Below are 144179 nucleotides of genomic sequence, written 5' to 3'. Positions count from 1 at the left end.
TAGTTATTCTGTCAGTTGAAAATTGAGGGCCGGTGGATAATCATGGAAGAATGAAAAATAAAAATAATCATGAATAATGCAAGTTTAAAATAATGAAAACAGTAATACACATTTTTAGTCTTTCGCTTCTTCGTCATGGCCACATTGCATTCTATAGTTCATTGAGAGAGTTTTTTTTTAATGTAAATGTGTGTACTGTAGATACACTATACACACAGTTAACACAATTTACACATGATACCCCCCTCCCCCCGCCCGTCCTTTTTTAGTGCAGCTCTCTGTGAAAAGGAAAGAAAAAATGAGTGCAGTTACAGTAAGTGCATACTGTATAATGGCATTGTGTACAGTATAGCTTCTCCATTTTGGACTATGCAGTTACTACTGCCAAACTACTGTATACTGGAACTACTGTATGACTACTGTAAAATACTTTGTAACAAGATTGAGAGTGCAGCTCTCTCTGAAAATAAAAAAATAGTGCAGTTAACTGCATATAATGGCATTGTGTACAGTATAGCAACTCCATATTGGACTATGCAATTACTTCTGCCAAACTACTGTATACTGGAACTACTGTATGGCTACTGTAAAATACTTTGTAACAAGATTGGGAGTGCAGCTCTCTCTGGAAATAAAAAATTAGTGCAGTGAAGTGCATGGTGTATACTGTAAAACAATCTGTGCCACACTTACCTGTATCAAACTGTACTTGGTGTGCCTGTACTTACCATACTACAGTACAGTACTGTACCATACTACCTTCCTGATGCATGCCCATTATGCTGTATCACAATGGGCAACAAAGCCGCAATATGGTTGATATATTTATTACATCGTTCCACGGTGAGTACATCGTTACAAAAACTCAGTACGCCTTTCGACAACTCATCCTTTTTGGAGGGTTTCACCACTTTATGGATATCATCTTTTAGCTGATGCCAGATCATTTCAATAGGATTGAAATCTGGCGATCTGTCACTGGAGGGGAAAAAAAAGGAAAAAAATTAGTTAAAGAGATACACAGTAAACAGTGGGAAAAAATGAGACACGGTTACCGTACTTGGTCAGCTGCCGTCTTCACCCAGTTGATACCGCAGGCAAGAATATGCACAGTTGACGCGGTGTGCTTCGGATCGTTGTCCTGGTAGAAATGTTGACCATCTGGGATTCACGTGAGATGTATTCCACAATCTCTGGCACTATTTGATCCTGGAAAAAAGCTTTATTCATGATTCCTGTAACAAGAAAAGAAAAGTGCTCAAAATAATGCATACTAGTGCAGTACAGTGCATAAGGCAACAGCGTGAGTTTGGGCCTTATTTCACTGTCAAAGATGACGATGCATCCTGGTCCATGCCTAGAGATGGCACCCCACACATGCATCTTCACTGGGTGTTTTGGGCGTGGCTTCATAGATATGCGTCCTTTTTTGTGGAATGCAAAGCTTGCAATTCTCTCCAGCGATACAGTAGACTCGTCAGTAAAGATGCAATCCTGAAACGTTTCGCCACTGTCAATCCATGCCTGTGCCTGGACCACTCTCTTGATCTTGTTGACGTCCCTTATCATAGGGTACGCTCTGTAATGACAAGGAATAATTTTATAGGTACAGTACAGTTTATTAAACCATACTTTTACTTCCTGTACTGTCCAGTACTAACCTCACACGTCAATATTTCCATCCAATTCTGCGTCTCATCTTCTTGATGCTGGTCTCTGATACGGTTAGATTGTGATTTTTATGCAGAGTGTCTTTGACCCTCTTCTCATCATTTTTTTTACTTATTTGGTCAACCAGAAGAGTTGTCTCCCTACAGGATACAACAATACGTTACAGTAGCCCACAAGTACAGTACATAATTTATGCTCAGGCCTACAGTATGGCTAAATATATATAATACTGTAATATAATAGTTATATAAATATACAGAGATAACAATAATAATAGATAGAGATAGAATAGAGTTATATAAATATACAGCGATAACAATATACTGTTGCGGCCCCTTTAAATCTCCAACATCCCTGAAAAAATTCGGGGATGTTTTCCGTCTGTCACGGGCCTTTTCCACGCGGCCCAAAATTGCCTGATAGCGTTAATAGCACTAGACAATGAAAGCTCTTAGCGCTACACAATGAACATGCCCGCAGGTGCCCAAAACTGCCGAAAACGTCCCGCATCAGCGCCCATCAGCCCGCGGTTTGCCCGCGATTTTTAAAATTGCGGGGAAAAGGCCGCAGGAGGCTAAAGATGGCCTCCACTGTATATATATATACAGTATAACAGATATATATATATATATAAAATATATATAACAGATATAATATTAACGGTACTTAATGTGTGTGTGTATGTGTGTGTGTGTGTGTGTGTGTGTGTGTGTGTGTGTGTGTGTGTGTGTGTGTGTGTGTGTGTGTGTGTGTGTGTGTGTGTGTGTGTGTGTGTGTGTGTGTGTGTGTGTGTGTGTGTGTGTGAACTGTGTACTGTAATGAGGGGGTTGTGAGTGCGTGAGTCATAATGAGTAATAATGAAGTGAGTGATAATTAAGGAAAGAGGTGCAACTCCCTTTCAAATAGAATTGATTATAAGAATGTAGGAAAGCAATTATGATAATTGAGGAAGGAGGTGCAACACAAAAACAAATTGTACAGTACAGTTTATCTAATAAGTACTAGGAAAATTATTCGATTAAAAACAATAATCAGGAAGGAAGGATCCAACGCTCCACGGTTTTTTGAATAAAGTAAATTTATTGTGCCACACAACTTTTTGACCAATAGGTCTTTCTCAAGTGACTAGGCATCTTGAGAAAGACCTATTTGTCGAAACGTTGTGTGGCACAATAAATTTACTTTATTCAAAAAACCGTAGAGCGTTGGATCCTTCCTTCCTGAGTATTGTCTTGGAATATACCTGACAGGAACCTCTTCAACTAGCAGCACCGGTTAACTGTATGCATTTATTTATTCATTGTGAAGTGCAGCATTACCCCTTTTAAATTACGTTAAAAACAATAAGCCATCTAACCAATAAAAGCGCAATTGCAGTACTGCACGGTAATGAAAACATACAGTATTCAAAATACTTTACAGTACTTACGCGGTAGTTACCATTGCTGTCCTCTTGACTTTTTTGGTCTTTCCGTGTGCATGATAGCTCACATGGCTGCTGGTACAACGAGGCCAGAAGTACTTAACCAGCATTGAATATCTGCACTTCGTTGTCCTCTCGTGTACATCTCCTTTATTCTCATGCTGAGATCCTTAGAAATCTTTTTAACAGGCATCGCTGCGTGTAGAAAGAAATACAAGCACAAGAATGTATATTCGATGTTTAGTCGATGAGTATTCAATGTGCAGTGAATCCACAAAATGGATGGTGTATTTATACGTTAATGAGTCACATTAGAGTACGCCCACTTTTAACACCTGCACCTCGTCGCCATGCATAAAAGGTGACACACATTGCATAGCCTCCCATTCGATGATCTGTATCTGAGCTTGCCCTTGTCCAGATACTGCATTGTGCCATCTTCTTCCATGGATAAACTCCGATTCTACGGCGAAAAAGTGAAAGGCGGAAGCCGTTTCCATGCCAAGGCCAAAGCGAAAAGGCTAAGGCTAATAAAGAAAACCTTCTGACGACTCCAAAGGCTAAAGCTTTTAAGAAGCCTTATTATGTCAAGAAGAAATTCGCTTATGTAGACACAAAGCAAAACAAATGGAAGCCAACCAATCGAACCCACAGGTCACCTCCTCCTTCATTCCTCGACGACGCTGCCGCTTCACTCCCGGAAATCCACAGGTCACCGTCTCCATTACTCTTCGACGACACTGCCGCTTCTCTCCTGGAAATCCACAGGTCACCTTCTCGATCACTCTTCGACGACGCTGTCGCTTCTCTCCCGGAAATCCACAGGTCACCTCCTCCGCTTCTCTCCAGGGAACCCTCATCTCATCCTCTTCAGCACCCATCCACCCAGATGTCCACAGCATCACCCCATGCACAAGATCCAGCTCGTTAGACCGCATGCTGCATGGGTTAAATGTCGATATCCCTGGGAACTCTATGCTGGTAAAGATAGATCTTCTTTTAGAGACCTTGCTAAATAGGGATCAACGGATGGAGAAGATGGATCAACGGATGGAGAAGATAGAGACTGTCTTAGCGGGAAAACATAATTTGCTTGGAGTTCATGCCCCTGTATCTCGGACGCCGGAGCAGGAGGGTGGCATGGATGGGATGAATGGGACCTTCACCGTTCCATCACCAAGTGCCCCCCTCTGTCAGTAGAATATGTGTTCATGTATACCGTTGACGAGGATGACACGACAACCCGTCAAGACCACGCCAGGAGACAACACAGACAAGGCGACCAAGACAGGAGGAAAGCATCCTCCCAGACAACCTACCCTCACCCTCCGCCACAAGCACACCTGCTCCCAGAAGCACACCCGCTCCCAGAATCCCACCCACATAAACTTGCATTGAGACGGTGCCCGACATCATCTTGCGCGAGCTGTCCCAGCCAGTCAGGGAGAAGTATAGGTTTGCAAGTGGTGGTGTAGCCCAGAAACATGCCATGTACATTTTCAAGCACCACGTGACCTACGTGTTGTACTGCGGGTGGGCCCACAATGTAAACTACGTAGGGAATCAAAAAATCACGCCAAAAAGGCTCTTCCTGAAAATTTAAGAAAGATTATTGTGGAGGAATTGTGGCGCTATTTTACAATTAGCGATCATTTAATGAAGATCGTGAGAGACTCCATAAATGGCATTTTGCGGCATGCAAGGCATCGTCCCTGGAAGGACGATCTGCTTGGGATCGAATTCGCTGTGTGATTGGTCGTCTGTTCAAATGTTGATTCATTTTTGACTTGTTGATTGTTTTATGTTGTATTCTAAAATGTTTTTACTTACAGTACACTATGAATGTTTTTTTACTTACTCCACCAATAAAAAAAATGCTGCTTGTTGTAATTGTAATTGTTTCATTGTGTCTCCTTGGGGGGGGGGGGGGGGGTGTTTAACTAGTACTGTCGAAGTGTGTGCAGGATTACTGTACAGTAGTCACTGTAGTAAACACAAGAATTTTGCGTTTCAATGAGGCATGAGGCATACTGTACAGTACTGCACTGTATATTGTAGGCATGCGCATTACATCAAAACAGTATTAAAACACATTATTAGTATTAGTATTATTATTAGAACACATATACTGTAATACATGTACAGAATAAATACATACTTTTAATTTTTGGGGTTTATTATACAGTACAGTATGTAAAAAAAGTATTATATACTTTATGGGGATTATCTCAAAGCCCCTGATGAAGACTTTGCAGTGGAAACGCGCGTTAGTTGAAAATAGTGACTACTAAGGAGCCCTTGTTGATGAGACTAGAGTGGAGGACAACTTTAATCAGCCCAGTACCTGCTGTGACGGCCGTGGAGCAGATGCTGTTGCTGTGAATACCTTGTCTGACCCTATGACCCAGGTTGGTCTGACTGCTCATAAACAAAGGCACTTATGTAAGTGGAATACTTTGTGTTTTTAACATTAAAAACAGTACTATGCTATTTTGCTTTCCCCTTTTTTGTATATGGAATTTCCCCCCCTCTATGTGGATCTGGAGTACCTGTCTGGAGACATAAGTTGGTAACTTTGAACAACCACAACGCTTTCATTTCACGATAAACACGTGAGTGGAAATTCTATAGAATTTCCAGCATTGAAGCTATTTTGTTGGAGTAGACAATACTGTATTGCACTATTTTGTGTTTCTACTTTCTTTTCCATGTCCTGATGTGATTTGCGCACCTGTTTCTCCTTCGTTTGCTGATTGAATTTGGTTTGAATTCTACGTCAGGAGCTGCACTCATTAAGGATAGTATATCATCTGTGTTACCTTTGATTTGTTGTGATATTATTTGCGCTTGTTTGTTCTTTTCATATATATCTGAAGAGACACAGATGGGCCGCCGACAGGGGGAGAGCAGGCCCCCAAGAGTGCGTGCCCCTGAGCTTTGCCCGGGCTGTCTGGGCAATAGCTACGCCCTTGGGGATGTTAAAACTCTTCAGGAAATGCTGATGGAGAAGCTATCAGCCTTCTTGAAAAGAACAATGATGTCCTTCTACAAAATCTGGGAACCATGGCTGACCCAAACAGCAAATTAATACTGCTCCACCTCCCAATTAATGACAGACGAGACAAGGGTGCGATCCTGCACGGGAAACTGAGGAGAACGGGACCTCCCCCAACCCCCCCCCCTCTTCTCCCCCTCTTTTTTCTGTGTCCCCCCTCTCGCTAGCCCCTTTGACCCAGGACGAAGGGTCGGGGGCATGACGAGACTATGTTAACAACAAAAAAGAAAACCCTGTATTAGGCCAAGATATATTTGTAACACTGTATGCTGTATTAATGCCTAATAAAAAAATTGTAAACAAAAAAACTCTTCAGGAAGTCCTGGGTCTTTTCTGCTATAATTGGGGTGCCAACGTAATTTTTATTTAAGTTATATAGATCTGACTACTAATTATACAGTACTTATCACACTAGTAGATGCAGATACATCTTTGTCCCCTGCCGATTGTAGACACCGCTGCCGATGCTAATACCCATATATGGGTACATGATTGAAACACTATGATAAATATGCCCTTGTTTATAATTAGAATATATGATATACCTCATCATATATGGGGTTACTCAGCACAGGACAGCACAACTGCGCTCTTGTTTAAACTAGAGGATCCCAGTACTATAGATGGACATATATTGCTCTTATTTACTTTAGTCTTTTATTGCATACCTGATTTTCATACTTAGCTTGATGTGAAACACAGCTCCTGTATATTTGTATGTATGTATATCTTTTTTAAGTAGCGCCACTTTTCTACTGTACATCTCACTTCACAGGCGTAATACATGTGAAATAATAATATAACACATAATGGCAATAAGAGCTTCAGACATGTTAAGTTTGAGTCGGTTGAGGGCTATCCAGGATAATATTGCAGAGAAACATTCAGAGACTTTGGTCTGTACAGCAGGTGTAAGGTCCGGGATGTAAAGGTAAAATTGGTGTGTCATCAGAATATAGGTGATATTTAAACCTAAGAGGTGTGATAAGGTAACCTAGAGAGAGTGTATAAAGAGAAAAGAGAAGAGGTCCCAGGACAGAGCCCTGGGGTACCCCCACAAAGAGATTGATAGCAAATGAGACACTGGAAGTATGATGGGAGAGGTAAAAGGAAATCCAGGATAGAGCTCTATTATGTATAGCAGTAGTATGGAGAATGTGTAGAGAGGGTGGTCCACAGTATCAAAAGCACTACCTACCAATGAGAGCCACCTCACTCCCAAGTCGGGACCAATCTGTGCCGCGGCCGGGCCCGCCATTGCGCAGCCGCGGAGCCGATGCCTACAAGTCCACTCATCATTGGTAGCAGAATGATGAAGAGAGGGTGGTCCACAGTATCAAAAGCTGCAGAGAGGCCGAGTAATATTAGTAATATCAGATTGTAATGACCATTGTCTTTGGGAGCATGGAAGTCATTAGTTATTTTAGTGAGGCCTGTTTCTGTTGAGTGAGCCGTGCAGAACCCAGATTGTAGAGGATCTAGGAAAGAATATGAGGTAAGAAAATGGAGCAACCGAGAGAATACAAGGGGTTCAAGAAGTTTAGAGGCAAAAAGCAGGAGAGAGACAGGACGATAATTAGAGAGACAGGTTGGGTCAATATTGCTGTTTTTGAGTAATGTTATAACTGTTGCATATTTTTAGGAGGAGGGAAAGATACCAGAGTAGAGATAGGAGTAAAAAAATATGTGAGCACACGGTAGAGTAGGAGCAAGTGGTTTGAGAAGATAGGAGGGAATGAGGTCAAGAGGGTAAGTGGTAGAGGGGGAAGTAGCAACACATCCTCTTCTGTGAAATTGGAAAAAGAGTGGAGGAAGGCAGGAGGAAAGTTAGGAAGAGGTGGAGGGTGGGAGAATACAGAGGGGATGTCTTTACGTATGGAATACAGCTTTGCCTTGAAATACTTAGCAAAATCCTGAGGTGAAATGGATGAAGAAAACAAGTAACAGACATGGCCTGAGAAGAGCGTTAAAGACAGAGAAGAGTCTGCACGGTTTAGACATGTGTGTGTGTGTTGATTAGTGAACAAAAGTAGGTTTGTTTAACCTGGGAGAGGGCAGAGTTGAAACAGCATAGATACATTTTTAGTGAAGGAAGTCTGTGAGAATGTGAGATTTCCTCCAGAGGCGTTCAGTGAATGAGTGCAAGAACAGAGCATGCATGTGTGGCAATTTAGCAAGGGTCTGCAGCATGGGCGTCCGCAGGAGCGGGCAAGGGGGGCGCTTGCCCCCCCCTGGATCACTTGCAGTCCCGGACTGTTTTTGGTGTTTATGGCACCGTACAGTATGTTAACGGTGCTATAAATGCCAAAAACAGACTCTGGGAGGACCGGGACGGAGGTGGGTTGGTCCCCCTGCACCGCGGCAGGCAGCTAGTGGTAGGCTAGCCAATGCTGCCATGCAGGAGGAAGCGCAGCGCACTGTCATTGGTAGCACTCGGGAGTGAGGCGGCTCTCATTGGTAGCACTACCTACCAATGAGAGCCACCTCACTCCCAAGTCGGGACCATTCTGTGCCGTGGCCGGGCCCGCCCTTGCGCTGCGGTGGCGCCATTGCCAACAAGTCCACTCATCATTGGTAGCATAGCGCTACCAATGAGAGAGCCGCCGCCATCCCTTGATGACCCAGTCCCTGAGTCGGCCCAATCATGGTCTGACTCTGACCTCCACACACATCACGCGGCCTCCTGCCTATCATGCTCCCGCTTCCTCTGACTCGTCGTCAATTTGTGCAAGCTCACAGTTCAGAGAGTCTGCTGAAGAGTGAAGACGCAGGCAGCAGCACTCTCTCTGTGCAATAGGCCCCGGCACTCTGCAGAGTAGACTGCAATTAGTTCTGAAATCTGAATCCAATAATCCACAGACCACAGTAGTTTTGCTGCAGTCTGTGAACTGTTTGTACAGTTAAGTGTACAGTATCTAAACTGCAGTCTAAACTGATGTACACAAAACCTCTCCTCTCTCAATGAACTACTGTACTGTACACAGAGTGAGGAAGAAGATAAAGACGGAAAAAATTATATTACTATATATATATTATTATATATTATATATTATTAATTAATATTATTATCAATGTGCATTATTCATGATTATCCACCGGCCCTCAATTTCCATCTGACAGAAAAACTTAATAAAGACTGCATTATGTATTATTCATGATTATTTTTATATTTGTTTTTTTTGTTCCTGATAAAATAAAATAAATATTTATTTACATTCATGATAATCATAATCATTGACAACAACCCCCCCCCTCCACACCTACAGTACACCAAAGAAAAAGAAAGAATTACAAAACAACATGAATCAGTTAATGGTTTTTTTAACTCTCAAATCTCACAGTGCTGTGCAAATCAGATTTACATATCAAATTCGAGAAGGGATTTTTCAAAGCATTACCGCCTCAAAGGGTTGGGGGGGGGGTTGTGTGAGTCATGCGCAGTAATCAGCTAGCTCCCATCTCAAAGAGGATTACACGCAGGCGCATAGAGATGTGATGCTCGGCTAGGGACGGATTAAAAACACAATGGCAAGCTTCAGAAATTGAATGACTCTGTAGATAAGAGGTTCAAATCCTTGAGCGAGCCTTGTGTGTGTGCGCGGGGGAGGGGGGTACAGGGTACAGCTGCATGAAGGATTAGCTGTGCAGCAGTTCAAAGAAATGACATAATTTCAAAAGGCAGGTCATCATAATAATTTGATCCCTACACCCCCAAATACAGTACATAAAAAGCATACAAATCAACCATGTGCAGTCAAACGCACAGGTTCGCAGTCAAAAGCTACAGCAGAGATTGAATATCGTAATAGCAAGATGGTTTTTGAAGGCTTGTGGAGAAAATAAAAATGTGGAGAAAAAAAAATATATTATTTTTTTTGGTCACTCACTCAAGCAAGCAGTGGTGAATTTACAGGCACATGCGCAGTAACCATCTGCTATCAAGCAGGAATGTGATTGAAACCAGAAAGACACACATTCAAAGGAATGGTGTGGGAGAGGTGTACTGCACTGTAGATAAGATAAGAAGTTGAAATATTGCAGTGCAGTAAATTATCCTGTGTGTGTGCGGGGGCAAGCGAGGGGAGAGCGCTGTATATGCCGAAATGTGATACTGTTACAGTACTGTACACGCCTATGCGTTTCAACAATTTTCAAATGAGACATACAGCACTGCAAATGCATGTATAAATATGCAAATTTACAATTACTGCGCGCGCACACGCAGACTGTGTACTGACGCAGGTTGAACTGCTAAAGTATTAGACTTCAAAGACAACAGCTCGCGAATGCCCCCCTGAGTTTTTAGACAGTATTGCAGTATTGCAGACAGCGATAATAAAATGCTAATATTACGAGCGCTAAAATAACGCAATTCACTCCGGACCAAAAAAAAAACCCGCATCTGCCCGCGATTATCAGAGCGCCGCATATCAGGCCGCATTAGGATAAAGGCGGCCGCCATTGTATAAAGAAATCATTCTGTTTTCCTTGTTTTTTTAAAAAAGAGTTGGTTTTGCAGTACTGAAGGGTCTTTTTTTGATTAGAAGTTTATATACCCACACACCTACACTGTGTGCCACAAACATACACTTTTCCTTTTTCAAGTTTCTATTACTGCATACAGGCTGTATTCAATAAATAGTGCATTGTAGGTAAGTTATTTGAAGTTCACAAATCTCATCTTACCAATATAACTATGCATTATGCAAGGAAAGATTGGATCCCCTAGCAGGAGAACTTTAAAGGGATTTTCAACTCCCTTCAGCTCATCTACAACCCACAGTTTATTCAATACCGCCAGCCCGGTTATGAGCAGAGTTTTTAATAATCCCCATTTCTTTTTCTTGTGCCCCACCTGGCACACATCATGTCGGAGGATCCTGCGCAGAGAAGCAGCCTTAAAAAGTAGTAGTACGGCTGGAATTTCTGCACTTAAGTGGCAGAGTGACATGGCAAGTTCTCCAGGCACCCACCAGATACTGCAACCCTGAGTAGCTGCTCTTTTTTGATGTCATAACTACACTTTCACAATTGCTTTATTAACCTTCAAGCTTTCTCAAATTTGCTTGAAAATGCACCATTTGCCCACTCTTTTATTCAAAATTTTCTCGGCGTTGAGAACCCCCCTTATGCTGGTCGGGCTCGCTCGCCACAGTGCACTCACCACCACTTTTACGCCGGGCACTGGGCGTTAAAATTATGCCCCCCCCCCGAAAAAATTTCTGTGGACGCCCATGGTCTGTAGTTAGAAGGGCGAGAAAAGCACAGAGAAAGAGTGCATGTAGATCAAGAGAGTTCCAGGTTGTCAGTCTGGAGCAGAGCAGAGAGAGGAAAGGGAGGAACGCAAAATGGAATCAAAAGCTTGTATGTTAATAGCGCACAGGTCTCTGCAGAAATGAGGGGGTGGTGGAGATGAGAGAGACAAGATGAGACGATGGTCAGAGAGAGAAAATGGAGAAATCAGAGATAAGTTTTTTTGTGAAAACTAGGTCTAGGTACTGGCAATCCTTTTGCTTGCTGGTAGCAGTCCATTGGTGAAGGCCAAAAGAAGAGGTTAGAGAGAGAAAGCAGGAATACCAAGGGGTCATAAAAATGGAAGTTGAAGTCCCCAAGGTGTAGAACAGAGCAGTCAGAGGAGAGAAAAAGGAGAGCAATGATTCAAAGAATGAGAGAAAGACAGAAGGGGATTTGAAAAGGTAAGTGGGTGATAGATGACCTTCACATGGAGAGGGAGAGGAGATAAAATATGGACAGTGTGAGCCTCAATTGAGGGAATAGACAGGGTTCGTTAACAGCAGACAGAGATGAGGAGGAGCCCCATGCCTCCACTACTGCCATCAGGGTGCAGATTGTTAGAGAAAGAAAGGCCCATAAGAGAGGGCAGCTTCCAGAGCAGAGCCAGACTGAGTGAGTCAAGTCTCGGTTATAGCAAAAAGATGCAGGGAGTGAGATTAAAATAAATCGTGAACAGAGAGGAACTTGTTAGAGAGGGACCGGGCATTCCAAAGGGCACAGGAGAAAGGGAGAGAGGAGGTGGTTGAAGGGGGATTGGTATGAAGTTATAGGGGTTGACACTAGGCGGAGTAGAATTTGTATGTGGAAGGCAAGGACGAGAGCATGTAAAAATAAGGCAGGGACCAAGATTGGAAGAGTAAGAATGTGCAGATAGGAAATGGGTGGGTGCAGATAGTTAAGAGTACATTTGAACTGAGAAGTGGGATATATTAATGGTACATTAATGGACTTAGAGACATAGGGGGTCATGCACTAAGCTCCGATAAGTCCTTTTTAGAACGCGAAGTGCTCTTAGAACGTGATGTTGCGCAGAACACGATTCACTAAGCCATGCAAAGAGCCACTTTGCGTTCTAAAAGTGACTTTTTTGTGGAAATTTTTCTAAGTCCAACTTTGCTCGTTCATTACCCGGTTTGCGTGAAATTCTGCGCTTGAGCGGGATGCACTAAGCAACGCAACCTTAGCGTACACGAAAGTTGTGTTCAAGAAAACACGTCAACTCAAGGGAGCCACAAAAAAAGCTGGACTTAGAAAAATTTCTTGCTTTATATTTTTGCATGAGCAAAACACATACAACAGGCCGGCGGGTGTCCCCGGCTGACCCCGTGGGGGTCCGGGGGTCCCCGGCTCCCCAAGCGGGAGTCCCCGCGGGAGTGCGGTGGTCCCTGCGGGAGTCCAAAAATTTTTGAGCCTCCAAAAATAATAAACAATATTTATAACTACTGCACCGACACACTTTATTCGAGCAAATGCCCAGTTTGTACATGGCAGATACCTGGAATGCGCCGCTCCTCACCTCTGACAAGCCCTGTTGTGTTTGCCTTCCCAGCCTGGGTTCATGCCTGGCTGACGGGCGGCTGATCTGTTAAATGATAATGATTAGGATTTAATAGGCTGCAATGCTTCGCGTGTCTACCAGATGGCATAAATTCATGAATTATAATGCAGTATATATATATATACTGTGCAGTATTGCAGCCAGTGGGAATAAAATGCTTCAATCCCTGCTTAGAAAATACCTCAATGCACCCGGGCAGAAAACAGTCACAAACCTCAATACACCCGGGTATACCCGAATTCGTGGGACTAGCCGAGCTCGAATAAAGTGTGTCGCCAGTGTAAATACACCCCCCTAACACATAAAATACAGTAATGGGCAAAATTATGGATAATAATGCATTTGCCCATTTTAAATACATATAACTTTTAATAAATACAGTAAATACATATTACACTTACCTTTTCCAGGCACCCACGATGAAGGCCGTCTTCATCCTCATCTTCATCCTGCCCATGTCCCTCCGCGGCTGCAAAACATACTATACACAAGAATAAAAATAGCCCCTAACCCCTTAATCACTTTAGCGGTCATTAACCGCTACAGTCATTAAGGGGTTAACCCACCCTCACCCACTAACCCAGGCGGGAGGCCTACAGTAAATACCCTCCCCCACTACTCATCCCGTGAGGCCTAACCACCCTCACCCACTAACCCACTAACCCAGATGGGAGGCCTACCCACATACCCTTGGAGCCAATACCCCCTTCCCCCACCCCCAGTACCCACAAGAAAAACAATACACAGCCCCACAATAAACATCATTATATTTATTCTATACATAACCCACCCCCTGTGCCCCCCCATAAATACATGATTTATTATTTTACATACAGGGTTAATACCCCAGGCCCATGGGAGTCCCCGGTGGGCCTGACGGGTCACCTCACAGACCTACAGTAGCCCAGCACCATGTTTCAAACAGGGTCTGGAGGCCTGTGAGTGGTCCCCGCCAGGCACCATGGTCCACCAGGTGGTCTCTGCGGGTCACCATGGGCCACAATGGGGTCCCCACGGGTATGCCCATGGCTGGGGGGCCCCGGGTCAGACCCACAGGTGTCTGTGGGCCCACGGGTGGGCCCTACGGGTCCGCGGTGCCCCCAGGTGGGGCCACCGGTTCTTTCCCTGCAGGTATCCCCCGTGGACACCTCCAGCCTGCTACCCGTGGAAAGCCCGAGGAGACCTCAGGTGGTCTCCAGAGGTCTCCCGCAGACCAAAAGGAACCAACCCTGTATGTAAAAAAAATAAACCTGACCTATACATTAAATAAATCACTCCTCCCCCCCCTCCCAACACATACAGTACAATAATGTGCCAACTCTGATTGGCTCAAGTAGACCATGTGACAAAAGCTTTGCTTCAGCCAATCAGAGTTGGGATGGAGTACCATGTGTCGCTGGCCATCTTTGTTATCTTAAAGGCAATTGAAACTCAGCCATTCTGATTGGCTGGCGTCATTGCCTTTAAATGACGTCATAATTTTTTTTTTTTTTTTTTCCAAATCACATGTTTTTCACGGCCCAATCAGTGCCGTGGGAAACATTTGACCAAAATGTGAGGTCATAGGCCTATAAAAGCCTATGTCGCCTCATTTTGAAGCCAGACACCGAGGAGCGAAAACCTCCCCTCCTAAGAAGAAAAGAAGGGAGTGGCGTAAGAAGATGGAAGAAGATGGAGAAGACCCCAATGAAGAAAAGAAGACCCCAAGACTGACGTAAAGGATTACAAATAGAAGAAAGAAGACACCGTTGTGTATTGTAAGGGTTTATTGGTTTATGGTTACCTATGGATTGTTTCCAGTGCTTCCGGGTCGCCTGGATTTCGGTGAGTGGGCATCTACTGTAATGGTAAGTAAACAAAATAAAAGTTTATTATTTTTACTTTTACAGATTTTTGTGATTTTTTATTCATGTCTTTTATTTTTTCATTCCCATTTAATACCCCTGAATGTATCTACAAATATACATACATTCACGGACACTGAATGGGTGTATTATATGTGATTTTTGAATGTACAGTAAATGCATTGTTTTTTATGCTCTATTATTACCCTTGTATGTTATGTATGTCTATCTATACGGATAGACATACAGGGATAATAATTGATTGTTTTGCTAATGTTTATGTTCTTTTCATGTATGTCTAATGTATTTAGCAGCTTTATTTATACATTGGTGTGAATAATGTAATTTGTATTTAGTTACAGGTTATTTTTAATGGCTTATTTCTGGTAGTTAGATTAGAATGATGGTGGTTACTTTCAATTAGAATTCTTTTGGCAATGGTTTGGCTTTAGGAATTAAATAGGGAATTGTATAATTGATTTGTATTGTATTGTAATTGGTTTAGGAAATTGATTCATTGATTGATGGTAAATGTATTTATGTTGCTTAGTTTCTATTTGATTTTCATGATGGCATTGGTGGTTAGGGGACATTGTTCACAGTGTATTTTATTTTTACATATATTTTGCATAGTGTTACATTATGCACAGATTAATTGCATCATGTACACACTCAATGCAATTGTGTGACATTTCATATACATTTGTGTAGCTGCTGGTTTGTTGGTTTATTTTTACAAGTGCTGCTGGAGTAATTGTAACATGCAATGTGGTGATTTTAAGATTAAGGATTCATGTTTGGATTTATACATGTTTTATGTGTTTCATAATGGCCAAATAATCTATTATCCATATCTGGATAATAGTTATTTTGCACATTATTGTACTGTATGTGTTGGGGAGGGTGCGGGGGGATTGATGTATTTAATGTATAGGTCAGGTTTATTTTTTTTACATACAGGGTTTTCCTTTTGGTCTGCGGGAGACCTCTGGAGACCACCTGAGGTCTCCTCGGGCTTTCCACGGGTAATAGGATGGAGGTGTCCACGGGGGATACCTGCAGGAAATAACCGGTGGCCCCACCTGGGGGCACCGTGGGCCCATACGGACCACCCGTGGGCCCACAGACCCCCGTGGGAACCACCTGAGGCCCCTCAGAAACCTGTGCATCTGACCTGGGGCCCCCCCAGACACCCATGGGCCTACCCGTGGGAACCCAATTTGGCCCACTGTGACCCGCGGAGACCACCTGGTGGACCATGGCACCTGGCGGGGACCACCTGCAGGCCTCCAGACCCTGTTTGAAACATGGTGCTGGGCTACTGTAGGTCTGTGAGGTGACCCGTCAGGCCCACCGGGGTCTCCCGTCGGCCTGGGGTATTAACCCTGTATATAAAATAATAAATCATGTATTTATGGGGGGGCACAGGGGGTGGGTTATGTATAGAATAAATATAATGACGTTTATTGTGGGGCTGTGTATTGTTTTTCTTGTGGGTACTGGGGGTGGGGGAAGGGGGTATTGGCCCCAAGGGTATGTGGGTAGGCCTCCCGTCTGGGTTTGTGGGTTAGTGGGTGAGGGTGGTTAGACCTCACGGGATGGGAAGTGGGGGAGGGTATTTACTGTAGGCCTCCCGTCTGGGTTAGTGGGTGAGTGTGGGTTAACCCCTTAATGATGGGGTTTGGTTAACCCATTAGCGGATAGCCGCTAAGGTAATGAAGCTGCTTTAATGTATTTTTATTAAGTGTGCGGAAGCAGGAAGTCCCCTGAGCTGAACCGAATTGATTTCTGCCTCAGGGACCCAGCGCTTCCCGAGTTACAGGCCCCTGTTTGGGTCATCCGTGCCAGTGTCGCCGCCATCTTTATAGATCCCACGTCACATCTTGGATGCTATAAAGATGGCGGCGACATTGGCCTCCGATGCCCCATACTGGCGCCTGTAACTCGGGAAGCAGGGGGTCTCTGTGGCAGAAATCAATGCGGTTCAGCTCAAGGGACCCCCTGCTCCCGCACACTATTATTAAAATGTACATTAATGCAGCTTCATTACCATAGCAGATAGCCGCTAAGGTAAGGAATTATTGTTTATTGATATGTGTGTTTTGTCAGTAGTGTAGATGTGTAGAGGGTCTCCAGAGCTGAACCGCATTGGTTTCAGCCTCAGGGACCCCCTACTTCAGGAGATACAGGCCCTGTTTTGGGGTGCCGGTATCCCCTGCATAATATAAATATCCCTGTCACGTGACGCGGGAGCTTTAAAGTGCAGGGGATACCGGCACCCCATAACGGGCCTGTATCTCCTGAAGTAGGGGGCCCCCGGACCTGAATCCAATGCGGTTCAGCTCAGGAGACCCCCTGCTCATGTACAATTTTATTAAAATGTATTTATTTAGTGTATGATCGCCTGTAACAGCCTTGCATGGAGATACAGAATCTCCATGCAAATGTTACAAGCGGATTTTTTTTCTATCAGCTACCGTACGTGAAGGTTAAGAACGCTAGCAGGGGGAAAAAAGCAACCCGTACGCTGTGGCTGTTTTGAGCACGTACGTTAAAAAATGGGCTCAAGGCCTTAGTGAATCGCGTTCCCGGCCTCATTTTTTAACGAACGTGCTTTTTTCTTTTATCCAGACGCAATAGCATTGAGCTTAGTGTATAGGCCCCATAATGAGGCTGGTAGAAAGAAATGTATAGTTTGAAAAGAAATTAGGTCAGAGAAAATATAAATAGTAGAGGAGGTATGGCAGTGATAGTTTAGTATTGTGAGGTGAGTGAGGACTGGGCAGTGAAAATTAATTTAGGATGATGATCAAGTGTAAGTTGTGAGAAATGCAATATAAGACATGAGGTGCTCTAGAAGGAAGAGATCTGCATCTTATGTATGTGATATAAACTCTCCTCCTTTCCAGCACAGTTCAACTGCAGTATCCAGGGCAAATAAGTGTTCTGTTGTCTACTTGTTCTACTCCAATAATCTTCCCTGCTAAACTCCACACTGTATGCCACTTTAAAATGGGCCACATTAAAGAGGGCCTCTTTACGGGGGCATGTCCGGCACGCCAGAGAAGATGGACGTGTGAGAGCTGAGCTCCACAGGCCCACGCGTATAACCCGTCAAACAAACACCCTTTAATCCCCCCCCCGACCCTAAAAAACTTAACTCCTACCAGGATAAACCCCCCGTGATGGCAACTAAACAAAAAGCGCCACCGGGCCAAGGAGCAATCAATTTTTTTCCGCAATCGCAGCGGAGTTCGGAGCTCTCCCCGAAAAATCAAGATGGCGTCGGGCCAACAACAGCACGAGGCCCCAAGCAGCAGGCTGCGGCAAAGGAGCAACGGGAGCAAGCACGAGCCCCAGAGACCATCCCTACAAGGGAATTTATGCAGGACCTGATGGCAGGCATGCTGGACAAACTTCATGCCTCTATCCAGCAAGATCTAAAAGCCGTAGTGTCTGAACTAAGAACTGAAATATCAGGCCTAGCGGAACGAACGGCGACGCTGGAAGCTAAGATGGAGGAATCCCTCCAAACTCAAACCACAACAGATAACGAAATTTTCCGGCTGGGAAGGGAAATTTGCTTTCTGAGAGACAACTTAGAAGACCAGGAAAACCGCGAGAGAAGGCAAAATCTGAGGATCCGCGGTATCCCAGAAGCAATCCTACCGGAGCAACTCCAGACTTACCTACTAGGGCTCTTCTCATCCCTGTGTCCAGACTTAGACAGCAAGGAACTCGAAATGGACAGAGCCCATCGGGCCCTCGGGCCCAGATCGGATGACCCAAACAAGACCAGGGATACAATAGTCCGTATGCACCACTTCCTCACGAAGGAGAAGCTGATGACTGCGTGCAGAAAGAAAGACACCCTCACATATCAGGATGACCAGTTGGAAATTTACAACGACCTGGCCAAACAAACTATCCTTAAAAGAATGGCACTCAAACCCCTAACCGTTCTCCTCAGAGACAACGGAATTAGGTATAAATGGGGGTTCCCATTTAAGTTGGTCGCTACCAGGAATGGGAGAACCCACGTTACCAGGCACCCCACTGAAATGACAAGAACGGCGAAAGCACTGGGGTCTATCCCCCCTCCATCGTGGAGTGTCGATCCAGAGGACAACCGGGAGCAGGAGAATGAAGGCCCGGCAGTGAGGGCCTCTGAGCGCCTGGCAGGCCACAAACAGAGACAATAAAGATTTCAAAAGGTACCTCTCTGTTCTCCCAGTCCCAGCACCGCACCATCACGAAATGCCTTACGGGACAACATGTCAATCCAAACATTGCCTGAGTGAAGACCGCACCGAAGGATACAGAAGGGGGCGCCATACCAACCCGAGCCAGTGTGGAGAGGAGACCGACCACCGGGACCGGAGTGACCAACATGGAAAGCCGCACATGCATCCAGGAAGAGCCACCCACGAGACCAGCACACGGCTTATCCACCAGACCCGCAACAAGGCTCCCTTTTTGGTTGGGAGGGGGGGGGGGTCTGCGGTGGCGGGTGGGGGGGGATGGGTTTCCCATTCATGGAGTCCTGACCGTCGGAGCCCCCCCATGGACCCGCCTGCCCGGGCCGCCGCGCCCCCCCCCCCCTCATCAACCGTGAGTACGCCCCCCCCACTCATCAACCGTGAGTACAATGCCGCTATAGCAATGGCTACTACGCATACCGGAACAGCCCCCACCTGTGCTGGCGATCTACGCACCTTCCGCGCTAACCGTTATAAGCCTCAAGGCTCAATGTAAGGACAGAAATGAAAGTGACAAGGGCTAATTCCCAATCCCCAAAAGTTAACAGTTATTAGGAGTTAATAGTAATGTTTCCCTCACCCCATCCCAACCCCGTCTCCCCTCGCCCCCACTCCCCCCAGTCAGCCCCTGGTGGTCCCCCCCCCCTCCCAATCCATCTGTTCCCCACCCCCCATCCATTACTAACCCAAATAGACACGTACTTGGACCCGCTGACCCAAGAGCTCAGCCTCACCCATGAGGGCTCCAACCAGCTGACAGAAAGACAGCGCTGCGTCAGAGAAGCACACATCAGACTCACTGGGTGTCGTGAAACTGACTGTAAGCTGTATAACAATATACCACACTGCAATCACACATACACACACTACGGGTTAACTAAACAAGGCACCAGCAACGCTGACATAACTGCCCCCACCGTCAGCCTCTCACCTGAATGGCAGCCCCCTCCCTCACCCCACCCACCCCCACCGGCGATGTCCTCCCCTCCCCCCCACCTACTAACCCCCCCACCCCCCCCAACCCCCGGAGCGCTAGACCCTAATCATAACGGGCGGGGTAACACAAGTGAACCTACACGATCTCACTGGTACACCCCAAAAGTGTCCCGCTGTTCCCACACAGAGGGATTAAATGCAATAAATAAATGTATACCCTAAATTTTAAAACCCACAACCACAATGCAGACGCACTGTAATGTATATTGCTGAACGTATCATGACTGTATTGGAAACTGTTTAATTATGTGCTGAGGGACCAGATATGAGCTGGCATAATTCCCGCCCCCTCAACACATAAGACTTAACCCACAGAATGTATACGCCATGTGTGACAAGGAAACCTGCACTACCAAATGTAAAACTGTAAAGCTGATCCTCATAGCTATGTCAACAAATGTACTGCTGTAACCAAATTGCGAACCGTGTATTATACCTATGCAAACGATGTGGCAACAGAACCCTAGGGACCACTGCTGACCATTTACAGACTCTAGCCTACCTCCCCCTCTCCCGCCCCCCCCCCCCTCCCTCCCCCCCTCCTCCCCCCCCTCCTCCCCCCTCCCCCCCCCTCCTCCCCCCTCTCTCCCCTCCACCCCCCTCTCCCCTCTACCCCCCTCCCCCCCCACTTTCCCCCCCCTCCCCCCCTCCCCCCCTCTCCACCCCCCTCTCCCCCCTCCCTCCCCTCTCCCCCCCTCCCCCCCCTCTCCCCCCCTCCCTCCCCCCCTCATACCATTGAGACACACGTAATGCCTAAATGTTTACCCCATAGGCACATGACTGCAAACACATGGATACTACACAGAAGCAAGCAATGTATAATGTACCATGGTATGGCCTGGTGTGAGCATGAATAAACATGGAACAATGTATGGCGGGCCCGAACTTGCCCAAAGGTATAATATTATATGACAGAACTGAGAGTGCGTAAATATACGAAAGGTACAATTCCCCACCCTAAAGATACTATAACACTTCTGAATAAATCACTTAAACACTACAAATATCTTAAAAACGCACTCAGGTATGTATCAAGAACCAAACCACAACCAACGCACGCCTCAAACACGCCTTACTCTACACGCTGATTACCTTTAAGAAGTGCAAATTAGGTATAAGTTGACTAGCACCACGCCAAACACGGATTGTGACACATTAGAATCAATCCACAGGGTACCTACGCCACAGACGAGGCAAAGCCAGAGGAACTCTGGACTACAAAATGTTGAAGTGAAAAGTTGTTCCCCATATTCATATTAACGTCTGCAATGTTGTTATCAAAATACAGTATGTACCATGTCTTATAACCATGCAAAAGATGACGTAACAGTATCATATTACGCTTTACTGATCAATTACAGACCATGCCTTATATTTTCTTCTTCCCTCTTGCCAGCTCCTCTCCTCCCCCTTCCTCCATACCCCTGCCCACCCCGCTCCCCCCTCTCTATTATCCACTCCCCTCATTTCCCTCCCCTTCCCCCTCTACCCCCGCTCCCCCCTTACCCTCCCACCTCCCCCCCCACTCCCAATACCAGACCCCCCACTCCCTCCCCTCCCCTCCCCCCCCTCCCCCCCGAGCAGCCCACCCCCATCCCTTCCCCCCCTCCCCACATACCTGTAATCAAAGGTCGAGGGGCCGAAGGGCCACACAAGCAACAGAGGGCCAGGACCTCACTGTTGCACCCCTGACCTCGGGCCCCGGACCCACCCCAGAACGGGTAAACCTACCCGGATGCCGGTCTTCAGGAGACAAGGCAAAATCACATTAGGACCCTTCCAAGGCCTACTCTCTCTTCTCCTCTATCTGCTGATCCTGTCCCAGCAGATCTATCCCCCTCCCCTCTACCCTATCCCAACCACCCCCTCACCTGAACAGCTCGAATACAAGCCCCCAAAGAAAGATATTGAATCCATACCCCCTACTCAAAAGAACTATACACCCAAACGCACCATCTCACCAAAAAATGGGAGCAAGGTCTCGACTAGTGGGAAAGCTGAGACCTCAGGCCTACGCACTACAAAATTAAAACATTAAAATGGCAACGACAGCCCCGATTAGAGTTAGATCCTTAAACGTAAAAGGACTACAAAATAATAGAAAGCGACGATTGGCCCTTCAGGACATGAAAAAAACAGGGGGGGACATTATATTCTTGCAGGAGACCCACTTCACATTTCAGGACCCCCCAAATTTATTAAAAAAAATGTTCCCAATAAGCTTTTTTGCTTCATTCAGTAGTAAGAAAAGGGGTGTAGCTATCCTGATCAGAAAAGGCACCCCATTCAATCATATCAAAACAACAGCGGACCTAGAGGGTAGATTCCTAGTGGTGTATGGCTCCTTAGCGGGCTCGACAATTGCCCTGATCTATGTATACGCCCCAAACGAAAACCAAAATGAATTCCTGCAGACAGTTCTCGAGGGCGTTGAAGCGGGATATCTATCCTCGATGATAGTGGGAGGAGACCTAAACATGGTATTGAATCCCGCCGAGGATAGATCAACCACGATGGGTCCCCCCCGTACAACCCAATCCCAGATCAAGGGGAAAAGGTTTAGGGGTATTCTAAACGAATTTTCATTGGTGGACACATGGAGATCCCAACATCAGGGCCAGAGAGACTATACTTTTTACTCAGCTCCTCACCAGACTTACTCTCGAATAGACTATTTCCTGACCACAAAAAACGTACTGGCGGCAACTATTGAATCAGACATTGGCTCAATCACCTGGTCGGATCACGCCCCAATCACCTTGACATTATCACTCCCCTTTGAAAAAACAATAAACTACTCCTGGAGACTTAACGATTCGCTATTAAACCACCCAGAGATAGAAAGGGAAATAAGAACCTCACTTAAGGACTATTTCTTTTTCAACACAGGTACAGTCTCCTCTCCAGCAATCCTATGGGAAGCCCATAAGCCAAACATCAGAGGAAAAATCATCTCCATCGCCTCCCATAGGAAAAAAGCCCGCCTAACACAAATCAAGGAATTAACCGATAGTATCAAAACAATAGAACAAGCCCATAAGGCCGACCCTACTAAGAAATTATATAAAATGCTGACAACAGCTAGATCAAAACTTAGGCAGATTCAGCTGGAGGATGTGGAAAAAGCCCTTAAATGGACAAACCAATTATATTATGACAAGGGGAACAAGGCAGATAGACTCTTAGCAAGTAAACTAAGAGGGGTGCAAAAGCGATCCCAAATAACGGCTATCAAAAGCAAGTCTGGTGAGATACAATATAGTGATAATAAAATTGCAGAGGAATTCACTAAATACTACACGGAGTTATATAACCTTAGATCTAAGAATGACCGCTCCACGCCAATAACTATAGACAATATAACACAATATTTGAATAAATGTCAACTCCCCACCTTAACGGAGGAGGAAAACACAGTCCTCAATGCTGAGATAACAAAAGAGGAACTGGAAATAGCGGTCAAATCACTAAAGATTACCAAGTCTCCTGGCCCTGACGGTTTCACCAATGTCTATTATAAAAGATTCCTACCCATACTATCCAAACATCTTCTAGCAACATTTAACCATTTCATGGAGGGGAACCAGATTCCCGCATCAATGTCTCTAGCTAATCTGGCCATTATTCACAAGGAAGGCAGAGACCCGATGCAGTGTGGAAGCTATCGTCCAATCTCCCTACTCAATAGTGATCTCAAATTATACAGTAAAATCTTGGCAAACAGATTAAATCCCATTTTACCGAGACTAATAAATATAGATCAAGTCGGATTCGTCATGGGCAGACAAGCCTCAGATAACACTCGGAAGATAATCGACATAATTGAGCATGTCCACCTCTCAGGGACCAAAGCACTCTTGTTAAGCCTAGATGCAGAGAAGGCGTTCGATAGAATAAACTGGCAATTCCTGGACCAAACTATGCGTAAATTCGGATTCAAAGACGCATACTTAGAGGGGGTCCGTAGATTATACCATAACCCATCAGCAACGGTAAAATTATCAGGCGGCAATAACCAGAGGTTCGAGATCACAAATGGTACTCGACAGGGGTGCCCCTTGTCTCCTCTCCTCTTTGCATTAACCATAGAACCATTGGCATCAGCAATACGACTCAATAGTGACATCCAAGGCATAGAAATTGGACAAAGGCAGCACAAGATATCCCTATTTGCAGATGATGTCATATTAACCCTCTCCAAACCCCAAATTTCCCTACCCAACCTTCATAAAGAACTCCATGATTTTGGACAAATTTCGGGTTATAAGATAAACCAAGACAAATCGGAGGCCCTGATTCTAAGCCTGCCAGAGCCAGAGGTGAAACTCCTCCAATTAAATTTTAACTACCGTTGGAGCTCCTCTTGTATCAAATACTTGGGAGTTAAGATATCGAGGACCTACCAAACTCTATATCAACATAACTATCCGGCCCTGTTCAAAAAAATCAAACAAGACCTAGACAAGTGGGGAGAATACCAAATATCATGGATCGGGAGGATGGTCTCGGTTAAAATGAACATACTCCCTAGGTTACTATATTATTTCCAGACACTCCCGGTCCCCATCCCTGGCTCAGAATTAAAGAATATTCAAAAATCAATTTTCCATTTTATTTGGCAAGGTAAAAAACCTAGAGTTGCCAAAACGGTTCTTCTGGCCCCAAGGGGGAGAGGAGGATTAGGAGTTCCAGACGTGTCAAGATACTACCTGGCCGCACAACTATGACAGGCAGTGGTCTGGAACACTAACCCAAAACAATACTGTTGGCTAGGTATAGAAACATATTATGCCGGGACGCCCTCACTACCAGCTTGCCTTTGGTCCATGAGTAAAGAGGACATGCCAAGTAGCAAATTCCAATTAGGCCCGATGAGACACTTGGGAAATTTGGACGAAATGCAGATATAAATTTAAGCTCACATCACCTCACTCCCAACTTACACCAATTCACAAAAACCCAAAATTCCCACCTGGCTGTGAGCCCAGACAACTTGACCAATTTGAAACCAAAAACATTAGAGCAATTGTCGACTTCTTGAGCTTTGGGCAGTTCCTGAGTTTTCAAAATCTACGAACCAAATATGAACTAAGAGACCTAAACGTCTTCAAATATCTACAAATTCGGCACTTTATTCAAACATTATCCCCAACGTTGGAATTTCCCAATCTCTCATTGGCTTTGAAAGGCTCTGCAGGGAGCCTGACCATCAGAAAGGTCTCATAACACAAATATGTGCAGAGCTAGAGAGAGCCTCAGAAGCTCCAACACATGACTATATGCTGCATTGGGCAGCAGAATTGGGCATTGTTATAGACCGAGAGGATTGGGAAAGTATTTGGGAAACAGCCTCAGGAACTTCCATATGCACCACAATAAAAGAGAACATTTATAAAATCCTGTTCCGCTGGTATCTTACCCCAGCCAAAATTAGCCAAATCTACCCACTGGCCTCCGACCTATGCTGGAGAGGCTGCGGTCATCGGGGGGACATGGCCCACATCTGGTGGTCATGTCCAGAAATTCAAAAATACTGGGAAATAATACATAATCTTATAAAAGAGGTCACAGACCTCACAATTCCAATTGAACCGCTGACCTACCTATTGGCCAGGCCCTTAGAGACACTGGACCGACCAACAGGCAAATTAATCTCCTTGATCCTCACGGCGGCGAGATGTGCGGTGGCGGCCGCCTGGAAGAAAGTGTCCCCCCCTCCAGACAGACGGTAATAAACAGGATTAATGAAGTCAAAGACATGGAGAGACTGTCTGCATTTGTGAAAAGGTCCACCACCGCCTTCAACAAAACTTGGGATCCGTGGTATACACGTATGACCCAGGCCAATAGAACTACCTTCTGAGGATAGACTCGGAGGTCCTAACAGGAGACGACAACTGCTTGAACAAACCAGGACAAGGGGGTGACACACCCACCTCCCCCCCCCCCACTCTTCTCCTTCCCTTCTACCTTCTTTCTGTTTCAACTCCGCGCCATCCCGATTGACCCCGGAGGAACAGGGGGACGCGGAGTCTCTCTTTCTCCTAAAAATGTTGAAAACTGTATTAGGCCATATATGATCTGTTTTTAGCAAATTTGTTAACAATTACTACTGCCTAATAAAAAAATTTTGAAAAAAAAAAAAGAGGGCCTCTTTACATGTAGCCTGCTGCTCCCCAAGTCTGTCCCTAGCTGTATAGGTCTAAGAAGTCACCAGACTCAATTAAGTTCTGCCCAGACACAATTCAATTAGCATATGTGAGGCATTGAAGATAAATATTATTTGTAGACAGACAGTTCTCATACCCAGGTGTTAGCACTTGAAATTACAAATATGCACAAAAGGTGAGTTGAAGACAGGATCAAAGATGTCCTACCTGAGAAGAGAAGAGAAGGAGAAGATAAAGGGCCTCATGCTATAAGAAGCAATAAGCCCCTTTTCTCCAGCTTATCGCCAAAAAAGCCTATTGCTATTCAGTAAGCCCTGATATGCTAGCGATAAGAACAAAAATCGCTGCTTTTTTGCCCAGAAAACCCCGCCAAACTTATCGCGGCTTATCGTCAGCTTCTCAAACTCACTCGATTCTAGTAGCCCTGATTAGCTTATCGTGGCTGATCATGGCTCTAGAAAATCGTCCCTCACAAAAAGTTAGCAAGAAGGTGGTGAGAAGCTGCCGATGAGCGGCGAGACGGCACTTAGAAAACAAAATGCATTTTTCCTGCATCAGATTGATGCTGGGAGACTTTGTTGCTGATACCCATTAATATCAGCACCGGAGACCCCCGGCATGAATCAGATGCATGAAAAATGCATTTACAGGCAACTTCATTACCTTAGCAGCTAACTGCTAAGGCAGTGAAGGGGTTAACCACCAGTGCCATGCTTAGTGTGGGTAGCAGGGGTGGGTGAAGGTGGTATTTGGCCTTGCGGGGGGCTTTTGGGTGTACTTAACCCCTTCATTACCTTAGCGCCCTTTTAGCAGCCTCCTAGGCCATCAAAAACAATTACAATATTTAATAAACAACAATACACAACCCACATACCACCTGTGCCCCCACATAAAACCATTATTTATTTTTTTACACATAGGATTAATACCACAGGCTGGCGGGGTTCCCCGGGTGGTCCCCATGGGTGTCCGCAGGCCCCAGAGGGCACCTGGGGGGTTGCCACTGGTGTCTGTGGGCTCTTGGGTTGTCCCTGTTAGGCTCTGTGGGCCTACAGGTGGTCCCCATGGGTGTCTGTAGGCCCCAACGGGGTCCATGGGTGGTCCCCGCGGGTGTCTGGGGGTCCCTGGGTCATCGCCACAGGTGTCTGTTGGCCCTCGGGTGGTCCCTACAGGTCCCCGGGTGATCTAAGCAGATTTCTGGGGGGCCCTAGGTGGTTTCCGTGAGCGTGCCGGGGTCCTCGGGTGGTCCCTGTGGGTCCCTGCTGGCCTGCAGTGCCATTCCTATATTTAAAAAAAACAAAAACATGGCCTACATTTCAATAAATACACCCCCCACCAAACACATACAGTACAGTAATGTGCAAAATAACTATTATCCAGATATGGATAATAGATTATTTGCCCATTATTAAACATTAGCCAGCCAGCATAAATAAATTAAATAAAACCATTCTACTTACCCCTGCCAACATGAAGGGCATCCTCATCAGCATACTGCATGGCCATGTCTTCTGATGCCAGCAACAATACATAAAAAAATACAATCTAATGGCCCCTAACCCATTAATCACCTTAGCAGTAATAACCGCTATAGTAATTAAGGGATTAACCCACCATACCTCACTATACACTCGGGAGACCTAACCACGCACTCCGGACCCACTATACCCATCCTGTACCCATTGAGTGGGATAGTAATACATCATACCCATATAATATGGACATGATAAGCTAGAATAGCAGTCAATGGTCACACTAATACAAAAGCATAAATGTCAAAAATACACAATACTAAAACAGATACAACAAGCCCCTAAACACCCAGAAACAAAAATGAAAAGCACTAGCCAACCAAGCAATTAACTAAATAAAACCACTAGCCAATCAATTAAAACAATAAAACCACTAGGCATTCAATAAACTATTTTAAATCACTATGCAATCAATAACATAAATCATACCACTAGCCAAAAAATACATTTAATACCTAAAAGCAGAAACCAACACAACAATTAATTCACACAACCACTAGGCAACACATTAATGAAAACTAGTAGCAATCAAAATACATAATTAAATAAAATCGCTAACCAATCTGTAAAAAGAAAAAAACAAGGCATCACAATTCAAATCAATTTAATCTAAACATTAAACAGACATAGAAAATAAAACAGTCAATAGAAGAAATGGATTTGCCAAAAAACGCATTGGCTCCCACAGTATTCATCTGTACCATAAACAGGCACAGATTATTACATTAGCAGCCAATGGGAAATGAAAAATATAAAAAAAAGAAAAATCCAACCAAAAAACCTGTAAAACTAATAGTACATACATTCAATATTTATCTTACCTTTAGAAGCATTGGCCTTCCGAATCCTGGGAATCAGCAAGCTCTCGTACCGTGACGTCACGAAACACAATTCAACGCCATCCACCGTGAAGATCAAGGACAGGTAACAAAATTCTTCTTCTGTAAACTTCCATCGTCTTCTTCTTTCTTCATCTATGATTATTTCTTGTTTTTTTTATATCTTCTCTCTATCTTCATCTGTTAATCTAATAACCCCATTTTAAATCCACAATGTTGACCCGATGGCTTCTTGAGCTCAAATGAGATGTCACTGCCTTAGATATGACCTATGACATCAGATTTGGGCGGCAAATGGTTCCCACACCATCTGATTGGCTGTGAAAACCATTTGTCCTTTTTTTTAAATGTGACATCATGAAAGGGACTGAAGCCAGCCAATCAGAATGGCTTTAACATGACGTCACAAAATCAAACATGGCTGCCATCACATGGTCTACTACAACCAATCAGATTGGGGATATAGTTCTCACAATCTGATTCGCTAAAAGTACCATGTGACTGTGGCCATATGGGTTTGGTGACGTCATGTTAAAGGGGAATGAAGCACAGCTATTCTGATTAGTAATCAGTAATCATTAGTAATTAGTATAACATTTAAATAAAAATATTTTTATTATTTCGGGCTAGATTTGCGCAGAGAGAGGCGGCTCTTTCTCTGCAGCAGAATCAACTTACCGGGTGAGCCCTTTTCGGAGGGCAGATCATCTCGGCGACGGCTACTCGCCATGTTTGCAAATGTTGCTATCACTGGTATTCGGGGATTTCTGCATACCGTGATAGCAACGCTGTCAAAAATGGCGATTTTTTCTATCAGACTTTAATGCATAAGGCCCAAAGTCTGTTAGGATTTTAAGAGATTAGTCCAATAATCTTCCCTGTTAAACTCCACACTGCATGCCACTAAAAAATGGGCCAATTTAAAGATGAACTCTTGTCATGTAGGCTGTTGCCCCTGTGAAAGAACATTACTTAATTGCATGCAGACACAGGGGGTTATGCACTAAGCAGTGAAAAGTAATTTTAAGATCGACAAATGTGTTTTAAGACCGATATTGCGTGCAGCGCGATTCACTAAGCAGTGATAACACCGCAGTATCGCTCTTAAAAGGCATTTTTCAGGAAAACAGTCAGTGAAAAAAATAATAATATGATCAGGCAAAAAATGTCAAATGCGCCGTTTTTTGACAGTCAGTGGGATTCACTAAGCAGTGATAAGTGTATCGCACTTTTAAAAAATCATCATTTCTTTTCACCAGCTAAACGCTGGCGCAAAAGTGAGAAAATCATTGTTTACATTTTTTTCAGCACAGCATTGATACAACAGGCTGGCGGGTGTCCCCGGGTGATCCCTGCGGGTGTCTGTGGGCCCTCGTGTGATAACCATGGAAGTCTGAGGCCCTTGGGTGATCAGTGCGGGAGTCCGGGGCTCTTGGGTTATCCCCGTGAGAGTACAGGGCCTTCGGGTGATCCCCGTCAGAGTCTGGGTGTCCCCGCTGGCCTGCGGTACCAATCGTGTGCCCCCACAAAAAATATACACTTTTAAATAAATACACCCCGCCCCTAACACATACAGTACATTTATGGGCAAAATAACTATTATCCACGTATCATAGTGCTTTTGTCCATTTAAAATTCAACATGAAGCAGCATAAATAAAGTAAATAAATCTTGCACACACCCCTGCCATGCTGCCACGATGAAGGATGTCATCATCCTCATCACCGTCCATGTCCTCCGTTGCCACAAATAATACAGTACATAAAAAAATTCCCACAGGGTCCCATTCAAACACTGTGTTAATCCGATGGGCCATTAAATCTGCTGCGTATCATCTCGTGGGGTTTTTGTAGAATTGATCAGGGTTTTATTTCGTGATTCGGTCGACAACAGGCAGTTGCACCTATATGTACTCTCTCCACCCCCTTTTTCTCCCTCCTCCTTTCACTCTCTCATTTTTAACTCTACTGTATATCCCCTTCCTCAATTCTCTCTCCCCTTTTTTCTCTTTCCCACCAGTCTCTTTCGCCCCCTCTCCCCCACCAGTCTCTCTCACTCCCACCTTCTCCCCCACCCATCTCTCTCACTCCCACCTCCTCCCCCACCAGTCTTTCTCACTCCCACCTTCTCCCCCACCAGTCTCTCTCACTCCCACCTCTTCCCCCACCAGTCTCTCTCACTCCAATCTCTCCACAAGTCTATTCCTCCCCAAGTCTCTCACTCCCTTCCCTCCCCAAATCTTTCTCCCCTCCCCAAGTCTCTCTCTCCCCAAGTTTCTCTCTACGCTCCTTCCTCAAGTCCCCACCTGTGGAGCAGGATGACATGTCTGGGATAATTTCAAGAGGTTCACTTATTTTCTGCATATTATCAGCATATTATCAGCATATTATCAGCACTGGGCTCAGGAAAAATGCATTATTATTCAAGATTACCAATTTCCTCAATGTCATTTACATGGGCCAGAATTTAAAAAACAATATATGTTTAATAAATAAAGTACTAAACCAAATTAGGTGACCACTATGTTAATTTCTAGGCTTATCAAGTAATGCTATAAAAAAATGTTGAATTAGTTCTCATAGCAATCCTGGGGTCAATAAGTTGATATGGCCATCAGAGATCTACAGTAGTCTCTAAGGGCTCAAATCTCAAATTGCATTCATTGATGTCGGAAATCTTGTAATAGCCTTAAGAACTAGACAGCTGCAGTTCGTTTGATCTCCGGTTGCCTGCAGACTTCAAAGAAAGCACATGCATTGTATTATATATATATATATATATATATATATATATATATATATATATATATATATATATATATATATATATATATATATGCAAATGTAAATAAAACTGTATGCTCATCTGCATGTCTTAGGCAGGTCTGCAACCCCGCCTTTCACCATTATCACCCAGCACACAGCACTTCCACTGCAGCAAGGGATTCTGGGAAATTACATGCAAATGAGCACACAGTGCCACTTTTTGCTTCAAAAACCATTTTTAACAGGCCGCAGGGAACCATGTTAAAAATGGTTTTTGAAGCAAAAAGTGGCACTGTGTGCTCATTTGCATGTCATTTCCCAGAATCCCTTGCTGCAGTGGAAGTGCTGTGTGCTGGGTGATAATGGTGAAAGGCGGGGTTGCAGACCTGCCTAAGACATGCAGATGAGCATACAGTTGTATTTACATTTGCATATTTGCTTTTCTGTGAAGGGTTTTTGTCACTTTTTTAACTCACCATAACTTAACTCAGTATACCTCTCTACCTCTCTACCTCTCTACCTCTCTACCTCTCTACCTCTCTACCTCTCTACCTCTCTACCTCTCTACCTCTCTACCTCTCTACCTCTCTACCTCTCTACCTCTCTACCTCTCTACCTCTCTACCTCTCTACCTCTCTACCTCTCTGCCTCTCTACCCCTCTACCCCTCTACCTCTCTACCTCTCTAATCTCTATACCTCTCTAATCTTTATACCTATATATATATATATATATATATAAGTTAATATTACTGTATGATCATTTGCAAGTCTTAGACAGGTCATGCAAATGAGCACACAGTAATTTTTCCATAATTGATACAGTTTTATTTGTACTGTTTGCTATTATGTGCCCTGTGTCATATTCTTCTTCCTATTTTATAATTCTCTTGCTGTTGTTAATGTGATGTCAACAAGACAACATCCCTTACCCCTGTGTGGTCATTTTGGTACCAAATAAGTATATTTATTGTGTAATTTTCACTTGGGGACCAAAACATCGGGTAACACGTGTTATAGGTAAATTAACATCTTTAAGCATTCTTCCTGGACCCAGTGCTGATACACTGGCGACACACTTTATTCGAGCTCGGCTAGTCCCACGAATTCGGGTATACCCGGGTGTATTGAGGTTTGTGACTGTTTTCTGCCCGAGTGCATTGAGGTATTTTCCAGGCAGGAATTGAAGCATTTTATTCCCGCTGGCTGCAATACTGCACAGTATATATATATATATACTGCATTACAATTCATGAATTTATGCCATCTGGTAGACACGCGAAGCATTGCAGCCTATTAAATCCTAATCATTATCATTTAACAGATCAGCCGCCCGTCAGCCAGGCATGAACCCAGGCTGAGAAGGCAAACGCAACGGGGCTTGTGAGAGGTGAGGAGCGGAGCATTCCAGGTATCTGCCAGGTACATACTGGGTATTTGCTCGAATAAAGTGTGTCGGTGCAGTAACATGATTGTTACAGGCAAGGGTAATAAGGCAATATAATAAAGGTTAAGCCCTCTGGTTACCTTTGGGCCCCTGGCAGCTACCTAGCACTTTAGCAAGGTATCATTACATGAAAAGTTAAAATGACCCATGTTTTTCCACTTTTTATGTTACCTTTACCCCAGACTCATGAAACTTTCTGTGCGTTAGTTTTAGGTGAGATATTTGGGCAAAAATACAATTATTTTGTGTGCAGGAGTTCGGGGGCCGGAGCTACTGGTAGTATCTTAATTCTACCCAGCGAGCAGGCATGATTTGCAGGTACGCAGGTTGAATTACACCAGGACTGCCCAGTGTCCGCCAGACTGCTGGATTTGGAACCCTGATATCTCAGTCCTATTTCCCTTACAGTCATGAGTCTCCCCAAAAGCCCCCATGTATGTTTTATGTGTATTATACATTTCTTTATCACAATTTTTTTATTGAACTTTTCTCGTTTCAGATACAGAATAAAGAGACAGGGGAAAATCATATTAATGTAATATAACATATTTGAATAATATAACATACAAAAACATACACACATTGGGAGGGGATACGATATGCAGTCCGCCTATCCCTTCTCCCACGCACGCCCCTTTTGTGGCTGGGAGAAGCCCCATCATGGGGGAAATGGGAGGAGGTGCACCCATTCTGCCACAAACTAATTTTAATATATGGGTGGAGGACATAAAATGAGGGTGGGGGGTCGTCTCACCACCATCTTTCGACTCAGCCAGCTATAAAGGGGACCGGAATCCTCTCTTCGAGGTGAGAAGTCAGGAAGTCGCCCAGCTCTATGACCTATCCTTGTTACTTTGGGTTGGAATCTATCTTATTTAAATGTAATCCATTGGTCTCTGTGGCAGGACAGCCTGAAGCCGAGGTCCGGCAATACAGTAGTCCACACGTGTAGTTTAAGGTTAAAGTAAATCTTGAGTGGCTTTATTTCTACACAGCATAACTAGACATGTGGGCACACTGTCCCTTTAAGGCATAAACAAAACATAGTAAAATAAAACCTGCTCCACATTGGGAGAACTTACTGACACTGAAAGCCTATCTATCAGGCTGGCTGGCTAATCCATTTACCAAACCATTAGCATTTATCTAACAGTCAGAAAATAACATGAACAGTTCTTACTGTGAATTTAGAGATGTAGTTGTGAATCCATCTGCATTGCAGCTTGTCAAGGATAGCTCTGAGAGACAGCCACCTGATTACCAGCAAAGACTTCCTTATATCTCATCATGCTGGTTGTCAGGTGTCTGCTTACTTCCTGATTGTTCAGCTTTTTCTCCTGGGTTAACCCTCCATGTGCTGGATTAAGCACTCAAACGTATGTCTCCCAGGCATAATTGTTAGTAGCTAACTTCACCCTGTCACAGTCCCATATCTTGTTTTGTGTCTTTATTGTATGTCTCAGCCATGCTGTAAGTTCATTCATTGTCATGACCTTATTTATCCTTTTTTTATCGCATTCATGGAGGGCGGCTGTGAAAATGTGTGAGCTAAGCTTACGAAGGTGGTGTCACGAGAGACCAGGACTAATACCAGGGATCGATATCGCCAGGCAGAACACAAGAGTTTATAAAATTAATTTATTGGAAAACTATATCCACAACTAGAAGAAACCACCCCTGCCGAGGAGGAGGGTGAATCAGCGGGCACGACCACGCAGCAAAAAGTTGCAAAGGCTGGACTGAGCTATAAAAAATCTTTATTAAAGCATGTATTAAAAAAACAAGAGGAGGGGTAACAGCCCCCTGCGCCTCTAACGCGTTTCACTCAGTATGAAAAAAAACCGTTGTGACGTTCGAAACGCGTTGGATGGGTCTTTGTCACATTAAAGTGCCCTTTTAATTAATTTTTTGATTTTGGGTCCTTCCTGCTCCGTTTTTGCTTGTGCGCTTTTTCCTTCCCTTATTTGTCTTATAATAGATGTTAGACAGCCCATCCGGGCCTGGGGGTTTTGAGGTTTTGAGATCTTTAACTACACTACCTTTCTGATCTCTTCTACTGTGCTTTGTGCATTTAACACCCCCCCCCCTCCTATGTTACTTTCTGACAGCCCTGGGAGATTGCAGTTATTCAGGATATATATTATTTTATTTTTATTTGACTTATTTTGCCCCTGTTCCTGATTTAGATTATAAAGATCAATTTATAATTTAGTAAATTCCCCTGCTTTTTCCTCTGGATCATGGGTGACCTTCCCTTTCTTTTATTGCGTAGACACCTGATTTTGTTTTTAGTCCTTTTAATTTATTTGCTAATAGTTTATCAGCTTTGTTACCTTTTTCATAGAAGCGTTGCCTTGTCCATCTTAAAGCCTTCTCTACATCTTCCATTTGTATGTTTCTTAGCTCTTCCAGCAGTGCTATTAATATATATTTTTCCTCAATATATTTTTTCCGGGATTTGCCTTGTGGGCCTTCTCTAGCTTGGAGATCCCTTCTGTTAACACCCTTATGGCTCTTGTGTTTTCTCTTTTCTTATGGGTCGCAATAGCTATATGTGTCCCTCTGATGTGCGCTTTATGTGCCTCCCATAACAAAGTCTCAGACTTCACGCTACCCACATTATTGGTGAAATAATCTTTCAAGGAGTTCGCACTTTTGTTCTCAACCTCTGGGTGATTGAGTATGGAGTCATTAAATTTCCATGTAAAGCCTTTTGAGGACGGCAGGGAGGTTTTAATTTGGATATCTATGGGGGCATGGTCCGACCACGTTATGGGGCCTACTGTATGTCTGTTTTCAGAATTGACTGGTTCAATTTTGGGCTAAGGAAAAAATAGTCTAGTCTGGAATATGAGTTGTGTGTAATCCTTCTGGTTAATGTTTCTAGATCTCCATGTGTCTATTAGTGGGAAGCCTTCTATCATGCATCTAAATTTCGTATCCCTGCTGTGAGTGTTTTGTCCCTGTATATTTTTGGATCTACGGTATCTAGTTTGTTATTCATTGTCATGTTGAAGTCTCCCAAAATAATCATTGAGTCACCTACCCAATTTTTCAGTTCCTTCAGAATTGATTCCAAGAAGTCCACCCGGTGGTCATTCGGTGAATAAATATTAACCAAGGTTATTTCTACCCCCGTGAGGGTGCCTTGTACCCCCTGGAACCTTCCCTCTTTGTCCCTTATCACTTCTTTCTCTATGAAGGGTACACTGTTCTTAATAAGAATCGCAACCCCCCTTTTCTTAGTGTTGCCAGAGGCGTAGTAGGCCCTGGGGTATATTTTTTTTTAAGAAATGGGAGGGTCTATTGTGTTGAAGTGTGTTTCCTGTAACATTATTATATCTGCATTTTTTCTCTTGAACTCCAATAGGACTAGTTTTCTTTTAACGTTTGAGTTCAAGCCTTTTACATTAATTGAGATTATTATAATCTTAGTGTTTACCGCCATAAACAGTATTACCCTTTTGGTGAGGAGACTCTTTTTCTCAGAAGGCTGTCGCTGAGTGTACTTGATGTCGATGACCGGTGCATTTGGGAACATGGAAAGGGAAAAGAAAAACACAAATACATATTTAGATGAAACAGTGAAATATTTCTATTGGTACCTTTAGTGCCTGCTCTTAGTAACCATACCAGATTTTGAATCAGGCGCGTGGAGCATTGAGCTCTATAGGGGGGCATGGGGACCTTATCTCCAGGATAGGCCATCTTCCCGCACCCCTCTACAGACCCGCTATTATCTAATTAGCTTTGTAGATTATAACCTTGTCGGATGCGTTCCAAATTACGGCTATTTTTTTAACAACCATAGAAACCATCTATTGGCACTTGAACTATTTTAGTACTTTACGTAACAATTAACTTTACCCAACTTTAAATCTGATTTTATTTTTTCTAACTTTTAACCCAACTTATCTAGCTTTGGGAATTCTAAACCCAACTTTTTATTGTATCTAGTAGCTGGTGCCCATCTCTCTGCTTGGGATGCTGCATCTCTGTATTCTTATTGCCCCCCCACAGCCCCCTCGACCCCGAACACCACCAACCAGGCAAGCAAGGACCAGTGCGGGGGGACGGGGACGGGAGAGAGGAAAGCCAGGGCTCACCGACCTCCGTCATCTTCGGTGTTTCTGGCCTTTCTGAGAAGATCAACTTACGCATATCATGGGCACCTTAAATAAAACCAGTTTAAACAGTGTGAAAGAATATACGTTTTTCAATTGTTCAATCGTTAGTGTTTGGGGGATCCCCTGTTGTTCTCTGATCTTCCTCTCGCTGTACGATCCTTCCTTCCTGCTGTTGAGGATGGTCTTTTCTTTGACTAATGCCAAGACTTTCCATCAGGCCCTCGACTTCTCCAGTGTCCGGAATGACAGCTGTCTGCCCTCTAGCATTATGATTAGGGGGAAGAGAACCCCCATCCATATCGGGTTCCTTTGCTTCTTAGGGCCACGGTCAATGATCTCATTTCCCTCCTTCTTTCAATTGTGATACGTGCATGGTCACTGAAGATCTGGATGAAGGCCCCTTCAAATGTAATGTCTGTTCCTCCTCTCTGTCTACAGGCATTCAGGATTAGTTCCTTTGTTGCAAAGTAGTGCATTCATATAATTACATCCCTCTACAGGATGTTGCTTCACGGGGCTAATGATCTATGGGCCCTGCCCCTCATTAATGTATTTTCTTTGAGGTCTGGGACTAAGGATTTGAACAACCTTTGGATGTATGATTGTACAGTAAGTCCTCCATTGGAATTGCTTCTGGGATATTCCTGATCCTTAGGTTTTGGCGTCTTTCCCTATTCTCAAGGTCTTTTCGTTGTCTTTGAACAGGGAGAATTCTGTTGAGATCCTAAAAACCTCCTCCAGGTTGAATTGTCTATAGAAGAGAAGTTAGTAAAACGACACTCAATATTCGTGTGTACACATAAGCATCTTGATAGTTACAAAAATAATCCAAAACAGGGAACACTGTATTCAATCCATAGGCTCACATATATATCATGATCATATAAAGGGGGGGGCAAAAATAAAGACCTAGCGGTCAGTCTGCACGACTACCGCAGAGATGGTCAAGAATGCACACCCCACTTAAAGCATAAACAACCCCATTAGGAGTCAAAGGTAATACGATAAAGGCTATTGCCAATTACCTGCCCTGGGGGTATACTTAAGTCCAGAGCGCCAATACAGGATAGTGGTTCCTCTGCATGCAATCCTGGAGTGTAGAAGCAATAGAAGTGGAGTAGAGCAAAGGTGCACTGCAACTGGAAAGATTCTTTGAAAAAATATCACGGGCAAACTCCAAAATAAAATAGAGGGTATTTAATGAATGGACTCACAAGTAGATGAACATGACAAACGCACCAACGCGTTTCATCCCGTAGGACTTTATCCTTGATAAACACGTTGGTGCGTTTGTCATGTTCATCTACTTGTGAGTCCATTCATTAAATACCCTCTATTTTATTTTGGAGTTTGCCCGTGATATTTTTTCAAAGAATCTTTCCAGTTGCAGTGCACCTTTGCTCTACTCCACTTCTATTGACTTGTCTATGGAGAGAGCCCACCATTGTCACTTCCAGTTTTCCCATTCTGGTCCCCAGTGCCAAAATGTCTTGTTTATGATCAGTGACATATTGTTTAATTTCCCGTTGTATGGTTCAATTTTTTGGGGAATAAAGTATCTAGGTCTGCTTTTGTTATCCTTGTCTTGTCATTTCTTATGTCTGGATTCAGTGGAGATCCGGAGCTCCGCTCTTGGAGCCTCAATCTTCTTGATTTTCGCCTGACATATTATTTTTTGTGAAGTATTTGGAGAATTCTTGAGTGGCTAGTTTCCTGACTTTTGTTTGTGGCATCTTTATAGGTGAGTTACCTATATCAACTGCAGGTGTCTTTGAGAATTATGCTTTGCGTATGTCATATGCTTGTTGGTCTGTTTGGGTGTAGGTTGACAGAGTGCATATATCAAGCGGTCATCTCCTCTTTTGTCACGTCCCTCTGAGAATCACTGTGGCCCACACTCCAGAACACCTGGCAGACGTCACCCTCCGCCCGTGTCAGGCGACCCCCCCCCCTCGCATCTAGCTGTTGTTATCCTGGGACGAGGATAAGGCCCTGACAATCACCCCAAATCACTTTAATAGTCTATATGGGAATGGGGGTATGAGGGTGAAAGGACCATCAGCCCTGTGCCCCCCTTCCAGTCTCTGCTGCTGCATTGTGTGCTGCCCGGCTTCAAAGGCCCATGGCAGCCATCTATCTGTTTTAGGCTCTTTTTCACTCTTCACAGCACCTGTGCCTGTCTGGTCATACTGTGTCGTTAACACAGGCCAGTGGCAACCATCTTGGATCTGTCTGGAATGCAGGGAACTAACAGGGACTCTGTTAGTTGTGTATAGTACATAATGTAAGAGACAGGTCCAGCCACCTCATCAGCTCCCCAGCAGCACACCCAGGCCGGAACTGGTTGGGCTATTCATTTTGGGATCTTTTCTTTATTTTTATTTTATTTATGTATGGGGGGGGGTTGTTATGCTCCTCAATGGATGGTACAGTCAGTGGGGGCCAATCGGCCTCTCCCCTCCAGTTGCGGTCACCTCGTACCTTATCAGCTCTACTTCCCACGATCTACATACTTTGTGCGCTCCAGGCGGCCATCTTGAATCTCAGGATGGGGTGAAGTGCTCAGCCCGGTCGACTTACTGCCGATCCCAGGCAAGACGCCTGCCCCCGCACGCAGCTGTTGAGTGCAGGTCCCTTGCTCAGCCATGCACCTCTATCTTCTGCAAGGCAAATGCTGCTGCCAGTCCCAGGTTCCAGGGGCGACAGAGGCTTAGGAGGCCTTCCTCGATCACTCGTGGCTAGGATTGCCAGGTGTCCGGTATTGGACTGGACTGTTCTGTATTTGGATACTCTGTCCAGTAAAAAATGAGAGGTACTGTAATTCTGGACATGTATGTGTCCGGTATTTTCCTCCCTGGACAAAGTGGCCTGACGCACCTTTCGCCATTGAGTCCAGTACTTTTGGAGAAGACACCTGGCAACTCTACTCGTGGCAGAACCCATGTCTCTCCACACTATAGGCAGGCAGGGACCATCTTGCAGCTGGATCAAGGTAAGCCAGACCCCTGATCTAGCACCCCCACCGCCCACGACCGTCAACGTCGGCGGTTCTGGTAGGTGTCACGCCGGAGGGCTCAGGGATGGACTAACTGCTCCGGTGTACTTTTTGGTCGATGGTGGGCATTTTGCTAATGCGCTAGGATACTACAGAGCCCCGTGTCAGTCCTCCATCACGCTTGGTCGTATTTAATGGGGGGAGGAGGGGTGACAAACTTACTGAGCCCCCCGGTGTTCTTAGGATTTTGCCACCCACTTTGCAAATGTGATCCTGGATGAGGTGGCCCTCATTCAATGCAGCCGGTGGCCATCTTAGGTGTACCGCATCCTACGTAGCTTGGCCAGAAACGAGTAAGGCAATTGTCAGGTCTTCTCCTTCAGTCAGTTCCCATAAAATGTATATGGGGTTTCCAGGGCTTGTCCTCAATATGCCTCTGTTATTTTCTAAACTCACTTTATCCAATTTTAACCTATTTTGTAGGTTTATTTATTGTGCCTCTATGGAGCTTATCTGTGTTGTGACCGCTCAGCTCCATGTCCAGGCCACACCCCCCGTTTTATACATTTCCTATAAGACTCTATTCAGTCAGCCTGGGCATCTGCTTTAAGGTGCCAGCAAGTCTGCATAGAGTCTGTGGTTCAAAGAGGAGACAGGATGTTGTGAGGTGTCAGGGTGCTAAGTAGCCAGGGCAGGGTGGAATACTGAGTCCGGAGAACACAGACCCCCTGTGGGGGGAGGAACCTCTGGTTTGCCAGACTCAGTTGAGCCTGATCAGTAGGTGGCAATGGGTTGACTGGGGGAATCGGCAGAATGTGTTTCCCATTGGTCAATTTGTATGTCCCACCCACGGGGCATCCTGAGCCAGCTTGGCATGCCTCCTCCTCTGACGTCAGCCAAGAGACAAGCCCCTGTTTCTATTGGCTAGTGGGCTAGGGTTCCTACACTCTGATTGGTCGCTCCTCCTACCCCCATGCTAAGGAAGGCTTAGCGGAGTGTATGTATGACCATCCAGTGACGTGTCGATGATGCTATGGCGGGCTTTTCAAAGTTGCTCTGTTGCAAATAGCAGAGCAGCCAGCTTTGTTTTGAAGCTAGGAAAGTCTGCCTTGCAGAGACTAAGGGCTCGATGCAGTAAGCACCGAAAAAGCACTCTCGGCATGGGTTCAATATCAGCATGATTTTGGCGTGTTGCCCTCACAGTATTCAGGAAGGGCCGAATCCCTGGCGAATCACTGCGAAAGCAACACGCCGAGTAGCCGGTGGCGAGACAGTCTGTGTGCCGATAACCTGGCGATACGCCGTCCCCTGCCAAGATGTGTCTGCAGCAGAGAGGGATCCGCCGATCTCTCTGCGCAAACCTTGGCAAAATAAAAAAAACTTAAAATCAAATTTTATTCATAGTGTACATGTGCAGGGGGTCTCCGGAGCTGAATCGCATTGGTTTCAGGTTTGGGGACCCCCTGCTTCCCAAGATACAGGCCCCTTTATGAGGTGCCGGTATCCCTCTGCAATTAAATGTCCCGTTCACGTGACCGTGGAATGTAAACAAAGCAGAGGGATACCGGCACCCCATAAAGGGGCCTGTATCTGGGGAAGCAGAGGGTCCCCGGACCTAAAACCAAAGCGGTTCTGTTCCGGAGACCATCTGCACATCTACACTATGAGTAAAACACACATATCAATAAAGAATAATTCCTTACCTTTGCGGCTACCTGCTATGGTAATGAACCAGCATTAATGTATTTTTTTAAATAGTGTACGGGAGCAGGGGGTCCCCTGAGCTGAACCGCATTGAATTGTGGATCAGGGACCCCATGCTTCCCCAGTTACAGGTCCCGGTATGGGTCATCAGGTGCCAGTGTCGCCGCCATCTTTATAGCATCCCATACGCGACTGCCCGCTATAAAGATGGCGTTGACACTGGCACCGATGCCACATACCAGGGCCTGTAACTTGGGAAGCAGGGGGTCTCTGAGCCAGAAATCAATGCGGTTCAGCTCAAGGGACCCCCTGCTCCCGCACAATATTATTAAAATACATTAATGCTGCTTCATTACCATAGCGGATTGCCGCTAAGGCAATGAAGGGTTTAAGGCATAATAGCATGTTTATTGGTGTGACGGTAACTTTGTGACAGGCTATTAATAATACACACCAAAAAATATAACTGTGTTGAACTGAACGAGGCTTAGATATGATAAAATATAATTTATTCCTTGAAAAAGGTGAACACACGAGATTATACAAATAACAGACAAAATATGGCACTTTTTTAAGATGGAATGATGAAGCAGTCATAATTCTGGACTGGCAGTTCATACAGCAATCTTCAAAATCACCAAGGCACAAAAGACAATAGCCATAGGCTGAGCCTGGTTCTTATACAATTATTTCCCATTGAACTCAACCTAAACCCAGCCCCTCTCATAAATCAGTGGTGAGGTTGACAGTTTTCCCCAGAATAAAACTCCTCCCATCCATAGACGTCTAAAAACTGCTTTTCCTATCTGTGATAGGGAGGAAAGGGTTAATACCTGATTTGCCATGCATTACTGTTGTTGCCCTGTCCCCGCCATTTTTATTCCCCATGTGCAGGCCATTCCCTGTCTGTGAGGGTAAAAGACAGGATGCATTGCTTACCATACCCTCTAACCAACACATGATAGCAGATCTTAAATGTAAGGCAGGAAGTATTTTTTTGTAAGTCTAAGCAGGAATTACTTGGACATCCAGCTGTGATATGGGTGAATGAGCTTCGGTATTTTTATGACCAAGCCTGAAAGGGTTGTAATTATTTTTATGATGGAGCCTCAAAAGGCTCCCACAGATTTAGAGTCCCCCTGTCTAAAAGAGTGTCAATTATGACAAGACCCAGAGGCCCATAATGTATACAATACTGGCATACTGATGCACAGCAGATGTGTGGCTAGTGACACCTCTAAGTCAGAGACCAGACACAGTGGCCCCAAGAAATGGGTGTAGCCCAGGTATGCTAAGTGGCATGGGCGTCAACCTGACCCATGCGCCCTGCCCACCAGACAGCCCCTTTGACCGGTCTTATGAACTGTGGGTCACTTGGCTATTCGTGGTTTTTTTTTGTTCCCACGAGGGGATTGGATCCACATGTTAAAGATAGCTTTGGCCAGTCTATAACTGAGGCTTCCCTGGTATTTCCCAGTGTGATTCCTGAATTTTAATCCATGATGTAAAGATGGAAGACTTCATTCCAGTAAAGCAGCAACCAGTCCAGGAGTGAAGGGGTTAACAACCACATAACCACAGGACTTTTAAACCAAGGCTGCATTTCTTGCACTGGCAAGCAAAGGACAATTTCTTTCGTTCCAAGGACAATTTATTTCGTTTCCTGATCCCACTGAGTGTGGTTTTAAGTGTATTCTGCAGATGTTGTGTGTTTGTCTATTAAGGAAATAAATCACAATTTATTTTGCAACTTGTTCTGTTCAAGAACCTAGAAATATAAATGTGTTGATAAAAGTTAATGTCATCGTGACACTATCTAAATAACTTCATAACTTCAGTTCAGTATACTTACTGGCACGCGAGACATATTAATACATTTCGGCACGCATGATGCTCCTAATGAGACTAAATATTACCGTGTAATACTAAAATTAAGAGAGATATTAATATCTGTCTCTTAGGACCTGCTAGACATCATGTGTCTGTAATCGTTATTTGCGGCTCGGTCCCCCAGTTACACATATGTAATTTTTAGCACGTTCAGCCGAGGACATCTCATAATATTCTTATATTTAATAAGGTCACTCATTCTGATATCTCCTTGGGTAACCACACCCCTGGCCCCCATAACCCCTGGTCAATAAATCCTTTGAAGCAGGGACTCAAGTGTAGAGAACATTTGTCACAGGTGCTAGATTTCACACCCAATGCCCCAAACATGGGCCTAGCTGTCTCTACCAGCAATATGTGTTAGCATACACCAAACCCCCTCTGTACTTTTCACACCCAACTTCAATCAAGCCTTTTGAAGCCCAGATATTTCTGAACAGACACCACACATATTTGTATTATCCTAAACTTCAGCTCATTAACCCCTTAAGCCTCCCGCATCAATCCCAGTGTATGTGTTGGTGCAATACTGGAACAGAAACAATATATTTTTACAGGGGAATATACATTAGGATGCTGAAGCAAGGTAAAAACACATTACTGGACCACAGTCCAGTTAACCCCTTGCTTCCCAGGTGAGAGTAGAGGGTGGCCAAATGGGGGTGTAACCCCATTAATCCCGGGCCAAATCCTCTCTATCATGACAATTGGGGACAGTTGCCCCCAATAAACATTGCAATAAACAACATACACCCCCTGTGCCCCCAACAACCCCTATACCCTCATTACATATATAATATTATGAGGATGCACAGCAATGATACTCAGCAATGATACTAAAGGCCTGTGGGGGCCCTTGGGTGTTCCCCGCAGGCCTGCAGTACCAATTCTGTCACCCCCCATAATTAAACAACACATAAATACTTTACAATAAATACACCCCCCCAACACATACAGTATAGTAATGTGCAAAATTACTATTATCCACATATGGCTAATAGTGAAATTGCCCATTTAAAATACATAAAGAACAATAAATACATTAAATACATATTGCACTCACCCATGTCCGGCTGCCACGATGAAGGCCATCCTCATCTTCATCACCGTCCATGCCCCCTCCGATGCTGCAAAACATAAAAAAGAATAAAAAAAGCCAATGTAATGTCCCCTAACCCCTTAATCACCATAGCGGTTAGTAACTGCTACAGTCATTAAGGGGTTAAGCCACCCTCACCCACCACTCGGGAGGCCTAAGGGGGGATTTAACCCCCGGGCGAGTAAATATTGGCCCAAGCAGCACACGTGTTTGTTTTTTTAAATTTCCCTGCTCGCGCTGAAATTTTACCTACTCGCGCTGGCTGTAAAAAAAATTCCCCCTACCTGACAGCTGATTGGTGCGCGCTCCCAGGCTTTGTGGGCGCGCGGCCAGGCTCTATATGAGCCCACCCCCAACGAGCGGCCATTCTTTCTGGCCGGAAATATGTTAGAGAGTAAGTACTCTCTAATCCTCCATCCTGCGGCCCCTTTGCTCCTTCCCTGCCTCCTAGGTGTTCCCCCTTAATCCCTGCTTCTCTCCCCAGTCCCCGCGCCACTTCCCGCTTCCCACTGATACCCGTGCTGCGGGGCAGATGATGGTAGTGGGGGTGTTCCCCCCCTTCTCTCCCTGGTCCCCGCGCCACTTCCTGTTTCCCCGATCCCCGAGCAGGGTGGAGGTGTTCCCCCTTAATCCCCGCTTCCCACTTATACCCGTGCCACTTCCTGCTTCCCCTCGATCCTCGCGCAGGGATGGAGATGGTAGCGGGGGTGTTCCCCCTTTACCTCCTTGGTCTCCGCTTCCCCACAGTCCCGTGGCTGCCCTTGCAGGGCGGGAGATGGTTGCGGGGGGGCGAGTGGGGCAGTGGTGGTGCTCGGTCGCGCGGTCTTTCCTCTTCTTCCCCCTGTCGTATGTGTGTGCATGGGAGAGTATGTGTGTGTGTGTGTGTGTGTATGTGTGTATGTGTGCATGGGAGTGTGTATGTGTGCATGGGAGTGTGTGTGTGTGTGTGTGTTTGTGTGTGTGTTTGTGTGTGTGCATGGGAGTGTGTGTGTGTGTGTGTGTGTGTGCATGGGAGTGTGTGTGTACTCGTGTGTGTGCATGGGAGTGTGTGTGTGTGTGTGTGTGTGTGTATGTGTGTATGTGTGCATGGGAGTGTGTATGTGTGCATGGGAGTGTGTGTGTGTGTGTGTGTTTGTGTGTGTGTTTGTGTGTGTGCATGGGAGTGTGTGTGTGTGTGTGTGTGTGTGTGTGTGCATGGGAGTGTGTGTGTACTCGTGTGTGTGCATGGGAGTGTGTGTGTGTGTGTGTGTTTGTGTGTGTGTGTGTGTGTGTGTGTGTGTGTGTGCATGGGAGTGTGTGTGTGTATGTGTGCATGGGAGTGTGTATGTGTGCATGGGAGTGTGTGTGTGTGTGTGTTTGTGTGTGTGTGTGTGTTTGTGTGTGTGTTTGTGTGTGTGCATGGGAATGTGTGTGTGTGTGTGTGTGTGTGTGTGTGTGTGTGTGTGTGCATGGGAGTGTGTGTGCATGGGAGTGTGTGTGTGTGTGTGTGTGTGTGTACTCGTGTGTGTGTGTGTGTGTGTGTGTGTTTGTGTGTGTGTGTGTGTGTGTGTGTGTGTGTGTGTGTGTGTGTGTGTTTGTGTGTGTGTGTGTGTGTGTGTGTGTGTGTGTGTGTGTGTTTGTGTGTGTGTGTGTGTGTGTGTGTGTGTGTGTGTGCATGGGAGTGTGTGTGTGTATGTGTGCATGGGAGTGTGTATGTGTGCATGGGAGTGTGTGTGTGTGTGTGTGTTTGTGTGTGTGTGTGTGTTTGTGTGTGTGTTTGTGTGTGTGCATGGGAATGTGTGTGTGTGTGTGTGTGTGTGTGTGTGTGTGCATGGGAGTGTGTGTGCATGGGAGTGTGTGTGTGTACTCGTGTGTGTGTGTGTGTGTGTGTTTGTGTGTGTGTGTGTGTGTGTGTGTGTGTTTGTGTGTGTGTGTGTGTGTGTGTGTGTGTGTGTGTGTGTGTGTGTGTGTGTGTGTGTGTGTGTGTGTGTGTGTGTGTGTGTGCATGGGAGTGTGTGTGTATGTGTGCATGGGAGTGTGTATGTGTGCATGGGAGTGTGTGTGTGTGTGTTTGTGTGTGTGTTTGTGTGTGCATGGGATTGTGTGTGTGTGTGTGTGTGTGTGTGTGTGTGTGTGTGTGTGCATGGGAGTGTGTGTGTGCATGGGAGTGTGTGTGTGTGTGTGTGTGTGTGTGTGTACTCGTGTGTGTGTGTGTGTGTGTGTGTGTGTGTGTGTGTGTGTGTGTGTGTGTGTGTGTGTGTGTGTGTGTGTGTGTGTGTGTGTGTGTGTGTGTGTGTGTGTGTGTGTGTGTGTGTGTGATACCAGAAGTGTCACATCACCCCCCAGCCAATCACCCCGTCACCCAATCACCCCATTCCAAATCACCCCGTCACCCAATCACCCCGTCACCTAATCACCCCGTCACCCAATCACCCCCTCTGTCTCTCGCCCTGTCTCTCGCCTTCTGTCTCTCACCCTCTCACCCTCTCTCTCCATCTCTCACCCTCTCTCATCCTCTCTCACCCTCTCACCCTCTCTCTCACCCTATCTCTATCTCTCTCTCTCTCTCTCACCCTCTCACCCCCTCTCACCCTCTCACCCTCTCTCACCCTCTCACCCTCTCTCACCCTCTCTCACCCTCTCTGACCCTCTCACCCTCTCTCACCCTCCCTCTCTCCCTCACCCTCTGTCTCACCCTCTCTCTCTCACTCTCTCTCTCTCACTCTCTAGCTCACCCTCTCTCTCTCTCACCCTCTATCTCACCCTCTCTCTCTCACCCTCCCTCTCTCTCTCTCTCACCCTCTCTCTCTATCACCCCCCCCCCCCCCCCTCTCTCTCTCTCTCACTCACCCCTCCTCTCTCTCACCCCCCCTCTCTCTCTCATGATGTATATGTATATATGTATAACATATATGTATATGTATAACATTGCGTGAATGAGGGTACCTGGACATTGAGGGACTGCGGATCAGGTAAGATTCCAGGCGGGATTGCTGCTTTAGATATTGTGAAGTGGGGACGTGCAGACACTGGTTAAGGGGTTCAGGAAACTAGTCATTCACACCTGGGTTTTATTTCTAGATCCGACATTTACACACACACACACACACACACACACACACACACACACACACACACACACACACACACACACACACACACACACGTAACAAGGACTAATTGTAGTACAGTATAATGTAATACAATAAATACATTTATGTCAAAAACTAATGTTGTTCTGACTAGGCGGGGTTGGGGGCAGCACTAGGGGCGGGTTGGGGGCGGGACTAGGTGGCGAGTAGATTTTTTTGTTGGGCGAGTAGATTTTTTGGGTGATTTGTCAAACACTGTATATATATACATACATATATATATACACATGATGAACCAATATACAAAGAAATGTTTAAGGGTTAACAAAAACATGCACAAATAAAAAATACCATTTCTCCATATCAGCCACAGTAAAACAAAATCCTATTTCCTAATAAAATAATTTTCATCTGCCAATCAAAGGCATCAAATGCCAATCAAAACATTGAATTTACATTGTATACATGATGCATAAAATCTGTGCACCATGTACACTCTACTAGGTGGCGAGAAGATTTTTTTGTTGGGCGAGTAGATTTTTGGGTGATTTATCAACCACTGTATGTATATATATATATATATATATATATATATATATATATATATATATATATATATATCTAACACACAAAAAAGACAAAGACAATCCCCTTAATAGCACTCTAAATTACACCAACAAAAAATAAAAAGGAAAAATATAGCTCAAAAGAATCAAATGCTTTGCCGAGATTGAAAATGAACAGATTTTTAATTTGTAAATACAGCAAGACACACTAACTTAAAAACATAGACATACTGAAGACAGCCAAAATAATATCTGTGAAAAGTGACTATATATCAAGGAATACTGTGTACCAAACAAAAAACTAAAGTGTATCTGAATAATAATAAATATGTATCTGTATATATACTAATTAATGATACTAAAGAAGTTTAATAAGACAAAGATTAAAGAAAATACATATATATATATATATATATATATATATATATATTACCCACTGGTATAGATGCCTGATTCTATGATGTAAAATACAAATCACAGCATTGGAATAAATATATAATCAAAAACCAACCAAGTTAAAAGAAAAAAAAAGGGGGAGGGAGGCATACTGGGGAGATCAAAAAATAAGTCTCACACCCTGAACAGTATTACCCAAAAAAAGGGGATTGAAACACTGACTACTGATGCAGCAAAGAATTAACACATAATAGCTATGATAAACATATGAGCAAACAGAAGCAGAACATATAAAGCACACAATAGTGTGAATCACTGCAAGGACAAGTGATGCCAAAACAGCTGAGAGAGATAATACTCAGCTGTAGCTCAATAGCAGGAGGCATCAGTCCATGATAAGAAAGTCAGCAGTGTTGCATCGGTTGCTCAGAATAGAGTAGGGAAATCCATTTTGCTGCATTAGTTCAGTGGTAAAGTCACAACAGGAAAAAATCACATGAAGGCTGTCTTCAGTTAACACTCAACTAGTTTCACCCGTCGGTGGGCTTCTTCCCAGAGTGATCACTACTATTCTGAGCAACCGAATCAATGTTAACCAATCAATGTTAACAATAAAATATTCCAATCAAAATGCAATGAAATCCAAACAAGTATACTATTTAAACTAAGCAAGGCAACAGAAATAAATTACCATTAATTAATCAAATCCCAAAACAATTCAAATACCATCAAAATCAATCACACACATAACTATTGTAAGCGTTAAACAAAACCATGCTCCAAAAAATTTACCATCTGACAAAATATAAGTACCAAAAATAATCCACTTTAAAAAAACAAGCATCACCCTGACCTAAAGTACAGCATACAACACCAAAAAGTATACCTATTTAATAAAAAAATACATTACACACATTTAAGCATACTTAAAGTGATTTGTTACCGGCGCTAACCACACCCAATCTGTGATTAAATAGTGCACAAAAATAAAATAAAATTCAAAATAATTGTGTCAAGGTGATCACTGATCAAATTCTCAACCTTCCAGGAATATGTACAGATTCCTTTCAATAGTAGCTTGTCCGGGATGGGAAGGGAGCGAAGATAGCAGGGATACACCATGAAAAATAGAAAATGAAAGCATACAATAGTGCAATAAGTTTTTTTCAATCTGGATAAAGCATATATGTCTTGGCTCTGTAGCAATGCCTACTTACAGCAGGTCAATTAGTAAACCGTATTGATCTACACAATAGGTAGAAAGGTGTCAGGATCTTCAGGAAAAACAGCCTTGGTTTACAGCATATGATGTCAGCACCTCAGCTCACCTGGTGGACCACGGCACCTGGCGGGGTCCACCTGTAGGCCTCCAGACCCTGTTGGAAACTTGGTGCTGACCTACTGTGAAGTCTGTGAGGTGACCCGTCAGGCCCACCGGGGACTCCAGTGGGCCTGGGGTATTAACACTGTATGTAAAATAATAAGTCATGTATTTATGGGGTGGCACAGGGGGTGGGTTATGTATTTAATAAATATAATGATGTTTATTGTGGGGCTGTGTATTGTTTTTATTGTGGGTACTGGGTGTGGGGGAAGGGAGTATTGGCCCCAAGGGTATGTGGGTAGGCCTCCCGGCTGGGTATTAAGTGAGGTGGTTAGTCCTCACGGGGTGGGGGATTAGTGGGGGAGGGTATGTAGGCCTCCAGAGTGGTGGGGGAGGGTGGGTTAACCCTTTAATGACTGTAGCGGTTACTAACAGCTATGGTGATTAAGGGGTTAGGGGACATTACATTGGCTGTTTTTATTCTTGTTTATGTTTTGCAGCATCAGAGGGGGCATGGACGGTGATGAAGATGAGGATGGCCTTCATCGTGGCAGCCGGACAAGGATGAGTGCAATATGTATTTCAAGTATTTATTGTTCTTTATGTATTTTAAATGGGCAAATTCACTATTATCCATTTGTGTATAATGTAATTGTGTCCATTACTATACTATATGTGTTAGGAGGGGGGGGTATTTCTTTATAAGTACGTATGTGTTTTTAAATTAATTTGGGGGGTGACAGAATTGGTAATGCAGGCCCGCGGGTAACACCCGAGGGCCCCCGCCGGCCTATAGTATCATTGCTGTGCATATATGTACTGTATGTTAGGGGGGTATAGGGGTTGTTGGTGTAATATATATACTTATATGTGCCTGCTTTTTTTCAAATACACTTTTGCAATATACCTTGAGTGCTGTTTTTTGTCTCCTTGGTGGGACACCTGGTTTCCTATATATATATAGAAATATATATATATATATATATATATATATATATATATATACATTGAAAGCTTCAGACACAGCGCCAAAACCACCATCCTGGACAAAGTAAGGAAACAAACATATAATCTGACACTGATGGAGAGGAGAGCCATAGAATCGATAAAGGCCAACCACAACATAACAATCAAACCTGCGGACAAGGGAGGAGCAGTGGTCATAATGAACACCACAGACTACCTGCGGGAAGCACACAGGCAACTCTCTGATTCAAAGTACTACACCCAACTGCAGGAGGATCCAACTAAAAAATACATGCGAGAACTCAACAGGATTATTAAAACACTCCCGATCCACACAAGAGAACAAATTCTGGACCTGATACCAGCTAACCCAAAACCTGGCACATTCTACATGCTCCCTAAAATTCACAAAGAGGGTAACCCTGGGTGCCCTATTATCTCTGGATCTGGCACACTTACCGAGAATATTTCTGGCTGGGTGGAGGGCATTCTAAAACCACTTGTCAGGAACACACCCAGCTATATCCAGGATACCACCGACCTGCTAAACAAACTGAATGCCATTGGCCCCCTCCCTACAGGAACACTACTAGCAACTATGGATGTAGAGTCACTTTATACAAACATCCCCCACGAGGATGGGATTTCAGCCTGCAGATACTTTCTGGGATCGCAGGAGCCACTCACAGAGACAGTGACTAAATGCATTGAATTTATTCTGACCCATAACTACTTCACATTTGGAAATGACACATACCTCCAGACAACCGGTACCGCTATGGGTACTCGGATGGCGCCACAGTATGCCAATCTGTTCTGCGCAAAACTGGAAAGTGACTTTCTGTCCACCTGTCACTTGAAACCCCTTACATACCTTCGCTACATCGATGACATCCTCCTGATTTGGACCTCTGGCGAACAGGACCTCCTACAGTTCTATGACAACTTCAATACTTTCCACCAGACCATCAACCTCAAACTCACCCATTCCCCGGATGAAGTACATTTTCTAGACACCACCATTACTATATAGAACAACCAACTACAGACTTCTGTATACCGCAAACCTACAGACAGAGCCAGCTATTTGAGGGACAACAGCTTCCACCCAACACACACCAAACATGCAACCATCTACAGTCAAGCCATACGATACAACCGGATATGCTCTGACACAGCAGACAGAGACCAGCGGATTAAAGCCTTGAGATCAGACTTTATAAACCGTGGATATAACCACAGAATTGTAGACCAGCAAATTCACAAAGCCACCAGAATACCAAGAAGTGATCTACTTGAATACAAACAGAAGGAGACAAGCGACAGGGTTCCTTTGGTGGTCACATATAACCCACACCTAGGAGCCCTACGCAAGATCACCAGGAAACTACAACCCATCCTCCAGGAAGATACAAGACTGCAACAGGTCTTCCCTGAAGCACCCTTATTATCATACAGACAACCCCATAATCTCAAGAATATTATGGTGAGGAGTAAAGTATTCAGCAGTACAACTGAATGCGGGACAAAACCATGCCAGGACCCAAGATGCAAAACCTGCGCAATGCTCTACACAGCGGACACAATACAAATACCACACAAGAATCGGGAATACAAAATCAGAGGAGGGTTAACCTGTTCCTCCAGCAATGTCGTGTACCTCATCATGTGCATGAAATGCCCAGGGGGCTGCTACTACATAGGTGACACAGGACAGGGGCTAAACAAGAGAATGAACCTGCATCGCCACAGCATCACACGCGGAACAAGAGACAGTCCTGTTGGCGAACATTTCTCTGACTCTGGCCATAAGATGAACGATCTGAGGGTTGCCATACTCAAAGGTAATCTTAAAACCCCGAAAGAGAGACGGTTGCATGAATACAAATTTATGCAACTGTTCGGGACACTTAGCAGTGGCCTAAACAGAGATCGAAATTTTATGAGTCATTACTGACACTAGCGAACTCTCTTCCCATGAGCGCTAAAGGCCATGTCTGTACATACTGTGCTATATGTATGCACACACAGCTGTCTCTCACACATACTAATACTCCTTATTTTTCCATCCATATACACCAATAGGGACCACATAGTATCCACACACACTTTTAGTTGTGCTACAAACTCTCACATTTCCACACCCACCCACACCATTTATATCCCTCTCACTCCACACACACCTTGTGTAGAGCACTGTTTATACTGTGGGCTCTCCATTCATTTTTATTCACACTGATACACATACACACTCTTTCTTTACTTGCTTTCAGTTACCCTTTGACACCTCTAGCCATAAAACACATCCACACAGGGGGAAGGACAAGCACAGATAACATTCCAAGAGACACTGTTTTTAAGTTATCCTTGCTTCATTCATTGTAACATCGCCGGAAGAAGAGATCAGTGTATCTCGAAAGCTCGCACAAATAAAAGCATTTCGTTAGCCACAGAACGGTATCATCTATTTATTTTTTGATTATTGAAGCTCGGCTAACACGGTACTGATACCTCTACATATATATATATGTAAATACAACTGTATGCTCATCTGCATGTCTTAGGCAGGTCTGCAACCCCGCCTTTCACCATTATCACCCAGCACACAGCACTTCCACTGCAGCAAGAGTTTCTGGGAAATTACATGCAAATGAGCACACAGTGCCACTTTTTGCTTCAAAAACCATTTTTAACATGGTTCCCTATAGGCTTAAGCTTGCTGCATGGTCACAGCTTTGAACACAGCCAGGGTTAAGGTGCATAGCCAGAAAACCCACCCACAGACAGCTGTTTCGACCTTAATGGGTCTCATCAGTGTGGGGTTGGTAAACTGTGTATGCAAAGAAGCTAAAGTATGGGGTTTACCATACTGAGTTAAGTTATGGTGAGTAAAATAAGTGACAAAAACCCTCCACAGCAAAGCAATTATGCAAATGTAAATACAACTGTATGCTCATCTGCATGTCTTAGGCAGGTCTGCAACCCCACCTTTCACCATTATCACCCAGCACACAGCACTTGCACTGCAGCAAGGGATTCTGGGAAATGACATGCAAATGAGCACACAGTGCCACTTTTTGCTTCAAAAACCATTTTTAACATGGTTCCATATAGGCTTAAGCTTGCTGCATGGTCACAGCTTTGAGCACAGCCATGGTTAAGGTGCATACCCAGAAAACCCACCCACAGACAGCTGTTTCGACCTTAATGGGTATATATATATATATATATATTTATTTATTTATTGTGGGGCTGTTGTGTGTGTAGTGGGGGTGGGCGAAGTGGGTATTTGCCCCAACGGTGGTTGTTTAGGGCTTGTGGGTGGGTAGCGGGAGGGCTTAACCCCTTCATGACCGTAGCAGTATTAACCGCTTAGGTCTTGAAGGGGTTAAGTGCACCCGCAACCCCCCCCGCAAGCCCTAAACAGCCACCAAGGGCCAAATACCCCCTTCACCCACCCCCGCTACCCACAATAAACCTGGCACGCTAGTTAACCCCTTCATTGCCTTAGGGGTTAGCCGCTAAGGTAATGAAGTGGGCTTTAAATGCATTTTTCCTACCTCGGATGCATGCCGGGGGGCTCCGGTGCTGGTATTAATTTGTATCAACTCCGGAGACCCCCGGCATGAATCCCAGGCAGGAAAAAGGCCTGACTTTTTCTAAGTGTCGACCTTGCCGATGCTTCTCCCACAGCAACTTGCCAACTTTAGTTGGCGGGCTGGATTGCCGTACAAATCTCAATTCTAGAGTGCCGATCAGCAGCGAAAAGCTGATCGGGGTTACTAGAATTGGGCGCGGTTCAGAAAGTGCCGATAAGTGGCGAAAAGTGGCTTATCGGCACCTGGCTGCCGAAAAGTTTTTTTTCGGCTACAAAATGCCGATTTTTGGAGCTTATCGGCGCTTACTGAATCGGAGAGGTAATATTGGCGAGAAAATGGCAAAAAACGGCTTTTCGTGCTTACTGCATGAGGCCCTAAGTCCTTTCTTTTGCAGCCAAGTTCTACAAATCGTATGTAGTGGTCGCAGCTAGGAACTGAAGTGGAAAAGAGGACCAGGAGAACCGGGGGTATATCCTGGTCATAGTAAGCTTATCCAAGCGGGTGCCCTGCACCTAGGAAAGCCTAGATTTGCCCCCCCAGACACCACGTAAGTGTGTAGTTCTTCTTGTTGTACGTGGGTTTACCGAAATAAACTACATTTGTTTCTACTACCTTGTTTTGCCTAATATATGTTCCCGGTACAAATATAAAAGGTGTAAAAAGTCCCGGTCTCCTGTGACAGGCTTTTTTTCTGGTGGTAGAAGTGGGATCATTAGGCTTTGGACTATAACTTCCTGCGGGGTTTATAGTATTAAGAGGAGCTCATAGATGTGAGCTCTCAAAATAATTAGTACACATATGCATGATTTCACAAAGCAGGAAAAGCACATTGTTCTTTTGTCACTGAAGTTTAGTGCCCAAAGGCGAATGTCAGCGTTCAGGATGGTATCGGTCCTGGGATTGTCAGAGGTGGTGACCCAGTGTGAGGGTTATTGGCTACTGACAGACAGTCAGACTACAGCTCAACTGGAGTAGGATCTGGAGCACAACGAAGCTGGCATGGCTTCTCCCCTGGAACTGGGGACAACTGTGGCTGCTCCAGCACAGAACATAACCCTGGACATCGAGGAGTATGCAGAGGAAACAGAGGATGAGAGAGAGGGTGAGGGCGATGTGGCGGTGAAGGGGTTAACCAGGCCAATAATAAAGGTATTATACCCGGCTGATTACTCTAAACCTTGTTGGGACTGAAGGGATTAATTGTGTGGCCACCAAAATGCCATGTTTTCCCTATACCATATCTTTATTGTCCCTGTTTTGCAGCTCAGAAGCTAGCTGCAGTGTTATGAATTAATGGGAAAATGTGCAAACTGTATTCGCAACACAAGGGGAATCTTCTAGCACTGATCCAAGCGTCAATTGAATAAGTGTGCCTGTGGTCCGCGGCTCCCTTGAAGTTCTGAAGTTCTTCCTAAACCGCAGACTCTTCAGAGAAAGTCTTAACCACAAAGTTAAGCAACTTCTGCCCTTTTTGTGAGCTACTGGCAAGTCTGGGATAGGTGGGAAACGTTGTTCCCCCGGGAGGATTGGCTGGGTATGTTAAAGATAGGACACATAACCCTATAAAAATGCCTGCAGCCCAGTCCTAGTCAGCTTCACCTGATTCAACCAAGATACGTCCAAGTTACAGCGTCAGCGGTTCCAGAGTGTGAGGGGTTAACTACATTGTACCGAAGATTCGCACCCCTCTTCCAGAATTCGTTTGAGCTAAGGATTCCCGAACGAATATTGTAAGGACTAAAGGACATATTTCCTCCGGCGGAGATACAGAGGTGGCAACTTGTGCACCTAGCCGAGGACAGCTTGCGTGTACTGACTAATCTGTGTGGTTGATTTGAAGTGCTGGTTGTTTAAAGTGTGTGCAGTTAGAATCAGAAGCAGTTTGAACAAGGAAGTGGTTAAACAAGGTATATTTATTTATTGAAGTACAGTTTACTGTTAGTACTTCTAAACTTCATAGTTGCTAGAATGAGCAGGATTGAAAATGCCACTAAATGCACATCTTGCCACATGTATGTGCACTTGGAGCAGCTGTTCCAAGGAGCATACAGAGGTGTGTGGAGGTGGTCTCTTTAGAATCAGAGATTGCTGATCTGAAGAGGCAACTTGCAATATTGAGGGACATTGGCAATCTTGAAAGGGAATTCGAGCTCACTGAGCAGGCCCTTGCTTCGACTAGTGGTGCAGATGGTGGCGCTGTTAGTGAGGAGCAGGCAGGTAGCTTGGTTGCTGTTAGTGAGGAGCAGGTAGGTAGCTGGGTGACAGTTAGAAGGGGAAGCAGGGGCAATAGGGAGAGGCAGGTCGTTTCTGAGCGGACACATCCCAATAGATTTGCCATGTTGAGTGAAGACATTGAGAATGTTGGGGCAGAAATGGCAATGCTGGGGGAGACTAATTCCTCTAGCAAAATTTAAAAAATGTGTGATGCTCTGAAAAAAAGCCTCAAAATGTTGTACAAAAATTGCAAAGTTCAATAAATGCATATGATGATTCCTGAAATGAAACCCCCCGGATAATGAATAAGGGATAGCCAACCCATAGGACACAGAACAATCATGTACTGTATTAATCACTACTCCATAGTAATCTGACTAGTGGGCTAGGGTCCCCACGAGCAATGTAGTAAGCACAAAATAAAGCAAATTGGACTCAGTAATAATATATGCACCTGGATTGAAAACTGGTTAAAGGACAGACAACAGAGGGTTGTCATGAATGGAACTTTTTCAGGTTGGGCTAAAGCCGTGAGTACCTCAGGGATCGGTACTGGGACCCCTGCTTTTTAACTTGTTTATTAATGACCTTGAGGTTGGCATCGAGAGCAAAGTCTCCATCTTTGCTGATGATACTAAATTGTGTAAGGTAATAGAATCAGAGCAGGATGTAATTTCTCTTCAGAAGGACTTGGAGAGACTGGAAACGTGTGCAGGTAAATGGCAGATGAGGTTTAATACAGATAAATGTAAGGTTATGAATTTGGGATGCAAGAATAAAAAGGCGACTTACAAATTAGATGGAGATATATTGGGGGAATCCTTGATGGAGAAGGATTTAGGAGTGCTTGTAGACAGCAGGCCTAGCAATAGTGCCCAATGTCATGCAGAAGCTTCAAAGGCAAACAAGATCTTATCTTGCATCAAACGGGCAATGGATGGAAGGGAAGTAAACATAATTATGCCCCTTTACAAAGCATTAGTAAGACCACACCTTGAATATGGAGTACAATTTTGGGCACCAATCCTAAGAAAAGACATTATGGAACTTGAGAGAGTGCAGAGAAGAGCCACCAAATTAATAAAGGGAATGGACATTCTAACTTATGAGGAGAGGCTAGCTAAATTAGATTAATTTACATTAGAAAAGAGGCATCTAAGAGGGGATATGATAACTATATACAAATACTGTATATTCGGGGACAATACAAGGAGTTTTCAAAAGAACTATTCATCCCACGTGCAGTACAAAGGACTCGGGCCACCCCTTAAGGTTGGAGGAAAGGAAATTTCACCAGCAACAAAGGAAAGGGTTCTTTACAGTAAGGGCAGTTAAAATGTGGAATTCATTACCCATGGAGACTGTGATGGCAGATACAATAGATTTGTTCAAAAAAAGGTTGGACATCTTTTTAGATGGGAAAGGTATACAGGGATATACCAAATAAGTATACATGGGAAGGATGTTGATCCAGGGATTAATCCGATTGCCAATTCTTGGAGTCAGGAGGGAATTAAATGTTCCCCTTAATAGTTTTTTTTGTTTGCCTTCCTCTGTATCAATAAGTAAGTATGGATATAGGATAAAGTATCTGTTGTCTAAATTTAGCATAGGTTGAACTTGATGGAGCTACGTCTTTTTTCAACCTCATGTACTATGTAACTATTTAATTATGTAACTGTCGAACGGCTCAAATTGCACACCCACTTGTATGAGTGCAGGGGTGCACAGAGACTTTGTTTTCAAGTAATTCGTTCCGTGGACATTTGATTTAGTTTCCCCATCCCAGTAAGTGTTTATCCAGTGTAATTGTGAAGATTTGTGTGTGTGTCTTAAAAGGAAATAAATTGCAATTTATTTTGCCCTCCTTGTGTTCAATCCAGAATCCCGGTATTAATGTATTGATGAGACCTGGTCTACTGTGACACGCGACAATGAGCCTGTGGCCCCATTTGTAGTAGCCCCATTCGCTACTGACATCCCTAATGTGGATATTGTGGCTATTGTTACAGCCATGGCAGTTGGGATTCACCTTTGAACAAAAGTTGCAGCTGAACGTGGCGGCCCAGGGTGTTCAGCTATTCCAACCCCGGGGGGACTCCGACCAGCCACGAGCCCCGAGGGTGTCTTACCACAGCTTTGCCAAGTTGTTTTTTTAAAGGTCTTGGAGGACCAGTGTGGACTGTTCCATGTCCCAACCCATCCCTGTTAACCGGCCGAGCCCGGAAAGCTTTCCAGGGAATCCTGACAGTAGACAGCCAAGATTATAAGCATGTCAAGATGATATTGCTTGATCAGTATGCCCTCAATCCATAGACGTACCGGGGACTGATCCGATCCAGGGAGAAAACTGGCCGGGGCACTCACTTGTGTGTTTGCAGCCAAGTTAACCCAGCATGGTACACGGTGGATCGAAGGGTACAGTTCCACCAAATAGCGGGGACTGCTGGACCTCATGTTCCAGGAGCAGTTTTTGCATAAATGTCTGCCTGAAGTCAGAGAGTGGTTGATTGACAAAATACCAAAGACACACATTGATGCTGTTAAAACAATAAAAGGGGCATCCCTTTTTTTGTTTATATGTTTCTTAAGTAACCCCACTGATCTCGGGAGATTGGAAGCTGCAGCGAGATAACTACATATTCTAGAGGATATCAAGAATTTCTGGAACATTGCGCCTTGCATTTTTTCATACATATACATTGAGGCTGCCAGGCTGGCGGACGAGTTTGTGGCAACTCACTCGCAGTTTGCCAAGTGAGCACCCGCTCCTACAGGTGTCGCTCCGACCTGGGTGCCCAAGGCGGCTTAGGCTGCTCACCCCACACCAACCTTGAGACCCAAACCTCCTGCTAGCGGAAATGCAGCCAAGTCCAAAGAATTTGTACATGAGCAGCGGTGCTACCACTGCCACCGAACAGGGCATCTGAAGCCAGATTGTTCCGATCTTCACCGTTCATGCAACCCCACTCCGGGGCAACGTACCCCAGCTGCAAAAGCAGTCACCTACGTGGGACTGGCACCCACAGAGGAGCAGAAAGCAGCTGTCCACAAGGTACAGCTGAGGACCCAGGCGGTCCCTAAATCATCTACCACCAGCACAGCGGAGGAGAGAGATGGGCATCAAGTTTCAGCAGTCGGGCTGCAGGTGAATGATGTCCGGCGAAAGCATCTGTGGCCAGTGACCATCGGAGATCACCAGGCAGCCGGCCTGATTGACTCATTACCACCATTACTCTGGTGCGAGCTGATATGGTCAGCGCACCCAAAGGATCTGCTCCCATGATCCAGGACACAAGTCACTATGCCAGACGGAGGACCTAGGTCAATCCAAGTCACCTTGGAGTTTCTCGACTGGGGTGCTGGTCAAGGAATAAGACATGTGGGTGTCTTGCCAGTGTTGGATACTGAGGTGCTACTCGGTAACGACCTAGGACATCTCATCTGTTCTTTTGCAGAAGAAGATGCTCCTGTGGCTGCGGTCACAAGGAGCAAAAGTCAGGAACTTTCCCAGGCAGGGGAGCCTTTGGTACCCCTGCTCACTGAGGAAATCACTGTCCCCCTGCATTTGGTACAACAAATCCTGAGGTTTCTTTGGAGACCAGGCAGGTAAGCCAGAGTGAGTCTATACTGAGTTCTGACCTCCCCTCCAACATATCTGTTCCCCCATCCCCTTACTTAGTGACTATGGATGAGTGGCCGGAGCTAGGTGCATGGTTCAGAGAAGCAGTGCGGTCTGATCCAAGCTTAGAGGGCATGAGACTTTGGGAACCCGATTCTGCCTCCGAGTGGGTCGGATCGGTATTTCTTGCCCCGTGGGCTCCTGTACAGAGAGCATGCCCCTGATGCTCCATACAGGGTATGGACTGGTAAGAGATAGCTTGTGGTACCCAGGGAGTATATTCAGCAGTTACTGCAGGTAGCCCCTCCATCCCACTATTGGGACATCAGGGGGTCAACCGCACTAGAAAACGGCTTTTGCAGCATTTCTACTTGCCGGATTTTTGCCGCTCCTGTGATGCCTGTCAGCGAGTAGGCAAGTCGGGCTACCATGTGAAGGTCCCCCTAAAGCCACTACTGGTGATCAGTGAATATTTCCAGAGAGTAGCGGTATACATAGTGGGACCCCTTCTGGTCCCAAGCTGAACGGGGAAGCGCTACATCCTCACAGTGGTTGATTTTGCAACCAGGTGGCCTGAGGCTGTGGCACTTTTATCCATTGAGGCTAGAAAAGTGGCAAAAGCTCTGATATGGATTTTTACTACAGTAGGGATTCCGTAGTGAGATTCTGACCGATCAAGGGGCGCAATTCATTTCTGAATTGCTCCAGTGTCTCTGGGCTGCGTGCGGGGTGACAGCCCTCCGTACTGCCCCTTACCACCCCCAGACAAACTGACTGTGTGAGTGTTCAATGGTACCCTGAAGCAGATAAAGCAAGCCTTTGTTGAAGCTGAACAGAAAGACTGGGAGGCTCATTTACAGCACTTGCTGTTTACGTACAGAGAGGTAACGTAAGAGTCCACCGAGTTGTCACCTTTTTACTTTCTTCGCAGGGTCCGGGACCACTTGACCTATTCCGTGAGGGATGGAAAAATGAGCATGATAAGCCACTATAGCAGTCAATGGTCACACTAATAAAAAATAATGGAGACTCAAAATAAACATAATAAAAGATATACACAAGCACTTAAACACACCAATTAAATAAATGAAAGCACTAGTCAACCAATTAAATAAATGAAAGCACTAGCCAACCAATTAAATAAATAAATAAAAGCACTAGCCAACCAATCAATTCAAAAACTAAAAGCACTAACCAACAAAACAATTAATTAATTTAAACCAGTAGCCAACAAAACAAATTATTAATTTAAAACGCTAACCAATCCTAAAAGGTTCTAAAAACAAGCCATACAAATTCTAAACAATTTAATCCGAACAATAAACAGAAATCGAAAAAATAACAATCAATAGAAAGCAAGAATTTGCCAACAAATGCATTGGCTGTCACTGTGTTTATCTGTACCGTGCACAGATTAATACATTTTCAGTCAATGAGTAAGCAAATACATAAAAATAAATACAATAAAAAAAAACGAAAAAAAAAAACAATTTCATACTTTCAATATTTTACTTACCTTTAGAAGTCTTCACCCTCCAAATCCCAGCATATCTGCAATTTCTCTGTCAAGACTTCTGGTGCAGGTAGGACCTCAGTGTCCAGAATAGCAGGGGGGCAGGCGAGGAGGCATAAGGTTTATAGGCAAGGGTCCAGGGCAGGGGCAATAAACATGGTCGGGATCACAAGCAGAGGTCCAAGGCAGGCGGCAATAAGCATGGTCGGGATCACAAGCAGAGGTTGGAAGCAGGGAATCCACAGGAACAGGGACCGAAGCTATGGCAGGGACAGGGCAAGGAACAGACAGGAAACAAGCCTAATTGCAGGCAAGGACTTTTATTCACAAGGACAAGTACAGGAACAGGGAACAGACTGTGGCAGAAAAGAACAGGAAACTGTAAGGAAAGAGGACAGGAGCACAAAGAGGAGACAGACAGAGGAACCCCAGAGCAGACAGAAAACAGCAGCAAACCCGGTGGACAGACAAGGGAACAGTGGCTGGGAGCAGGATATCTAGGAAGACACTGACATTACTCCCCCCTCTCAAAAGCGTTCTCCAAACGATCCTCCAGACTCTTCCTGGAGACCTTGAAAGGCAGACTCGAGGTGAACAACCTCTGGTGATTTGTTGACGGGCAAAATACTTGTTCCCACAGCAATGGCACAGGAACCAGTAACCGGTACATTGGGCGTTGCAGGAAACTTTAAGCGGGGTGCGTTTAACTTAATCGCACGAGCATGGACATCTGGAATATGGGCATCAAGAATGGGTACATCAATGAGTCAGTAGGGGCATTGAGTTCACTTTCTGTGGTCTCCTTTGGTGACCAACGTATCTGTTTTAGCTTTGGAATCTCTTTCACCAACTACATCTTTTCAGACTCCAATTTAGCACTAAATATCTGTTCCTTGTAACCCTTGCTCAGGTCTTGCAAAGCCTCTGCCAGCTTGCTTTTGAATTCTATCTGATATCCAGAATCTGTTTCTACTGTCCCAGTTTCCTGCCGTTGTGTGGTATCACTTAAAGAGCATTTAAGACCAGCCTTTCAGTTTTCAGCTCTTGAAGCTATTCTTCTGCATTACATTTCCCACTCAATGCAGTTGCCAGTTCGGCTTCTTTGGAGTTGAGTTGCGATTCCACATCTCCCAGCAGACTCAGAGCAAGGCTTAAATCTGTTTCCTTTTCTTTATTTCTGACCTGCAGCTGCTGGTGCTCCTCCAGACCTTGTAAACCTCAGCTGCAGCTGGGCCCTCTCACTGGCTGTGTGGTCCAGTAAATTGCAGGCATCGTAGATACCTCCTCCCTCTTCCTTTTTGGCGAGCAGTGTCTTAAGCTCAGCTATCTGCACCTGCAAAGCTATGAGTTGCTGGGATGTGTGTTCAGTTGCCAGCTTTAGCTCTTCCACTTCTAGGCTTTGCTGCAAGTTCCACTCCTCAGCGAAAGATCCCTGTTTCTTGAGTGCATCTTGAAATTCTTCTCTCAGGGCCTTCATCTCTTCACTGTGCTCACTCTGAGCTTGCTTCCAAACATCCTTCATTACGTTTTGGAGCTCTGCCAATTCCTTAATAAGGTCCCAGTCCTTTTCCAGGCTTCTTTCTCCTGGGTGTACTGACTGTTGGGGATGGATCAGTGTCTCTGCTCCTCTAGCTTTTGCTTCAGTTTCTGGACCCCCTTGTGCTCCTTCTCATAGCGAGTAACTTCCAGGGAGGCTATGGTTATGCTCAGTGTGGCCTTCAGCTCCTCATGCTGCTCTCTGGGGATACACTGGGTACTCAAATGTTCTTGCAGCATTTTTACTTTGTTAGCAGTCTGGATACTTTCTTCCTGCAGAATTCGCTGCTTCTCCTCAGCATTCACCTGTTTTTCCTTGGCGTCCTGCAGACTTGCTCACAATTCTTGCAGCTGGCTCTGCATCATGTGTTCTGCTTGTTAGCGCTGCTCCAGGGAGACACATTCTTCTTGCAGCACTCTCTCTGCATTCTGCAGTGGTGACTGTACGTCTAAATTTTTCTGGGCCAATTGTTTCTTCACTTTTCAAGCTTGGTGAATGAAGCTTCTCAGTCTCTCCACTGACCTAACTAGTCAGATTCCAAAACTCTTCCTTCAGGTTTATGTTCTCTTTCTTTACTGACTCTACTGTATGTCCCTTAGGATCGTCTCATAGGCATCCCTCAATGTACACAGCTCTGTTTTTAGACCGTGGCCTTCCTGGCAAGAGTGTTCCAGCTCTGTACTGCAAGCGTAAACCTCTTTCTGAGAGACTTCAAACTCTCTATGGCAATTTTGAACCTCTTATAAAGCTGTCTCATATTTCTGTTTCAGGTTAGCAATCAGTTTGTCAGCCTTGCTTGCTTTTCTTCCATGGCGGTCATAGCAGTGTTTGCCCTTTCCAGACTATTCGTCAACTCCTCCTATGCACTCCGCAAGAGACTCTCATTTTTCTGCAAAGCAGCATACTTACGTAGATCTTGGCATATACTTCTCTGTAACTCAGCGTTACCTTCTCGCTCCTCCTTTTCTTTTGTAGCCGTTCCTATGCTGACCCCGCCCTTCACTCCCATCTGCAGCACATCTCGGCACCTTTCTGATGCACATTGTCCTTACATCGCAGGGTAACCAAGTGTTTTGGTCACTTCCTCTGGGTTGAGAAACTCCTTTTCTTTCTCTTTGCTTTAGTAGCTCCTGAGAGACCATTGGTATTTTGCTCACCCTTATTGTTCAAAATGTCTATATTTTCTGTGTACCCATCGTGCGTAGAAACAGAAATGAGTATATTGGGCTCTGTACAGGAGTCTGTGAGAGACAATCTTGTCTTTATGGTGGAAGCCACATAATCAGATATAGGGAACCCAAAACCCCCAGAAAAACCAGTGAAGAATGAATGTGTGTTTTAAACAGAAAAATTGGCATTGGCAATAGAAATATCACACATTGCAGGGAAATCAGAGACAGAGGAACTTTCTTTAACATTTGAGCCTTTAGAATCAGTAGTAGGAATATCACATAGTACAGGAAAAACAATGGGAAGTACACTTTCTTTTAAAATGGGAACCTGGAAGTCAGCAGGGGTGATACCAATTAGTGCACTGGAATCAGGCAATAGCAAATTTGTCTCTGAAAAGGGAGTCTTACAACCAGCCGAGATTAAATCAGACCTGTAGAGGAGACAGGAAACAATATGCTTGTCTCTGAAATAGGAGCCTGAATATCCGCAATGGTTATTCCAGGTACACTGGCGACACACTTTATTCGAGCTCGGCTAGTCCCACGAATTCGGGTATACACGGGTGTATTGAGGTTTGTGACTGTTTTCTGCCCGAGTGCATTGAGGTATTTTCCAAGCAGGGATTGAAGCATTTTATTCCCGCTGGCTGCAATACTGCACAGTATATATATATATACTGCATTACAATTCATGAATTTATGCCATCTGGTAGACACGCGAAGCATTGCAGCCTATTAAATCCTAATCATTATCATTTAACAGATTAGCCGCCCGTCAGCCAGGCATGAACCCAGGCTGGGAAGGCAAACGTAACGGGGCTTGTCAGAGGTGAGGAGCGGCGCATTCCAGGTATCTGCCAGGTACATACTGGGTATTTGCTCGAATAAAGTGTGTCGGTGCAGTAGTGCAAAAAAACAAGCTTGCCTCTGAAAATGGAGTCTTGCAACCAGCAGGGGTTAAAATATGCTTGAAGACAAAAGGATAGGGGCGCAAAAAAGAGGAAAAGAATCACTAAAAGTTCAAAAATATTACAATTTCTAATAACATTAAAGGAAAAGTACAAAACTTACAATAAAATGAGGATCATATAGATCCAAGTACACCAAGCAGTAAAACACTCCAAAGGAAGGTCCGTTGTTCAGACATAATCCCCCTCTCCGGATCGCAGTTGGTGTGTGCTGATGGGAAGTTTCAGACTGGCATCCACCTGTAGTGATTCCTGCGCTCGTGTAGGCAATGTCAGACGTGTTGCGTCATCACGTTCATGCCCAACATGCAGTGGCTCTCCTACGCGTTTCGGATAACGTGGGACACTTCGTCAGGGAATAGCCACAATGCTCATTGGAGCTAACTAAATGCAGCCAGCTAACCAATGGAAAACGTTTTAACTCGTCTGGGAGGTGATATCATGAGCCTTCCAATTGGTTCACAGATCACAGCAGTATACACAAACACAGCAGAAAACAATTAACCATAAGAAACAAATATTACATAAGACATAGAACACACAATACCCTAAGGCAGAATAAATCAGTGATATTTAATTAATAAAAGTGAATAATCTATCAGAGGATATTATAAACAGAAACATTGTGGTGCAATTATTAATATAAACCTCTGATCACCCAAAAATTTACCAAATAATTGGTGAATATTGTGACAATTACCATATAAAAATCTTAATAATATAAGTCATTATAACACTAATAATAAAGAAATTAAATTGTGATAAAGAATTTAAAGTATAATATAAAATAATGAACTACACTACTCATAGGTAGGCTGGGGTGCCTGTATTTTTCTACAATACAGAATCATTTGGAATATCATTCCTGGTGTGCTGTCTCCTCATTGCTGGACTCCAATCTGGTAATATCTCCATTATTTTTACCGATGGGATTAGCATCTGATTGTTCATTACTACAGGGTGCTGGTTGTTGCTTTGCATTATATATATATATATATATATATATATATATATATATATATATATATATATATATATATATATATGCAAATACAGCTGTATGCTCATCTGCATGTCTTAGGCAGGTCTGCAACCCCACCTTTCCTCATTATCACCCAGCATTCAGCACTTCCACTGCAGCAAGGGATTCTGGGAAATGACATGCAAATGAGCACACAGTGTCACTTTTTGCCTCAATAACCATTTTTAACATGGTTCCCTATAGGCTTAAGCTTGCTGCATGGTCACAGCTTTGAGCACAGCCAGGGTTAAGGTGCATACCCAGAAAACCACCCACAGACAGCTGTTTCGACCTTGATGGGTCTCATCAGTGTGGGGTTGATTTAAACTGGATATGCAAGAGAGGCTATGGGATAGGCTATACCATAATACTGAGTTTAGGTTTAGGTTGCAGACCTGCCTAAGACATGCAGATGAGCATACAGCTGTATTTGCATATTTGCTTTCCTGTGGAGGGTTTTTGTCACTTTTTTTACTCACCATAACTTAACTCAGTATTATGGTATAGCCTATCCCATAGCCTCTCTTGCATATCCAGTTTAAATCAACCCCACACTGATGAGACCCATCAAGGTCGAAACAGCTGTCTGTGGGTGGTTTTCTGGGTATGCACCTTAACCCTGCCTGTGCTCAAAGCTGTGACCATGCAGCAAGCTTAAGTCTATAGGGAACCATGTTAAAAATGGTTATTGAGGCAAAAAGTGACACTGTGTGCTCATTTGCATGTCATTTCCCAGAATCCCTTGCTGCAGTAGAAGTGCTGTATGCTGGGTGATAATGGGGAAAGGTGGGGTTGCAGACCTGCCTAAGACATGCAGATGAGCATACAGCTGTATTTGCATATTTGCTTTCCTGTGGAGGGTTTTTGTCACTTTTTTTACTCACCATAACTTAACTCAGTATTATGGTATATATATATATATATATATATACACATGAAGGTCAGTCAGCACACTGCAGTAGAAAAGGTTGTAATAGCAGATGCTAGTCCCATAGAAAATAAGTATGATACGAACCAATCCAAAGACCAGTAAAGAGACAGCACACCGCACGGGGTTAATCCAAAAATCTATATTCACAACATGAAATACACGTAAGCCAACGTTTCGGTCCCACAGAGAGACCTTCCTCAGGGCCGTGCAACCCACAAGTGCAAGTGACCACACATATATACCCTCACCCATAGTGCAATGCAAACAAAGGGAACCAATCACCAACATGCAATCAGACAGAATATGCAACATAGCTGTGCTCCGTGCCCCCTCCCCTATTACCTGATTATCCAAATGACTCATCATGACATGAGAGTAGGCACTTAAACTATTAGGAGAAAGACACCCTTTAGACACTGGTCCCAGGGTCTACTGCCCTTGCGGGGGAAGGTCGCGCGCCGCGCATCTGCAGTGGGCCAAAACATATTGACTGCCGGAGCGCCAGCAAGGAGAGTACGCCGCGCATCACAGCTGTGAGCAGACGCCTCATTGACTCTCCCTGGCCACCAGGGACGCCGGCAGCGCAAAACGCACATGCGCAGTCTGAAAAACCGCCTCGGTGCACAGTTACCCACACACTGACAGTAATAATGGGCTAAACAGAATAGTAATACACAGAGCATTAAGGTGAACCACAGGGGGACAGGTAGAGGTATAGAGCACAAGGAGCGCATAGCATCACCATAGTATATAAGGACAAAGGAAGTGCAAAAGTGCAGAGGGAGTGATGCAACAGAGTATGAGTGACAAACATAAAAAAGGCATAATGCAAAGTCAAGTGAAAGCAGGGAGACTGCTACAAAAAGCAGCTAAGTGAAAGTTCCTCATTTAGGCCACCAGGTGTCATAGTTCTTAGTTCATAGATAAGCCTTGCTTCCTGTTTAAGCAAAGTCCTGCCCCTGTCACCCCCACGGGGGGGGACTGGAACCTGCAGAATAGGCATACAACGAAGTGTGGCCAGTGTATGCCTTTTTTCCTTGAAATGTCTAGCCACAGGTAGGCACTTCAGGTCTACATCAGAGGCATGACTCAGTAGAGCTTTTCTGATGTTTGAACGGTGCATGGCCATGCGTTCTTTCAGCATCCTTACAGTCTTCCCAATGTACAGCAATCCACAAGGACACTTAATAAGGTACACCACGAATTTAGACTCACAGTTCAGTTGTTGTTTGATTTTAATCGGTGCGCCACTATGCGGGTGATTGTAGCTAGGGCCCAGCTGCATATAGTTGCAGTTGGTACAGCCATGACAGCGGTACGAACCAGGTTTTTTGGCTAACCAAGTGGTGGGTGTGGCATATTTGTCTATTGGGTCAGATCCAGTGACCATGTCACCAATGTTTGGTCCCCGACGAAAGCAGAATAGAGGTGGCTCTCTAGCATATGCACCAATCCTCTCGTCATTCTCCAGGATGCGCCAATTGCCCCGAATGCAGCGCTTAATGCTGTTGGTAGCAGTACTGAATGTACTGACTATATTGAGCCTATTGCTCACAGGTCTGCCTGTCGAAGGTGTCAATAGTTCACCCCTATCAACCTGTCCAACCTTTTGCAAGGCAAAATTGATGTCCTTGGCCGAATAGCCCCTCTCCCGGAAGCGTGCGGCCATTTGGGCCAAGGCCCTTTGGGATTCTTCTGGATCAGTGGTGATTCTTTTCACTCGGAGAAGCTGGGAGTATGGGAGACCCCTCTTGAGTGGTACAGGATGGTGGCTGGCTGCACAAAGAAGGGAGTTCTTGTCTGTACTCTTCCGGTATATTCTAGTAGCCAGCGTGCCTCCAATTTTGTACACTATGGTGTCTAAAAAAGCGATTTCCTGGTTGCTGTGGTTGAGGGTAAAACGGATTGTGGAGGGGATTTTGTTTAAATCAGAAACAAATGTCAGCAGCTCCTCTTCACTGCCCGTCCACAGAATGAAGATGTCGTCAATATAGCGAAGGTATTTGACGATATGCCGTCCATGCGTGGTGTCAGTTAATATGTGCAACCGTTCATACAAATCCATAAACAGATTAGCGTACGACGGTGCCATATTTGAGCCCATGGCAGTGCCCGTAAGTTGCAAGTAGTAGTGTTTCTCAAATTTAAAGAAGTTCTTATGGAGGATGACCTCAATGAGCAACATGAGAAAGTCAACTGGTGGACCCTGTTCGACTCCCTGTTCTTCCAATTTTGTGCGTACTGCTTCTAGGCCCCCTGCATGGGGAATGTTGGTGTACAGGCTGGACACATCTAGCGTAGCAAGAATACATTCTGCTGTGTTAACGGAAAGATGGCTGAGCTGCTCAATAAAGTCCGTGGTGTCCTTGATGTATGAACCCATTCCAGCCACCAGTGGCTGTAGATAGAACAGGAACTATGCTTAAACAGGAAGCAAGGCTTATCTATGAACTAAGAACTATGACACCTGGTGGCCTAAATGAAGAACTTTCACTTAGCTGCTTTTTGTAGCAGTCTCCCTGCTTTCACTTGACTTTGCATTATGCCTTTTTTATGTTTGTCACTCATACTCTGTTGCATCACTCCCTCTGCACTTTTGCACTTCCTTTGTCCTTATATACTATGGTGATGCTATGCGCTCCTTGTGCTCTATACCTCTACCTGTCCCCCTGTGGTTCACCTTAATGCTCTGTGTATTACTATTCTGTTTAGCCCATTATTACTGTCAGTGTGTGGGTAACTGTGCACCGAGGCGGTTTTTCAGACTGCGCATGTGCGTTTTGCGCTGCCGGCGTCCCTGGTGGCCAGGGAGAGTCAATGAGGCGTCTGCTCACAGCTGTGATGCGTGGCGTACTCTCCTTGCTGGCGCTCCAGCAGTCAATATGTTTTGGCCCACTGCAGATGCGCGGCGCGCGACCTTCCCCCGCAAGGGCAGTAGACCCTGGGACCAGTGTCTAAAGGGTGTCTTTCTCCTAATAGTTTAAGTGCCTACTCTCATGTCATGATGAGTCATTTGGATAATCAGGTAATAGGGGAGGGGGCACGGAGCACAGCTATGTTGCATATTCTGTCTGATTGCATGTTGGTGATTGGTTCCCTTTGTTTGCATTGCACTATGGGTGAGGGTATATATGTGTGGTCACTTGCACTTGTGGGTTGCACGGCCCTGAGGAAGGTCTCTCTGTGGGACCGAAACGTTGGCTTACGTGTATTTCATGTTGTGAATATAGATTTTTGGATTAACCCCGTGCGGTGTGCTGTCTCTTTACTGGTCTTTGGATTGGTTCGTATCATATATATATATATATATATATATATATATATATATATATATATATATATATGTAGCCTGGTCCCCCCTGCCTGTCGCCCCCCCCTCACCTTGCGGGTGATCGCGGGTGCCACAGAGCACAGTGGCGGACCCGTCGGCAGGCCGCAGGAGTAGGGGCTGATAGGAGCATCGGTTGCTGTGTGCGGCGGTTGCTGTGTGCGACGGTTGCTGTGTGCAACGGTTGCTGTGTGCGGTGGTTGCTATGTGCGGCGATTGAGAGAGGAGATTCCAGGCGACTCCCATTGCAGGGCGCCGCCATCTTAGATTGCCTGGCGCATGCGCAGTTAGGGCAGAAGTGCGGAGGCCCTCAGACAGGTTGCGCATGCGCAGTGGAATGCGCGCAGAACACCACCAATGAGAGGAGGGCTCTGAGCAGGGACTACAGGTCCCATGAGCCTTAGGGGACCCCACGTGACGCCAGGGAGCCAATAGGGCTGTAGGAACTCCATGCAGAGGAGATTTAGATACATTTTGCGGGGTTTTGAGCAGCACGTTAGTCAGGACCAGGACAAGCTAGGGGAAGGAGTTGAGTGCAGGGGTCAATGACCCACTGCATTACGCCAGCAGCCCCCTAGGTCCCAGTCAGGTCCTGAGCCACTGTGTAGCTTGTTGTGCTATAGGGACAGGCCCTAGATAGGGACACTGCCACCAAAGACACTGAGACTAATGTGATATTATCCACACCGGAATTCACCCAACGCCATGCTGAGGACGACGTCGGATCGGGCGGAATCCCTGTCGTAGTCTGCGGAACCTGGGGTTGGAGCCCCGGGCAGATATCATTCTTCAAGTGCACCAACACTGTACAGCAATGCAAGAAACACGCCTAAAGGGTGGGGGTATCACTTGGGGACACTTACGTGGAGAGTGGTCAAGGGCCTTGTATAGTGCGATTGAACACGGTGTGGGGATACACGGTGGTGGGAGCAGGGTGTATGTTGTGCCTTACCCAAATGTTATGTATAGTAGAGTATAAGTTATGTGCCTATGCGTAGTAAAGTTAGTCCTGTTTTACAACCGTGTGAGAATCGTGATTGTTTCCTGTGAGGGCCTCCTCCCACTCCATTGGGATCCCTCCCAGGTGGAGCATCTGTACCCCGAGATAATTATATGTATGTACCCCAGGCTTCCTGAGTGGAGGCTTAGGCTCCTGAGAGCCATACAGGTATACACAGCAGTAGTAGTGTCTGTATTCACAGGGAATACCCGTTAAATTTGGAGGCGCTGCTGAGATAGCCCTGGGGTGCCCTACTCAGTTGTTCACATAGTATGATATCAGTCCGCATGCCCGCGTTCATGCCCCAACAAGTGGGCGCCTGGGCCAAAAAACTAGGAGAGGCCCTGCGACACGAAGTTGAAGGGGTACCTGCCGATGTACCCATGTTTACTGTCTGCAGTGCAGTAAGGACATTACCTGGTCTGGAGGGAGACCACCTCATCAGTAAGCACTACAACATTGACCGGCAAGAGAACACCCTACTGCTGGCCACAGAACAAGCTCTACCCCCTAATGGACGCCCACAAGTAGGGTATCTAACAGAGACTTTACCGCAAGGGTGCCCTCTCATTTACCCTGGAACTGTTTCCAGTTACGTAACTTCCCCTACCAGACATGCGGATTGGGAAGGCAAAGACATGGCCGCCAGTACTCCCATCAGATCAGACGTATCCCTACCCCGAGTGACTTTCTCTTCTGATGCTAGGCAAGGGGCCACCAGCTGGGCCGGTAGCCCACCAACAGCACCGGTCCCTAACAGCTTAATGAGCAGCTTCACACCAACCCCTAACAGTCAGGGAGCGGAGATCGCAAGTTCCTCAGACAGGTGCGGCTCCATGCTAGTGTGACATTCCCGCAGCTTGTGGAAGCTATAACTACGTCAGCCCAAGCTCAGAATTATAGGAAGTTGAAGGTGTTTTCAGGAATGGTTCCCGTCCCTGCAGGTGAGGAAGGCATCGAGTCTTTGAAGGAAAACACCTTCAAGGTGATCGATGAATGGCCCTGCTCAGAAGCGGTAAGACGGCAGAGAATCCTGGAAAGCCTCAGACCCCCGGCATCCACCATGGTCAGTGCACAGCGCGACCAAGACCCTGATCTCTCTGCTCATCAGATGGTAGACTTGTTAATCCAGATCTATGGCAAAGATGAAGAGGAAAGTGAGCTGTGGTTCAAATATTACGGTCTCAGACAGAAAGAGAAAGAAGACCTGTCATATTTCCTGCAACGAATTCTGTTGGTACTGTGGAAATTGCGAACTTGCAGGCTCATTCCAGCCTCAGATATGGATGAATACTGGCACAAGCAGTTCCTTCAAGGGGCGATTCCCACGCATCACATTGTGATCATGATCAGATGTTCCTTAATGGAGGGGCCTCCCCCTACATTCATGGACATTTTAGGGCTAGTCAAGGGGCATGAAGCCTATACCAAGTTACATATGTCTTCCAAGGTCAAAGAACAGCTTACGAGTGACATTCCGGGAGCCTCCGGGAGCCGGGTCAAGAAACCTGTCAAAGAGGAGGAGGGGCCACCCAAGTCGCCTTCAATGAAAGGCCGAACTTCGGGGAGATCCTCCCCCACTTACCCAAGATGACTTGATCCCAAAAATATCGTCTGCTATGGTTGTGGACAGAAAGGCCATTTCTCCAGAGAGTACCCTGAAGGAGGCAACCAAGAAAAGAAAACTCCCAGTAAAGGAAGCTCGGCTCGGTCCATGATCTGCCGGATACAGACCACAGAAGCCAAGACATCCGAGGCCACCTCGGCGCCTCCCGAAGCTCCTACTGACCTAAGCCCCGACGATGGAACTCCGCCCAAGGATGCATACAGTCAGGTAGGCCCTTCTGCCATCGTGCGTGTGGTAGTAGAAGGAGTCTATGCCTCTGCTCTACTGGACACCGGATCCCAAGTGACCATAATATACAGACAATTCTATGACCAACACCTCAAACACTGTCCCCTGAGGTCGGTGGAGCATATAAAGGTGAGGGGGTTAAGTAACAAAGATTACCCCATCGATGAGATTGTGAGAGTTCAACTGGAGATACTTCAACTGAACACCGGCAAGAAACATCCCATGCATGTGGAGGCAATGGTATGCCCGAAGCCTCAAGGACAGTGTCAGTACCCGGTCATCTTGGGAACGAATACGGATATAGTGCGAGCCGTAATCAGAGCCTAACTGAAAGAGACCAACGAATTACCAATGGCTAACCCACTCCTTGACCCTGTACTGCAGGAGGAGTGCAACCGAGTATATGCCTTGGAGCGTCACAGGGACCTCTACAATCGTCAACGCGGACTGACAACCATTTTACCACGGGGAGTGCAACGCATGGCCGTCTGGTGCTGTTATCCCGATCGAGATGAGACCGATCATCTTTTCTCTCTGGAAAGTAAAGAGGTGAAGGTCATCAGGAAGCGCAATGTCATGTAAAAAACAGAAGAAAATTCCCTGATGGTGCAGTATTGTGATTGATATGTGATAAATATCAAGGTGCAGTGTGCTGGATACTCACAAGTGTAGAGTGAGCAATGTTCCCATAAAGGTTTCTTTATGTGTGTCAGCCCGTTGGACCGTCAGACAGGTAAGTGGAATGATAAGTGCTGGAGACCTTAAGTGAATAATAAAACGGACATAGTGCAGACTGTACAAAATATCTTTAAAAGTAAGTATATGTGCAATACACTCACATGGTTTTAAAAGGTAACAAGCGTTTAGATCACACAGGTTGGATCTCAGCAATGAATGAGCTGTTCTCTGTCCCCCCTCTGCCTCGGCAGGCGTGCGTGTCAACAGTGCGTCTCACCCTAACCGGAAACCGGAAGTGACGTCATCTGCTCTGGGAGACGCCGATCCTGTGGGAGTTTTTCTCATCAGCCTCACTCTACGCGTTTCTCCGTATTGCGGTTTCTTCAGAAGTGTATGGCTGACATGCTCTAGGAGGATTTTATACGCTATGCTCAGATCCCATTGGTTGGGCAATTAAGTATGGTGATCATAATCAGTAATTAGGGCAGGGATTACAGGTGTAAACAGGCAATATTTGTACAACTCATTATGAGTGTAAACAGACATAAAAATTATAAGACTCATATCATACATGTATGAGTCTTCCAAAAGAATTTTAATAAAATGAATTTAAAATTAACGATATACACACATTAGTTAAAATAGTTAAAATAATTAACCGCTACAACAAAATTAACCCCTAAATAAACTGAGCTAGTCATGTATTGACAGACATAGTGATGTGGTTTATCTAGTGGAGAAAAAGAGAGGCATGTTAGAATCATTCACAGAAAAGGTTTTATATCGAACTCAAGATTTAAACCTTGGGGGGAAATGGTTTTTAGCTCGAATATCCAGAATGATTCCCTCTTGATTAAATTTAAGTCTCTATTGCCCCCCCTCCAATGGGGCAAAACTTGCTCTATGGCTTTGAATGAGAAGCTGGCAGGATTAGAGCTATGTGTCAATAAAAAATGGTTCGAAACACTATGGGTTGTGAGTTTACGTTTTATATTACCCAAGTGTTCTAGCATGCGCGTTCTAAGCGGGCGTGTGGTCTTCCCAATGTATTGTAAGCCACACTCACATTCCGCAAGGTAAATGACATGACTGGATCTACAGTTCAAATGCTGTTTAATCTTATAGGATTTCTGTGTTACATTAGATTTGAAGCTGTATACTTCTTTGGAGCTATGCTGGCAGGCAGTGCACATTTTATATTTATGTAACACAGGTAGAAAGATATTTTGTACAGTCTGCACTATGTCCGTTTTATTATTCACTTAAGGTCTCCAGCACTTATCATTCCACTTACCTGTCTGACGGTCCAACAGGCTGACACACATAAAGAAACCTTTATGGGAACATTGCTCACTCTACACTTGTGAGTATCCAGCACACTGCACCTTGATATTTATCACATATCAATCACAATACTCATCAATACAAGCACCATCAGGGAATTTTCTTCTGTTTTTTACATGACATTGCGCTTCCTGATGACCTTCACCTCTTCACTGTCCACGGGATCGAGAGAACGACCCCACACTGGGTTAAGCAGCATTTATTCATGTTTGTATAAGTATCACATTTTTTCACATCTGTGTTTATAATTTTGGAGCGCCACTTTTTGATATATTTGCCTGTCACTCTCTGGAAAGTACCCCGGAGGAAGAGGTTCAGAGAGGGTATAGGGTAATACCCGAAGTGAGAGAGTGGACAACCAAAATTCCTCTACGAACCTACGAAAATGTTCAGAACCTCTCTCTGTTCCCGATGGACATTGATACAGGATGAAGTTTGGGCAGCATATATCCGGTCAGCCCTGTGGAAACAGTGCCACAGGTGAACGTCACTGCAGTGGGTGAGCAGTTAGTCGATCTGCATTTCAACTTCGGAGACTCGACGTTGCCAACTGAGTGGAAGGGCAGACTGACGGCAAAGCTGAATGAACGAAGGATGGTGTTTTCCACAAGTGAGATGGATGTGCGCAGCAGTCGCAGCGCCCAACACACCATTCGGTTGAGTGACGCCACTCCATTCCGTGAACGCTCTCGTCGCATCACCCCCAGGGATGTGGATGATGTAAGGAACGAAAGAAATGGAGACCGCTGGGATTTTGATGGAGTCTCGGAGTCCTTACGCATCACCCATAGTGGTGGTAAGGAAGAAGAACGGATCTGTAAGACTGTGTGTCGATTATCGCACCTTGAATAATCGTACGATACCCAACCAATACAACCTTTCTTGCATTGAAGAGATCCTAAATGGTTCAGTGTTCTCAGCTTACGATCTGGGTACTACCAGGTACCTATGAGTGCAAAGGACCAGGAGAAGACAGCCTTCGTCTGCCCCCTGTGTTTCTACCAATTTATGCGTATGCCCCAAGGTATATGTGGAGCCCCTGCTACCTTCCAGCGAATGATGGAGAAAACCATCGGAGACATGAACCCTTGGGAGTGTATAGTCTACCTGGACGACATCATTGTCTTTGGAAAGACCCTGGAGGAGCACGAAGAGAGGCTGCTTAAGGTGATAGACCGTCTTGGAAGAGAAGGTTTGAAGTTGTCCCTCGACAAGTGTCGGTTCTGTCACACCTCGGTGACTTACGTGGGACACATAGTGTCTGCTCAAGGAATTGCTACCGATCCGGCCAAAGTAGAAGCGGTAGTTAACTGGCCTCGTCCCGAAAATGTCACGGAACTGCGATCATTCCTGGGTTTCTGCGGGTATTACCGCCACATCGTGGAAGGGTACTCTAGTCAAGCTAAACCCCTGAACAATCTTTTGAAGATATACCCCGAAGATACCGGAAGGAAGGCCACGTCGGCCCGTCAACCGTTTGGCGATAATTGGACGTCCGAGTGTGAACAGGCCTTCCTGAACTTGAAGAAAAGCCTGACCGAAGAACCAGTGCTGGCGTACAGTCTCGTCCAGCTTTAAACTAATATGGCTGCCGCCGCAGTTTAATAACAGCTGCGGGCAGCGCGCGGTTATCTTCGGCCATTTTCTGCTGGTTTTCCTGCGCCTCGGGCGCTTTCAATAGTAAGCGCCATTAGCGCTTATCTATTGAAGCGGCCGCCACGCGGGAAACTCCGTTTTAAACAGAGAGAAAAAGCGCGGTTAGCCCGCGATACACCCGGCAAGCTTTAGAATAAAGATGGCAGGGACAGTATGCTGATCCAGAACAACCATACGTTCTGCATGTGGATGCCAGTCTCAATGGACTGGGTGCTGTCTTACATCAGAAGCACCCTGAGGGTCTTCGGCCTGTAGCCTACATCAACCGTAGTCTGACACCCAGTGAACAGAAATACCCTGTACACAAGTTAGAATTCCTGGACCTCAAATGGGCGATCACAGAAAAACTCCATGATTACCTTTATGGTGTTACGTTTGAGGTAAGGACGGATAACAATCCCCTCACGTACATCAATACCTCGGCCAAATTGGATGCAGCAGGGCAGCGATGGTTGGCAACTCTATGTAACTACAGATTCTCTCTGAAGTATAAGCCGGGGCCTTTGAACATTGGAGTTGACGCTCTATCCCGACGACCATGCCTAAGTGCTACTCCGATGACGATGAATGGGAAGAGATCCCGGGGCCAGAGCAATGTGTAGTATAGCGGCGGTCATCAATGATCAGGTGGCATTCTCAGAACTACGAGTTACAGACTCTTTAGGATGCCAGTCGCAAGCTATTCCAGCCGCCTACTGCGATCCAAAGGGGATGAACATAACTCACGACAAGGTCATAAGATGGAAAGACCTAGTGGACTACCAAATGAGAGATCCGGTAATCAGCATCATTCGGCAAGCTGTTCAAAGAAAGAATCAAGCTCTACTGAAAAGTGCTCCCAGAGACCTGATCGCGTTGCTAATGCGTGAGGTGGACAAGTTTGAGATTGACAATTGCTTGCTCTACAGCAGGCCTGCACAACTCGTAAAGTGTGGAGGGCCGAACTGCTCCAAGGAAAAAAAAATTGGGCCGCACGGGTAAAATCATCATCATCATCATCATCGTCTCTCCTCCAGCACCTCATCATCATCCTGCACCTCCCATCACTCTCCCCCCCCTGCATCTCCCATCACTTTCCCCCTGCACCTCCCATCACTCTCCCCCCTGCACCTCCCACCACTCTCCCACCCTGCATCTCCCATCTCTCCCCCCCCTGCATCTCCCATCTCTCCCCTATCTCTCCCCCCCCTGCATCTCCCATCTCACTCCCCCCCCTGCATCTCCCATCTCCCCCCCCCTGCATCTCCCATCTCTCCCCCCCCGCATCTCCCATCTCTCCCCCCCCCTGCATCTCCCATCTCTCCCCCCCTGCATCTGCCATCTCTCCCCCCCCTGCATCTCCCATCTCTCCCCCCCTGCATCTCCCATCTCTCCCCATCTCTCCCCCCCCTGCATCTCCCATCTCACCCCCCCCTGCATCTCCCATCTCTCCCCCCCTGCATCTCCAATCTCTCCCCCCCCTGCATCTCCCATCTCTCCCCCCCTGCATCTCCCATCTCTCCCCCCCCTGCATCTCCCATATCTCCCCCCCTGCATCTCCCATCTCTCCCCATCTCTCCCCCCCCTGCATCTCCCATCTCACCCCCCCTGCATCTCCCATCTCTCCCCCCCCCTGCATCTCCCATCTCTCCCCATCTCTCCCCCCCTGCATCTCCCATCTCACTTCCCCCCCTGCATCTCCCATCTCTACCCCCCCTCTTCATCTCCCATCTCTACCCCCCCCTCTTCATCTCCCATCTCTCCCCCCCTGCATCTCCCATCTCTCCCCCCTGCATCTCCCATCTCTCCCCCCCCTGCATCTCCCATATCTCCCCCCCTGCATCTCCCATCTCTCCCCCCCTGCATCTCCCATCTCTCCCCATCTCTCCCCCCTGCATCTCCCATCTCACTCCCCCCCCTGAATCTCCCATCTCACTCCCCCCTGCATCTCCCATCTCTCCCCCCCCTCTGCATCTCCCATCTCTCCCCCCCTCTGAATCTCCCATCTCTCCCCCCCCCTCTGCATCTCCCATCTCTCCCCATCTCTCCCCCCCCAGCATCTCCCATCTCCCCCCCCCCAGCATCTCCCATCTCACTCCCCCCCCCTGCATCTCCCATCTCTCCCTCCCTCTGCATCTCCCATCTCTCCCCCCCCCCTGCATCTCCCATCTCTCCCCCCCCCTGCATCTCCCATCTCTCCCCCCCTGCATCTCCCATCTCACTCCCCCCCCCTGCATCTCCCATCTCTCCCCCCCTCTTCATCTCCCATCTCTCCCCCCCTGCATCTCCCATCTCTCCCCCCCCCTCTGAATCTCCCATCTCTGCCCCCCCCTCTGCATCTCCCATCTCTCCCCCCCTGCATCTCCCATCTCACTCCCCCCCTGCATCTCCCATCTCTCCCCCCCCTCTGCATCTCCCATCTCTCCCCCCCTCTGAATCTCCCATCTCTCCCCCCCCTCTGCATCTCCCATCTCCCCCCCCTGCATCTCCCATCTCTCCCCCCCAGCATCTCCCATCTCACCCCCCCCCCCTGCATCTCCCATCTCTCCCCCCCCTCTGCATCTCCCATCTCTCCCCCCCCCTCTGCATCTCCCATCTCACTCCCCCCCCCTGAATCTCCCATCTCACTCCCCCCCCTGCATCTCCCATCTCTCCCTCGCCCCCCCAAGCTTCTTTGCCCCCCCAATCTCCCTCTCTCCCCCGCATCTCCATCTCTCCCTGGTCCCACGGGTCCCACTCCCTGCCTATGCGACCACACTGCGGGGGTGCAGAAGGGAGGGCCAGAGGGAGAGTCTGGGTGCCGGATGGGGAGTTACAGCGGGAGAGCGGGAGGGCACGTGGCGGCCCCCACCCCTGCCCCCCCCCCCCCCCCAACCCCCAATCTCCCTCGCCCCCCCCCCAAGCTTCTTTGCCCCCTCTCTCACCCGCATCTCCCTGGTCCCACGGGTCCCTACCTTATGCGGCCACGGGTGAGGTAATGAAATAGACAGAAGCTCCAGGTGCTGCACTGGCTGGTGTGCAAAAGCGCGGGAGAGCGTGGCTGCTGCTAGCCCCGCCTCCCATCCAATCCCGGGCCGCGGCTCAGCTGCCTCTGCATATTTCCAGGGGGGGGCCATGCTTCCGCCCCACGTTGGGAGCAGGGAAGGGGGGGGGTGGAGCGGGCCGCGCCGGGACCGCAGGGAATCGGCGCCATTTTTTTTTCAAAGTTTTTTTTTTTTCAAAGTTTTTTTTTCAAAAAAAAAATTTTTTTCAAAGTTTTTTTTTTTTTTTAAATTTTATTGAGGGCCGCACAGAGAGGCCAAGCGGGCCGCATGCGGCCCGCGGGCCGCGTGTTGTGCAGCCCTGCTCTACAGGGTAGTTCAATATCACAACCACCCTGATAGGCGACAACTGGTTCTACCCCAAAATTTGAGATATATGGTGTTGAAGTCTCTACATGATGAACATGGGCATCTCGGTGTAGAGAAGACTTTTGGGTTAGTCTGAGACCGCGTCTTCTGGCCCAAGATGCAGGAAGCGATTGAACAACACTGCCGCCGTTGGTCCTGGTGTATACAACGCAAGACTTTGCCTACCAGAGCAGCACCCATGGCCCATCTCAAGTGTTTTGGCCCAATGGACCTAGTGTGTATGGACTTTTTGTGTATTGAGCCCGATACCCGAGGAATCTGTAACGTGCTGGTCATCACGGACCATTACACCCGGTATGCTCAGGCCTTCCCCACGAAAGACAAGAAGGCCATCACAGTAGCAAAAATACTATGGGAGAAGTACTTCGTTCACTACGGTCTTCCAAACTGACTTCACTCAGACCAAGGTCGAGATTTTGAGAGCACTATGATCCGAGAATTACTCAAAATGCTGGAGATTACCAAATCGCGGACGACTCCGTATCACCCCGAAGGAGACGCTTTGCCAGAATGATTCCACAGGACCTTGTTGGACATGCTCGGAACCCTGAAGGGTGCGCAGAAAATGGAATGGAGTCGACACGTGGAGGCTTTGGTACACGCGTACAACTGTTCCCGCCATGAGTCCACTGGATTCTCCCCATACTTCCTCATGTTTGGGTGAGAAGCAAGACTGCCAGTAGATGTACGTCTTCGAGTATCAAGTGATGGGATACACAATGCTACCCATTTCAAGTATGTGCAAAGGCTAAAGGACAGTTTGCAGCAAGCTTACCAAGAGGCTGAGAAGTCTACAGCTAAACTGAATGCTGGCAACAAGAGACGATATGACCATAAAGTCAAGTATCGGGAGCTACGTCCTGGGGATGCGGTGTTGCTTCGTAATCTGGGAGTCCCCAGAAAACATAAATTGGTGGACTGATGGAGAGATGACGTATATGAGGTAGAGATGCCAGGCCTCCCGGTCTATCGCATCAAAGACACTGAAGCCCGGGTAAAGGTTTGGCATCGTAATCACCTTCTCCCCATCCCACAAGTGGGAGATGAAGAAGCAGAAATACTGGCCACATCGCTCAACGGTGAGGCCGATTTCTCAGAGATTGGTCAAGAGACTGTAACTAATTACCCCAACTCTGAAACTCATGAAGACCTAATGGAAGGACCCTCTCAAAGGGACTATTCCACAGAAGGGGCATCTCCTGGAGGAGCTACGGGTAAAGGGCCCTGTAGGCCAATGCCTACTAAGGTGGCACCAACAGGCCAGCCTTTGGATCCACAGAGCCCGTTCTTTGTGCCAAACAGAGACTATTCAGAGACATTTCTCCCCTCAAGGGAAAAGGCTGAGCCTCAGGACTGTACTTATTACTCCCCAGAGGGAGTTGCTGAAGAACAGCTCTGTAGGAGCCAAAGAGTAAGGTACCCTCCAAATCGGGTAACCTATGACCAAATTGGGTCACCCCATTATGAGGCTCAGCAGTGGTCTCGTAGCAAAATACAATCGGTAATTGTAATGCTCACAGAGTTGTGTAACATCGTGTAAAGTCCTTCGATGTATTAAGTTGTGTTATGGATTTTGATTATATAACTTTTGTGTATAGTTGCTTAAAATGTGTCCCAAGCGAGATCGTTGTTTTTTTTTTACCAGGGGGAGGATGTAGCCAGGTCCCCCCTGCTTGTCGCCCCCCACCCTCACCTTGCGGGTGATTGCGGGTGCCGCCGAGCACAGTGGCGGACCCATCGGCAGGCCGCAGGAGTAGGGGCTGATAGGTGCATCAGTTGCTGTGTGCGGCGGTTGCTGTGTGCGACGGTTGCTGTGTGCGGCGGTTGCTGTGTACGGCGATTGAGAGAGGAGATTCCCGGCGGCTCCATCTTAGATTGCCTGGTGCATGCGTAGTTAGGGCAGAAGTGCGGAGGCCCTCAGACAGGTCACGCATGCGCAGTGGGATGCGCGCAGAACACCATCAATGAGAGGAGGGCTCTGAGCAGGGACTACAGGTCCCATGAGCCTTAGGGGACCCCACATGATGCCGGGAGCCAATAGGGCTGTAGGATCTCCCTGCAGGGAGATTTAGATACATTTCACTGGGTTTTGAGCAGCACGTAGTCAGCTAGGGGAAGGAGGTGAGTGAAGGGGTCAGTGACCCACTGCATTAGGCTAGCAGCCCCCTAGGTCCCAGTCAGGTCCTGAGCCACTGTGTAGCTTGTTGTGCTATAGGGACAGGCCCTAGATAGGGACACTTCCCCATTAGCTGTTTGCATAGTCAGGGAAATAGTGCTGAAGCCGTGCGGCCCTGCAAGGTGGGTTCTGGGCTCAGAACGCCACCAAAGACACTGAGACTAAGGTGATATTATCCACGCCGGAATTCACCCAACGCGGTGCTGAGGACGATGCCGGATCGGGCGGAATCCCTGTCGTAGTCTGTGGAACCGGGGTTGGAGCCCCGGGCAGGTATCATTCTTCAAGTGCACCAACACTGTACAGCAACGCAAGAAGCACACCTAAAGGGTGGGGGTATCACTTGGGGACACTTACGTGGAGAGTGGCCAAGGGCCTTGTATAGTGCGATTGAACACGGTGTGGGGATACACGTGGTGGGAGCAGGGTGTATGTTGTGCCTTACCCAAATGCATTGTTGAATGTTATGTATTGTAGAGTATAAGTTATGTGCCTATGCGTAGTAAAGCCAGTCCTGTTTTACAACTGAAGGAAAAACCTTTTCCTTGCCTAGGCTTCAGAACTGAGAGGAACCTTTCCTCTACCAAGAAAGCTGAAGGCCTTGTGACTGGATATACACACATCTGCACCGTATTGCAGCAGACTCCCCCGGGAAGCTTTCACGCACTGCCACTCGTTATCTCCGATTTTTGTTGAACTTACAGGCCCGGTAAAAGAAAGAAATGAAACATAACGCAAGCCAGGTTTCAAATCCTTTGTCTCAATTTATTACTCATAGGGTAATGACTTTTATACCAGAAAAAGAAGATATTGATTAGAGGCGTAACATAGGCGTAACCTGGGTGTGTTTTGGGCATAGCTTTGATTAGAGGCGTGATTTTGGGGCAGGACATATTAGTGGCATGATCTTGGGACGTGTTTCTCCCAATACAGGCAATGTCACAATACATTACTTATTCATTGTCTGTTATCAAAAGAGACCTTGAATCTCTAGCAACCTTGTTATACGATTTTACCTCCTTCAGAGAACCAGTCTATTGTATATTACTAAAAGAGCAGGAAACTGACTATGCAAAAAGTATCTTAGCAATATCCTGAGCAGGGAGAAAGGAAATGTAATTTGGCAGAAACTGAGTGCATTAGGAATTATATTTCAGCAAAAGGCTGACTACAGAATCTTAACTAGTTATGAACAGACAAAATGGAAGCTGAACACAAGTGAAGATTCTGGCCTGACCTACTGGTCCTAACAATTCCCTCCTTTTTGTTCTCTAAAAGAACAAATACCCTTACGTCATACTCTTCTCTATGACTATGGCCTTGTAGTGACCAATAGAGACATATATATATAACATTAAATATTTCTTTTTTGTTTCAATTTTTTTATTTTTTTTGAGAGAATTACATCATATAACAGGTTTTAACATACATCTGTTACAACTGCACAATGTATAAAAAGAAAAAATATTAAACATTATATTACAACATAAATAATACTCTTGTTGTCTTCTTTTCTTATAAATTAACTTACATCAGTTCAATTCTACAAAACATTTTTTTTTTTTAATTTTAACAACCTATTGAGGAAGCAGCCGCTTCCGGGCATCTCTCTCGGAGAAAATCAAGGATAGTGGAGAAAAAAGCAAGACAGAAGAGGGGGGGGGGGGGGGAGGGGAGAAATGAGAGGAGGGAGGGAGGAGGGGTGGCCTATTAATTCCAGTCTTATATGGCCCCTATTTTTTATTGTTAATTGTCTGGCCATACTGACCAAACCTTATGGAATTTATCAATCTTTTGACTCAGCTGTGCCGAGAGGAGTTCCATTAGACTTATTTCCCTGACACGTCTCAGTACTGTTGTTGTACAAGACGCGTAATATGCTTGGGGGTAGTCTTTTTGGAAGGTGTTTGGGGGAGATGTAGTGTTAAAATGGGTTTCCTAAGGGAATAGTATATCTGATACCCCTGAGGAAGTGTGCGCAAGCGCACGAAACGCGTAGGGTTTTTTTCTATACTGTTGGACGTTTGTACGTGAAGGAAGCAGAGAGAACTGAGTGCTGATTTCCTGGAGCAAAAGCAAGAAGAGCCTCCGCTCGAAAATCCCGCCGAGAGTCCCGCCTACCTGTGACGCAGTATCCGGTATCTGGCATCCGGTGACGTCACTTCCGGTCTTGAGGAGCACGGTGTCTGGAGGAACGCTGCGGTGGATTAAATAGCTTAGCCCATGAAGGAAAGATTCTATTCGCCTAATCGGCGCTCATTGCCTGTGTCCTAGAGCGTCTTGTGAGTAGCTTTTCAGTTTTACTCTACCGGATTGGCTCAATCAGTGTTGCATCGTCCCACATTTTATTATTTTATAGTTGTATTAAACAATTTTTATTTTTCAGCTTTGCGTTTATGTGTCTTGTCTGTGTAGGTCTGTGAGTATATGTCTGTGATTTTCTGTTAGCTGAAATTGCACTGTTAGCTGAAAAGCACTAAATTCTGCTTTTGGTCATTCCATGTTCCATATCTAACGGAGGACATCACATCCGGTCATCCCTTGATTATAAGATTACATCATTGGGACTTGAACTTTATTCATCTGGATATCCAGGACTATTACCTAATTGGACATATTAGGCGCCGGTATCGCTTTCCATTTTGACTTAGATGGAGTAGGTGATGCCTATATGATGTCCTGAAAAGAAAGGATGTATCCTGAATTAACACAGTATTAGTCCACCGCATAAGGAGAGCCCGGTATAGGGACACCTTACCACCAAACTACTAGTAGTTATATTTGTTTGGTAGGAGTATGCACACAGAGTGCTGTCAGAGAAAAAGATTAACTGTGGCAGGCACGGGGGGTGCTAATAAGACCATATACCCTCACACAGCTGGATAGAGTAAATAGCACTAGATGATGGCTAATAACTGATCCTAGCTGGCACATTTTAATAATAGCCATTCAGGTAGGAGCCCTCTAGGAGACCTCTTATCTACATGCTGCTAATGTAATAGCTGCCTAAAGGCCAAGGGAGCTGCCCTATGTATATATTCCTTGGGCAGCCCCACTATTGCTGGGTATAGTTGAGAGGTAAGAGAGGTAAGATAGAAAAATTCTAGGTGGCTAAAGGACAGGCATAACCTTAAGTCTCAGTGCTGTTGCTGCCCACAAACACAGTCTGCGAAGCACTCAGACAAGAAATAGGCCCACAGATCTCCGATGAGCTGACGTCACATGGCGGTGACGTCAGACGTACCCTACGTACGTTTCACCGTAACTGGCTTCATCGGGGGCGGGTTCCAAGAGCTACTGGTAGGGTTATAAGAGCTTGCATTGCTATGGTAGCTAAGTGTTGGCAAACTCTGATTGGTGGTGTTGCGCTTCTGGATTGGCCAGGCAACACCACCAATCAGAGTTTGTCTATCTTAGCTAGTATATTTATATATATACATACAAACACACACATACACAAAAACGTAAATTTGTTCAAAATAACCGATTGAGGGCCAGTGTGGCTACCTAGGCTCTCTCAAGGAGAGGGCCTATGTAGCGGCTCTCTGTTATGATACGGGCATCCTGGCATTATATTAAAAGTGAAACCCGCTGGTTGACCCTATCCATCTAGGTGAAGTTCTTGGGAACCCTAGAAATGTGGGAGAAGGCATGGATTCATGTAGTGGGAGCATGTACTCCAAGAGTGGAGTCATTGTTCAACCCTGACAGTGAGGCATCTATCTCTGTGGGAGGTATCATGCTGAAGCTGGGAATCAAGGTCTGGGTTCTAGCCCTGTTGGCTTGATCAGTTTCATTTTCTCACTCTCCTTAATCCATCCCCATGGACTGTCCTGAGGCACAGTCACCTCCCACAGCCCTTTATTGGCCAGTCTTGGACAAGTCCACAGTCTCTGATTTGCCAGTGAAGACAATCTCTTCACTGATTGGTTGGCATCTGGTTTTCCACGGTTTCAGACGAAGGCCATGAAAGTATGTAAGTCAATGTCAATCAGAGCTCCTCAGCTATTCAAGATATTCTGAGGTTCATATCTAGTCTTGATGTCACTAACTAGTTGGAAATTTGAACCGAGAAGCAAGGGGCTACTAACCCAAGGTACTGGGATTCACTCATGTAGAAAGATTATGGAAGATATCGTGGGTAAGCTAGCAATGGCAACACCCAGCACATAGTGAGCTAGGATTCCACCCATAACCATCTGTTTTGGTGCTTAAGTTTATATCTGTGCATTGTGTTGCTTCTGTGTGCTCCGGCCAAAATAAACACTGTTTTTTTTTAACTTCTTAATTCTGTCTGGTGCTTTTGATCCTGGTGTAGAATCGTTTAAGGTATCATAATAAACATTTTCTGGTGGCAGCGTGAGATCGCTCGGCACTGAAATTCTTGGCGGCATGTAAGCACTATGGCAATATTGATTTAGAGATCGCAAAATGAGGAGTGTAAGGGACACTGTGCCTGGCACAAGGCTTAACTCCCCGCTCAGTAGGTAGCCTTAGTTGACCGGAGGATCAACGAAGAGATTGTGTCCAAGTACAGGACATGAATAAATGAAAATGTGTCAACTGGTTACGAGGAGGTCGAATAGCCCTCCAAGTGATGCTGGACAAGGTATCCTGGTCTCCTGCAAGTAGCGAAGTCTTCAATGAAGGTGAGCGCTGGTCAACATTAAAAAGAGAGGCAAAAAAACACATATAGTGTAGTATGCAGAAACTGAGATGATGATCAAAACTGAAGAAAAGGGGAAATGGGTACTCATATTTCCTAAATTTAATTAGACATATCAGAGACACTCACTCTCTCTGATAAGAGCAAGGCAAATCTTTTGGGAACTTTGTGAAGTAAGGTTATCAATGGGTGGATCGGTTGTCACCCAAACCAAACATGTTGGTTCTCAAAGATAGAGAGCAATCTATGGTGTAGTATGTATAGTTCAAATTTATAACAATAAAAACATTAAAATGTGCACTCACATTGGGCACATCAACATGCGCATTGTACGACAAGCAAGGGGGACAGGAGACATTCCACGTCTGCGCTGTAATCAAGGTATTCTCTCCGGTTGAGAAGCTGGAATGCTGGCCCAGTATTTAGCACAGCAGTGTTGTGGATAGAGGTTTCCCCTCCAATTACCGGACTTCCTGTGACATCACAAGGTTCTCGCAGTCCTCACAAAAAGTTGTTCCTCCTGGTACAATGGCGCAGTAGAAAGGGTCCTGTAAGCATTTTGCCTGGGTTGGCTTCTTCTGGAGTATCATACTCAAGGGTCTTACATGATATATATATATATATAGGTAATTCCCCAATTGCATCAATACAAATATGTGGCAATACACTAAAGGATTAGCTGTATAATTACTGTACATCATTATGCATCAACAATAATGTTCGTTAACTCTAATGAGGATAGATGAAGACAGTATGTACAAATGTGGTGCTTGCAAGATATGTAGGTTCGCTTGTCCCTCAAAAACACTTGTAGTAAAAAAACTGAGAAAACCTCATGTGATCAAAACATTTATTAATTGTAATACGCAATTTGTAATTTATTACATTTGGTGTAAATGCAATAAGGGATATGTAGGTCGCACTATTAGGCCCTTAAAACAGCGGATGATGGAACATGGGAGATTTATTACAAATAAAGATCTGAAGCATCCAGTTTCTAAACATTTTGTGGAATGTCCCCATGGTGGTATTGGAAATGTTAAATTTATGGCAATTGAACATGTTGAGGCCCACAAACGTGGGGGAGACAGATTGAATACCCTGAACAAGAGAGAGATGCTTTGGGTGTTCTCTCTGGATACTCTTGTCCCAGCCGGCATTAATGTCGACTGGGAACTTCAACATTTCTTACATTAACTATCCTCCCTCCCCTTTTCTCCCTCTTTCTTCTCCTCACCCCTCCTCTCCCCCTTCCTTCCCTCCCTCTCTTCCCCTGCCCCTTCCTCCCTCCCTCCCTTTCCTTTCCCTCCCCCCCTCCCTTCCCTCCTCCCCCCTCCCTCTCCCCTTCCTTTTTTCCTTTTTCTTTCCATGGTTTCAGGTAGATATATATATTGTCAAGTATTTCTAGACATTTACAATCATTGGATATTCAACATTATATGAATATTATTATCCAGTGAATATGCATTATTTAGTGACCAAGATTCCTTGATGGTCATCAAAATAGATATTTCTTCCTGGTATATCTCTCCACCATATATACATACACATATACAGTATGGATTATTATTGTTATGAAGTTTTACTGCTAAAAATTAAATATGATTGATATGCTATATGAGAAGGTAAAGCAATGCCTTTATTAGATATATTAATTCTATGCCAGTTATATTCTAAGTTTTAATATATTGTGAGGATTCATAATTCAGCATCTGTTTGTTTTTAATACTCATGTCACTTCACACTGAAGTGAGTTTTATTATCTCACGGTTTCTAGTTAACAGTGTTTCTTTGAATTTAGAGCTCCTTGTTTCTACTTTGGGCTCTGACCGTTAAAATTGAATAAATATAAAAGGCATAATTCTTTTACACTGTTTCTATATTCTGTGCGTGTTTGTAAAATACCCAAGGTTCCTGACTTTTCATGTAGTATCGTTTTTATCAGCAAGCAATTGGTTAAGATATGTTTTCAACCATCAGCGTGATTATAATTGAGACCCTTCATTGGTTTCTTAGCCGATACGTCACAGAGGAGGCAGGATTATTTACTTCCCTGTGTTGCCTGCTTGTCTGTAAGAATCAGCTGTTACAGAGCTAATGTAATCTAGAGTCCGTGAGAAGGGGTGTGTTGGCTCTCATTGGCTGAGAGCGATGATACGTCATTGTTGAGGGAAGGAACTGTGGATATTTAAACTAGATGTTTTGTTTAGTGTACTATACTCTTTGACAAAGGTCCTTGCGGCTGAAATGCGTCAGAGTGTTTGCTGTGCTGTTTTTTTTGTGCCAATAAACTTTTGTACCCAGTACCCTGCAATCTCTGGTCCCATGCTTTTTTCCAAAGCAGTTGCACCGCCATCCACAAATTCCTGGTGGTGGAGATGGCAGGCCAAGTGTTCCTGAAGTGCCTGGGCTCGCAGTGCTGAGCACCCGGAGGTGAACCGAGTACTATGGCTCGCTACCAGCAGTGCAGGACTTACTACCGATGGCCAGTAGTGCCGTTGCTAGCCCTCAGAGTCCAGACTGCAGGCCCTACAGCTACGCTTATCGAGGTGGAAGGCTTCAATCTACAACTTCCAAGGGTCCATGTGCCCTGACAGACATTCCCAAGGGTCCGTGCACCCCTGTTCCTGAGGCTGCAACCCAAAGATCCCAAAGGTGCAGTGACAGGCCTAGGAGAGACCAGAGTATGTCCCCTGGCGGCATTGGAGCCAAACGGCTTTAGACCAATTGCCACCAGTACGGGTGAAGCTCTGCGGAACCTCTCCACGAAAGAGCCGTCCCTACCACCATCGTCGGACGAAAGAGCCGTCCCTACCACCATCATCGGATGATGACAGTGCCCCATCCGTGGTGATGTGCCAACTGGCGGACCACCAAAGTGACGCTGAGGATAAAGAGCCACCTACCTGTGGAGTAGAGAGGCCAAATCCAGAGAGCACGAGACGACAAGCGCTGGTGCGGCCAGAACCGCGGAGAAGCCCCACGGCTGTGGAGGCTCCCAGTGCAGCCATGAAGGAATTTGCTGATGTTCTGGACGTCCCGACGACCATCGTGAGCCACCGGCGTGGTGAGGAATCACCCCCTTACACGCTGCAGGCTGCAACGGAGGAATCCCGATAAGAGGCACTGCCCAGTGCTTACTTCCGTGTGGAGGAACGCGCCAATCTTCCGGAACCACACCTCGCGGATGACGTATGTCCGATGCATGACTAAGACCTGTACCAGGATTCCACGAGGTTTTCAGATGACGTCACTTCCGAGGCGACCGCCGGATCGGACCGGGATTGTGCTGTGACTACTCTGGTGAGTACTGCTCCCTCCAGAGAGGAAATGGATGACTATATCTGCCAGGTTATATTCTGAGGTAAACAGAAGCCTGTAGATCCGGCTTCCAAGTAGGTATCAACTACGACAGGTCGTGGCCTAGCAAGGCTCAAGGATTCTGCCCCAGACATTGTTGATGTGAAGGCCTCAGGCCCTGTCCCTATTGCCCGTGTTCAGGCACCATCAAGTTCGGGTTCCCGACATAGTCACCATGGTTGAGTGGGTAAAAAGAAGATTCCCAAATCATCTACTGACTACGGTGATTAGTTGGAATCAAATGAGGGATCCGAGGGGGAGATTCCGGTGTCTAGTATGATACCTGTTAAGAACCCCACTTCATATCTAGAAATGTTTAAGGGTAAATCTAGCCATTCTCCCTCCTGTTTATCTGGGACTTCTGGTGTGTCCTCTAGGGTGGATATAGAGGATGAGTCCGCTTCCTCAATTGTGTCCCAATGCACAACACGTAAGTGGTGGGATCTCCTATTCCAAGGGTACTCTGTGCCCATGAAATATACTAGATTTGTGTTGATTGATGGGGAAATGGTCGACCACTGTAGGAGGAGGGAACCGTCACCCCAGAAGAGGTAGCAGAGGCATTAAGAAAGCAGGTAAGAGAGATACAGCTAAGCATTGTAACACCTGCCGGACCCTCCATACTATATCAGGAGGTGCCCAGAAGAGCCTATCTACTGGGTCTTACCTGGACAGGCTCAAGGCACTTTTGACCCCCCTACCCCCACCCCAGCAGCAGCCCATTTGCCCCCCCACCCCAGCAGCAGCCCGTTTGGCCCCCACCCCAGCAGCAGCCTGTTTGCCCCCCCACCCCAGCAGCAGCCTGTTTGCCCCCCTCACCCCAGCAGCAGCCCATGTGCCCCCCAACCCCAGCAGCAGCTCGTTTGCCCCCCACCACCCTAGCAGCAGCCATTTGCCCCCCCCAGCAGCAGCCTGTTTGCCCCCCACCCCAGCAGCAGCAGCAGTAGTACTCACTGCTCCCTCTCGGCTAAAAATGTCATGTCGTGTTTTGTGTGACAGTAAAACACACCCTCTCTTCCCTGCTCTCAGCACGAAAGTATCTCTCCCTTGTCTCCCCATGCACAACACTTGGGAGAGCGTGTATGCACGCGGATGAGCACGCGAGCACAGCGGGAGAGGGGATTACACGATCAACATTGCAGAAGGTAAGCGTGCCAAGCACCAAGCGCATAGCGAGCTCAGCACCAGCGGGGACTCAGCCTTAGAACACAGGTAATCAATGACAGCTTCTCTGAGCCAAGACTCCCAATTAGCTTCAATCTCCCTCATGATGGGTTCGGGAACATAGGGGTACTGATACCCAGGAGACTGCCAGTATCTGGGCACTATGGCCCTATCTGGTCTACTGAACTTGCTGCTGGGGTGGGGGTGGGCAAACGGACTGCTGCTGGGTTGGGGGGAGGCAAACGGACTGCTGCTGGGGTGGGGCAAATGGACTGCTGCTGGGATGGGGGGGACAAACGGAGTGGTGTGGTGGGGGGGCAAATGGAGTGGTGTGGTGGGGGGGCAAATGGAGTGGTGTGGTGGGGGGGGGCAAATGGAGTGGTGTAGTGGGGGGGTAAATGGACTGGTGTGGTGGGGGGGGCAAACAGAGTGGTGTGGTGGGCGGGGAAACGGAGTGGTGTGGTGGGGGGGCAAACGGAGTGGTGTGGTGGGGGGAGAAGGGAGAGAGAGGGGGAGAAGGGAGAGAGAGGGGGGGAAGGGAGAGAGGGGGGGAGAAGGGAGAGAGAGGGGGGCGAAGGGAGAGAAAGGGGGGAGAAGGGAGAGAGAGGGGGGAGAAGGGAGAGAGAAGGGGGAGAAGGGAGAGAGAGGGGGATGAAGGGAGAGAAAGGAGTGGAGAAGGGAGAGAGAGGGGGCAGAAGGGAGAGGGGTGGAGAAGGGAGAGGGGGGAGAAGGGAGAGGAGGGGAGAAGGTGGAGGGGGGAGAAGGGAGAGGGGGGGAGAAGGGAGAGAGGGGGGAAAGGAAGAGAGGGGGAGAAGGAAGAGGGGGGAGAAGGGAGGGTGGGAAGGGAGAGAGGGGGGAGAAGGGAGAGATGGGGGAGAAGGGAGAGAGGGGGAAGACGGGGGAGAGAGAGATGGGGAGAGAAAGCAAGGGGGGAAAAGGGAGAGGAAGGGTGAGAGAGAGGGAGAGAGAGAGAGCGCAATGGGGGGAGCAAGAGCGCAATGGGGATGGAGAGAGAGAGACAGACACACACAGAAACACAGACAGCCCCTATACAGCCAATGACACACTCCCTCCCGTAATAGCCACACCCTCCCCCCCCCGCTCCTGCTCTAAAAAAGTTGCAGGACAGCGACCGCTCATGCTTGGAGAGCCGGTGACATCACCGCTCTCCAAGCATGAGCGAGCTCAGCAGCAGCGTGGACTCCGCCTAAGAGTAGCTTCTCTGCATACCACATAGAGGAAAGGCTATGTGACCTCATGAGGATTTGGAGTGTAGGCTGTGGGATCTTTATGGATCAGGTAGAGTACCGACCCGAGAACGGTCAAGCCAGGGTCACCTTTGTTCAAGCAGCAAACCATGGGGGCAGAATTATAAAGACCCCAGGCATAACACTTAAAATGGATTCTCCATGTTGGGAGTAATCCTTGTTATTTCTGTTATCATAATTCAAAGGTGGGTGGGTAAAAACCTGCATGTGCATATGACGGTATTATTAACTGTATACCATTGTTATTGGTTGTCATGATGTATTGTTTCAGGTTACTTATCTGCAGGGTGGATGCGTACATTTGGCTCCAAGTGGGGACCATTGGATTCCACCAGAGGGAGAATGTAGCCGAGACTGGTTTCCTTGGCTACCAGTCTGCCCCCTCCTGGCAGTAAGCCCTGGTAAGAACAGACAGCCAGGAGTAATCATGGGTTTTCCCCACCCACAGCAGCTTCAGTGAGTCACAGGGGAGGCAGTAGGACTATGTCTGTTGTAGCCAATCAGGGCTTCAGACATAGTGCCTGTTTCCCTTGTACTTACGGAGCTGCAATACCAAATTGAGTCAGTGCCTCTACCTGCTTGAGAGAGGCTGGTCTACCCACAACAATTGTGCAGGGCACTGCTAATCTGTATTCCCTTCATTAGGGGAGTGGATGGGAGACTATACCCCTTACTCCACCAGGGAGTAAGGGAAGAGCAAGGACTGCTTCAGGGCCCCTTTGCCTGGAGTGGAGGTCCTGGGTACATCCTGAAGGGGGAGCCCCAAGAACTGCCTGTACCCACTGTGTGAGCTGTGTATGCTGACCATCTGCAGTGTATGAATAAAGTGATCTTGTTCAAATATATTTTCCTGCCAGAGACTACAATCTAGGGGGGAGGGGACGTAAGTTCTCCTGTAGGGACTGTCCCCACATCCCAGCCTGCAAGAGATGGAGGCGCTGTCACCATGAGAAAGAATCAGTTACTGCCCCAGAAGCCTGTCCTGTTCTCCTCCACAACACACCAGGAGGCTCAGATCAACTGTGAGCCAGCAGGTATGCACCACACCGTGTAGCAGTGAAATCTCTCAGAGCGTGGGGGAACATGTGTTACATGTAGACTCAAAGCAGGATGTAATTTCTCTCCAGAAGGACTTGGATAGACTGGAGATTTGGATAGACTGGAAACTTGGACAGGAAAATGGCAGATGAGGTTTAATACATATACAGTAAATGTAAGGTTATGCATTTAGGAAACAAGAATAAACAGGTGACTTACAAATGAAATAGGGATAAATTAGGAGAATCCTTGATGGAGAAGGATTTAGGAGTCCTTGTAGACAGCAGACTTAGCAATAGTGCCCAAAGTCATACAGTAGCTGTAAAGGCAAACATGATCTTATCTTGCATTAAACAGGCAATAGATGGAAGGAAGTAAACATAAGTATGCCCCTTTATAAAGCATTAGTAAGACAACACCTTGAATATGGAGTACAATGTTGGGCTCCACTCCTCAAAAAATACATTATGGAACTAGAGAGAGTGCAGAGAAGAGCCACCAAATTAATAAAGGGTGTGGACAATCTAACTTATGAGGAGAGGCTAGCTAAATTAGATGTATTTACAATTGAAAAGAGGCGTCTAAAAGGGATATGATAACTATATACCAATATATTTGGGGATAGTACAAGGAGCTTTCAAAATAATTATTCATCCCAATGGCAGTACAAAGACACAGTGTCATCCATTAAGGTTGGAGGAAAGGAGATTTCACTAGCAACAAAGAAAAGGGTTCTTTACAGTAAGGGCAATTAAAATGTGGAATTCATTACCCATGGAGACTGTGAAGGAAGATACAGTACAATAGATTTGTTCAAAAAATGTTGGACATCGTTTTAGAAAGGAAAGGTATACAGGGATATACCAAATAAGTAAACATGGGAAGAAAGTTGATCCAGGGAGTAATCTGCTTGCCAATTTTTGGAGTCAGGCAGGAATTTATTTCCCCCTTTATTGGATGATATTTCACTGATGTTTTTTGTTTGCCTTCCTCTGGATCAATATACTGTAAGTACGTATGTAGGATAAAGTATCTGTCGTCTAAATTTAGCATAGGTTGAACTTGATGGACGCATGTCTTTTTTCAACCTCATCTTCTATGTAACTATGTAATTATGATCAACAACCATGATTTGTAATTTACCCTTTCTTTGAATCAAAATAGTTGTTTGTCAATATAGGACACCTCACTTTAAATTGGAAAAAAATAAAAGTTATGTTTTAATCACACTAATGATGATCTCTCTATCATAGGTATTGCGTGCCACAAGAATAAGTGGTCTTTTCTTTTTCTCTAGTTTGTGTTTTTATTATTGGTATCCTAGCGTTTGCACCTACCTTAAACAATTGTTAGGTTGAGCAAGGGTTATGCTTTCCAGTTGGCATCATTATTATTATTAATAATCAAGAAAGTAACTGTCACATACGCATTTTCCTAAGCAGATGTGTGTAAGGGGTTAAACAACTCAATTTAGGGGAAAAAAGGGTGGTACAACGTGTCCCAAAATTGGGATAGTCCCTTTTAAGCTAAAATGGGTTTAATTAGAGCCCAAGACAGTACTTACTACAGTTTAGATTTATTGTAACGAAAAAAGTTCCAGTGCTTATATAAAAAGATTAAATCATCACTTACGTACAGTAAAAATAAGAACAGACAGTTATCAAATAAAAGGGACTATAACAGAAGCCTATGGTGTACTTTACCAAATGAATCACTTGTGAACAAGCAACTTCAGATATCCACTAATAGCTTCCCCCACGAGTTCATGGGAGAAAATATGAGATTCACACACAAACAACGGTAACCACAAGATTAACCTAACATGAGTGTTGGTGAGCCCAATCCTCACACACCAGTTTCTCTTGTGATTTGTGCCAGAATACCAGACCCTCTGACAGACTGCAGTGGTGTGTGCTGACAGTCTCCTCTCACTGCCATTCGCTATTACACAGTTACTGTATAGACCTGTCCTAAGGTTTTGTCTCAGTGAAGATTTATAATCGCCTTTGAATTCCCCCACATGACACCTTCAGGGCCAGCACAGGAAAGACGATGAGCTTGGACAACTCTCCTGGGTCCTGTGGCTGTGGTGGGATCGCCAGATGTTGCTGGAAATTGGTCCAGACCCCTGCTCTCCCCTGATGCTGGCAGGCCTTTATGCCAGACCAACTTCCGCATCCGCCTGTGGGAACCTGGGGCCTCTCACCCGAGGTAGAATTGTGAGTTAATGTTTGTGGGGGGTGTTTATTTAAAGGGGTAGTCTCACCTGAAAGCACAGGACATTAACAGGTTAAATGCTGATAGAAAGTACATTTTGGAAAGGTACTAATAACATCAATTTATTTTTAAATAAATTGAGGGTGTTTTCATGCTTCATGTGTGTGTATTGAGTGGAAATTGAAGGTGTGTGGGGTGGGATTTGAGGAGGGGGATTAAGGGGCATTGGAATTTGAAAGAGGGAGTGGGATTTGAGGAGGGGGAATTGAGTGAGAGGATCCGGATTTTGAGTGAAAGGATGTTGGGGGAAGAGGCAGTTAGCTTTTTGCCTCTTTGTTGTCATACTGCACAGAAAATGTAAAATGTTCATGGCTGTATAGTGACAATGGTAGGCTTGCTTTTCCGTTTACATTGTTTTTCCTGTTTTTTTTTTTATATATAACAGCGATTGCCACCAAGTATAGAAACACGACACAGACTGCAGATTTAACCTATTTTAGAATTGATTAAAAAAAATTCATTTTATTTTGGAAGAAAGAACTATCTATGCAATAATTGACCTATGGGACACTATTATATTTCATGTGAACAATAACTCACAGGTGTGAAGATGGCAATGAGGCATTAAGCTCGATCCCTGACAAAAGAGACCTTAACAACTTTATAATACGCAATGTGTTTTAGACTTGACTAGATTTTATGAAGCTTAGATTGTATGAAATAAATATGATAATAACTTGCCTTGGTGAAACAACCTATATTTCACCCTATAAATAGACAGTTGCTTCCAGCAATGAATGTAAAATTGTAGTTTACCACTGCATAACAAGTGTAAAGTATTCTGCATTTACAGGATTGTATTTTCAGTGCGTAAAATATCCTGACAGCACCATTTATAACTGCTCTCTGGTTAAGCACTGTTGCACACACTGCATATTTTAACTACTGTACCTTCCTAAAATCCAATCTGGAATAATATCAGTTAAACTGTACAAGCAACACCCATGTGTGAAGCATTATCTGAACAGTAATCTGAACAATATAAAAAATAACTCGCTTTAGAATGTTTAAACAATAAAACTGCAAACGTGAAAAATGTAATCGGATGCATGGAAAACCTCAATAAGCCATTACATTTCTGATTTCCGACAACCCCAATAGATGGATCATTTTCTCCACTACATATTCTAAATCTAAAAAATAATAAACATAAATTCAGCAAAGGACCTGGCAGGTCACGTGTCTGCTGCAGTTATTATTGATGTCAAAATTATCTTACTATTAATAAAAAACAACTGTTGCACAATTGTAAAAAATAGTCAATTTGCATTAGTTTTTTACAACATAGGCTTGCATTAATTTAGAAACCCATATTTATTAAAGTTGCCTATAAATATTTGATTCATAACACATTTCACAATATTGTTAAGGAATAGTTTAGAACCTCTTTAATTGGGTACTTCCTTCAACTTGTGTTTACAGTATATCAGATTCACGTATCCACATCTGTTATATATCCCTCTATTCTCTCAGTATAATATGTTTGTAATGCACTGCATGCTCAGTCTGCACTGAATAAATACAAATGTACACATACTGTACATTGTCAAACTAAAACTGAAAGCTATCACTCCATCCAACCGACAGCATTTTCGGGCCCAGGACAGAGCAATGACCTGGGCCCCGGGTTTTTGAGCAAGGGGGGGGGGGTAAATGGTAATTCAACAGGGGGATGCCCCAGAGAACCTGGAATTCCAGCAGAGGGGACAGCTCAGGCCCTTTAGAGTGGTTGAAGGTGGACAGGAGGAGGGAGCAGTCCCACCAAGGCTCCGGAAGGCATCTCATCCCATGCAGGCGCCAGAGGGAACGTTTGCGGAAGTTAGGCCTGACTTCTGCTCTGGCCCATCTCCTGTCAAGGCCAGAGTCCCACAGAGATGCCTCGTCTGGGACAGTTGTCCAGGCTTTCCCCCCGTCAGTGGCCCTGAATCTTACTGCAGTTGCTGTGTAGTCACAATCACGGGGCAGCAAAGTGCAAATACATTCCAGGGATTTTTACTTTATTTTGGGCGGTCATGAACTCAGTAAGTCCGACTTCATCTGGATATAGTGTAACTTCCTTGTTTGTGGTAAATGCTAACATTTGAAAATGCGCTAAAAAGAAGCACTCTTGCAATACATCATAAATAACAAAACTCTAGTTGTTGCATATTAATTCAAGTCTTCTTGATGGGAAGCTAGGTGGATTCTGGTGTAAAAACTAACACTAGGTTTCTTAAAAAAAACAAAAAAAAAACAATTAAAAGTGATGTCAATGACTTCTTGTTATTGAGGCAGCTGAATGAGCTGCTTTTACCTCTTGAGGGGATTCAACCACCACTGACTTGTAATGGTCAAAACACTGGATAAGAAATAAACAGACAGAAGAGAATTCCACAGTTCAGATCACAGACATTCAGTTACAGCTCAGCCTGCATCTACATCTACAGCCACATTCAGTTACAGCTCAGCCTGCATATACATCTACAGCCACATTCAGTTACAGCTCAGCCTGCATCTACATCTACAGCCACATTCAGTTACAGCTCAGCCTGCATCTACATCTACAGCTACATTCAGTTACAGCTCAGCCTGCATCTACATCTACAGCCACATTCAGTTACAGCTCAGCCTGCATCTACATCTACAGCCACATTCAGTTACAGCTCAGCCTGCATCTACATCTACAGCCACATTCAGTTACAGCTCAGCTGTAGGGTTAACAGGTGTCCGGTTTTTAATCTGACAGCCCGGTATTTTGCCCCTGCATCCGGTATAAAATTAAAGGTAATACCGGACATGTATGTGTACGATATTACCTCTCTCCGAATGCAGGGTGGCTGCGGGAAGGACCGGCGGCCGGTCAGCACAGTTGCCGCATGCCCGGCTCTCTCCCCACTGGAAGCTTCTCTGTCCCTGTCTGTCCCACGCCGAGCGTGACGTCAGTGCTGTAAATCAGCTTGGATTATGGTGCGTGCCAACGTGAGAGGGAGGCATGGTGCCAGTCAGCCTCAGACACCTCGGCGTGTGACAGACGGGGAGAGAGAAGCTTCCAGTGGGGGAGAGCCGGGCATGGCGGCAACTGTGCTGACCGGCCACAGGCGCCTCGCCATCCACTGTCCCCTCTGTCTGCAGCCACCGACCCACCCTCTGCCCCACCGCAGCAACCGCCACCCCCCCTCCTCCACCCTTCCGCAGCCACCAGCCCGACCTGACACCATCCGTAAGGTATGTCTAAAAAATTTGGGGAGGTGGGGGTATATTGTATATGTGTTGGGGAGGTGGGGATATATTTTGTATGTATTGGGGAGGTGGGGGTATATTTTATATGTATTGGGGAGGTGGAGGTATATGCTATATGTAATTGAGGAGGTGGGGGTATATTTTGTATGTATTGGGGAGGTGGGGGTATATTTTATATGTATTGGGGGAGGTGTATTTTATATGTAATTGAGGAGGTGAGGGTATTTTTATATGTATTTGGGGGGCATGGGGGAATTTTTTATATGTGTAACCCTGCTTCCCCCCTTTCCCCAGACTCTACGGTGGTGTCTAGGGTGCATGAGGGCAGATTACATGCGGTGTGGTGCGTACCTGTGAGGAACAGGAGGGCCTGAGCTTCCCGCGATGTTGTGGGGGAGCCAGGACCGGGCTTCTGGGGTGGTAGCCTCCATGATCTCTTAGTGGTGCAGCGCCTCCATCTTCTATACTCCCAGGAATATGGGACAGGACCGGTATAGAAGAACCCCTTGGGTCCCAGGGTAATACTTTCCAAGTCACACACAGTCTTTGATGATAATGAATAGTCTCTTTTATTGACAGAGCAGCAATATCCCAACGATAGTGGCTTTCAACAGCCGCAACAACAAAAGCCAGGACGGGTTATTACAGCGCTCGCATTGCACCGAGATAATTCCTCCTCTCCTTCCCTCCAAGTCGCTCCTCCGGCAGGATGGTCTGGGCTAGGGCTTCAATACCCCATGGCCCACCCCCGAGGTTAGCCTCGAGGTGGGTCTTGGATTCTCCCCATCACCCCTGGCAGTGGGGTGAGGGCATTGGTCCACCAAGTCTATAATTCTATCAGCTCTACTAAAGGACGCTGAATCTTTCCGCTCTTCTCTCTCTTGCATTCTGCGCAGGGGAGATCGTAGGCTCCTCCAAATCCTCAGACCGATCCGTAGGATTCCTCGACTCATGGCATATTAACTGCACTCTATACTCTCGGCATAACTAACCGGCAACTCCAGACTCTCGATATCACTATTTACTCTCTATCTCTACTCACCGGAGTTGGCTGCTAAATATAAAGCTAGCCCCGCCCCTCGTGATGTCAGCAGAACCTCCCCTCTTGCTCACGCCTGCAGCAGAGTCCTGGCCTGCGTCTATCACTCAGGATAGGGCTATGAAGGGGGAAAACCCATGATGATTACTGGTGCCTGATCTTAACAGGACTTACCACAGCAGAAGGAGATAGGTATAGCCTGTGCTGTTTACAGGGGGCTACATATGTATTCGGTGGGCATGGGGCTATATTTTTATATGTATTCAGGGACGCGGGGGTATATTTTTATATGTATTTGCGGGCATGGGATATATTTTATATGTATTCGGGGGCCGTGTGGGGTATATTTGTATATGTATTCGGGAGCGTGTGGAGTATTTTTTATATGTATTGGGGGGAATTGGGGGGGGGGGTCGCATCTGTTACCATTGTGTCTAGTATTTTTGGACAAGCCACCTGGCAACCCTACTCAGCCTGCATCTATAGTCACATTCAGTTACAGCTCAGCCTGTATCTACATCTTTAGCCACATTCAGTTACAGTTATTAAGTTTTATAGCTAAAGGGGTTACATTTACAATGACCTAAAGCAAAGTTTGAATCTTCATATTTACAAAGTTTAATAGTTTTGTCAGCAAATAAGAGTTGTTTGCATCAAAATTGAGCAATTATAGATGGAAAGATAACTTTAAGAAAGGATAGTGACCTCAGAAGTCAAGTTTAGAAGTGTGTTAATAAATAGGAATTTATTTATAGCTTATTAATCTAAATACAAGAAGCTGCAAATATATCTTCCTCTGATGTCGCTGGATCAATAAAGGATATTTTTATCAACACCAGGTTCATTGCCCCCTTTCACTTGTTCTCATCAACAAGCTCCGCTTCTCCTCGTCTGGATTGTGCTGTCTAAATACAAGAAGGTACTGTTCTGGACAATTTTTGGTTAATATCTGCTTATTTTATTTAATAAAATATGGAAGTTCTCAGCACTCAGAAGACAATAACCAGGACTAGACAATTTTATAGAAAAATAAAGATATTTTTACTGAACAATAAAGAGCTCAGCACATTTACAGAGATAACACAATAACTCAAATCATAAATGTATAAATGTAGTCAGTGGTCAAAGCATTAATGAACCAACTAATTAAAACACAGTACAGAGTAAGTGAGCATTGTCAATTGGCCAAGAGCAATAAAAGTACATAAAAAAGGGGGGTATCGAGGGAAAATATACAAAACCGAAGCAAACTAAATAAGGGGGCGAAGTTTTGGGGGATAACTTCATGCCTGTTCCCACAGAAAAAAAACAATGGTACTTCCTGTTCTCCAGTCTTTATCATTCTAGGGTGGGTAACCGGTTAGTATTTTTTTAAATGTAATGAAATAAATTATTGTAATATTATTGTATTTTATTTTATTGCAATTTACAGTACTATGAGTGGGCAAAAGCGCTATTAGCCATATTTGTCAAATAGGGATATTGTCCATTTTCGTGTTTGTGATGTTGGTGGTAGAGGGGGTGGGTGAAGGGGGTAGTTGACACAGGGTGGGTAGCTGGAGTGGTTAACTCCTTCATTACTGTAGAGGAATTAATCACTATATTAATGAAGGGTATAACCCCTCCTACAACCCTTCCGCAAGGCCTGAACACCGACCCCAGGGCAACTACAACCTTCTTCCACCCCCCTTTACCACCAACAAACCAGTTACTGCTATTTAACCTCTTCATTACCATAGCAGTTAACCACTAAGGTAATGAAGGTCGCCTGTAATTTTATTTTTATGAATTGCATAGAATTGAAGCAGGGGGTCTCTGGAGCAGAAATTAATGCGGGTCCTATTGTTTAATCCTATGTAGTAAAAATATATTATACTCCGTCAGATGCAAAGCACAAACCCGATCTCGCCACACTTTAGGTGGTGGGAAAAACAAATGTGTGTTTATCCCACGATTTGCATCTCGGAGCTACCTGAATAGGAGTCACTGGAAAAAAATGCCCGTTTGGGCCTTTTTGAGCTACCGCATGGCTTGCAGAGGAAGAATGATAACGCTCATTAAAAAGCTGTTTACAAGCGTTTTTGACATGTTATCATCGCTTCCTTAATAGCGACACATGCAAAATACTGTAGCTTGTGAAGTACACTTAACATGCGTTACGTCCCTTATCGAAGCTACCTGAATAGGCCCCTACATTTTTTTATATAATCCTATCCTAATTATAAATGCAGAAGCTAAATGGGCAAATACTTTAAAGGCATGGAAAAAAGATTTCAGATCTCTACTATGTTCCTGGTTAAAATATTCATGAATCAAATCTTAAAACTTTTTATGGGTCACTGAAGTGCATGAAGTGCAACTTAAACTAATAAACAGAGCCTACACGTCTCCATGGCAGAGAGCTCACATAACTAAGAAGGAAGAATGGTCTTGTGTAAAATCCCAGCACGGGAAAGCGTATTTAAAACAATGCTTTTGGGATTGTGTCAAAAGCTCAACATTCAGGAATAAGGTAGTTCAGTTTATGAATAATACTCTCAAGTGTAGATTTGAAAAATCTTATCTAGTGTTATTATTTGACAATTTTGAAAAACAATAAGATAAATTAAATAAGAAATCATTCCCAAAATAAGCAATAGTAATAATGACCTTGGCAAAAAAAAGCTTATGTACAGTAGAGCAGTTTCCCCCACCCTACGGGAGATATGGCAGCTACTGAGTGTGTGGTGCTTTATCTGCGGATCATAGGAAGCCTGACCTCCACTGCTGGAAGCCTGGGGTGTACCTGATCCATCTGGTGACAGTGCCTCCACCTGCGAGAGACCATGACAGCCCGGATAACCCCTTCACAGGACCCAATGCAATAAGATCACACTGTGTATATTATAATAAGTTTACTAACATGCAATGGGCAACACAATACACATAGAAATCGGGCCACGCACGGCTTTACCCACACACCATATACAGTACCACTGTCCATCCACCTACTCCACACCCCAGTGAGAATGTCCCCCAATGTACAGAGGTGCCCCTGGCACCTACCCAACCTGCTGCCCACAATAAGTGTTACAGTTGGTGCACTTGTAGATTGATGTGATAACTGCCGGGTGCTCCAAAACCCGGTTGTGCTGACAGAAGGGTAACAGGGATCTGCTGATCCAGCGACATTGGGAGTTGGAGTCTAACTGGGGCCTAATATAGAGGGTCTCTGACCTAGTGCAGGGACCACAGACACCCTACACATACATGTGCTCCTCAGCGCGCCAAATGTATCAAGTGCAGTCCTCTTTGAATCCTGCAGCCCTTTTGGCTATATCTCCCCATCTGAGTAGCAGCCCCTGGGGATGCTGGGGATTGTAGTTCTCCTGCGGATCTCCAACTAACATGGCCTCCACTGTCCGACTACACTGAACATGCGCGCATCTGTAATGGCCACCGCACTCCATTCTGTGCATGCGCGGTCATGCACGAGATGGTGGCGTCCTACTATGGGAGCCGCCATGGACCTCCAACGACCCGCTCAGCATCCTGAATGCCCGTCTTGCTCCCGCTCGCCCCTGGCACTTGCCGAGCATCCCTGCAGCCCTTCACAGCTACTGGAGGAACCCCAGAGGGAGACCTGGCCACATTCTCCCCCTGGTTAAAAGACCAACGCCTCCACTTGGGAAAAAGGTAACACATAAGCACACATGAATTATATAATAAAAATGCATTGCAATATGTAGAACAGCACATTGTCAGGACTCTGCATCAGGTTATACATCTCGGTGAACATGACAATTAAAGACTTTATTTTGCTTCAAGACCACTGCCGAGCCTCATAGTGGGGTGCCCCAAAGGAATCATAGGCTACCCGGTTGGGAGGGTACCATATATGTTGGCTTCGGCGAAGCTCTTCTTCAACTCTTTCTGGGGAGTAGTAATCGTATGCTTGAGACTCAGGGGGCTATGCACTAAGCTCAATGGCTTTGCGTTCTGATGTTCAAAAAAAGCATGTCCGTTAAAAAGTGAGGCCACGGCCGCGATTCACTAAGGCCTTGAGTTCTTTTTTTAACGTACCTGCTCAAAACACCCACAGCGTACCTGTTGCTTTTTTTCCCCCTGCTAGCATTCTTAAACTTCACGTTCGCTAGCTGATAGAAAAAAAAGCCGCATGTAACATCTGCATGGAGATTTGCCATCTCCATGCAAGGCTGTTACAGGCGATTGTACACTAAGGAGAAACAGGCCCCGTTATAGAGTGCCGGTATCCCCTATAGAATTTCAATGTCCCGGTCACGTGACGCGGAAGCTTGAAAGTGCAGGAGATACCGGCACCCCATAACGGGGCCTGTATCTCCTGAAGTAGGGGGTCCTCGGACCTGAAACCAATGCTGTTCAGCTCCGGAGACCCCCTGCTCATGTACACTATTAATCAAATGTATATTAAAAAAAGATTTAACAAACATCAATACACAACCCCCCCCCGGCCCCCCTCCGCACTGACACATACAGTACAATAATGTGCAAAATTACTATTATCCAGATATGGATAATAGATTATTTGCCCATTATTAAACACTGCATTAGCATACCTAAATAAAGTCAATAAAAACAGTAGCCAGCTAATCCAATCCAATCTAATTACTGCTTGCAGTAACAATATCCAGAATGAATTAATTAAACCATTAACCAATGAAACCTATTAATTCCTAAACCAACTCAAAATGAATAGTAACACTAACCAATCAAACCAATGAATTACTACAACATTAATGAATGTAACCATTAAAAGACAAAGAAATACATTCAAACAATATCTGAAATAACCATAAAATACATTAGCTATCATACTACAACATTAACTACAAGCAAACACCAATCGCAAACATTTTATTACATTAAGCAGGAAAAAAACAAACAATGACATCCACATAAAAAACTGACATTAAAAACACCAACAGCAATACCAAGCCACAAATGCCCCCCAAATATTGTCATAATAATGTATTAATCTGTACCTTAAACTGGTACAGATTAATATATTATCAGTCAATGTGCCTCCCCCAAAAAATCAAAAAACACATCCAATGAAGACACCTGTAAAAAGAGACAATTACAAACATTCTAAATATTACTTACCATTAGAAGCGGTGGCCCTCCGACTCCCGGGGTAACAGGAAGCTCACGTACCTTGAAGGCCTCCAACAGCATCCGATGCCATCCGCCATGAAGATCCGGATCAGGTACCCAAATCTTCTTTTTTCTTTCTTTAATCACCTTCTTCTACAGTGGTGGCCTATCTGAGTCTAAGACGACTAGAGCCGCGGTTCTGAGATTATCCCGGTTAGGTGCGTTTTTTTGTCGTTTTCGCCCGGAGTGAACTGCGTTATTTTTGCGCTCGTGATATTAGCATTTTATTCTCACTGTCTGCAATACTGCAATGCCGTGTAAAAACTCAGGGGGCATTTGCGAGCTGTTGTCTTGGAAGTCTAATACCTTCGCCGATCAATTTACGTCAGTACACAGTCTATGTGTGCGCGCGCAGTAATTGTAAATTTGCATATTTAAAGTATACATGCATTTGCAGTGCTGTGCTGCTGTACGGTACAGTATGTCACATTTGAAAATTGTTGAAACGCATAGGCGTGTACAGTACTGTAACAGTGTCACATTTCGGCATATACAGCGCTCTCCCCTCGCTCAGGATAATTAACTGCACTGCAGGGTATTTCAACTTCTTATCTTCTGTGCAATGCAGTATATCTCTCCCACACCATTCCTTTGAACGTATGTCTGGTTTCAATCACCATCTTACTGTATTACGATATTCAATCTGTGCTGTAGCTTGTGACAGCGACCCTGTGCGTTTGACTGCACATGGTTGATTTGTGTGCTTTTTACGTACTGTATTTGGGGGTGTATTATTATGATGAACTGCCTTTTGAAATCAAAGTATGTCTTTAGCTTTGAAGTTCATGCAGCTGTACCCTGCAGCCCCCTCCCCCACAAATGCTAGCTCAAGGATTTGAAATTCCACAGAGTCGTTAATTTTCTGAATCTTGCCATTGTGTTCTTAATCCGTCCATAGCCGACCTACAAAGCCTCACTGCGCCTGCGTGTAATCCTTTTAGAGATGGGAGCTAGCTGCTTACTGCGCATGAGTCACCCAACGCCCCCCCCCTCTCCACAGAGTCGTTAATTTACTGAATCTTGCCATTGTGTTCTGAATCCGTCCATAGCCGACCTACAAAGCCTCACTGCGCCTGCGTGTAATTCTCTTTGAGATGGGAATTTTGAGGCTCAGTTTACGGCAACGCTTTGGATAATCCCTTCTCGAATTTGATTTGCACAGAGCATCACCTCTCTGTGCGCCGGTGTGTAATCCTCTTTCGGATGGGAGCTAGTTTACTCCTGCTCATGCGCATGTAACTTCACCCACCACTGCTTGCTTATGTGCCCCCCCAAAATTTTTAATTTTGATTTTTTAACTGTTATTTTATCCACAAGCCTGCAAAAACAATCTTGATATTACGATATTCAATCTGTGCGTTTGCCTGCACATGGTTGATTTGTGTGCTTTTTATGTACTGTATTTGGGGAGGTGTAGGGATCAAATTACAGTATTATGATGAACTGCCTTGTGAAATTACTGTACTCTACAGTACAGTATGTTATTTCTTTGAACTGCTGCACAACTAATCCTTCATCGTTCCCCCACGCACACACAAACTTATCGACAGACACCTCCACAGAGTCATTCATTTTCTGAAGTTAGTTAGTCATTGTGTTTTTAATCCGTTCTGAGCCGAGCGTCAATCGCCTCACTGCGCCTGCGTATACTCTAATCCTTTTAGAGATGGGAGCTTGCTGCTTACTACGCATGAGTCACTCAACCCCTCTCTCCACAGAGTCATTAATTTTCTGAATATTGCCATTGTGTTCTTAATCCGTCCATAGCCGAGCTACAAAGCCTCAGTGTGCCTGTGTGTAATCACCCCACCCCCCCAATCCTTTGAGGCTTTGTTTACGGTAACGCTTTGTAAAATCCCTTCTCGATTTTGAAATGTAAATCCGATTTGCACAGCATTGTGAGAACTGAGATTTAAAAAAAACATTAACTGATTCATGTTGTTTTGTCATTCATTGGTGTACTGTAGGGGTGGGGGGTTTGTGGTTATTGTAAATGATTATGACTAGCAGGAATGTGACTAAATATTTATTTTATCAGGAACCAAAAAATACAAATATAAAAATAACCATGAATAATACATAATGCAGTCTTTAGTTCTTTTGGCAGATTGAAATTGGATAAACATTTAGAAAACATTTGTAAAACATGGGGAAACATGAATAATGTACATTTATAAGAATATTATTTAATAATATATACTGTAATGTATAATATATATATATATATATATATAATTTTTTCCGTCTTTATCTTGTTCCTCATTCTGTGTACAGTACAGTAGTTCATTGAGAGAGGAGAGGTTTTGTGTACATCATTACTGCTGTTTATATACTGTACATTTTACTGTACAAACAGATTAGACTGGACACAAAACCCCACCTCCCCCCATGCCACCCTTTTTTCCTGAAACGACAAGAAAACAAAAAATTAGTGCAGTTATGTGCGTACTGTATTATGGCATTGTGTGATGTGTAGTACAACTGTAGATGGCTGGTGCTGCATTCTCTCGAAACAAAAATGAGCAGTTAGTAGGTAGTTACTGTAGTACTGTCAAACTAGTCTATACTGGAACTACTGTATACTCTGACTACTGTTAAATACTATGTACTGTAACCTGATGGCTAATGCTGCTCTCTCTGTAAAGAAAAAACTGTAACTACTGTATACTCTGACTATTGGGAAAGAAAAAAGCTGTGCCATTCTTACCTGTATCATACTGTACTTACAATACTACAACACAGTACTACTTTCCTGATGCTTGCCCATTACGCGCGATCACAATGGGCAACACAGTGGCAATATGGTCTATATATTTATTGCAGCGTTCCACGGTGAGTACATCGTTCCAAAAACTCATTATGCCTTTCAACAACTCGTCCTTTTTGGAGGGTTTCGCCACTTCCCGGATATGGTCCTTCAGCTGATGCCAGACCATTTCGATCGGATTGAAGTCTGGCGATCTGTCATTTGAAAAAAAGGACAATTAGTTTAAGAGATACAGTACACAGTAAAAACTGTGGGAAACAAATGAGACACGGTTACCGCACTTACTCCGCTGGTGTCTTCACCCAGTTGATACCGCGCTCAAGGATATGCGCTGTTGACGTGGTGTGCTTCGGATCGTTGTCCTGGTAAAAACGGTGACCATTCGGGAACTCACGTGTGATGTATTGCACTATCTCAGGGACAATGTTGTATTGGAAGAAAGCTTTATTCATGATTCCTATAGCAAGAAAAGTGCTCAAAAAACTGCACAATAGTACAGTACAGTGCATACAGTAAGGCTACACTAGTAAAGTACAGTGCATAAGGCTACATTATATTTGATATATTTTACCTTCAAAAATGACAATGCTTCCTGGTCCACGCCTAGAGATGGCACCCCACACATGCAGCTTCACAGGGTGTTTTGGCCGCGGCTTCAAAGATATGCAGCCTTTTTTGTGGAATGCAAAGCTTGCAAATCTCTCCAGCGACACAGTAGACTCGTTAGTGAAGATGCAATCCTGGAAAGTTTCCCCACTGTCGATCCATACCTGGGCCTGGACCACTCTTTTGATTTTGTTTGCATCCCTTATCATGGGGTACGCTCTGTAATGACAAGGAATAAATAATTTTAGCGGTACAGTACAGTTTCTTAAACAACACTTTTACCTCCTGTACTGTCCAGTACTAACCTCACACGTTCATATTTCCATCCAATGCTGCGTCTCATCTTCTTTATGCTGGTCTCGGATATAGCGAGATTGTGATTTTCCTGCAGAGTGTATTTGACCCTTAATGCACTCCTCTCATCATTCTCCTCACTTATTTTGTCCACCAGAAGAGTTGTCTCCCTACAATGTAAAGAAAAACATTCCGGTAAGTAAAAATATTAGAGACAGTAGATCAAGAGGATACAATATATTGTTCTATTAATACAGTATGCAGCAATATAAAACTGTTGAAATATAAATATAAATATACAAAATATATATACTGTTGTAATATAAATATAAATATACAAAATATATACACTGTTGTAATATAAATATACAAAATATATATACTGTTGTAATATAAATATACAAAATATATATACTGTTGTAATATAAATATACAAAATATATACTGTACACTGTTGTAATATAAATATACAAAATTTATATACTGTTGTAATATAAATCTACAGAAATAACAAAAATATTAGATACAGTACTGTAGATGTACAGTACATTTTTGGATCAAAATTAGTTTAAAAAGTTTTATAAATATACTTACGCTTTAGTTACCCTTGGTGCCCTTTTTGTTCTCTGTTTTTTCCGTGTGCATGATAGCTCATGGTGGTTGCTGGCACAACGAGGCCAGAAGTAGCTAACCAGCGTGGGAAAGCAGCAATTCGGTGTCCGCTCGTGTACATCTCCTTAATTCGCATGCTGAGATCCTTGGAAATCTTTTTAACAACCATTGCTGTGAGTATAAAGAAATACAAACACAAGAATGTATATTCGATGTTTAGTCGATGTGTATTCAATGTGCAGTGAATCCACAAAATGGATGGTGCATTTATATGTTAATGACTCACATTAGAGTACGCCCACTTTCAGCACCTGTACTCTCCGCCATGCATAAAAGGTTACACACTTTGCATAGCCCACCAATCGATGATCTTTATCTAAACTTGCCCTTGTCCAGATACTGCATTGTGCCACCTGCTTCCATGGAGCAACCCCGATTCTACGGACGGAGGAACCCACTCGCCTCTGCCGTGCCTGTCATGCAGAAAAAGCGAAAGGCGGTTTCTGTTTCCACGCCAAGGCAAAAGCGACAGGCTAAGGCCAATAAAGAATACCTTCTGCTGACCTCAAAGGCTAAGGGTTTTCATAGACGTCAACCTTATTATGTCAAGAAGATATACGGTGATGTACTCTCGACGCAAAACGAATGGGAGCCAACACATCGAACCCGCAGACCACTTCCTCACATACGCTTCAACGACTCTTCCGCCGTTGTCCCGGAAAACTTCAGCCCGTCTTCTCCACCCCTCGTCCTCGACGCTGTCACCGCCCTCCCGGAAACCCACAGGCCATCTTCTCCGGTTCTATCCGATGACGCTTTCTCCATACCTCTTCAACGATGCTGCCGCTTCTCCTCTACCGGATATCCACAGGTCACCTCCTCCACTCTTCTTTGATGTCGCTGCCGCTTCTCTCCATGGAACCCCCATCTCATCCTCCGTTGCACCCTTCCACCCAGATGTCCACACGCCATGCACAAGAAGCAGCTCGTTAGACCGGATGCTGAATGGGATAAGTGTGGATCTCCCCGGGAACTCTATTGTGCTAGCAAAGATAGATCTGCTTCTGGAGACCATGTTAAATGTGGAGCAACGGATGCTACATATGGATCAACGGATGATACATATGGATCAACGGATGCTATATATGGATCAACGGATGGATCGACGGATGGAGAAGATAGAGGCTGACATAGCGGTTATACATCGTTTGCTCGGTGTTAATGCCACTGTTTCCCCGACGCCGGAGCAGGGGGGTGACATGGATGTGATGAATGGGAGCATCGACCCCCTTCCATCACCAAGCGCACCCCCTCCACCAGAAGATGTAGTGTACATGTATGCCGTAAGGAGGACATGACAACCCCGTCAAGACCACGCCAGGAGACAACACGGCGACCAAGACCGGAGGAAAGCTTCCTCCCAGACAACCTACCATCGCCCGTCGCCTCAATCACACCCGCTCGCAGAAGACCTACATTCGCTCACATCAATACGGTGCCCGACATCACCCTGCGCGATCTGCCACCGGCACTCAGGGAGAAGTATAGGGTGATGAGTGCCGGTGCACCCCACAAGTATGCCTTGCTACTTTTTAAGCACCATGTTCCCTACTCGTTGTACTGCTACTGGGCCTTCAAAGTGAACTATGACGGAAATCGCATAAAAAAGGCGCTTCCTGCCAATTTGAGAAAGAACTTTTTGGATTAAATGCGGCGCTTTTATCCAATTACAGATCCTGTAATGAAAGGCGTTCGAGACTGCATTAATGGCGTTTTGCGCCATGCAAGGAATCGGCCATGGACGGACAATGTGGTGGACTTTCTGGATTAATCACGGGAACTGTAAGACCATACTGTTGTGCTGAACTGTGCTGTACATGTTTTGACCTGCTGAACTTACTGTAAATAAAGGAGATGTTTTGACCTGCTATACTGTATTTAACTTACTGTTTAAACTTGCTGTACACACACACAGGAGGACCTGCACAATTCCAGTCCATGAGGGCCGCCATCAGGCACGGTTTTCAAGGTTGTCCTGAAAACCGGGCCTGTCTGCTGCCCTCGAGGACTGTACAGGTGCAGGCCTGACTGACTGTTTTGCACACCATCCCACTGTACTGTATACTGTATGTTTCTTTAATAAAGAAGATGTTGCGTTTTGTATACTGTATTTTATGAATAAAGAATTTTTTTAATCACAGGTAAGACCATACTGTTGTGCTGAACTGTATTGTACATGTTTTGACCTGCTGTACTTAAATAAAGGAGATGTTGTTGTGTGTTTTTTAACTTCTATTTACTGTATACAGAAATGTTTTAACTTGCTGTACACACACACAGGACCTGCACAATTCCAGTCCCTGAGGGCCGCGAACAGGCACGGTTTTCAAGGTTGTCCTGAAACCCGGGCCTGTCTGCTGCCCTCGAGGACTGTAATGGTGCAGCATGTTTTGCACACCATCCCACTGTATATGTTTTGACTTGCCGTTCTTTGATAAAGGAGATGTTGCGTTTTGTATATTTTATGAATAAAGAATTTGTTTTTAAAACATGTGACTGTAAACCATACTGACTGTAAATGTTTGTACTTTCTATACATACAGTAAATGTTTTCACAACTGTAGCACTAAACCATACACCTGTTTATGTTTTGAATTGCTGTGCACTTAAAATGTTTCTACATTGTACAGTATTTGTAAATAAATGTTTTTGTACTTACTCCACCAATAAAAGAACATGTTGATTTGTTTTACATTGTTCCATTGGCTCCTTTGCTACTGTAACAAAATACAGTGTTTCTAGAATGTACACTACTGTCCAGGCACACTGTACTGTATACTGTAGGCATGCTCAGTACAAGAGTATTAAAAAAAATAGAAGGCACATACAGTACTGTACTGTATGTATTGGCACTGTATAGAAGATACATACTGTATGTACAGTACTGTAATACATGTAGAATAAATGCATAGTTTCTTTTTTTTCGTGGTTGTTACACAGTATACTGTTTATAAAAAAAGTATTGTATACTGCAGGCCTGCCCAACTCGTAAAGTGAGAAGGGCCGAACTGCTCCAAGGAAAAAAATTTTGGGCCGCACGGGTTAAATCATCATCATCATCATCATCATCATCATCATCATCATCATCATCATCATCATCATCATCATCATCATCATCATCATCATCATCATCATCATCATCTCTCCTCCAGCACCTCTCCATCATCATCATCCTCATCTCCCCCAGAACCCCTCACTATCAACCTTTATGATACTCCCCATCTATCTTTCATACCCCAATCTCTCCCCCTCACCCACACAATACCACCCTCCACATCAAAAACACAATACCCCCTCCACATCCCCCCAGCCCATTCCATGTCAGCAGCCCCTCCCCCAAGTCAGCATCCCATGTCAGCATCCCCCCCATGTCTCTCTTCCCTCAATATAACACGCTCTCCCCCTCCCCTAAATCCCACCCTCTCCCCCTCCTCTCAATGCCACTCTCCCTCTCCCCTCAATATGACACACTCTCCCCCTCCCCTCAATATGACACTCTCTCCCCCTCTACTCAATATGACACTCTCTCCCCCTCCCCTCAATATGACACACTCTCCCACTCCCCTCAATATGACACTCTCTCTCTCCCTCCCCTCAATATGACACTCTCTCCCTCCCCTCAATATGACACTCTCTCTCTCTCCCCTCAATATGACACTCTCTCTCTCCCCTCAATATGACACTCTCTCTCTCCCTCCCCTCAATATGACACTCTCTCTCTCCCTTCCCTCAATATTACTCTCTCCCCCTCCCCTCAATATGACACTCTCCCCCTTCCCTCAATATGACACTCTCCCCCTCCCCTCAATATGACACTCTCTCCCCCTCCCCTCAATATGACACACTCTCCCCCTCCCCTAAATCACACCCTCTCCCCCTCCTCTCAATATGACTCTCTCCCCCTCCCCTCAATATGACACTCTCCCCCTCCCCTCAATATGACACACTCTCCCCCTCCCCTCAATATGACACTCTTCCCCTCCCCTCAATATGGCACTCTCTCCCCCTCCCCTCAATATGACACTCTCTCTCCCTCCCCTCAATATGACACTCTCTCTCCCTCCCCTCAATATGACACTCTCCCTCCCCTCAATATGACACACTCTCTCTCTCCCTCCCCTCAATATGACACTCTCCCTCCCCTCAATATGACACACTCCCCCTCCCCTAAATGACACACTCTCCCCCTCCCCTCAATATGACACTCTCCCCCTCCCCTCAATATGACACACTCTCCCCCTCCCCTCAATATGACACTCTCTCTTTCTCCCTCCCCTCAATATGACACTCTCTCTCCCTCCCCTCAATATGACACTCTCTCTCTCTCCCTCCCCTCAATATGACACGCTCTCCCTCCCCTCAATATGACACTCTCTCTCTCCCCTCAGTATGACACTCTCTCTCTCCCTCCCCTCAATATGACACTCTCTCCCCCTCCTCTCAATATGACACTCTCCCCCTCCCCTCAATATGACACACTCTCCCCCTCCACTCAATATGACACACTCTCCCCCTCCCCTCAATATGACACTCTCCCCCTCCCCTCAATATGACACTCTCTCTCTCCTTCCCCTCAATATGACACTCTCCTTCCCCTCAATATGACACACTCCTCCTCCCCTAAATGACACGCTCTCCCCCTCCCCTCAATATGACACTCTCCCTCTCCCTCCCCTCAATATGACACTCTCTCCCCCACCTCTCAATATGACAATCTCCCCCTCTCCTCAATATGACACACTCTCCCCCTCCCCTCAATATGACACACTCCCACTCCCCTCAATATGACACACTCTCCCCCTCCCCTCAATATGACACACTCTCCCCCTCCCCTCAATATGACACACTCTCCCCCGCCCCTCAATATGACACTCTCTCCCCCTCTACTCAATATGACACTCTCTCCCCCTCCCCTCAATATGACACACTCTCCCACTCCCCTCAATATGACACTCTCTCTCTCCCTCCCCTCAATATGACACTCTCTCCCTCCCCTCAATATGACACTCTCTCTTTCTCCCCTCAATATGACACTCTCTCTCTCCCCTCAATATGACACTCTCTCTCTCCCTCCCCTCAATATGACACTCTCTCTCCCTCCCTTCCCTCAGTATTACTCTCTCCCCCTCCCCTCAATATGACACTCTCCCCCTCCCCTCAATATGACACTCTGCCCCTCCCCTCAATATGACACTCTCTCCCCCTCCCCTCAATATGACACACTCTCCCCCTCCCCTAAATCACACCCTCTCCCCCTCCTCTCAATATGACACTCTCCCCCTCCCCTCAATATGACACACTCTCCCCCTCCCCTCAATATGACACTCTTCCCCTCCCCTCAATATGGCACTCTCTCCCCCTCCCCTCAATATGACACTCTCTCTCCCTCCCCTCAATATGACACTCTCTCTCCCTCCCCTCAATATGACACTCTCCCTCCCCTCAATATGACACACTCTCTCTCTCCCTCCCCTCAATATGACACTCTCCCTCCCCTCAATATGACACACTCCCCCTCCCCTAAATGACACACTCTCCCCCTCCCCTCAATATGACACTCTCCCCCTCCCCTCAATATGACACACTCTCCCCCTCCCCTTAATATGACACTCTCTCTTTCTCCCTCCCCTCAATATGACACTCTCTCTCCCTCCCCTCAATATGACACTCTCTCTCTCCCTCCCCTCAATATGACACTCTCTCCCCCTCCTCTCAATATGACACTCTCCCCCTCCCCTCAATATGACACACTCTCCCCCTCCCCTCAATATGACACACTCTCCCCCTCCCCTCAATATGACACTCTCCCCCTCCCCTCAATATGACACTCTCTCTCTCCTTCCCCTCAATATGACACTCTCCCTCCCCTGAATATGACACACTCTCCCCCTCCCCTCAATATAACACACTCTCCCCCTCCCCTCAATATGACACTCTCCCTCTCCCTCCCCTCAATATGACACTCTCTCCCCCACCTCTCAATATGACAATCTCCCCCTCTCCTCAATATGACACACTCTCCCCCTCCCCTCAATATGACACACTCCCCCTCCCCTCAATATGACACACTCTCCCCCTCCCCTCAATATAACACTCTCTCCCCCTCCCCTCAATATGACACTCTCTCTCTCCTTCCCCTCAATATGACACTTTCCCTCCCCTCAATATGACACACTCCTCCTCCCCTAAATGACACGCTCTCCCCCTCCCCTCAATATGACACTCTCCCTCTCCCTCCCCTCAATATGACACACTCTCCCCCTCCCCTCAATATGACACTCTCCCCCTCCCCTCAACATGACACTCTCTCCCCCTCCCCTCAATATAACACTCTCTCCCCCTCCCCTCAATATGACACTCTCTCTCCTCAATATGACACTCTCTCTCTCCCTCTCTTCAATATGACACTCTCCCCCTCCCCTAAATGACACTCTCCCCCTCCTCTCAATATGACACTCTTTCCCCCTCTCCTCAATATGACACTCTCTCCCCCCCTGCAACTCACATCATACCCCCCCTGCACCTCACATGCCAGCAGCCCACCCACCCCACATGCCAGCAGCCCACCCACCCCTCACATGCCAGCAGCCCCCCCTCACATGTCAGCAGCCCACTCCCCCCTCACATGTCTGCAGCCCACCCCCCTTCACATGTCAGCAGCCCACCCCCCCTCACATGTCAGCAGCCCACCCCCCATTCACATGTCAGCAGCCCACTCCCCTCTCACATGTCAGCAGCCCACCCCCCCTCACATGTCAGCAGCCCACCCCCACTCACATGTCAGCAGCCCACCCCCCCTCACATGTCAGCAGCCCACCCCCTCTCACATGTCAGTAGCCCACCCCCCCTCACATATCAGCAGCCCACCCCCCCTCACATGTCAGCAGCCCACTCCCCCTCACATGTCAGCACCCCCCCTCACATGTCAGCACCCCCCCTCACATGTCAGCAGCCCACCCCCCCTCACATGTCAGCAGCCCACCCCCTCTCACATGTCAGCAGCCCACTCCCCCCACACATGTCAGCAGCCCACCCTCCCCCTACACATGTCAGCAGCCCACCCCCCCCTCACATGTCAACAGCCCACCCCCCCTCACATGCCAGCAGCCCACCCCCCTCACATGTCAGCAGCCCACCCCCTCTCACATGTCAGCAGCCCACCCCCCTCACATGTCAGCAGCCCACCCCCCCTCACATGTCAGCAGCCCACTCCCCCTCACATGTCAGCAGCCCACTCCCCCTCACATGTCAGCACCCCCCCTCACATGTCAGCACCCCCCCTCACATGTCAGCAGCCCACCCCCCCTCACATGTCAGCAGCCCACCCCCCTCACATGTCAGCAGCCCACCCCCCTCACATGTCAGCAGCCCACCCCCCCTCACATGTCAGCAGCCCACCCCCCTCACATGTCAGCAGCCCACCCCCCTCACATGTCAGAAGCCCACTCCCCCTCACATGTCAGCACCCCCCCTCACATGTCAGCAGCCCACCCCTCACCTCAGGCACCAGCCCGTTTTTCACACACCCCCACCTCTGCACCAGCCCGCTTTTCACACACACACACACACACACACACACACACACACACACACACACACACACACACACACACACACACACACACACACACACACACACACACACACACACACACACACCTCTTTTAGATCAGCACATCCTCTCTCCCCGGTACTAAGCCCCGCCCCTGGCATGCTGCTTCTGCCCCCGCGCACTGCAAAACCCGGGGGCGGGGGGGGGGGGGGGGGCGGTGTAGGAGGGGAGGGGGATGAATCGCCGCCATTTTTTTAAACTTGAATTTTTTTTATTTTTTTTAAAATTTATTTAATTAATTAACTGGCGCCCGGCCGGAGTCACTGCGGGCCACACAGAGAGGCCAGGTGGGCCACATGCGGCCCGCGGGGCGTATGTTGTGCAGCCCTGGTATACTGTATGGCCGCAAAACATCAGCATAGTGTACATCAGCCACTAAACTGTAGACTCCGGTACGTGGGTTTTTAAATCCGATTCAGCAATGTGCAGGCATTGTTACACAAAGCGATATTATCCATCGAAATCCCTCCATTAGCCGTTATCTTTTCTGAGGAAAAACAAAAAGAAAAGTTTTACTGTAATGGTCTAAAGAAGTTCCCAACCAGTCCCACCAATAATTTTCTCGGTGGGCGTCTCCTGTTCACTTGCGCATGCACCTACCCTCGTTGTAATGACACGCATACTGTATGCGTTTCAAGAAGGTTCCAATGCGCATGCGCTTAGCGTTCCACCAATTGTTCAGTATCTGCAGTATAGTACTGTAGAAACCGCTCAGCCAATAATATTGCTTACAGGAGAATCGCTTGACTTTTGAGTCGCACCGATATTGATACTGTATTGACAAAATAAAAAAAACACAGAAAATAATACGGCAACAATGCTCACCATAGAATTTCCCATTCAGCTGGCGCCGGCGCCGGTCCACTGCCAGTCCAGCGTTCTTGATCATCCACGTCGATAGTTTGCAGAGGGACTAGTCCACCTGTAGTCAGCTGATGAGGCTGGAAATTGCTTAGGTACATGCAAGCTTGATCGAAACTGCACGCAAAATCCGGCTCAGGCTCAGGGTTGTCACTGACGGCGGGACCGTCATTGGAAGCCGGTGCTGGTGCATTGCTTGGCAGCGACTGTCGTTTCTTAGTTGGTTTTAACACGACCCTTCACCTTTTGCAGTCTGCATGATCATAGATACAGGAAAAAGACGGTGATACACACAAATACCCTCCAACAAATTGTGGCTCAATACGATAAAACAGGTATCGCTATATAACCTTTTCCTTATTGCACGCTTCCACATATGAGGAGCTGGCGAAAATTTGTAAAAGTCATAGTTTTCGATAAAATACTGATAAATTTGAACAACTGTTGCCATCTTATCTTCTGTTGCAATAATCGGGGCCCATATCAAATACGCGTAACTTCTGTCGGGTTTTTGGAAAACGGGCTGCACTTGAACACTCATGGCGTGCGGCTCTGGAGAATACTGTAACCGAAACTGGTCTTTGTCTTTCTTTAATATGAAAAGCATAAATTGATACATTTTTGCAACCTCTTCCTTCAGTCTCAAGGCTAAGTTACAATAGCACACTGCGGTATCATTTTTAAATGAAACACCTGCAAGTCGACACATTACTGAAGCGCATGCGCATTACAATTCATGAATATCTGCCATCTGGCGGACACGCGAAGTATTGCAACCTATTAAATCCGAACCATTCTCAATAAACGCATCAACCGCGCGTCAACCGCACATGACCCGCGCATGACCCGCGGCTGGGAATGCAAAATGAATGCGGCATGCTCCAGGTGAAGTGCGTCGCATTCCAGGAAAAAGCCAGGGAAAAAACGGCGATGTGTTAGACTCAGATGTGCCGCAGCAGTATCTTCATCCGTCACCATTTCTTGATCTTCTTTATCTTCTTTCTTCATCTGTCAATCCAAAAAACCCCATGGTAAATCCCAACCGATGTTGTCTCGTCGTCTTCTTTGGCTCAAATGAGGCGTCACGGCCTTAAATAGGGCTTGTGACGTCACATTTAGCCTCAAAATGGTTAACAGCCACCTGATTGGCTGTTCAAACCATGTTCCGACTTTAATTATTTTTTTTTAAATGACGTCACTTAAAGGGAATGATGCCAGCCAATCAGAATGGCTGTGCTTCATTTGCCTTTAAGATGACATCACTAAATCCAAGATGGCCGGCGTCACATGGTATTTCAGCCAATCAGAGTGTGGAATTGGTTCCCACGATCTGATTGGCTGATATACCATGTGACGCCGGCTTCGTGACGTCATCTTAAAGGCAAATGAAGCACAGCCATTCTGATTAGCTGGCATCATTCCCTTTAAGTGACGTCATGTAAAAAAATTTTTAAAGTCGGAACATGGTTTTAACAGCCAATCAGGTGGCTGTTAACCATTTTTAGGCTAAATGTGACGTCACAAGCCCTATTTAAGGCCGTGACACCTCATTTGAGCCCAAGAAGACGACGAGACAACATCGGTTGGGATTTACCATGGGGTTTTTTGGATTGACAGATGAAGAAAGAAGATAAAGAAGATTAAGAAATGGTGACAGATGAAGATAGAAGAAGGTGATTAAAGAAAGAAAAAAGAAGATTTGGGTACCTGATCCGGATCTTCATGGCGGATGGCATCGGATGCTGTTGGAGGCCTTCAATATACGTGAGCTTCCTGTTACCCCAGGAGTCAGAGGGCCACCGCTTCTAATGGTAAGTAATATTTAGAATGTTTGTAAATATCTCTTTTTACAGGTGTCTTCATTGATGTGTTTTTTGATTTTTTGGGGGGAGGCACATTGACTGATAATATATTAATCTGTACCACTTTAAGGTACAGATTAATACATTATTATGACAATATTTGAGGGGCATTTGTGGCTTGGTATTGCTGTTGGTGTTTTTAATGTCAGTTTTTTATATGGATGTCATTGTTTGTTTTTTTCCTGCTTAATGTAATAAAATGTTTGCGATTGGTGTTCGCTTGTAGTTAATGTTGTATTATGTTAGCTAATGCATTTTATGGTTACTCCAGAGATTGTTTGAATGTATTTCTTTGTCTTTTAATGGTTACATTCATTAATGTTGTAGTAATTAATTGGTTTGATTGGTTAGTGTTACTATTCATTTTGTGTTGGTTTAGGAATGAATTGGTTTAATTGGTTAATGGTTTAATTAATTCATTCTGGATGTTATTGCTTGTATTCATTGGATTAGCTGGCTACTGTTTTTATTTAGTGAAGTATGTTTTTTTGGAGTTAGGTTTTATTATTGTGTATCTGGTGCATTAATGTATTGTAATTAGGGTGCCCATTGAGTGCTATAGAGGCTTATCATGCCCATATTATTATTAAATGTGTATGATGTACCACAATACTACTCAATGGGTACAGGGTGGGTATAGTCAGTTCAGGGTGGGTGCTTATTGTAGTGTATGTGTTAGGGGGGTGTATTTAGTTAGAAATAATGTTTATTATTTTTGTAGGCACAACATTGGTACCGCAGGCCCGTGGGTACCCCGGGACTCCCACAGGGACCCCGGGACGGCCGCGGGGTCATCCGGGGACACCCACGAGACCCCCGGCCTCCCTCAGGGACCTCCGCGGGGTCAGCCGGGGACACCCGCCGGCCTGTTGTATAGGTTTTGCGCATGCAAAAATGTAAAGTAGGAAATTTTTCAAAGTCCAGCTTTTTTTACGTCTACTTTGAGCTGACGTGTTCTGTTCAACGCAACTTTCACGTGCGCTAAGGTTGCGTTGCTTAGAGCATCCTGCTTAAGGGCAGAATTTAACGCAAACAGGGTAACGAACGAGTAAAGTTGGACTTAGAAAAATTTCCTGAAAAAAGACAGTTTTAGAGCGCAAAGTGCCTGTTTGCATGGCTTAGTGCATCGTGTTCAGCGCAACATCACGTTCTAACAGCACTTTGCGCTCTAAAAGTGACTTAATGGAGCATAGTACATGACCCCCTCAGTCTCTCTCAGTATGGGTACTACAGTCTCTGAACTATCTCTGTGAGGTATAAAGAGCTACTATAGCGAAAATGCTGCACACCACATAAAAATAATATAAGGATACAACTACCGGTGCTCCTGATTCAGGATTCTCTGTGATGATCCAGCTTACAATGGAAGGTATAAAGAACAGGGCTCCACGGAATTTTCAAAACTGATTTATTGCCAACAGAGTCATTTTGTTGGCAATAAATTAGTTTTGAAAATTCCATGGACCCCTGTTGTTTATACCTTCCTCTGTGAGGTATAAAACAGGGACTTCTGGGGTCCAGAGAAGGGCTCATTGGAAATACCGGAGTAGGTGTATGCGACCTGGGCCCATTACACATTGCTCCTTCGGGAGGAGCCCCTTGATTTTGGGCTGCACTACTAGAGGGTCATTCAATTGGATCCTCGGTTGTTTCGGTCACTGTCTCTGAATTCTCTTCAGATCTTTCGGGCTCCCCAGACAATGGTGTAGACTCAATCTCTGTATCATCATTTCCCACTTGCAGGATAGGCAGTTGATTATTGCGGTGCCAGACCTTTATCCAGCTATCCGTGTCTCTTATGTGTTAGACCGGGAGGCCCGGCACCTGAGATTCTACCTCACAGACTCCGTTGAGCTAGTGGTCAACAAGTTTGTGTTTGCCGAGAATCCCGAGGTTGCAGAGGAGAACGGCCTCTCCAGGACAAATTTCCCAATGGCGGACCTTATGGTCGTAGCGCCTTTTATTACCGGCTTTTAGATGAGCTGATGCTTTCTCTGCTATCTGGTAGGCTCGTTGCAGGCTTTCTTGGAGCCAATGTACATTATTTGAAATGCATCCTGTTTGGTACCCGTCAGTCGATACCCTCAGACGTATGTCTACAGGAAGCCGTGCTTCTCGCCCGAACATTAAGAAGTAGGGAGTGAATCCCGTAGATTTGTGGCAGGTGCATGTTTACTCTGAGAGCCCTTTAGGGTGCCGATCATGTCGAGGAGAGTGCGGTTGAACCTCTCCGGCAGAGTATCTCCCTCTGGATGGTAAGGGGTCGTTCGGGACTTGGTGATGTTTAGCAATTTCAGCAACTCCCGGATGAGGTTACTTTCAAAGTTCCGGTCTTGATCCGAATGTAGGCGATTGGGTAGGCCGTAATGTATAAACTAGCGCTCCCACAGAATCTTCGCCACCGTGATGGCTTGGTGGGGAAGGCTTGGGCATAGCGGGTGTAATGGTCTGTGATCACTAGTACGTTGCCGATGCCTCAGGCATCTGGTTGAATACATAGAAAGTCCATGCATACAAGGTCCAGGGGACCCGAGCTCTTCAGATGAGCCATTGGAGAGGCTCTGATAGGAAGTGTCTTTCGCTGGATGCACTGTGAGCATCAGCGGCAATAGTGTTCTACCGACTCTCATCCGCGACGAGAATATCTGGTGTCGTATTAAGCAAAAAGTCTTGTCCATTCCAAGATGCCCATGGTCATCATGTAGCGATCGAAGGACCATATGCTGGAGGTTCCTTGGTAGAACCAGCTCCCTTCTATCCAGGTGGTTATGCTATTGAACCACACGATAGAGTAGACCCTTGTTAATTTCAAATTTGTCTATTTCCCACATTAGTATTGCGACCGTGTCGCTGGGAGCACGTTTCATCAATGACGGGTTGTTCTGCTGGACGACCTGGCGAATAGCTCCAGGCTCTGGGTCCTTTATCTGGTACAGTACAATTTCTTTTCAGGGGATAATTTTATCTGTGTGATATTCATTCCATCTGGATAGCAGGAATATGTCAAACAAATATAAGGAGCGTGCTGCTGGTGAAAGGATTGGCCATACAAATGTGCAAAAACAGAAAGTTAATCCAGGCGCTTCTCACATTGGGATAGCAATAAATGGGAAAATAAATATACATAGTGAAAACTAAATCTATAAGACAAAGGAGACTTTTGGTTACATCCTTTGATCAAATAATGCCAAGCCTGTTAACCAACGTCAAGGTAAATCTCAATAGCAGGTCCCTATGCTAAATGCATATAAATGTTCTGTGAAATATACCCTGAAGGGGTTAATATAATAAGCATAAACTTATGTAACTATGTGCAGTTTAAAACTGGTATATACCAGTGAAGATACTTACATGTATGTAAGTAAAGTGAAAAGTGAATTTACAGGGATCTTACTGGGAGATTATATACCTTGAAAAGCTGCTCAATAAACAGTTGCAGGTGAATTGGCTAAATACATTATTCACACCCTAATAGTGGCGGAAGAAATATAGTGGCGGCCGGGCTAAATCTAATGCGGCTGCCCCCGCATATTAAAAATAGCTGCGGGCGGCGCGCAGCTGTCTTCGGCCGTTTTCGGCCGGTTTTCCCGCGCCTCGGGTGCTTTCAATAGTAAGCGCCATTAGCGCTTATCTATTGAAGCGGCCACCGCACGGGAAACTCCGTTTTGAGCTTTAGAATTAAGCTTGCCGCGACAGTAGCCTTGGTTTGGCATCCAGGAAGTCTGCGACCCTTAGTTCTGAGAAAGCCACTCTGTCTTCCACGATGGCTGCAGTAGAGCACATAGCCCGCAGCCCTTGTCCAGGGATTTCTTCCCAGAGGCCGTCGTCCGGTGTGGTACACAGTCCCGGTCTTCTGGACAGAGCATCAGATCCTACACTCAAGGGCCCCGGTTTGTACTTCACCATAAACTGGTGGTTCGAGAGAGCCGCCAGCCATCTGTGACCGTTGGCATCCAGTTTGGCAGACGTCAGTATGTACGTCAACGGATTGTTGTCCATTCGCACTTCAAAGTTGACCATACAAATAGTCGTGGAGTTTGTCCACTATTTCCCATTTGAGGGTGAGGAATTCCAGCTTGTGGACAGGATAATTCTGCTCGCTGGAGGTCAAGCTACGACTGACGTATGCTACTGGCTGGAGACCAGTCGGATACTTCTGGTGCAAGCCTGCACATAGGCCGTTGAAGCTCACGTCCACATGAAGAATGTATGGCTGTTCGGGATCAGCGTAAGCTAGAATGGGTTCCTCCATTAGGCTTGTCTTTAGACCAATGAACGCCTGCTCACAGGTGGCTATCCACTTGTCAAAAGGTAGTCTCGCAGAGGTGGCTTTCCGTCCTTTATCCTCGGGGTATATCTTGAGAAGGATGTTGAGGACCTTCGCTTTGCTTGAATATCCCTCCATGAAGGGACGATAGTATTCACAGAATCCGAGGAAGGAGCATAGCTCCATGACATTCTCTGGCCTTGGCTAGTCCACAATGGCATCAACTTTGGCAGGGTCGGTGGCAACTTGTAACGGGTGCTCACCCCAAACAGGACGGGACCGCAGGGCTGAGGTGGGGATGTTAGAGAACACTGACCAACAACCGCGTCCGGATTGCAGAGTCGTAGTCGTTTAGCTGGGTCAGGATAGGAGAGGTCAGAATAGTCATGAAAAACAGTGTGGTCTAGGATAGGAGAAGTTGGATGGTCGTTGTGCGTATCCAAGGTCCAGGGGTCAGAGAAGGTAGAGGTCCTGGTACAAGCTGAGGTTAGATGTAAACAAAGACACTGCAGAATACAAAGCAAGAGCAGGATGCTTGAGGCAAGCACGCGAAACAAACACTGGGTGTATGCTGAGCATATTTGCCTCACAGTTGGCTGAGCATATAAGGAGCAGGGAGCCAATGGGAAGGCTTTTCCAGGCTGAGTCATGCATAATATTAGGTAAGCTGTGTACTTATAGACAGGGACGGAGTGTATCACAGCTGTGGAGTAATTAGCAGCATTAACCCCTCGTGTGCCCCATGTATTGCGGCACCGATGTGAAGTGGGAACAGTGACGTCCTCCCTTGCATCACGTGGCACGGGGGCGGAGTTTAGGTCTGGTCCAGGTAGGAGTATTGCGGCGCTTGCGCGCAGTGCACACACGGGGTGTGTCACCCAATGCGTCACTGGACACGTCACAGTGGCCGGACCGAGGTCCAATCCTCACACTATTCCGTCCAAGGACACAATGTGTCCCACGTAGGTCACTGATGTGCGGCAGAACTGGCACTTGTCCTAAGACAGTTTCAAGCCTTCCTTGCCCAGCCGATCCAGCACTTTCAGGAGACGTTCCTCGTGCTCCTTCAGAGTCTTACCAAAGACGATGAAATCATCCAGGTAGACTAAGCATTCCAGTAGTTTCATGTCGCAAATGGTCTTCGCCATCAAATGCTGGAATGTTGCTGGGGCACCACAAATACCTTGGGGCATGCAGGTAAACTGGTAGAAGCCAAGAGACATACGAATGCCGTCTTCTGCACTCATTGGTACCTGGTAGTACCCAGATTTCATGTCCAATTTACCGAACCACTGGCTTCTACAGCGCGTTGCGAATTCCTTCAATCCTTGGAAGAGTGTACTGGTCAGGTATGCGGCGGTTGTTCAGGGTCCGATAGTTTACACATAAATCGGACCGACCCATTCTTCTTCCGCACCACCACGATTGGTGACGTGTAGGGGCTACGGGACTCCGTCACAATGCCCGCCGTCTCCATTTCTTGCAAGACGTCTCACACGCCTCCACATCTCTGGGAGTGATTTGCCGGGAACGCTCCCGGAAAGGCGTGGTATCACTTAGCTGGATGATGTGTTGAGCATTTTTGCTACATCCCACATCCATTTCGCTGGTGGAGAACACCTCCCCGAAGTCGAATGCCAGCCCAGGTGATTGATCTTGCATGGCCGCAGTGTTCTCTTGAGCAGCCATCGTCTTGATCGTGAAGACTTCCAGTCTCATACCTCTGGCACAAGCTTGTAGCCTCGGTAGAGAGAAGAGATGATCGGCCTCGTCTCGGCCCGGACAGCAGCACACTGCATACATAACCCTCACTCCCCCTGGTTGAATCTCAGTCAATCCCTTGGTGTGATTGAACAGGTCTCAATCTGGTGTCCACAAGAGCCAAACCATCCGGAAGTGTGTGACAGCGCTGCCCACAATAAATGTTACAGTTGGTGCACTTGTAGATGAATGTGATACCTGCTGGGTGCTCCAACACCCGGTAGCACTGATAGAAGGGAAACAGGGTTCCGCTGATCCAGCGATGTTGACCGTGATGGCGTCTGCCTCTATGTGGGGTGTTATCCAGCTGGAGGGTCCCACCTCTTTAATAGTCTCTTTATGCAGTGGTGGTCTGGTCCCAGACCACAGGCCACATCTGCTGCACGGCGTCCTCTACTGTGTCCCTGACACTCAATCAGATAAGGGGCAGTGTCCCTATCGAAGGGGCCTGTCCCTGTAGCAGCCACAACCTACATGGGAGTCGGGGTCTAACTGGGGCCTATTAGGGGCCACAGACACCCTGCACATACACCCTCTTTCTACTGTGTCCCAGCTCTGTCTGGCATGCTCCTCAGCACGCCAAATGTATCAACTGCAGTCCTCCGTGAATCCTGAAGCCCTATTGGCTATATCTCCCCATCTGACTAGCAGCCCCTGGGGCTGCTTGGGATTGTAGTTCCCCTGCGGATCTACAACTAACGCTGTCTGACTACACTGCGCATGCGCACATCTGTAATGGCAGCCACACTCCATTCTGCACATGCGCCAGCCTCGCGCATGCACGGCCACGCACAAGATGGTGGCGCCCTACTAAGGGAGCTGCCTCAGACCTCCGGGGACTCGCTCGCCATCCTGAAAGCCCGCTATGCTCCCGCTCGCCCCCGGCACAAGCCGAGTGTCCCTGCAGCCCCACAGGTAAGGGGGAACCCCAGAGGGAGACCTGCCACACATTAAGGAATTGATTAAAACCATATGCTCCTAAAAACATAAATCAAATCGGATGTAATATTGATACTGGTATATGATAGGGATGCAATAAAAGATCTAGAGAAAGGAGTTAAAAAGTTCTATAATAAGTGGGAGAATTATTTGGAACTTCGTTCGCCAACACAAGAAGAACAGTTAATAAAGGTGTTTGAGGGATCAAGGTGGTTTCTATTAGACCAGATGATAAAGTAGAAGGGGTGTACTGTATATATATGCAATAACATAAATAAGGATGCTCAACTAGTCATGAAGGCGTTAATATATGAATAAAGAGGAGAATTATTCGCAATATGTTATATAATGGAGATTGTTACATTTACTGACAGCAATATGAGCACTGCCTTTTCTTTTTCTGTTTCTGTACATGTATGATTTAATTTGGTATAATTTAATATATAGTTTAATGTTTGGTTAAACAGTTGTGTTAGATATGGAGATATACTGTACATTTACTTGATGTTGCATCTGCTTATATGAAACTGTATATGATGTAAAATTTTTGTTATGAAGAATAAAGAAAACTAATAGGCCTATCCAAAAAAAGAAAAATAAGTAATGTCAATATTTCCTATTGCTTTTACAAAAATTACTCCCTACATATGGACTATATAATCTATGTCATCCAGAAATTATTACTATGAAGTCTATACTCAAACAAAGCCGCAGAAAGCAAACTACTAAAATGCAACTGTATTAAATATTGCAAAAATGAATGCAGACATTAGCGACAATGCACACAGAGGCTCAAACATACGGTATCTCGTGGCATATCTAGTTCTGAGACTGCTTTGCTGGTCTTTTCATTCTACGTACTGTACGTGTAGCATATGTGTCTGTGGCTGTTGCTAGAAATATGACTTTGATCATTCATCTGAAATACTGGGATCAGCTTTCCTAACAGCCAAATCTGAACATCTATTATAGTTTCTTTAACCTCTGTCATCTGTTAACAAAGCTTATTCTACAGAGATATTTATGGCAACTGTTTGGATCAATACATTTCTTTTATATTACTTTATCTGGTGTTTTTTTAAGTAAAGCTGAATCCCCAGAGGTGTTTCATATGGGAAGTAAGCATTTTGCTCAGACAAAGAAATAGAGTTGATGCATTCAGTGTACAAGAATAACAAAAACATTATTATCCGAAGGCACATATTCACAAAAGAGTGCTAAGCTTAAGTTTGAATTTGAGTTAAGGTGTTACCATCCTTTAGTTAATATAGACTGTAGAAAAAACTAAATATGGTTAGGAAATATGATAAGGCCATAATTATATTTGCTGTGGTTTACACAATTTAATAAATATACTATAAAGGCATGGTAATCTGTTTTTAAAAGCCAGTATTTAAAATGCAATTGTGGCAAATGTATATACCTTTATGTTCATATAAAATAACTGAAACTCACCCTTTTATTTTTACATATGTTTTAAAGAATAAATAGAAAAATAGATTTGAGTTCAGCATATGCATACTTAAAACGTTCTGGTGTCTGGTGTATGTCAACAGTGAAGTTTCAAAATGTTCCCAGAGTATTTTGAGTAAAATAATTCATATTTTCTGTAAGAATGGGCACTTTCAGTGTGTTTTGGTTATGATAGTGGTATAGGACCTCAATAAATTGTGCCTGATTTTGGATGTGGTTTGGCTCTAAGAAATTTCTGTTTTCGATTTGGAGTTGTTTTTTCTCAAAAAGATTTGTTCAAGAAATACTCTACATTTTCAATTCCCTACTTCTCCTTTTAGTATGTACATTGTACTCTACAAATTGAAATTGAAAAATGGCACAACCCTCCTCTCCTGCCCCAGTAGCCCAGATGTACAGTAGGGGTATTTTCAAGCATGAAATGGATGACCACACCAGAAATTCAAGCCAACTTGAACATTGCAACTTGGTCAACCCAAGGTCACGGATGAAGTGTTTAATTATTGTAGATCTTACTTGGAGTCCTGGTACATAACATCTACACCTACAGAATGTTATATCCGATGAAGACATCCAATGTATTGTGAATTTCTGAGTGACATGAAATTAATGACCCCCTAACTTATCTTGATCAACCTAATCACTGACAGTGTGTGTTAGTGCAATCATTAATTCACCCAGCAATATGGGTTTCCCTTTCTTCTTTTGAGGTGTATCCCGCACGGTAACAGGCTTTTGCCAATACCCTCCTCAACCAGGAGAAAACAGTGGCCCGAAAAATCAGGTGCACTGCCATGCATTTTTTAATTAGAAATTGACTGCAGATAAGAACCATTTGGTCCATATAGCCAGACTATCTGGTGTAAAAATATCTCCCCCCCTGCCTCCCACCCACACAATTACCACTTCACAAGTCATAAGTCCCTATACCATAATAAAGTTCTAGGCCATGCTATTCCCCCTTCTATACCCCACAAGCTCTAGGGACCCAGGACATGGCAGGACCTTGGACCCCACTATCCTCTCCCCCGGTCCATTTAATCATTCCATTAATAAATTAAAGTAAAACAACACCCCAAAAACAAACGAGAGGTGCGCATTTGTAGCAAATAAATATGATATTTATATAGCATAGCCTCCCAGCCGCTATGTCTTTTCCTGGGCCCTACTAATGTAAGCCCTGTTAAGTGCAGGCAGTGGATGGGATAATTCCTTCATAAGGCCTGTGTGTTTTTGCAGACTTGGATATGTATCCAAGGGCGGGCTTTAGCAACAGCCAGAGAGTGCCAACCTGAAGGGGTGGGTACTGGTTGGACCACAAACTGGATGTGAGGGCCTATTGGTATCCAGATCTGGCTTGTTATGAGTCAGAATTACAGCCACTCCCCAAAGGATATAAATATTGGCACTTTTCCAAATTGAGGGGGTCCTTGTCATTCTCTCTCCTCCCTCTGTGGCGTGAGGAACATCAGCCCTCCATCTCACAAGGAGATGTGAGGAGAGGTCCAACATGCCTGACCTGGGCCTAAAGCCTGAGTCAGGGCAAAGCAAGCAGGGAAGGATGTAATGTCTCTGTAATAAGATCTGCATGCAATAAAGACAAGAAAATAGAAATGATGTGTGATTCACTGTCTACAAAAGAAGAAGAGGTGTCAGTATGGGCCATCCCCTGCCTTCACATAGGATCCATGCTGACCGGAGGTGCTGCACCAATGAAGATCTAAGGTAACCTGTGATCCTGCCTGTTTCTCTCCACAACATCACGGAGCACTCAGCCCTCCTGTTTGCCAACAGGTACACAGCACAACACCTAGTGAAGTAGCTAGAAGAGTATTCCCACCCCAATCTCACTTAGGGGGGTGGGTACAAGGGCAACATTTATGTAGTGAATTAATTAATCACAGTGAACAGAAGCATGAAAACAAAAACTTTGTCTGTGTGTAGAAGATCTGTGCAGCCCGATTAAGGGGATGGTGATTTTCCCACATGTAAGTCCATCTGGCATCCTCCTCTGTGTGCTTGGAGACTCTGTAGCTGATGCTGTACCGCTGCACTGTGTTCCTGTGGAGCGCTGGTCCTCTGGGCGGTCTGCTAAGGGGGTGTAGCGTTCATGCCTGGAGCTGTGTATGCTGCGGCTGGCGTCCTAGTCCTATGCGGCTCATCCTCCGATGTACCGGAGTGATGTCACTGCTGCGTGTATACGATTTCGTTGGTTGGGGAATCCCCATGGCTCTGAGTTGGTAAATGTGACAGTGAATAAAAACAGACTCCGTCGAAATATGGGCGTCTGTTTAAAGGCTGGAACTGGCTAATATAACGTTTGAACTTGGGACTAAATGAAAAGCTGATTCCTAAAGCTCCTATTCGTTTTGGCATGGTTGTGCCTTCCTCAGGGTTACTACAGTACAGTGTTTGATCCTGAATTTATACAGAGAGGATAGGCTGTGGCCTCATACTTAATTGATTTATTGATCAATGAGTGTCAGTGTGTTAACCCCTACTTGGTAAACTACATGGGGATAACTAACCACCTCAGAGTGTATTAGCTGGACAAACACTATTGGGTAGCTATAGAATGGTTCATGTCAAATAATTAATTATCTATATCGTATGCTGGAAAATATGGATAACGTTAAAATACAATAGTGATTACAACTTTATTAGTTTAAAAAATAAATAAAATAAGAATTAATAAATAAATGTATATGGTCTAAAACAAGGGATGTGATAGTTATACATTGGGTTTTTAAAGGGTTTGCTCTCACATTAACAAATATGAAATCCTTTTGGGGCAATACGGAAATTGATCCTACACTATGATTCCATAATATTAAGTATATGTGCCTAATGGGCACCATATTGTGATATAGTTTTGGGGAGTGGTAAAAAAAAATGTGTTCGTAGCACTGGTCCCCTTTCCAGGGTGAAAAGCTGTACAGAATATAGTAAAACATACAGGACACCTGCAAGCTCATATTAAACCCCCAAATTAACCACAAAATATATATAAGCATATAAGTGTCACAGAGGAGTGCTACTGAGCATGGCAATATATATATTTAAAACCAGAGACAGAACATAAAATATACACTAATATAAATTCTTAATAACCTGTGCAGGAAGAATGATTTATAATAAATCTGTCAAAATTAGTTGCATAGTTCTAAGTCAGATTGTAGCTTTTATTAACCTGTACATTACCAGGAAAAGCACTCTTTATTAGATTTGTCACAATCATACTGCAAGCAAGCAAGTTCCGCAGAGAGTGGGAGATGCTATGGAGTGAGCTTTTAACCATTTAAATGTGGGAAGGGGTGAGCTTCAACAAGACAGGAAGCGCCACCTTCCAATCAGCTAAGACCAGCTGAACAAGAATTGTTAAACATACAGGACACCTGCAAGCTCATATTAAACCCCCAAATTAACCACAACATATATAAGCATATAAGTGTCACACAGGAGTGCTACTGAGCATGGCAATATATATTTAAAACCAGAGACAGAACATAAAACACAGGCAGAGCTCAGTGCACATCCAGTGAAACTTATACACGGTACAGTTCCTAAATATATATGTATAGATATCTATTAAATAAATTGGTCTTTTAGTTTAACATGTTGGCCAAAGTGTTGTAAGCCCCTGAGCCACTACACGGCAGACCACATCTCAAGGGTCCCTAACACTAATATAAATTCTTAATAATGTGTGTATTACCAGGAAGAATGATTTATAATAAATCTGTCAAAATTAGTGCATAGTTCTAAGTCTGATTGAAGCTTTTATTATTATTATTATTATTATTATTATTATTATTATTATTATTATTAGATAGATAGATAGATAGATAGATAGATAGATAGATAGATAGATAGATAGATAGATAGATAGATAGATAGATAGATAAATAGATAAATAGATAGATAGATAGATAGATAGATAGATAGATAGATAGATAGATAGATAGATAGATAGATAGATAGATAGATAGATAGACATATATACAAACGTGTAGCTAACTTGGGGCAAACATTAAGAAACATTTATCATATAATGATGTTTATTTTATTTTAACTTGTATTCATCATATAGAAACTGGAAAGTAAATCACAGTGACCCTAAGTCACCTCAAAATTTAGGACATGCATTGCACTGAACCCCATTTGAAATATATTGCAAAAAGCTTTTTGCCTAATAATAAGTATTATACCTCTAGGGAAAGTAAACCAGTGATCCTAAGTCACCACACAAATTGGGACCACTCCAGATAGATTAGTGGGTCTATTTGATCATAATAGCACTGTACTAGCTTCAAAGGTGGCACAGCGTGTGCTTATTGTCTTATTCTGAATAAGTCAATAAAAAAATGCAAAGCTACATTTATGTGACTGAAGTAAAAAAAAGATAACGCAGAAATTATTTTAGTCCACGTCACTGCTGTCAGTCAGCAACTGGGTTGAGGGAGAGTGTGACAGGGTGAATGAACATCACCAGCCATATACCTGGTAAACATATGTCTAAGTTTGCAGTGCAGCAGTGACGAGGTTAACTTTCAGTGAAGAAGGGCTGCTTAATTAGTCTGACCCCAGCTGCATAATGAAGGTTTTTGAAACCCCCCAGGCTACACACACATGTAAGCTAGCAGGTCAGGAGACAGGACTGAAAATACTGAAGAGATTACTGCTATAAGGTCTGTGTTGCAAAGTACATATGTGATGAACTGTCTGTGTCCTGCATGCAAAAGAGAAGCTGCCTTGTTTTCTAAGCTGAAGAGAAGCTATTTTGTTTTGTCTGCTAAAGAGAAGCTATTTTGTTTTAGCTGCTAAAAAGAAGCTATTTTGTTTTGTCTGCTGAAGAAGAAGCTATTTTCTTTTTGTCTGCTTATGAGAAGCTATTTTGTTTTTGTGTGCTGTATGTTTTAAGGCTCAATAAATAAGCCTTATCAAGGGAACCCGCGTGTGTGGTTGCATGTACCCTGCAACAGAGAGCCTACTACTTTTAATATGATCATCTTCCTGATATCACAATCATCCTCACTTAGGGGACTGCGCACTAAGCAGTGAGCTTTTGTGGGCGATTGGGAAATTTTTACTCGCCCGTTACAAAGTGAAGCCAAATGCGGGATTCACTAACAAGTGAACCGCATTTTGGTCCGGGCGATCAAAAATATGCCAGATCGGCCAAGCTTTCCCCCCCCTGCTATCGCGTTTAAAATTGTAAAGTGCGATAGGCGATAGAAAAAAAAACAGCTTGAAAGAACTGCATGGAGGCGCTGCGTCTCCATTCACGGCTCTTACAGACGATCGTGCAGTATAAATATACAGTACATTGTAATAATAGTGTACATGTGTAGGGGGTCCCCTGAGCTTAACCGCATTGGTTTCAGCCTCGGGGATCCCATACTTCATGAGATACAGGCCCCGTTTTTGAGTGCCGGTATCCCCTGTGCTTTTAAAGCTGCCGCGTCACGTGATCAGGGGATTTAAATCCTACAGGGGATACCCGAACCCCATAACAGGGTATGTATGTCATGAAATCGGGGGTCCACGAGGCTGAAACCAATGCGGTTTCAGGGAAACCCCCTGCTCATCTACACTAGTATCAAAACACACATATCAATAACAAATAATTCATTACCGTAGCGGATATCCGCTATGGTAATGAAGATGCTTTAATATCATTTTTATTAATATTGTGCGAGAGCAGGGGGTCTCCTTAGCTGAACCGCATTGATTTTAGCCTCGGTGCCCCCCTGCTTCCTGAGTTACAGGCCCAGATATGGGGTGCTCGTATCCCATTATTTACATGTTACACGTCACATGACGTGGACGCTTTAAAGATGGCGGAGACACTGGCATCTGATGCCCCATACCGGGGCTTGTAACTCTGGAAGCAGGTGATCCCTGAGCCAGAAATCAAAGCGGTTCAGTTTAGGAGGCCCCCTGTTCCCGCACAATATTAAAAAAGAAAAAGCTGTGTGTGCTGTGCACGCGCATAGTAAGTGAAACTTCTTTGACTTTTGTCACAGAAATTGTATTTGTGTTTGTGATGTTTTAATTAAAAATCAAAATACAATTTCATTGACAAAACGCAAATAAATTTGACTTATAACGCGCGTGCTCGGTACACATCCCCTCTATTAGCTATTTGCACTAAGTGTGAATTCCTTGTGTGTGCGTGCGACTGAGAGTGTGCGTGTGACTAAGAGTGTGCGTGTGACTGAGAGTGCGTGTGACTGAGAGTGTGCGTGTGACTGAGAGTGTGACTGAGACTGTGCGTGCGACTGACTGTGCGTGCGACTGACTGTGCGTGCGACTGACTGAGTGTGCATGTGAGTGTGACTGTGAGTGTGCGTGTGAGTGTGCGTGTGACTGAGAGTGTGCGTGTGGCTGAGAGTGTGCGTGTGACTGTGCGTGCGACTGACTGAGTGTGCATGTGAGTGTGCATGTGACTGTGAGTGTGCATGTGACTGTGTGTGTGACTGAGAGTGTGCATGTGACTGTGTGTGCGACTGACTGTGCGTGCGACTGACTGAGTGTGCATGTGACTGTGCGTGTGACTGTGAGTGTGCGTGTGACTGTGCGTGTGCGTGTGAGTGTGCATGTGACTGTGAGTGTGCATGTGACTGTGAGTGTGCATGTGACTGACTGTGCGTGACTGTGACTGTGCGTGTGACTGTGTGCGCGTGACTGAGTGTGCGCGTGACTGAGTGTGCGTGTGTGTTACAGTATGACACAGGGGGTGTGGGTGGGTGGTCTGCGCTCCGTGTCCTTTTATTAAAAATTTAATGGGCGCGTGGGGGTAACGGCGCCGCTGCCAGACGCTTCTGCGCATGCGTGGTGTCCGACAGGGTCGCCATGACTACTGTGCATGCGCGGCGCGGGCTGAGCAGAGGTTGTCGGCAGCTGAACAGCTCCCCTTCCTGCTTGTACGCGAGTGAGCCCAGCAGGGGGAGCTCTGTCTGAGTCTCCCGCCCGGCGGCAGAGGAGTGTCCAGCCCCGCGCCAGAGGAGTCTCCCGCCCCGCGCCAGAGGAGTCTCCCGCCCCGCGCCAGAGGAGTCTCCCGCCCGGCGCCAGAGGAGTCTCCCGCCCCGCGCCAGAGGAGTCTCCCGCCCCGCGCCAGAGGAGTCTCCCGCCCGGCGCCAGAGGAGTGTCCAGCCCCGCGCCAGAGGAGTCTCCCGCCCAGCGCCAGAGGAGTCTCCCGCCCGGCGCCAGAGGAGTCTCCCGCCCAGCGCCAGAGGAGTCTCCTGCCCGGCGTCAGAGGAGTCTCCCGCCCCGCGCCAGAGGAGTCTCCCGCCCGGCGGCAAAGGAGTCTCCAGCCCGGCGCAGAGGAGTCTCCAGCCCGGCGGCACAGGAGTCACCCGCCCGGCGCCAGAGGAGTCTCCCGCCCGGCGCCAGAGGAGTCTCCCGCCCGGCGCCAGAGGAGTCTCCCGCCCGGCGCCAGAGGAGTCTCCTGCCCGGCGTCAGAGGAGTCTCCCGCCCTGCGCCAGAGGAGTCTCCCGCCCGGCGGCAGAGGAGTCTCCAGCCCGGCAGCACAGGAGTCACCCGCCCGGCGGCACAGGAGTCACCAGTCCCGCGGCAGAGGAGTCTCCAGCCCGGCGCAGAGGAGTCACCAGCCCGTGTATCCTGTGGCAGCAAGCCCACCTGCGGAGGTATGTGTATGTATTTATGTGTGTGTGTGTGTTTGTGTCAGTGTGTGTGTTTGTGTCAGTGTGTGTGTGACATGTCATTGGCCTGTGACCCTAGAAAACATACATTGCACATGTACTGTATATACACCTCTGCTTTAATGGATTATCTTCCCCTCGGGCAAGGAGAGCACAAATGGGGAAGGGTGCCCATCTATCCGGGGGCAGGGGGACTTGCAGGGTGCCGTTCAGTTCAAGCAGTAGATGCTGCCCCCATCACCGTGCAGCAGAAGCACTCGCCCCCGATGGAGTACAGAGCTACTGCTGTAATTTGCGTGCGGCTGGGACAGAGAGCGGGCCTGGTCCCAGGAGCCAGTCAGCGCGTTGTAGCAGGAGAGCCGGGCCCGGTCCCCACTGCCCCGGATGCCGCCCGTGCCCATCTCCAACTGGGGGAAATTGCGGCCGGCCGTTAGGAGCGGCGCCAGCGGCTATCTATCTATCTAGCTATCGCCGCCGCATATATTTTTTGAGCGGGTGTGATGTCAGTGTTGGGGTCGGGCTGAGCCAGAACACAGCCCGGCCTCAGCTGCCAGCACTGACGTCACATCCGTTTCATTTCTGTCTCCACAATCCATTTTTGCCCCAGTTCGAATGAGGTGCCACTAAGGAAGTTTCACTTCAAAAATACATTAAAGCAGCTTCATTACCTTAGCGGCTAGCGGCCATAATTACTATTAAAATAAAGAAAAGAAAAAAGCGCAAAACCCATAGTGTAGAAGGTTTAATAATAGAATAGAAAGAACAGTTAATAATCACTTACAAACGTAAGTAGGTATCAGGCACATAAATATGTGAGATGGTCAGTTGAGAAGTGTCCGCCGGAACAGCCGCAGTATCTTTGCTCTCCTGCCGGGAGATCTCCTCCAGTCTTCGTTGTCTTCCCCTGTTAACCGGTGCAGTCCCGCTTCCGCATCACGTGTCCTCGTGACGTCAATGCGCTGCGTAATCACGCCGTCATTCCGTGGTTGGACCCAGGCTGGTGTTCACTCCCACACTGGATACTACAAGCATATTATTAATTGTTGGAAATTTTCTATGCAGAGGTAGATGTATAACATGCAAATATATCACCAATGGTGTTACAACATTCACCTCCAGGCATTAGACATTCACATATCTCATCACAAGTATAATTAATTGAAGAACCACATTTGTAGTTTATCTATTAGAATGCAAATGTGGTCTGCAATATGTAGGCAAGACCACAAGAAGTCTTAAACAAAGATTTATAGAACATCGGGGTAACATAATAAAAGGAGTTATTTATGACTCAATGTGTTTCCAAAAATTTTAGACTAAAGCCCAACATGGATCCTCATGGACTAAAAGTCACAGGGATTGAACATGTCACCATGGATGATAAGGGAGGTGATAGAATTATGGCTTTACGACGTAGGGAAACTTATTGGATTCACCAATTAGGGACAATGTCACCCAGAGGACTTAATGAGGATATAGATCTTGCAGCATTTTTATGAAATGTATGTATCTATTAAACAGATTGGTTCTAGTGTCTGTATTTATTGTTTTTTAATATTTTTTATTAGTAACTTTTAGAACCACTGAGAGTATCGATGTTAATATTGTAGAACTATTTATATTCATTCAATTGTATTATGTTGTCATGTATTCTCATACCGAGCAAAATATGTTGCCTTTATTGTTGATTTTAATACTGACAGCCCCTTTAAGCACTATTTAGTATTCTATCATGTTCCATATCCTATTAGCAGTTTCATTAATATTGCTTTGCCTAAATTATGTTATGGTTTTTCCTACATTAGCTCCCTTTTATAATAGTTTTATGAAAGTTTTTTTAATACAAGTATTAAAGTCTCCAATATTTATCTCTTACAATTAATACTATGCACTGATTTTTTAAGACCCTGTGTTGTGACTACTCTCACTCAAGTCCCACATATTACCATGGTTAATAGGTCACATGACGCTTATGTTTGCACCTTTACCTACACTATTAATGATTAGCTAATTTTCCAATCGTTCTCATTGGTGGACAGGAGTTAGAGTACCACTACATATAGGAACCATGGCACCCTTAGAGACACAGTGCCCCTGACGAAGCGGAATCTATCCTCCAAATGCGTAGGGCGGTGTCTACTAAGGTTGCCAAGCTAGAAGTCTCGTTGGAGTACTCTGAGCCTGCTTGTAGTATCTAGTGTGGGAGTGAACACCAGCCTGGGTCCAACCCCTGAATGACGGCGTGAGTATGCAGAGCGTTGACGTCACGAGGACACATGATGCGGAAGCGGGACTGCACCGGTTACCAGGGGAAGACAACGCAGACTGGAGGAGGTCTCTCGGCAGGAGAGTAAGGATACTGCGGCTGTTCCAGCGGACACATCTCAACTGACCATCTCACATATTTATGTGCCTGATACCTACTTACGTTTGTAAGTGATTTTTAACCGTTCTTTCTATTCTATTATTAAACCTTCTACACAATGAGTTTTGCGCTTTTTCTTTTCTTTATTTTCTGTAGTTTCTATCTGGACCCGAGGGTTGGATCTGGCAATGCAAGCTGCATAACCCATAATATTACTGGACATTATTCCTTATATGCACATGTTGGACTTTCTTTACAGTTTAATTGTGTTATTTATTAGGGGTAATTAACCCCATTACGCATTGTGTATTTTGCATTTATCAATTCTATTGGCATGAGCACTAGCTGTAACGAACGGGGAGTCACTCCGCTCTCGGCGTGCTCCTCACTTACCTGCAGCCCTGCCAGGGCTTCCCGCGTCTCACACGGATCCCTCCTCCAGGACGCCGCGCTCCGTTTCCCCTGTGCGCGCGCGCACGTCAGTCCTCTTCTTCTGCCTTCGGGTCTGGGCGTGTGCCCGCTTACGCATCCACAGGCCCAGCCACACGGAGGCGCGGCCACACGGAGGCGTACCAGCCTCTTAAAGGCACAGTACCTATTTCCAATGCTGCAATCCAATATACCAGTTCTTCTAGGATCTATAGCCCCTCCTCCAGGAACTCATCTAGACCTATCCCTGTCTCAGCCTGGCCCATTCACATACTCCCACCTTGCTACTCTGCCATTGGACCCACTTGCGATATACCCTGCAGCTTCATTAACTCGTCGGCTGAGCATAGAACCAGTTGTTCTCATCACTCTCTGCCTCCCTAGTCCTGTCTTGTCCTGTCTTGTTATGCAGTCTTCCTCGTGTACCGAACCGGCTTCCTCAACGACTATCCGCACCTCTGGCATCCCGAACTTGGCGTACGGCAATACGACTCTCCGCACCTCTGGCACCCCGAACCCGGCAAACTGTAAACGATTACGTCCTTCTCTCTAACCCCAGACTTGGCGAACAGCTCCCTCTATCATCCGTACCTCTCCTGCCCCGACTCGGACTCCCGGACCACTCTACTCTCAAGACGTGCCCTCGTGGCTGTGGGTGGCGTTATATCCTATCCCACCTCAGCACCGCGGTCCCGCCTCGTTTGTGGTGAGCTCGTCCTGACATTATGCTCAGCCCAACAAACATGGACCCCGCTGAGGTGGGGCGTACTTTAAATTCCCACACGAATCTCTTCACCAGGCTAGAAACTTATCTGGAACAAGCTGATAGGCGGATGGATATGTTTCAGCAGAGCTTTCATTCCCTTACCGTTCAAGTCCGAGCTTCCAGTCGGGAACCTTCACCCATGGCTTCCACAGCCTCCGCAACAGCCTTTCCAGCACCTCCGTTTGCCTTGGAACCCCGTATTCCTGCTCCCAAATGCTATGCTGGGGATCCCCAAGGATGTAGGGGTTTCCTTAATCAATGTTTCATCCAATACCAACTCTCGCCCTCTTGTTTTGTCTCTTCCATTTCTAAGGTCGGCTATATCGTGGCTCTTCTCACCAATGAGGCGCTGGCCTGGGCTTCTCCCATCTGGGAACAACAAGGGCCCATCACACAGGACATCGACCTCTTCGCCCATGAGTTCCGAAGAGTCTTCGACACCCCTGCACGGCAATTAACGGCAGCTTCTTCTCTCCACCACATAACCAAGGCAGATCGTTCCGTCGCCCGGTAAGCTGTGGAGTTCCGCACCCTTGCTGCTGAGACGGAATGGAACAATGAAGCACAATCTTCGGCGTTTTGGCAAGGCCTGTCAGAATCCCTAAAGGATGAGCTCACGGCACGGAAACGTCTGACTGACCTAGAGGATTTGATCGGTCTGTGCATTCGGGTGGACCAGCGTCTGCAGGAGCAGAAGACTGAACGTTCTCGTTACCGTCAACGGGTTTCAAGGCCTCTTGCCCCATCGTTCATGCCTCCAACACCTCCATCCTGGGACGTGCCGGAACCAATGCAGTTGGGAGGTAATAAGCTGTCTTCTGCCCAGAAGCAACGCCAGTGCAATGCCGGTCTCTGCATGTACTGTGGCAATTCCGGTCACTTAGTACTCCAGTTTCCCCACAAGCCGGGAAACGCCAACTCCCAATGAGATCCCGGAGAATCTCGTTGGGAATACTGTCTCTCTCTCCCATCATCAAAGACCTCCTTCCCACCAGGATACTGTTGCCAGTAACACTGTCTGGAGAGGGGTTTCATACTCAAGCACGGGCGTTCATAGACAACGGTTCTGCAGGCAATTTCATCGATCAAACCTTTGCTAGACGGAACAATATTCAACTTATCAGTAAGAGGACGCCGGTGGGTCTGGAGTCCATTGACGGTCGACCCCTACAGCCAGCATTCATCACGCTACAGACGGTGCCTCTTCTACTGTAGTTCGTCGATGTTCATACAGAGATCATTACCCTCGATGTTATCCACACTCCCTCCGTTGAGTTGATTTTGGGTCTTCCTTGGCTCCAAGTCCATAATCCTCGCATCAACTGGACAGATCGGGAACCCATCCAGTGGGGTGCTCCATGTGCCAAGTCCTGTACTAGGATATTCCAGAAGGTTGGTGGGTTGTGTACCCTGCCAGAGAAGGTCGACTCCTTGCCTTCTGTGTATTTGGAATTCTGCGATGTGTTCGACAAAGCACGATCCGAGGTTCTACCTCCGCACCGACCTTTCTACTGCCTGATTGACCTGCTGCCCGGGGCAGCTCTTCCCAGGGGACGATCCTACCCACTCTCTCTCCCTGAGACTAAAGCCATGAACACTTACATTGCAGAGAATTTAGAGAGGGGTTTCATCCGAAAATCTTCCTCCCCGGTCAGAGCAGGCTTCTTTTTTGTAAAAAAGAAGGACGGTTCTCTTCGTCCATGCATCGATTACCGGGGTTTGAATAACATCACGCTCAAGAACCGTTACCCGCTGCCCTTGATATCGGAACTCTTCGACCGCCTTCAGGGAGCTACTATTTTTTTTAAACTGGATCTAAGAGGCGCCTACAATCTAGTAAGGATACGTGAGGGGGACGAGTGGAAGACTGCTTTTAACACCCATGACGGCCACTATGAATACCTGGTCATGCCGTTTGGTCTGTGCAACGCACCAGCAGTCTTTCAGGATTTTGTCAATGAGATTTTCCGGGACATTCTTAACAAATTCCTTATCGTCTACTTAGACGACATCTTAATCTTTTCTAAATCCACCCAAGAACACATCAAACACGTTCAACAGGTGCTGTTACGCCTCCAGGAGAACCATCTCTGCGAAATTGGAGAAATGCCAGTTCCATCTGACATCCGTGGCATTTCTGGGATACATTATCTCTGACTCCGGCTTCAATATGGATCCAGAGAAACTTAAGGCCATTTTGGACTGGCCCCGTCCGACCACCCTCAAAGCCATGCAACGCTTTCTAGGTTTTGCAAACTATTATCGGCGCTTCATTTGCAATTTTTCTTCTACGGTATCTCCCATCACTGCTCTAACCAAGAAAGGTGCAGATCCCTCACCATGGTCCGAAACCGCCATACGGGCATTTAATCTTCTTAAAAAGGCTTTTGTGTCTGCCCCTATCCTCACCCACCCAGACCCTAAACTTCCATTTACTCTGGAAGTGGATGCCTCTGACATCGGGGCTGGTGCTGTCCTGTCCCAAAGGACTTCTCCCTTAGCCAGGTTACACCCATGTGCCTTCTTTTCGAAGAGATTCTCTTCCACAGAACGGAATTACGATGTCGGTAACCGGGAGCTCTTGGCAATCAAGTTGGCATTAGAAGAATGGAGACACCTCTTAGAAGGTACAGAGACACCCATAACCATACTCACAGACCATAAGAACCTTCTCTACTTAGAAGGGGCACGTCGTTTGAGCGCTCGACAAGCCCGCTGGGCACTATTCTTTTCGTGGTTCAATTACCTCATCTCCTTCATTCCTGGCTCCTAAACTTGAAGGCCGATGCCCTGTCTCGACAGTTCCTTGCAGAGGATAGGTCTGAAGAGCAGCTAGAGACGATAATTCCCTCTAAATTTATTGTGTCCGCCAACTCCTTTGATATCATGGACAAGATTCGATCCGAGCAATCTCGGGCTCCAATGTGGTTCAAGGTTCCGGAGGGAAGACTCTACACGGCACCCCAACATCGCAAGAGAGTCCTCGAGTGGTGCCATTCCTCTAAATCGGCAGGACATCCAGGGATACGGAAAACCAACGACCTTGTCCAGCGTACCTTCTGGTGGCCAGAGAGGGCTAAGGATGTGGAGGAGTTTGTAAAAGCGTGTGGCACATGCGCTCGCAACAAAGTACCCAGGGTCAGACCAGCAGGTCTTCTCCTTCCTTTACCCATTCCAGACCGGCCTTGAAACCATATTTCTATGGATTTTATCGTAGAGTTCCCAACCTCCAAAGGGATGAATACTATTCTTGTGGTAATTGATCGTTTTTCCAAACAGACGCACCTTGTTCCCTTGAGGGGCCTTCCGAATTCCTCCAGGCTTGCGGATGTTTTCATCCAGGAAATTTTTCGCCTTCATGTAGTGCCCTCAACCATCGTTTCTGATCGAGGGTCCCAATTCGTGTCAAGATTTTGGCAAGCCTTTTCTCGAAAATTGGGTATTTCACTGCAATTCTCCTCTGGATACCACCCACAGACCAATGGGCAGACGGAGAGGGCCAACCAAAACCTGGAACAATACCTTCGATGTTTTATAACCGATACATAGGATGACTGGGTGGATCTGCTTCCTTGGGCCGAGTTTGCTCTTAACTCCCTTCGCAATGACTCCACTCAAGAATCTCCATTCTTTATAAATTGT

Source organism: Ascaphus truei, chromosome 1 (assembly GCF_040206685.1).
Source record: "Ascaphus truei isolate aAscTru1 chromosome 1, aAscTru1.hap1, whole genome shotgun sequence".
Lineage (NCBI taxonomy): Eukaryota > Metazoa > Chordata > Amphibia > Anura > Ascaphidae > Ascaphus > Ascaphus truei.
Note: the sequence above shows the minus strand (reverse complement) of the source record.